General features: G+C 40.2%; 16 protein-coding genes, 1 non-coding gene and 3 pseudogenes across 22 annotated transcripts; 6 read left to right on the top strand and 14 right to left on the bottom strand.

Moving 5' to 3' along the window:
* Positions 1-1757: 1757 nt before the first annotated feature.
* LOC141825311 (allene oxide synthase 1, chloroplastic-like) lies at positions 1758-3438 on the bottom strand. The gene is given in 2 exon segments (XM_074712701.1): positions 1758-2180; positions 2182-3438. Coding segments are annotated over 2 exon segments (1587 nt in total). The 3' UTR covers positions 1758-1850.
* A 900-nt stretch (positions 3439-4338) lies between these two features.
* On the bottom strand, positions 4339-7922 carry LOC141822955 (serine/threonine-protein kinase SAPK10). The gene is made up of 9 exons (XM_074710248.1): positions 7596-7922; positions 5937-6011; positions 5749-5850; positions 5611-5664; positions 5445-5537; positions 5282-5374; positions 5087-5191; positions 4922-5020; positions 4339-4764 (listed from the first exon to the last, which is right to left on the bottom strand). Exons 1-9 carry the CDS (start codon positions 7770-7772, stop codon positions 4471-4473), a joined length of 1092 nt encoding a protein of 363 aa, XP_074566349.1. The 5' UTR covers positions 7773-7922; the 3' UTR covers positions 4339-4470.
* A 1963-nt stretch (positions 7923-9885) lies between these two features.
* Positions 9886-12932, top strand: LOC141824759 (two-component response regulator-like APRR2). Of its 2 annotated transcripts, XM_074712094.1 has the most exons (11): positions 9886-10190; positions 10311-10390; positions 10468-10534; positions 10649-10695; positions 10788-10865; positions 10956-11510; positions 11596-11736; positions 11947-12192; positions 12278-12346; positions 12431-12508; positions 12589-12932. In XM_074712094.1, the coding sequence occupies exons 1-11, from the start codon at positions 10061-10063 to the stop codon at positions 12742-12744; spliced, it is 1647 nt and encodes a 548-aa protein (XP_074568195.1). In that variant the 5' UTR covers positions 9886-10060; the 3' UTR covers positions 12745-12932. The 2 variants fall into 2 exon arrangements, with proteins under 2 accessions (XP_074568195.1, XP_074568194.1); XM_074712093.1 differs by having other exon boundaries at positions 12278-12508.
* A 492-nt stretch (positions 12933-13424) lies between these two features.
* LOC141824602 (protein NRT1/ PTR FAMILY 7.3-like) lies at positions 13425-15826 on the bottom strand. The gene is made up of 5 exons (XM_074711917.1): positions 15730-15826; positions 15482-15608; positions 15180-15397; positions 14057-15082; positions 13425-13904 (listed from the first exon to the last, which is right to left on the bottom strand). The coding sequence occupies exons 1-5, from the start codon at positions 15766-15768 to the stop codon at positions 13530-13532; spliced, it is 1785 nt and encodes a 594-aa protein (XP_074568018.1). The 5' UTR covers positions 15769-15826; the 3' UTR covers positions 13425-13529.
* Positions 15827-25534: 9708 nt separating this feature from the next.
* Positions 25535-26890, top strand: LOC141824474 (transcription factor MYB58-like). Its single transcript, XM_074711772.1, has 3 exons — positions 25535-25723; positions 25865-25994; positions 26065-26890. The coding sequence occupies exons 1-3, from the start codon at positions 25585-25587 to the stop codon at positions 26810-26812; spliced, it is 1017 nt and encodes a 338-aa protein (XP_074567873.1). The 5' UTR covers positions 25535-25584; the 3' UTR covers positions 26813-26890.
* A 541-nt stretch (positions 26891-27431) lies between these two features.
* LOC141824459 (oligopeptide transporter 4-like) lies at positions 27432-30958 on the bottom strand. Its single transcript, XM_074711754.1, has 5 exons — positions 30420-30958; positions 30194-30291; positions 28765-29337; positions 28419-28671; positions 27432-28323 (listed from the first exon to the last, which is right to left on the bottom strand). Exons 1-5 carry the CDS (start codon positions 30936-30938, stop codon positions 27523-27525), a joined length of 2244 nt encoding a protein of 747 aa, XP_074567855.1. The 5' UTR covers positions 30939-30958; the 3' UTR covers positions 27432-27522.
* A 2776-nt stretch (positions 30959-33734) lies between these two features.
* On the bottom strand, positions 33735-38063 carry LOC141824922 (lysine-specific demethylase JMJ706-like). The gene is given in 10 exon segments (XM_074712270.1): positions 33735-34261; positions 34656-34807; positions 34900-35121; positions 35212-35607; positions 35736-36013; positions 36096-36175; positions 36252-36305; positions 36692-36911; positions 36984-37140; positions 37667-38063. Coding segments are annotated over 10 exon segments (2190 nt in total). The 3' UTR covers positions 33735-34027.
* A 5040-nt stretch (positions 38064-43103) lies between these two features.
* LOC141823723 (eukaryotic translation initiation factor 3 subunit B-like) lies at positions 43104-46893 on the bottom strand (annotated as a pseudogene).
* A 746-nt stretch (positions 46894-47639) lies between these two features.
* On the bottom strand, positions 47640-48689 carry LOC141823722 (E3 ubiquitin-protein ligase ATL4-like). The gene has a single exon (XM_074710978.1). It carries the CDS (start codon positions 48687-48689, stop codon positions 47673-47675), a length of 1017 nt encoding a protein of 338 aa, XP_074567079.1. The 3' UTR covers positions 47640-47672.
* A 3555-nt stretch (positions 48690-52244) lies between these two features.
* LOC141825238 (RNA-binding protein 1-like) lies at positions 52245-53806 on the bottom strand. Its single transcript, XM_074712623.1, has 2 exons — positions 53511-53806; positions 52245-53243 (listed from the first exon to the last, which is right to left on the bottom strand). The coding sequence occupies exons 1-2, from the start codon at positions 53775-53777 to the stop codon at positions 52404-52406; spliced, it is 1107 nt and encodes a 368-aa protein (XP_074568724.1). The 5' UTR covers positions 53778-53806; the 3' UTR covers positions 52245-52403.
* A 2972-nt stretch (positions 53807-56778) lies between these two features.
* On the top strand, positions 56779-60344 carry LOC141824504 (uncharacterized). 2 transcript variants are annotated; one of them, XM_074711808.1, is made up of 11 exons: positions 56779-57426; positions 57537-57606; positions 57714-57785; positions 57884-58000; positions 58075-58473; positions 58793-59145; positions 59232-59331; positions 59435-59494; positions 59566-59652; positions 59724-59855; positions 59945-60344. In XM_074711808.1, exons 1-11 carry the CDS (start codon positions 57368-57370, stop codon positions 60251-60253), a joined length of 1758 nt encoding a protein of 585 aa, XP_074567909.1. In that variant the 5' UTR covers positions 56779-57367; the 3' UTR covers positions 60254-60344. The 2 variants fall into 2 exon arrangements, with proteins under 2 accessions (XP_074567909.1, XP_074567908.1); XM_074711807.1 differs by having other exon boundaries at positions 57702-57785.
* Positions 60345-60892: 548 nt separating this feature from the next.
* LOC141824812 (uncharacterized) lies at positions 60893-61858 on the bottom strand. Its single transcript, XM_074712145.1, has one exon. It carries the CDS (start codon positions 61727-61729, stop codon positions 60950-60952), a length of 780 nt encoding a protein of 259 aa, XP_074568246.1. The 5' UTR covers positions 61730-61858; the 3' UTR covers positions 60893-60949.
* A 2952-nt stretch (positions 61859-64810) lies between these two features.
* LOC141824622 (exocyst complex component SEC3A-like) lies at positions 64811-78817 on the top strand. Its single transcript, XM_074711940.1, has 25 exons — positions 64811-65100; positions 66513-66589; positions 67738-67818; positions 67945-68012; positions 68161-68263; positions 68896-69041; positions 69361-69478; positions 69668-69772; positions 70341-70442; positions 71573-71710; positions 71807-71935; positions 72043-72123; positions 72208-72282; positions 72734-72907; positions 72995-73145; positions 73290-73354; positions 73976-74146; positions 74426-74505; positions 76260-76341; positions 76548-76645; positions 76802-76910; positions 77019-77087; positions 77690-77755; positions 78035-78124; positions 78589-78817. Exons 1-25 carry the CDS (start codon positions 64932-64934, stop codon positions 78697-78699), a joined length of 2658 nt encoding a protein of 885 aa, XP_074568041.1. The 5' UTR covers positions 64811-64931; the 3' UTR covers positions 78700-78817.
* Positions 78818-79137: 320 nt separating this feature from the next.
* TRNAT-AGU (transfer RNA threonine (anticodon AGU)) lies at positions 79138-79211 on the bottom strand. The gene has a single exon. It is a non-coding gene; the product is annotated as a tRNA-Thr (tRNA).
* A 117-nt stretch (positions 79212-79328) lies between these two features.
* LOC141824964 (pentatricopeptide repeat-containing protein At4g14050, mitochondrial-like) lies at positions 79329-80346 on the top strand. Its single transcript, XM_074712314.1, has one exon. It carries the CDS (start codon positions 79329-79331, stop codon positions 80214-80216), a length of 888 nt encoding a protein of 295 aa, XP_074568415.1. The 3' UTR covers positions 80217-80346.
* Positions 80347-83137: 2791 nt separating this feature from the next.
* LOC141825482 (uncharacterized) lies at positions 83138-83962 on the top strand (annotated as a pseudogene).
* Positions 83963-84903: 941 nt separating this feature from the next.
* On the bottom strand, positions 84904-93733 carry LOC141824467 (protein ESSENTIAL FOR POTEXVIRUS ACCUMULATION 1-like). Of its 3 annotated transcripts, none has more exons than XM_074711763.1 (10): positions 93621-93733; positions 91922-91992; positions 90833-91756; positions 90637-90757; positions 90399-90515; positions 89390-90193; positions 86579-89246; positions 85799-85995; positions 85658-85717; positions 84904-85571 (listed from the first exon to the last, which is right to left on the bottom strand). In XM_074711763.1, the coding sequence occupies exons 1-10, from the start codon at positions 93691-93693 to the stop codon at positions 85183-85185; spliced, it is 5424 nt and encodes a 1807-aa protein (XP_074567864.1). In that variant the 5' UTR covers positions 93694-93733; the 3' UTR covers positions 84904-85182. The 3 variants fall into 3 exon arrangements, with proteins under 3 accessions (XP_074567864.1, XP_074567865.1, XP_074567866.1); XM_074711764.1 differs by having other exon boundaries at positions 85799-85992; XM_074711765.1 differs by having other exon boundaries at positions 90646-90757.
* Positions 93734-96209: 2476 nt separating this feature from the next.
* LOC141825388 (uncharacterized) lies at positions 96210-97075 on the bottom strand. 2 transcript variants are annotated; one of them, XM_074712771.1, is made up of 2 exons: positions 96917-97075; positions 96210-96831 (listed from the first exon to the last, which is right to left on the bottom strand). In XM_074712771.1, the coding sequence occupies exons 1-2, from the start codon at positions 97073-97075 to the stop codon at positions 96379-96381; spliced, it is 612 nt and encodes a 203-aa protein (XP_074568872.1). In that variant the 3' UTR covers positions 96210-96378. The 2 variants fall into 2 exon arrangements, with proteins under 2 accessions (XP_074568872.1, XP_074568873.1); XM_074712772.1 differs by having other exon boundaries at positions 96923-97075.
* Positions 97076-101257: 4182 nt separating this feature from the next.
* Positions 101258-106869, bottom strand: LOC141822723 (homeobox-leucine zipper protein HOX32-like). Its single transcript, XM_074710057.1, has 18 exons — positions 106612-106869; positions 105385-105544; positions 105104-105216; positions 104923-105013; positions 104727-104822; positions 104528-104641; positions 104357-104440; positions 104060-104215; positions 103914-103988; positions 103731-103837; positions 103468-103660; positions 103162-103353; positions 102987-103067; positions 102763-102897; positions 102227-102555; positions 101921-102026; positions 101671-101820; positions 101258-101591 (listed from the first exon to the last, which is right to left on the bottom strand). The coding sequence occupies exons 1-18, from the start codon at positions 106839-106841 to the stop codon at positions 101445-101447; spliced, it is 2559 nt and encodes an 852-aa protein (XP_074566158.1). The 5' UTR covers positions 106842-106869; the 3' UTR covers positions 101258-101444.
* A 5057-nt stretch (positions 106870-111926) lies between these two features.
* On the bottom strand, positions 111927-114230 carry LOC141825467 (single myb histone 6-like; annotated as a pseudogene).
* Positions 114231-118085: the final 3855 nt, after the last annotated feature.

The raw sequence follows: 118085 nt of genomic DNA, 5'->3' as shown, positions 1-118085 counted from the left end.
GACCGGAGGAAAAGGGCGGAGGCCGCAGGATCAGGACTGATGAACAAGCGACGCCGCTAGGGTCAGTGGTGCACTCACATTTTAAAATTATTTAATTATTTTATTATGCGCAAAAAATTTGCGACCGACGTCAGAAATGCACTCAGTTCGTTCAATTATTTATTATATCAAAATACACGTATTTATCAAATTTGAACTTGAATATGCTCAATAAATTTCTTTTGAAACAAATTTAAATTTACAATATTTGTGCAACGACATTAATTTGTACCAAGTGAGTAGTATTGAATTCCTTGATTCTTCATTAGTTTTTTTTTTAAATAACTTCATAGGATTGTAAAATATTTTGATAAAAGGTATAAGCGGATCCGACAAAATATGTTAAACAAAGAGAATTTTTAAAATATACATATCTTTTTAATAAAATTTATGTGCTGATTAAATTATATATTATTATAATTCAAATACCAAGAATTAATTCATGTAGAAATGAGCTCATTGGTTTATATAAACAATTGGACGTAGAATACTAAAATGAACTATTCATGTTCAAATAAATTTGAACAATACTATTATAACTATTACAAATGCAGAAAGATCGAGTGATTTCTTGGGCCTCTTTGCGCTTCTCGATTCAAAAGCTCAAGAAGAGGGAGACCTTACGTTGCTCAAGCAATAACCATAATTGATTACGATATGTAAAGAGAGAATTATATAAAGGGTGTTAGACTTGAAAGAGACACATTTAGAGGAGTGATATATAACTAAGTTGTATACATTATGTAATTAAAAGTGAGTAAACGTCGACTAAATCGAATTAATTAATCAAACCAATCAAAATTAAACTGAACCAATCGAAATTAAAATTTCAATTTGATTAATTTAATTTTTTAAAATATCAATTATTTTGATAAATCATTTCAATTAATTTTAAAAATTAAATTTGATTAAATCGATTAAATCAAATTCGACTATATCTGCATGACTGCATGACTGTTTAAATTTTTTAATTGTATAATTAGTGACTCTCTCCTCTCTTCCTCCTAAGTCTCAATTTGTTAAAAATTTAATTATTTTAATTTTTATACGTTCGATCGATTCGATTTTTGTTTATTTTAATAAATATATTTTATAATAATCAACTCAATTATATCGTAAATAATATTTATATTTTTTCTTTTCTTCATCTTCTACATAATGATTTAGTTGTAGAAGAATAATGATTTATATATTGTTTATGTAAAAAGTGAAATTTATCATCCTAGCGAGTCCACATGGTCAATCCCAAATCATCTATGAGAAAGTAAATCGAGAAATTACAGTACATGATGGAGAATATTGTTTGTAATGATTTATACTTTTTCTTCTGTAAAAGATAGAATCTGTCTGACTTCGTTGATATTTGAATCATTGTCCTCTTTTGTAAATCTACTCCTCGTAACCAACTCAGTTATGTACAAGAGACCTATAATAATTTATATTTTTTACACAAGATAAAATTTATTATCCTTGCGACCCCACACGATCCCATCAACATTAGCAAAAAAAAAAATGATAAATCACAATCAGTCTCATGAACTCATCCCTGGGGGTGGCCGGCCCGGTCCCACGGAAATTTCCCACCGACCACCAGGGTAAATCGATACGGCGGTCAATCCAGATGTCCAACATCCTTTGATTGCGTTGCTCATTTGGAGATAAATTCCTACAAATACGCCGTAGCTGAGAATCGAACTGCAAGTCCCTAGGTCACAATCCGGATATCCTACCGTTGCACCATTGCCCCGGGGACCCATCAACATTAGTAAAATATCATATCAGATAGTTCACAATAACGCATGACATTAGCATTAGCAAAATAACTCAATCGCTATTCCCTCGCCTCGTAAGGATGCTTTCTTGAGCGAGGTGAGCTTGACGGAGGAACCGATCGCCGACGTCCCAACCTCAATCTCGAAGGAGTCATAGCGCAGGAAAATCTCGACTAGCAACAGCCGCGCTACCATCACCGCGAAGTCCTTTCCGGCGCACTGCTTGTTTTCCGTCGTCGGCGCCTCCGTCTCCGGCCCATTCGACCACAACACGTGCCGCAGCAGCGCCGTCCCCTCCCTTCCTATGAACCGGTCCGCCACAAACTCCTCGGGCCGCTCGAACACTCGCGCGTCGCGCGTCGCGCGTCGCGAACGGCTGGTACCCGAACAGCATCTCCCCCGCGCGCACCTCGAACGCTGCGTCGTGGCTGGTCACCATCAGGTCCTGCTTTGCCCGCCCGTATTGCATCGGCACCGGTGGCTCGATCCGGAGCGCCTCGTACACCGCCGACGCCGTCAGCGGCATCGCCTCCAGCGCCCGCATAGTCACCTCCCCACCACCAACGTCGCGCACCGCGTCGCGCACCTCCTGCGCCAGGCGTCCGTGGAGCCGCGCCCCAGCGCGGCCGATCAACTTCACCAGGTTGGGGAGAAGGATCTTCATGCCGCCGAAGGCATTGAAGCAGGTAGCGAAGAGGATGTTGTGGAGGGCTTCCTCGCGCGAGATACCGAGGCGCTCGGCCTCGTCGACCACTGGCCCCGCTGACTCGCGAAAGAACTCGGCGAGACGATGGTAGTCGGCACGGATTAGGGCCGGCGGGAGGCGGAAGGAGTGGAGGAGGAGATCCTCGAGGTAGGCCGGGAGGCCGAAGGTTAGGAGCGGCCCTAGCTGAAAGAGAACCCACTTACTGATCAAGCCCGGCCCATCAAGGCCCATCTCGGAGGCCTCCGGGTCGCGGTCGAAGAAGGCCCGCGCGAGGAAGTCGAAGGCCGCCCGGTCACTTGCCGCGCCGAAGTCGGCCCGGCCGGCGGCGGCGATCTCGGCCTCCATGGCTTCGAAGAGGGTGCCGTAGGTGCGGCGGAACTCGGGGATCACGGCGTGGCGGCGATGGGAGAGGAGGAAGAAGAGCAAGCGCTTGAGGGGAGCATGCTTGGGTTCTGAGGGGTCGAGGTAGGAGAGCACGCGGAAGCCGCCGGTGAGTTCAGTGGAGGGCATGAATGTGCCGGTGAGGAGGTCGCGCTTCTCGACGCGGGAGGTGTCGAAGAGTACCGGGAAGCTGGCAGCATCGAGGAGGACGATGACGCGGGGGTCTGCGGCGATGAACGGGCCGGGGGGCATGTTGACGCGGAAGACGGTCGAGTTGTGGAACCGCATGCGGGATTTGAAAAATTCCTCGCAACCCTGGTGGTAGAAGTAGGCGAGGCGGTCGGAGATAGGGCCAATGAAGGGGAGGCCGTAGTCGCCGGGGATCTTACGCAGCGGCAGCTCCGGATCCGGCGAAGGAAAGGAAGTTGCGGATTTCTCTGAGAATATCGAGGTCGCCTTGATTGCGGACGTCAGACGACGGCCCATTGAGCAGAGAGAAGGCGGTGAGGCAGGGTAGAAGGCTAGGAATGCGGTGGCCATGTCGCCGGAGTTTGGCGGTGGGCGTGGGAGCAGGAAGAGAGACGCATAGTACTTATAGAGAAGGGAAGCGAGATGCGTTAACTGGAGAGAGAGAGAGAGCTGGAGACGGGAACAAAGAAACTTCACCGTAAGACGGTCGGCGCCCAAATGCTTTCTCGCGACGCAAATATATATATTTGGTCGAAAGGAATAAATAATTCTGGAAATTGAGGTGGACGGTAAGATACAAGTCAATTATTAATTGATTCACGTGAACCACATTCCCTTAATTGATGCAGACACGTATCATGTTAAGCTTATTAAGCAAAATAGAAGGCAGTAGCTACTGGCCAGGAGAATGATTATAGTTGTAGAGGACCGACCATACGTTGTAGTTGTAGAGGACGTATCGATGTTGACGTCTAGGTTGACCGTTGTGTACGTTTCTCGATTTATTTTGATGGTCGGTGGAAAACTTCTGTAAAACTGGGCCGGTCAGTCGCTGCGTGCGCTTTCTGATTTATCCTGGTAGCCGATGGAAAATTTTTGTAGGACCAGACCGGTTATCCCAGGATTGAGTCCATGAGATTGACTGAGAATTTTTTTTTTTTTTTTTTGAGGACGGAAAACCGAGCTGAGGTTTCCCATTGCACTATTTTTGTGTTCTGTCATTGAAAGATTAAGGTAGGTACTTAAAAGAATAAGGCTCCTCTATTTTTTTCTATTTGCTGTCTCAATACATGTACACGATCACATGTGCTTTCTGTGAAAGTTTGAACTCAAAATCACACATTGTTTCGATGATTTTTCTTAAATATTTAGTGTAGAAAATTAATAATTTACGACAGCATATAGTATCATCATACAACGTGTGACCTTGTTTCACTGCTCATGATGAGGTACAAAGCACACATTGTATCGAATAAAGTAGACATACTTTAATACACACCCTTACGATTAGAGCAACAGATATAACAAGCATTCCACACCAATATAAACGAACAGGAGCAAAAGATGGGGGGGCTTCATCTTAGTATGTTGATTCAAATGCTCTCATATGGCATACACCATCTCCCCACTACTTTCAATGTCTAGATCGAGATCAGAGTCCAAATCTTCCATGTCATCGTCATCGATATCGAGACCATCTGTCAAGAACTGGTTGAGCCCGGGAGTGCCGGCCACAGGGATGGTCGCCTCAGCTAAGATTTGCATTATCTCATCGATGCTTTGCATGGGTTGATCAGGCTCCTCGTATTGGTTGCTCATCGTGTTATCATCCACCAGATCAGCAGGGAGGTTCTTCAAGAACCACTTGTGGTTGCGTATTTCAGGAATTGTTATCCTCTACGAAATCAAACAATTGACGAAATAGCAAAGATCATTTGTAACATTTTGTGTTCTCTTGTTTGAAAATGACAGATGAAGTGTATGATCTAAATGGTCAATCTATAAAAAAAATTTATTGTCTTTGTGCAAAAGATATAACTAGCAAGGTACTTACAGCAGCAGGGTTAGCAACAAAAATCCTTGAGATTAGGTGATGACATTCTGGAGAAATGTGAATGTAGTCTGGAATTGAATATTGCACGCTCAATATACGCTGCGACGTAAATTAGAAAGGTTAGATGAGGTAAAAGGCAAATGATAATATATCGATGAAGATTACTTGTATTGTCTTTCGGAAATTCTTAGGCTCTTCAGGATCTTCAAAAGGATATGCGCCTACTAACATCACATATAAAGTAACACCACAAGACCACACATCTGCAATCTACACAAGCCATTCAAATATTAATCATATACAAATATATCTATGAAGTTTGAATTCAGTAAAGGACCGCTACTGAAGAAAAAATGTCACCTTGCCATCATATTCCTTCTTGAGTAACACTTCAGGAGCAATGTATGCGGGAGTTCCAACAGTTGATTTTGGTTGTGAGTGCAGGACCGACGACTGCAAAAATATGTTAGTTCTATCAAGTACTACAAATTTATGAGAACTGAAGTTGGTATCTATGCCCCACCTTGGAATACCCAAAATCACATATCTTCAAACGAGGTGCAGTACTTCCATCTAATAAGGTATTCTCCAGCTTCAAATCACGGTGACATACTTGCTTGACAAGAAGAAATCTAATGTAAGATCGACCTAAAGAAAAGAAAAATAAACTAATAGGCATATAAACACACCATCGAGTGGCAGTAGCTAACTCCCGATATAAGTTGCTGGAAGAAAAACCGTGCCTTCAGGAAAAATAACATAAGATTGGGACCAGTTAGTAACTAAATAAGTCATGATTTAAAAGCAAATTTGAGGTGAACTAGAACCTCATCCTCGCTAAAACGTCCAGCATTGCAAATACGTTCAAAAAGTTCGCCGCCAGAGGCATACTCCATTACAATGGCGAGATGGGTTGGAGTTAAAATAACCTAAGAGATTTGCAACTACATAACTAGATGAAGGTAATACCATTTCTTTCCTGACAAGTAAAAGATTAATTTGGCCAAAATCTTACCTCCTTGAACCTTATAATATTTGGATGCCTTAGTGATCTATGGTTTATTATCTCTCTTTTTACATTTTCATCTATCTGCACAAACCAAAAAAGTGATTTAGATATACTACATATGCATGATAAATATGCCTGATAACTATTAGAGTAACAATACCATAATATTTTCCCAATGAAATGGAGAGCAAAAAGATATGAAAAAGAAGCAAATTCTTTGTTATTTGACAAATAATCACACATTCAGCTAGGTGACACAATCAGTAATTCTATATTTAATATCTAAATATAATGCACCAAGTAAAACAACATAATTTTTGCATATATAATATATTTTACAGCTTAATGGATTTTCATAGCTAGTCCAGGTGTTTGGGAACAACACTTGTTTAGTACGACAATGGCTGCTTAGCCATTTCAAAAAATGCAGACACATGGCAACAAGCCTCAATTATTCTAACCATAGAGGTTAACATTCATCGTCACTATCATTCATCATCATCAAATCTAGAGAAACATGGATCTTATACCTCCACTGTCAGAGCTTGGCCATTTCAAAAAATACACACACATGGCAACACTAGTACAACAAGCCTCAATTAATCTAACCATAGAAGTTAATATTCATCGTTGCTGTAGTTCGTCATCATCAGATTTAGAGATACATGGATCTTATACCTCCATTGACAGAGAGATACAGATTAAAGCGCAATAAACACTCTTACTGTAAGCAAACCTCATAAGGCATTAAGAACAAAGGATCAATGACATGTTTTGAGGTAAAACCAACCATGATTATCTGAGTGAAGCAACCTAATATGATTTCACAAAAAAAAAAAAAAAAAAAGATGAATGGAATCATATTCTTTATGGGGGCTAACACCAACATGTATTATTCAAAATATAAGAGTTTAGAAGAAACTCGAAGCAGAACCTGGGTATTCCAAACTTATAGAAGAATCTCAATTTAAGCTTTGTTTAGGAACCAAACTATACTAACAAAAACAAAGAAGTAACCTGATCATATGACAAAAGAGAACAGTCACCCTGAGTATACTACTGCATAATTCTTCCTAAATAAAGACACCATTTATACACTTTGTCAAGAATCAGAAAGATTCATGGATAAAACAAGTAGTATCAGTACTAGTTAGATTCGACCAAAGATAACCTTTGCGTTAAACTTAAGAAACCTCAATTATTGGAAGTTAAAGGAGGCAAGCATTGATAAGATCAGAACAAACATAGAAACAGCATCTAAACAACCAGTAGCTTCATTGAACACCAAAGACCAGAAATCAGCAACATTAAATGGCCAAAAACAGAAATTTAACCAGAAGGGATGCACTCTTTTAGACACATGGAAAACTTACTAGTTAGATTCTACCAAATACAACCTTAGCGTTAAAATTAAGCAACCGCCATTTATTGAAGTAAAAGGAGGCAAACATTGAGGACATCTGAATAGCCATTGAAGTGACATCCAAAAAATAACTAGGTTCATTGAACACCGAAGACGAGAAACCAACAACATTCATGGCTAAAATTAGACTTTGAGCAACAGGGATGACACTTTAGGCACATGGAGATCCAATTCGCTGCACTCAACGAATTGAATAAAAATAGATATGATAAGTCATGCTAGAAATCAGGCGAGCAACGTACTTTCTCTCCCCTCTCGATGTACTTGACGGCGACGAGCTCTTTGGTCTGCTTGTCCCTCATCAATTTGGCAATCCCAAAGTTTCCCGATCCGATGTCCTTCACCAGCTCGTACCTGTCGCTATCGTGCACTATCGGAAGATCCATGGCCGGACCAACCGTCATCGCCACCCGATCCATGGCGCAATGCGCTCACATCCACCTTCTCCCCCTGTTCTACAGATCAAATACTCCTCCAACGCTTCCAGGGACAGATAGCCCTCTCCGATCGTGGCGAGACGAGGACCTCTCGAGTGGCCGGAAAAGGACAGCTAACGAGACGGAAGAGTGCGACCGCCCCCGTGATCGGGAAAGTCCCGTGTTCGACCGTGGCTGTGGAGTCAGCAACCGATCGCCTTTCGGATCGCTCTCTACCGTCGCGAGGATCTCGGGATAGAGGGAGACGGTTCGAGTGGCAGCGAGAGCTGTCTCGTGCCCCCTTTTTGTTTTTGCCTCCGCCACTACTGCAACTGCGAGTGCTCAAGGTGGTGGAAGCAGGTGAGACAGAAAGAGTTGGGAGGTCGCAGCCGCAGGAAGGAAGCACGTCCATCGCTTGCGATCGCAGGTGAAAGGTACTTGCATTTAATGGGCCGCTATAGACAACTAGTGGGCCGTACTACTTTCATGTTACATGAATTCTTATAAACTGACCACCTCTATACTTGCAGAAGAAAAGGGAGAAGATGCTCTGTGCGTTTTCGGAGCATAGCTGAATTGGTTACTATGTAATAGAATTGTAGAAGAGGACAAGGATTCGAATCCTGATGAAGTCAGACAATACCCTCCTATGTCGTGATCAACTGCAGTTTCTTGATCGTGTGAGCCCGTGCTAAGATGGTGGATTTCAGATGCTCTGTCTTCTTGGGTTGCACGTAAAGATAATGGCCACAAATATGAATATCCAGTGAAATCAATCCTTCACGCTAATTCTCTGACAATTCAATTGCTCGCCTCTCACAGACCTCTGACAATTTCCTTATTCAATGTCACTATGTCAGCACACTTCCTACGTTATTCATCACCAACTTTTTCCTGTAATTTCTGATGAACAAATAATTCCCCTGAGAAATCGCCAAAACCAACCGCTGCTGCTGCCGCCGACAGAAATTCTGCACCACTTGCCGTCTTCTCTCCGTAAGAAAGCATAGCAATCAATACTTCGCTTTCAAAACAGAGAAGAGGTATATATTTGTCCCTTGATCTCTCGACTAAAAACGCAGAATTTGTGGATGGGTCGAAAAGGATGAGCAAACACAAAGCAAACATCTCGTGGCTCTGGAGAAAGTGGAGGCGTGCGTTGCAGCTTCATGTGCTTATCATAATTACTGATAAGGGTGGGTGTAGCTAGACTTAATTAAAGCATGCAGAATGACTCGGAGGGAGGGCAGGCAGGATGCATAATAACTGTGAGTCATCATCGATGCCACCTCAAATGTTGGTGGTGTGCCTCATCCAATTCCAAGATTATTACATCAGTTTGGGAACAGTAACTGCTTCCTCATGTCTCTAACTATCAGTTAATCTGCTGAGATTTAATCTAAGTTCACTGTCTTGTTTTATCTTTCTATATCTCCTGTTTCTTTATCTGTAAATTAAATCTGATTTCTCCTTTTTTTTCTTTTCTTTTTAAAATAGAACTTACTTATTGTTTTTCTTAATGTAAAACTATAAATGGTATGGATAAGTCAACAACAAGCGGTCACAATTAAACACGTCGAACAGGGAACCACCAAGCTCTCTTCGCTACGTGGCACACTCTACGCCCCTCATGGCGTTCGTCTGCTGACAAATCAAAATGTTACTTTTCTTCATCAAAAGTCTTATATCATTTAAAAGCCATCAACGTTAATCGATTGAATATTCATTTTATTTACTTTTTAAATATTTTACAAAGATTAATAACACAACAAAAGCTTGCTCCAATTATATTTGCAGCTATTATTTTGGCCTCTGTTTCCGAGGAAATTTCTGGTATTTGAGTTGTGGTCCTGTGCATTATATTGCCCCACCGTCTTGTGATCAGTCTGCGAGTGCTCAATAATGTCTAACTTTATGTTAGTCGATGCTTCTATAACAAGAATCCATGTGAACAAGTTTATTTCTTGAAAAATTGGATAAATGCTACTCCAGCTCCGGCTTTATGATGCAGAAGAAGAAAAGATGTGGCTCAAAACATCTGGCAGCAACTAGTCGTATAAATCTGTGTTCATCTACGTAAACACTCTCTCTCTCTCTCTCTCTCTCTCTCTGAAGAAAAAAAGTGAGAAGGAAAGCCAATCGGAATTCGGAGCCGACCCGAATTGGGCTATCAGGAAGGTGGGGAGAGGCAGTGACCTTCAAAAGCTGTGTTTGCTGGTGCTTCGATGGAAGTAGCAGCTAGCATCCTGGAGAAACTCGAGAGAGGGTTGAGGAATGTTGAGTGATTAGATATGGTTGGCTCGGCTGAAGATTTTTTGGTGTGGAAGGATTTTCCCAAGGGCCTTAAGGTTATGCTCTTGGAGAAAGATGAATCATCTGCTTTGGAAACCAAATCCAAGCTCGAGGCGATGGATTACAAAGGTACTGTCTTAAGTTGCGCGATTTTATTTCTTGTTCTATAATCTTTTCAGGTGTGATTTTAAAGTGTCTGCTAGTTGGATTGGTGAAGTACTCTAAAGAAATTTTATTTGTGTGAATTAGTTTCACTGTTTCATAACGAGGAGGATGCAACAGAAGCAGCTTCAAAGCGAGTCGAGAGCTTCCATATTGCCATTGTGGAGGTAAGACTGAGGACTCATCTTTCTACAAAATTTTCAGGCGAAGCTAATTTGTGTTCATGAAATCCAATTTTTTGCAGGTGACAGATGGTGATCATTGTAGGAATTTTAAGTTCCTTGAAATGGTTCAAGACCTTCCGATCATTGGTTAGTACAGTTACAATAATTTTAATTTCTTAGAAAACTATTTCTAATCTACAGAGCATTTTACTTTTTTCAAGACCAATGAGGATTTTTTATTGATAACTTTTTGTGTTGCAGTTATTTCTAATGTTCACTGCCTAAGCACCATGATGAAATGCATAGCGGTGAGCACATCAAAATTCTTGGCACTTTGCTGATTTGTTAAGACATCTATAAGCAAACAAAACTTCTGATTTCACCTTCTTCATTTTTGCAGCTTGGTGCGACAGAGTTTCTTCAGAAACCAATCTCTGAAGAGAAGCTCAGGAACATATGGCAACACGTCCTACACAAGGTGCATTTCGTGTTAAACACATTCTTTTCTATTAGCACAGCATTCGACTGTTGGAGAACAATAGTTTCTAAGTCGATTAGTCCTGAACAGGCCTTCAATGCAGGGAGCAGCATGCTATCCAAATCCTTGAAGCCTATCAAAGATTCCGTGGCTTTGATGCTTCAAACCAAGGCTGAAACCGATGAGCCCAAATCTGAAGTAAAAGATGAACAGGAAGGTACGAGTACAAGTGGCAGGCTATCAGCGCCTACAACTCCCCAGCTGGAACAAGCGGGAAGGTTTCAGCCAGATGCAGAATTACAGGAAACAACAAACTGCTCGAGTGCTAATGAATTGCTAAGCTCGAGGAAGTGCAGTAATTCAGTCTCAAACTCCATTTGTGTTGCTGCTGTCACTACAGATGCTGCCTTGCCTTCTAAAGCTGAAGACATTGACGTTGCTGCTGAAGAAGATGTCGACTCTGCGGACGGATCGAAAACGGACGAGTGCAGTAGTAGCGTCAAAGAAGGCTCTGTGCCTTGTGATTCTTCTCGTTTGCATAGCTTAGACAAGGGGGAGTCAGATGCTGACGGGCAAGTGAAGAAGCAATTGCTTCTTAATTCTCCATGCTTAAATGGTGGCAGAAATAACAGGAAGAAAATAAAGGTATCGATTCATTAGTATTCGTTCAGTCAGTGTGAGAAGAAGAGCAGGGAAGAACTGGTAATGTTTCAATTTCCTGGTTTTGCAGGTCGATTGGACTCTAGAACTGCACAGAAGATTTGTGCAGGCAGTAGAACAGCTGGGAGTAGAGCAGGCTATTCCTTCAAAGATTTTACAGCTAATGAAGGTGGATGGCTTAACGAGGCACAACGTAGCAAGTCACTTGCAGGTAAATTAGCTCAAAATTCTCTCAGTAGAACTAAAATTAAACGATTAGATATAAGCACTTGAGGTATACATATTGCTCCACCGAGCAATCAAAAGAAGCAAAAGTGTCTTCAGTGCCATGTTCCCATCGACTCCAGAAATTGGAGCACTTATTTCTAGTCGACATGAATAGCCACAGCCCTGTAATGAAAATGACACCCTCAATTTGCAGAAGTATCGAATGCAAAAAAGACACATATTGCCGAAAGATGAAGACCGGAATCATAATCACGATCAAAAGGGTTCCATGCCGAGGCCGATCATGGCCTACCCTACATTGCATCCACACTCAACTCAGATGTATCCCGTTTGGGGTCATCCAAGCTACCATGGCTATCAAATTTGGGGTACTCATACAGGAGGCTACACAACGTGGCATCCACCTACTCAAACTTGGCCCTGGAAATCATATCCTCTGGTGTTGTACCATCATCTCATGAATAAAACTACAGAAATTATTCAATCTTTGTAAGTAAAGTGAAAGCATATCAAATGTGTTTTAGGTTCACGCTGACGCATGGGGCTGTCCTGTTCATGAAACCCAGTACGAACAGTATCCCGTTTCTACACCAGTGAGCTCCCATCGATCTCTCTTTAATCTAACAAGAACAATCCTCGGATATGATTATTCTCAAGCAGTGAGACTGAAACTGCAGAGGTCCGTGATGGGTAGTGATTTCCAAGCGGGCGGAGGGAGGAACGAGATGTTTGGAGATGCTTGTGACCTCGATCAGGTATAACAATAACACCGAAAGATTCCTCAGTTCAATTTTGCATGCATCGAAGGTTATGATCGGTATATATCATATGGCAGATGGAGGAGGTGATCGACCGGGCCGTGAAAGAGGCGATGAGTAAGCCGTGGCTCCCCCTCCCTCTGGGTCTCAAGCCGCCGTCCACCGAAGCCGTGCTGGCGGAGCTCCACCGGAAGGCGATCACCGGAACGCGGTCGGCTGACTCCCGGTTGTGAGAGGGACGACCGCATTGACGAACACAGTGGGAGAGTGGCTGTGGCTGCGACACAATCTACGTGGCCGGATTTAACGCCTCACGCGATCAGGTGCGGTTGTGGTTGTAAATGAAAGGCTGCGGTGGTTGCTGGACCATCATGACGTTGGATTTTGTATCAAATTGTTGGTGGAGCTGTCTTTTTGTTTACTTTTTTTTTCTTTCTATATATATATATATTCATTAGATTCTCATTACTGCAAAAGTAAAACGAAGAAAATATAAAGTTGAGATCACATTGGCGACAATGATTCCTAATAGCCAGATCCAGCAGGAGGTGGATCTCTCTCGTATCGTCTTCTCCACCTACCGTAATTTAGTATGTTGAATAAAATAGATATGAAATAAATATTTTTTAATCAATTTATATAAAGGTTACAAAAAAAACAGTACAAAATACTTGTTGTCTTGAGTTTAATTTGATCAACTCAAATGGTACAATAGTTGATCAGCCTTTTTAGGCAGACGTTGTGTAGCATTACACTTGATAATTTTCAGAGAAACTTGCATAATAATCGATTGATCAGTGTTTGTCTGGAGAAATTGAATTTTTCCAGAAAAATTTAAACGGTAACGAATACTTATTTGTCTCCTGATGCTTATCAAGTCGACTAGTTAAACTGAAGTAAAATCCAAAAATCTTACTTTTTATTGGATGCTGCATAAATTTGATCATCATGAACTTCTCGAGTTTTCTTTGTCATCGTCTACTCTGTAATATGTTAATGCTTCATATGATAATACAAATCAGACATGGAGATTTCCTCCACCTTTGATCTTCCCACACTTTCCTTCCACCTCGATCCCCTTGTACCACTTTGCGCAAGCCACGTAGATCACCAGATCGATGCCGCTCAGAACAGCCAACAAGAAGTAGAAGCGGTCCAAGTGCCCCTCGTTCAGGTTCGCCGGAATCCACCCAGGCCGGCCGCCGCCGCTCGAGGTTACTCCTACGACAACGGTCACGATCAGGTCGCTGACGAAGTTGCCGAAGGCCATGGAGGTCATGCAGAGGGCGCTTCCGAAGCTCTTCAGCCCGTCGGGCGCCTGCCCATTGAAGAACTCGAGTTGGCCGACGTACATGAACACCTCCGACGCCCCGATCAACGCGTACTGCGGCATCTGCGTGGATGCCAAAACCAGAGCCAAGTTTTAGTCCTTTTTTTTCAAAAATAAAAAATCAGACGTCTAGTTAATCGATTGATCTCCAGTCGGCGAAAAGATTGATTTTTTTTACAGATTTCAGACGTCGAATTCATTGATCCACTCTGTACCTGCCATGCGATGTGCAGAGAGCTGGCGTTCCCGTTGTCGGAGGCGTTCCTCAACCGGAAGCGCTCGACAATGCCGGCGGCGATCATGGCGGCCGCCCCGACGACAAGGCCGATGCCCATCCGCCGGAGCTCCGTGAGGGCGGCGAAGCGGCGAAGGACGCGCTTGTAGAGGAAGATGAAGGCGACGACTCCGAGGATGTCTACGGCAGACATGGTGGAGGGCGGGATGGAGAATCCGCCGACAGTGCGGCGCATGGCCGCGCCCTGGACGACGAACAGCGACGCCATCTGGGTGAACACGACGGAGTAGGGGATGGTGCAGAGCCAGATGGGAAGGAGGCGGAGGATGCACTTAACCTCCTCCACTTGCGTCACGGTGCACAGTCGCCACGGATTGCCGGCGTATAACTCGCCGGAAGATTGGTCGATGAACGCGGCTCGATCCAAAAACCTGAATCCCTCAGTGTGGAGGATCCTTTTGCTCCACCCGTTGACTTCCACTTCCACAAGCTCCTTCCCGTCCACCTCGTACAGATTCTCTCCACGAGGCAGCATCCTGACCCTCCATTTTCTCGCCGCCGCCACCACCACCTGACAGAATCTAGAGATTGGATTCCCAACCGGCGGACGGTGCCGGTAGTTACGCGTCCCGGCGACGAAGACGGCCAACGCGACGAAGGCCGACACGCTGGAGGCCCAAAATCCTAGGGCCCACATGCCATGGTCCTCCACGTAGCTCAAGAAGGTGTTGGAAAAGAGAGAGCCCAAGTTGAGTGCGAGGTAGAAGTAGCCGAAGAAGGAGGTCTTGGAGTGGGCTTCCATGGGGTCTTCCTCGTCGAACTGGTCCGCCCCAAAGGAAGCAATATTTGGCTGGTAGCCGCCATTGCCCAAGGCCACCATGTAGATGGCCAAGTAGAACAGCTTCACCTCAAAGCCGGTGTGTGCTTCACAGGGGGTCTGCTGATCGCCACAGCCGGTGGGTCTGATCAGAAACAGATGCGAGCACAAGGATAGCAAAGCCAGCCCCTGACAAATAACAGTACCATCAAGTTTCAGTGTGCTTTTGAATCAATTGGTGTGATGATTAAGGATCACCAGCAGTAAGTCAAGGTGGTTAGCTCACAGATAGGAAGACTAGTTGGAAGACGACGCAAGTCTTGTATCTGCCCCAGTAGGAATCACTGAGGAATGCACCGACGAGGGAGAAGATGTAGACAGATCCCGTCCATTTGCTGACGTTGTTGGCAGCATCCGCATTGCTCTGCTGCAGCACTCGTGTAAGAAACAGCACAAGGTTGACGTTCACCCCAAAGAATGCTAATGTGGCCAGCCCTTGATTCACTGCATGCAATTCCGATCAGGATATGTATATATATATAGGTAAATTAGTCATGTACAAATACAGATATCAAAAGAATTCATTACCAAGCAGAAGATTGCCAGCCAGCCAGCCACCTCCTCTTCTTCCTGCTGCTGCTGCTGGCTTGTCACTCGCAACGACTTCTAATTTCATTTCAACTTCCACTTCTTTGGAGTGTTGGTCTGCCTTGCTCTGTAGTTGCACAAATTCCAAAGTATTTCTTTCTTTAATTTCTTGATATGACCATATATAGGCCTTCGTTATAATCAATTAAGAAGGTGAAGGTGAAGGCGACGGTGTATATGATACTGACCATTTCAGATACTCTTGAATTGGACTCCACATGCACCATCTGAGAGGGAAATTTACTGATCTCGATCGGAATTAATCTAGAAATATCAGAGGCAGGAGCTGATGATGGGTGTGTATGTAGGAGGCAAATGCTTGCGAATTTATACAAGTGAGGAGAGGTCAATGGATGGTCATGATACGAGAGACAAGAATCGCAGATAAGATGCCATCTGATATGCCAAATCGATGATCAAAAGGACAGATATGTGGGAGAGAAGAAATAGTTTGAGAACTAGCTAGGTGGCCGGAGATAGATTTTTGTAATGAGTTTATACATGAGAGAGATTCTTCAGGAAACAATATCGATCGAGAAGTATAAATTATTCCTAGAGTTAGCATCTGATTCAGATTATGATCCTTTATACCCAAAGCTTTCATAGCTAGAATTAATTCTCATCGCCTCAGCTAGTTGTTTCCTATTCCAGCTAGCGCACGTTGCTGATGTCAAAAGTTGCACTGATGATGCAGTTAAACTGGTTCATTAATTGTGCAAGAGCTTAAATTAATTGCTGAGCCTAAAAGTCAATCATATCACAAGGGATCGATCGATCGCAGGAACAAACTGTTGTGCTTAAAAAGAGAAAACAGTATGTGATTCGCATCTCTTTGAGCCACACTCTGCACGTTTTACTGTTTATTTATTCATCAGCGAGTTCGAGGTACGAGATGGAGTCCAGTGGATTTGAGAGAAGCCAATTCGAAATATATTCCTGACTCTATAATAGAAACACTTTTCTTATCCCTGCGGCAATAATTTTTAAGGTCATTGTATCCTCAGGAGTAGATGAATTAATCAGGAACCTGATGCTATAGCTCTTGTTGTCGTCGTTAATGGAGGAACCTTATATTTTTCGCTGTGGATTAGAAGAGAACAATATATCCGAAGAATCGTTTTAATTTGGTAGTTTCCAGGTACGTAGAATGATCTCCAAGTGTCACGCAGGTCTGAAAGAGATCAAACAGGAATAATGTTTACATTGGAGAAAGATACGCAACTTTGTTTCATGTTAGGTGTTTGGAATTTTTTTCCTTCTTTCTAGTTAAGCAAAAAGGCATCTAAGTCTATATATATTTTTTTTAATTTTATTTTTCTAATTATATATCAATGTTACTAATTAATCATTAATTAGAGTCAGCTAGCTAGAAGATTCAAAGGATATTTAATTTATTGAAAAGAAAATAACAAGATAAATTAAACAGTAAATTTGCTGCACAAACGACCGGACAAAAACCTGCAAGAGAAAACAATCATTTTATTTTATTTTTTTCCCGTAAAGTTTTCTTTGAGAATGTTGCACTTATCGACACAAGTGCGGTCCAGCTGACAGATAATCATCCATAAAAAGTGAAGAAAATATTCAGAAAATCCTAGCTAGCTATAGAACTCGATTGCTTCTTCATTAACTGCGACAACTAACAACATTTCACTTGATTTAATTTTAAACTCTTCTGTTTTATGTACACCCAGCAGCAAGTTAAAATGATATATACGCAAATTTTCTTGAAATTAATCATAAGAGAATCTGCATATATATAAGATCCAAGGTGATGAGCAGAAGAAATGTTGATGGACAGTAAGTGGAGGACAATATCACCTATTTTCTTCACTGATATCAGCTTATCAATCCCCTTCTTCTTCATCATCCTTACCAGTTCCATGCACCACTCATTTAGAGTATCATATGAACTGTAGTCCACTTTCTATAGCAGCTAGTGACCAATCCACCAACCTCGGACCTTCTTAGGATTAATTAATTAATTAACATCTTAATGGCACTTATATATGTTGCCTGAAATGTTTAGACAATCAAATGAAGGACGACGGCCACAAACATATTATTTAATTACAGATGTCTTAATTCATAGTGTACTTTATTACATGACGAAGGAATTAAGGAGATCGAAGGGGATATCTCATTTACGCACGCATTACTTAATCGTGTCTTCTCTCTTGTCCTTATCTTGCTTTTGTTGCCGTCCCTGCTGCGTTGAAGCCCGCATAGTGTGGCTCTGACACTGACACGACCACTATATCTAGTCGTCTATCTCTTTGTAATCGTACGTACATAAAATAAAATGCATGAATTTGCTAATGAAGCTCGCTCAATTACTAGTGTATAGATGGCATTGTATTAATTAACATAAGATTATATATGCTGCAAAAGGTTGGAATCCGCCAACCTAGCGGCCCCACACGATCGGCCCCCCGACCATCTGTGAGGAGGTAAATCACGGTGAATGCGGGACTGGCCAGGGCATAGTGGTTGAAGGATTTGGAAACATGACACATTTTGATGTTATCGCATGTGCGCCATGAGCCTTCGAACCGCCTACCTCATGCTGCAAGCTCCCATGCCCTGACCAGCTGCTCCTGCTCGTGGGGGCAACATAAGATTATATATGTGAGAGAGAGAGAGAGATTTTTTTTTCATGGGTGACATGTGAAGTTGTCATCTTAGCCACCCCTTTAGGACGGCCCCCACATGCTAGAATGAGATAAATCATGGAACTTATTCCCTTTAGGACAGCCCCCACATACTCTAAAATGAGATAAATCACGAAGCTTATTTTGTTGGGCAATTTTGTTGTCGAAGATGGAGGAGAATAATTTGAATTACAAATGAATATCAGATTTCTCTATGAAAGTTGACTTAAATTGATAATCTCAAACGATTTGGCAGAGCTAATATGATCTTTGCCACCCCAAAGCTTCTCGAGCTCAAGTGGGATGCTGAGTTCGAGTAGTGTTGCCTAAGTCAATTGAACACTCTGAGTGGGAAGTAGAATGCCAAGTAATATGATCTTCGAGTACTCCGTAGCGAGTCGAGTATTACCTAATTTTAATGGGAAGCGGAGTGCCAAGTGATGCCAAGTCTAGAAGTTTGTGTGCCCGACTATTGATTGTCACCTGAGTGCCAAGTGATCGAGGCGGAGTCCAAGTGTTTGAGAGATGTCTAGTGGTTGCTACACCCGAGTGTTGAGCCAGGAGAGATGTCGCTTGATTGTCAAAAATTGCCCAAGTGCTAAGTCAATACTCAAGAAAGTACTCCCGATCGAGTGTATTTTCAAATGCTCGAAAACTAAAAGTTAGGTATGTGTTCAACACAATCTCCTTAAAACATATTCGTCCTATCTCCAATTGTGCTTTGAAGTTGTTGTGAGTTATCTATTTCCCAGGATATAACAACAAATCGCGATTCACACCAAACACTGGTGGTCACAACGAACTATGAGGTTCCTGATTGCTATCACAGGTATTCTATGAGCAAGAGATGCAAGACAAAAAAAATGAGAGAGAGGAAAATGTAGATGGATGGAGATCCTTTTATTATAAGAGGCATGCACTCACAAATTGTAAATTATATCTTATCTTTCCTAGATAAGGGACACAAGATAATCTGAAATAATATTTGCACTTGTCAATTATAATCCAACCATGCCTCATTGGTGGCCAATCTTATCCTAGTACCAACTCAACTATATTGACAAAGGCATACATATATATGAATGACATTCATTTTAACAAAAGATGGAATCCGCCGCTCCAGCGACCTCACACGATCGGTTCTACGACTATTTATGAGGAGGTAAATCAAAAAATTACGTACAGTTGACTACTACGGAGAGGGCATTACCTCGATTTTTTGAGATTCAACTCTTATCCACTTCAATAATTTTGTCCCGTAATAATCAACTCAATCATATCTCAAAACATACACATGACATTCATAAACTTTAGGCGAATATGAATGGATGTCCAGTTGAAGTGAAAGCTAAGGGTGTTGTTATCATAGGACGACGACCTTGTGGCTGCCATGCAATTTGGTGACTTGGATCCAATTCCATTGCCTAGTGCTGCTACCAGCTGCCTTGCTTTTTAAGGTCAAAGGGTACTATATATGTTTGTTAATTTTTGAAAAAAAATTAAAAAAAAAACTCACATTCATCGCTGAATTAATTAATCTGGTCAGGATTGAAAGTTCCAAGTTTCAATCTATTTAAATGTTTAATCGAAGGGAATAAATATGAAAAGATATATATGTAGGTTATATTTATATTCGATACAATGTTTTTTTTTTTTTTTTTTGAGAAATGCTATGCTGCGCGACGAGGAATCTAGAACTCATGTGTGACACCCGTGATCCATCGCAGTCGCCGCCTCAGGCGCGATCGACGCGCCGCTCGCCGGCGCTCCGTCCGACGTCGGATTCCGGCCGGATAGTGGTCGGAATCCGACGAAATTTGGCCGGAAACAAAGTCCACAGTGGCAGCGTTGTTTCCGACCAAATCGCGGCCGGAGACCATCCGAGGAAGGATCGGCATATGACGTCGGTCCTTCCTCGGCCAGTCTCCGACCGTGATTTGGCCGGAATCCGACTGCAATTTGGTCGGAAACGGCGCGGCCACTATGGATGGCGATCGGGTCGGATTCCGATCGAATCGCGGTCGAAGACCGAGCGAGGAAGGACCGATGTCACAGTGGGGGGCAGTTGTTTCCAACCAAATTCGTTGGATTCCGGCCACTATTCGGCCGGAATCCGACCCGACCAAAGCGCCGACGAGTGGCGCGTCGATCGTGGCCGAGGCAGCGGCCGACGGTGACCGGACGATGCGGCGAGGGCAGCGACAGTGGTGGTGGATCGCGGATGTCACGGACGCATCGCGGACGAGGAGTAGTCGCGCAGCATAACAAATCTATTTTTTTTTGTATTATATATATATATATATATATATATATATATATATATATATGATCTTTTTAAAATTCTTTTTGAAGGAAAAAAAGAGAGATCCATTGCAAACTATTTTTTACATTAAAACAAGTTTAAAAAAAAAATACAAGTCTCGTCGTCGTGATGTTGGGCCTAGCTCGACAGCATTATACATACATAGGCATGTGGAATATTAAATGGGCCTCAATATAACATTCACATATAAATGATGTGTAAAAATAAAATTGAAGTTTAGTTTGGTTTGGATATTTGTATATTAGAGGGGCTAGATTTGGGTTACTTTTTCTAAAACTAGGTTACATATTTTCTACTAGATTCAAAAGGATAAAAAAAATTACAAGTAATTAACTAATTAATGAGAGATTTTGATTCATGCTGTGACATTTGTTTGGGGAAAAAAATAATTCATCTGTATCAAAAGTTTTATGCATGAAAAAAATAATTTATACATTTTTGCAAATTTTTATTAATTTAATATTATATGTTATTTGAGCTTATTAATATTTTATACTCCTCTTGTAATATAAAAAAAATACAAATGAAAAAAAAAATTCGATGCCTTAAAGATACTTCATTTTGCAAAAGTTGAATAAACTATAACAAACAATGTTCAATATATCCATATATAACGAATCCCTAGCTACTAATATATATTTGGCATGTGAAGGACTCTATGTGATAAGTTAAACTATCCTTGAAGAAATAATCCTATCATGCCTGCTAATTAATTCTATAACTAAAGCACTAATACGTTAATGAATAATATAATTAATGCACTCTAACAAAGGCACTAACACTTGATGTGCATTAATGGTTCCAAAGAGTCAAATAGATGAGATGAGGCCTTAGCTTAGCTCAAGTAAAATACAAGTTAATTAAGAAATATTGTCAAGATTGTGGAGAAAAAGAAAGGCCTAGGATCTAGCTAGTGTCTCATCCATATTAAAAAACACGCTAAGTAACCTAAGAAGATTGATAGAGAATGAGTATTAAATATTGCTACAATTAAGTAGAAACTGGTGGGGGTGGTGAGAAGCACTTAATGACTAAAGATTCGGATGTAGAATTATTTTCTCATAATTTTGGGAGGCTTATATTATGAAAGCTAGCTATTTTAGAATATAAAAATCTTTCCAAATGTAAAAGATAATATATATATATATTTATTATATTATTTGATCAAAATTAAGAGAAATTTAAATTCTACTGATTAAATAAGTTGCTGTTTTTATTGAAAAAGGCATTAACCATGTCCAATTCACATTTTAAATAATTTATTTAATTTTGCTTGCTATGAATTCACTTTCTCTCATAAGTGTGTGTGTGTATATATATATATATATATATATAATAATCACCAACACACTTTAAATGCAAAATTAAAATTGAATTGCAATAATTAAGTGATGCAGCAGCAAGTTACGTTGCACCTAACCCAACCATGGCACTAGTCTTCTTTTTGACCCATGAATTAATGCTGTACCACAAGCGTTGAATTTGGACTACTCGATCGGTGCAATATGTACCGTACTGTCCCAAGCTGCAACTTGTTTTATTAATTAAGTTTTATCATTAAGAACATATATTAATTACATTATATTGTGCTTACGCCACTCTTAGGTCACTGATCACCTCATGACAGACATGTATCAATATCCTATATATCAACTCTGAAAGAAGATTAATTGGACTCATCATATGATATATCATCAGTTCAAATCCACCTAATCACACTGAAAATAATTTGCATTGAATATACAAACAAACCTTTTAAGTGAGTACGTATGAATACTATATATATATATATACTTTTGGTGAGGCTGTGGTAGTACCTGAGTATTTCGATGCATTTGGGTCAGCGGTGAGTTAAGATACGATCAGACGACTCTTTAATTTGCCCATATCTTTCACATCTTTCACCAACTAAAGTTAAAGTTATGTGTCTTAGATTTCAAACTATTGGAGAATACTTAAGCACCGGGTAGCTTTCACTGTTGACAACATGTTAAAGTGGTTTTTTTTTTAAATTTCTTTCTTTCTTTTTAAATGAATTAAGGAAAAACAAGCTTTCTGTGTGTATAGCTACTATGACAATGGCGAGAGAAGGCCAACGAACTCCCTCCACGAATTCATCCAATTCTCAACAGGTTTAATTACCATTAATTATTTTATTTTTCTGGATGAAAAAGGGTAAAAGTTTCACACTGCATGGAGTTGGATTAAGGAGGTGGGCATTCACATGCACCATCGAATTCATATTGAATGGGCTTTGCAGTTGCACCGGAGAAATATATATATCGATCGCTTTTGTTAAGGCATTGAATTATATATATTCCCTGCTCACACACAGGCAGGCTCTGTCCATGCTTACGTCATGAATTTATCCATGCATGCGTCCAATATAGTGGTCAAAAATTTAGGTTTGCAGTCTTTAATTAATATAACATGCACCGTACAAAATTAAAGGAAACAAAAATAGATCATCAATTAAGAATATATATATCGTAAGTTATAATCTTAATTATTCTAATTAATCTATATTACAAAAACAAGGCAAATAATTGCTGTGGGGTTCGATCAATGCTGGAATTATTAATTAATATTGTTAAATTAAATTTCCATGCATGCATGTGTATTTTGGGCATTTTTTTTCTGGTTAAGTTGGATGTAGTTGATCTAACACGCGCGGGAACAGTCAAAGAAGACAAGATGAGGAGAGGAGAGGTCGCTAGCAATGAACTTAATTCCAAAAGAGAGTCAACAAGTTAGTCTAACGCATTCACACATCGATCGCCATCTCAAGGATCGATCGATATCGATAGATGGAGGACTATGATCAATTATTATAGCTTCTTAATTTCACATATATATCATTCATATATAATCATATTATATAAAAAGGTACTTTTCTATTTGTAGATCAATTTTAATTAGAATCATATATATATAGTTTATGCATAAGGTAATTTCAAAGCTCCATTTGTTTCGCAAAAAGTTTTTTGTTTTTTTTGGGCCAACAAAGATTATATATACATATATATATTCATTATTTATCCATAAATCTTTCACTCAATATATAAATTTCTTTCTATTTTTGTCTTGCATATTCCTTCAAAAGTCATTTTGAGATTGATCTGGTTGGTTCGGTTTGGGTTGGGTTGATCATTTAACTGGGCTAATTAGTTGGTTAGACTAAGTGTGTTGAGCAAGTCAATCAATTCATTGAGCTGAGTGTGCTCGATCAAACTAGGCAAGGCAGGCCAAGCGATCAGTCATCTCAATCGATCCAGTCAAGACAAGTAAAACGGTTAAGCTTGGCAAATCAATTGTGTTGAGTGGTTTGATCAATTTGATCACATCAAATGGGTTGGTTATGTCACGCAAGCTACGTTGTCTAGTCGATCCAATTGGAATTGATGGATTAGTAGGCCTAAATGTGTCAATCTTGCTAGGTGTGTCAGTTGGTTTAATCATGCCAATCAGATTGATAGATAGATCGATCTAGATGGTAGGCCGTAGGCCATTCGTGTAAATTAGTTTAATTGTTGATTCAACAAAAATATTTTTCATAAACAAATGGAGTATAAAATTGATCTCCTTCTAACAAAGAGTGTATAGAGAATATTCTCGAATAATAATTCGATTTGATTTGAACTACATTCTTGGCTCTTATGCCAAGTTTTCTAAAGAGGAAAAACAAAAGTAGGAGAAAGAAATCAATTTACATAGAATAATGAATAAAAAAAGATATCTCTCCTTTCCTTTAAGAAAAAAAAACCAAATCAATCAAAAATTCTTTCCCATTATTTCATTCGTATGAAAGAAAAAGGAAGGAAAAAGTATAAATTAAATTAGTAAAAATATAGTAGCGAAAATTATATTATTTCGTTTTCATTGACTTGGTTTAATGGGAAAAAAACAAAAGTATGACAAAACATGTCAAAGTTGGGCATGTGGCATGGTAAAAGGTGTTGGTAAACCTAAGTTGAACAATTAAATTTGTAAATTGAGAGTGGATGGAGTCAGGACGAAATTAGAAATTTCAGATGAAAAATATGTATTTATTAAGAGGATAATTATCATATTATTATTTTTCATGCGCCCCTTCATTCTTCTATAAAAAGGTGGAATCCACCACCCCCACAGGGTTGACTCTACGATCATATGTGAGGAGGTAAATCGAGAAACTACAATATTTGATCACGATGAAGGAGGATATTACTCAACTTTATCGAGATTCAAACTTTTGTCCTCTTCTACAAGTCTGTTTCATTATAACCAATTCAGCTACACCCTGAAAGCATGCGCCCCTCCATCCATCTCTTATTTCTTACCTCTTCCATTAAAAACAATCTAAGGGATGGAACACTAAAGTCAATATATAATCTTTCTCCACTCTAGCGGACCGATTAATTAATGGAAAGCATACGTGGAGTGGGAGGCACTGCCAAGTCGACACGTACAGCTGATCAAATGCTGCCCTAATAAAACTTGAAGACCACAACCAGATCATTTTGTAGGACACATCACCAAAAACGATGAGAGAAAAATAAAAATAGAAAATAATAATAATAAAGTATAATTTATTTGACACATAACTGCACGAGGCATAAGCGCAGCCGAATCCAATAATAATATATAGTTTTCCGCAAGACGATTGCAATAAATGCCTTTAAGAACATGTCAACCAGGAGTTGGTGCGATAATCAAAGAGTTTGAAACAGCAAGCGAGCAAACAGAAAGAAATAGAAGAATAAGTTTGAATTTTATATATCCATCATCTGTAATTACATAATTGAACGATCGAGTAAACCTCTTACATCACTCAAAAGAAGGCTTTCTTCTTTCTTGAAAAGGCCTTGTCCATTTTCCATCGTGGGCCCAGAGGTTGGTGAAATCAAACTTGTCATCGTGCCACCTTTGTTTCCTCCTCCTTGTCTCATTCTCTCTATCTCTCTCTGTGTCTCTGTGTGTGTGTATATATACATCACACTTGCCTCTGTCTCTTGCATCCAAATTGGAGAGGAAGGAAGATTACATTGCATTGTATTACATGAAGCAGTAGTACTGACTAAGATAGAGAGATGGGTCGAGGTCGAGCTCCGTGCTGCGCCAAGGTCGGCCTGAACAAAGGTTCATGGACGCCGGAGGAGGACGTGAGACTGATCGCTTACATCCAGAAGCATGGCCATGGGAATTGGAGAGCTCTTCCAAAACATGCAGGTCATCAATTGATTCTCTCTCTCTCTCTCTCTCTCTCTTGTCTGTCTCATTTCAGTAATTAATCAGCATCAGATTCATTCTCGGTATTGAGAAGCTCGATCGATCGATCGATTGACATGGAGTACTTGTACTGCTTTGAAGGTTTGCTGAGGTGCGGCAAGAGCTGCCGTTTAAGGTGGATTAATTACCTCCGTCCGGACATCAAACGAGGCAACTTCACCAAGGAAGAAGAAGAAACCATCGTCAAGCTGCACGATTTGCTAGGAAACAAGTAATTACCAATTTAATTATGCTTGTATTAACTCGATCGAGTACTTAATTTTATAATTAATTTCGTTCAGATGGTCCAAGATTGCATCTTTTCTACCGGGAAGAACTGACAACGAGATAAAAAACGTGTGGAACACGCACTTGAAGAAGAGATTGGCGTTAGCATCCAAAGAGCCTCTTGATGAGACTACAGCAGTCGGAAACAATTCAGAAGAGGCACTCAGCTCGTATTCCTCCTCTGCTTCGTGCTATGAGCAAGATCAAGGCAAGACGGACAAGGAAGGAGATCATACTGAAATTCTTAAGCCCGACTGCTCGGTCGATGACGAGGTGATCGAGATCCCCATCGACACTGGCATGGACCTGTGGAGCTTGCTCGACGGCAATCAATCTAACATAACGCCGAGCTCTTCTTCCTCGGTGGAACTAGTTAACAAGATGAATCATATTGATGCATTTGGTGATCACCTCCGCAAAGATGAAGAGGCCAAAGATCATCAACTTACGATTTCTGACCTGGTGATTGATCCAGATATATGGAGCATGATCGAGGATGATGACGCCTGTTCATTTACTCCAGAACTGGAGACTACAGAGGGACTTCGTTCTGATGGACAATTGAGCAATTATATCTGCGATAATTGGTTAGAGTACTTGGAGGAAGAGCTTGGCTTGAGATCAGACGACACTGCTGCAACAGCCATGAACAACCAAGAGAGTTCGAGCAATGTGGAAGGAGATAATAATGTGTCATGTTGTTTTCAAACAAGACCCTTCTCGCCATCCCACTTAGATCATGTTGACTTTAGAGTATCTTAAAAGATTGACATGTTGGAGTAGAGAGTTTGGTGAATTTGCAAGACCAAAATCCATTAAACTCGTATATTTTAAGAGTTATTACAGTGACAAGTTCTAAGACCTTTGACGAAGTCACTCAGTCAAAAATGTAGGTAACCAAGGTGTCATTTCTTGTTCATAGTACCATTGACAGGAGCTGAATCATCCTCAATCTATGCATTATTAATTTCATCAAGTACACATTAATTCTTTATTTTAATATATACGGAGCAATCAACTGAGCAAGCTATGATGTGAACTTCAAGCCTCATCATCATCATGCGAGAAAACAGAGGAATGAATATACAAGCAACATTTCCACATTAATGCCACAAAGTTCCTCCATACTTTCTCTGTCTGTCGATAGAACTTGTGTGAAGGATGAAAGAAGTGGAAGAACAAAGTTCAGTTATGCTAATATTTTGATACCAAAGGTGCTATTAGTTTTGCTTATCAATTATATTTAGTTCAAGATGCCAAGACTTAATTGTGGCAGATGCTTAATTTCCTGTAGGATGATATAACGTATAGCTATAATCTTGACACATGCATGATACAATTACAAGCATAATCAAACTGTTTCACAAATAATTAACTTGCTGATACCACGTATACTAGCTATCCATTGTGAGTGAACAAGAAAACAGAGTATGTATAGATAAATGCAGCATCAACGTCGTCGATACACTCGATCAGAAGACAGGGCATCCCTCAACCACCATTCCCTTCGCTGTAGGACACGTGGCGAGCGGGCAATTCACGCTGTCGTCCCTGGATCCCCACCAGTTGATGCTCCGGTTCTCCATGTTCAGCGAAAAGTAGAGCAGGACAGCCATGAACGCCACGCCCCCATCCAGCGCCGCCGACAGCACGTAATTGTACCTCTCCCACCACCTCTTCCTGTACCGGTACACGAAGAAGTTGAACACCGTCCCCACCGCCACCCACGACGTGTAGTTGATGGTGGACGCCGGCATCATCGACCCGGCTCCCAGTATCACCGGCAGGTTGACCAACGGGATCCACGTCTTCTCCGGGAACATCTTGTGGAAGCCCCAAACGATGACAGGGCCGAGAGCCCCCACGAGGAAGAACCAGTTGAGGGACTCGTAGTGGCCCTGCGGCCCGAAGATGCGCCGAGGACCAACGAGGCCCCAGATCACCGACGCGTCGTAGAAGATCTCGTAACCAGGGCACTTCCACGGGCTGTTTGCCGGCAGCAAGTTGCTGTCGCAGATGTTCTCGACAGAGCCGAGCATCATGAACGCGACGGCCACATTTATCGTCGCCGCGATCACAGTGCCTACCAGCTGCACCAGAAACATGGACTTGGGAGGAATTTTCATGTAATGGCCGAGCTTGAAGTCAGAAAGGAAGGTGACGGCCTGAACCATGCTCATCAAACCATACGTCTTGAAGCAAACGTTGGCAATGGGCTTTCCCGGTTGAATCAAACCCCACATATACTCTGTGATGATGTTGATGCCTGGAGTCTGCAGTTAATTGGCATAGAAATCAATGCGAATAAACGACCACTGGATTTTTGTTCTGTAAATCTCGTAATTCTAGTACTGCTTTAATTAATCACCTGGTTGGTGGTTGCGGTGATGATGCTAACAGGGAGAGTGAAGAAGAAAGCCATGGCGCAGGCGAAAATGAGCCCCCAAAGAGACAGCTGCACTTCACTCTTGAACACAGTGCAAAGAATGGCGGAGATCACAAATGTCACGGCGAGCAACGAGTGGAACCACCACCCCGGAATGGCCCCGTATTTTTTCATTAGCTTCGTGTGGATGTCGGGCTTCTCCGCATACGAAGCACGGAAGCGCGCACGTATCTCCCTGCACATACGGACTCAATCACCATTGACGAGCAACATGACTTCATATATAGTAAAATCATCATCACAAGCAGTCCACTGCGTACGTACGTACTTTCCATAGAATAAGAGGACGTGGGTGAGGGTGGAAGCAATGGCGGCGAATCCGAAGCCATAGGTCATGACAAAGAACCAGCTCAGGTTGACCTGTCCATTCCTTTCGTAGGCCTCCAAGTCGAGTTCAAAGTTGGCGTTGACGATGGATTTGATGTCGTAGCGTTCGCCGTTATCAGCGAAGAGCTTCCTGGAGTAGAGGGGGAAGGCTTTGGAGTTGGCCATGTTGAAGCCCCAGTAACCGAGAGGAATGGAGAGGTAGGCGCAGAGGGAGAAGCCGATGAAGACGTTGGCGATGGCGAAGAAGGGGGTCACCAGCGGGCTGCCGAGGAAGGAGGCGACGGTGGACCAGTCGAAGGTGACGGCGCCAATGCCGAGGCCGGTCATGCCGGAGGCGATCTGTTGGGCGGTGACGGAGTGGGGGAAGCACCAGCAGAGCCAGGAGATGCTGGTGATCATGGGAAAGAAGTAGCCGGGGATCACGTACCAGGAGAAGCTGCAGATGAGGGCGATGACGAAGAACTTGGCTCTGGAGATGCTGCGGCTTCCTTTCGCGTCCTTCTCGTGCAGCGCCCTGCGCGCGGTCGATAAATGAAACTCAAATCAACGAAGTTTAATTAATTCATTAATATAATAGCTTGATGAATATATCAATTAGAGAAGTAAGAAATTAAAGTTGATGAATTATCACATATTCGCACAGATAAAATAAAAATCAATCTCCACGTATTTAATAAAAGCATGAAAAATTAGATTTGTGAGCAGATACTCCAATATTATCCCATCATATTTTAGAAATAATATTAAAGATTTAGTCGAACCCCTTCTCAACATCCATTTTAATTCTCTAATTGAGTCTCACAGAGAATCTTAATATTTTCTTCCCCAATGAAGATTCCAGACAACCATTAGAAGACTAGTCAATCTTAAAGACAATCCACTAATTACTCACCAGATCGGGATCTCAAATAGAAACAATTATAAATTTAAAAATATTATTTTTTGTTATCAATTGACGTTGATAATATCAAATATGATAAATCTTGATTGATATAAATTAATTTAATATTATTATTCATTATTATTCTCTTTGTCGTTCCGTAACCATCAAATTAAACAACATCATCAATTTGCAGGCTGTCTCTGATCTAACAAATATATAATTGCACATGATCAAATTAAAGAATTGATGATACACAAACGAAATGCATATGCATCGTGCTTAATTGCTAAGATCTAATTACACTTTGTTCTTTCTTTCTTTAATCCTTAATTAATCTCTAGTATCTATACGTGCTCTCTTTCAGCTGGAAAATTGGATTTTTTTTTTTAAGATGAGATTAAATCACAAAAAAAAAGATCCATACGTGATTTAATTAAGAAATCTAGCTAAATGGTAATTATGAAAAGTTGAAGGGAGGAGAGCTCACCGGAAGAGTGAGACCTGGACCAGCGTGCTCGGCCACCACATGTGCCCCGGCTCCACCACGAATTTCCTCATCACGCCGGCCCAACCGTAGCCCAAAACCTACCCCACCGCCGGCGCACGTTAGCAATCACCGCCCCCAAAAGCAGAGTCCGTCCTCGATCGGGGAGGAATATTCACGACGACGAGTTGATGTATGTATTAGCAGAGTAGCTTAGTAGTACGTATACCTGGGTGGTGATGATGAGGAGCCAGGCGACGTGGAAGCTGATGCTTCTCTTGTAGAAGGCCCTGATGATGTTGACGATGCCGACGGCGTAGGCCGAGCCGTTGCCGAAGGCGGAGCCGGCGTTGGCGAAGATGGAGATCAGCACGTGCTCCTTCATGTTGAAAGGCCCCGGGTTGAGGGAGCACTCCCCTAACAGTGGCACCCGGAACCGACGAGTCGGCAGCGTCCTCGCCAGGAAGTGCCCCAGCGGCAGCGCCGCCACCTGCACCGTGATCTGCGTGATCACCAGCGGCTCCGTCCGGTAGGAGAAGAACTGGTTGAAGAAGGAGAGCAGGCACACGGACGCCAGCCCCAGCGTCCACATCCGGAACGTCCACACCGGCATTGACGGGTCGTCCGTCGTCGCCACCGTCATCCGAACCTCCTCCACCGGCGACTCCTCGGCCTCCCACTCCTCCACCGATTCCTCCGCCGCGGTAGGGGACTTCTTCCCAGCAGCTACGTCGACGACGTCGGCCATAATTCCTTCTCCTCTACTCTCTCCAGTCCCCTGCGACTTGGGCGGTAAGATTAATTATAGTCTAGCTAGGTAGGAATCCAAGTTAATTATAATGATTGGAATCTTTGAAAGTTTCTTGGCCTTTTGTTTCTTTCCCATCGCCTCGTTCTTTTCCACTTGTTCTGACTTCTGACGACGGAGTGTTTTATGCGGGATCAGGCGCGTCATTTTCTTATAAATTTTGGGCAGTGAATTAATGCGGGAACTGTAAATTTTGACTCGCGATGAACGATCGACATTCGACCATCGCCCCGTGATCGGTAACAATGGGACGATCGAATCAAGCAGGAGCAGAGGTCATTCTCCATGCTTCTGTAGCTAGCTGTCTGTGGAATAGCGACGAGTCAGTGATCGAGCATAGAAATTTCATACACGAGGACCGCACCGAACTGCTGGTGAGACTTCGTTAGCTAGATTTAGAGCCGACCCCATCTATCTTACTGCTTGAATTGAGTTTATTTGTCCCCGGGGTCGCGGCACCGTATTTGAAGAGTTTTCCTTCAAATGGGAATCACAATCAAAGGATGCTAGGCATCTAGGTAGGCCGCTGCGTGCTTCCCGATTTACTTTGATGGCCAGTGGGAAATTTCCGTGGGACCGGATTGGTCACTCCCAGGGATTGAGTCGATTAATTGGGATTATCATTTTTTTTAATTGAATTTATTTGATGATCTATTGAATTATTGAATTGTATCATCCATCTCAAAATTAATCGATGTAATCAATTATTGAATATCTATATACTAATTTGATATATTTCATATCACACATAGTCCGCGTTTGAGTGTACATCGGGACGAGTCCGAGGATTCGAAAGTGATCTAGGCGTTTAGTTATAATTGAAATAATCGATACCTAAAATTATTTTTTAACACTTATCTAAGAATATAATATAATTCAAATTAATCAATTAATATTTAAAATTTTTTATCTTAAATACTCAAAAATCCTCATTGTGCATCATAATATCTGAAATTACATTCTAAATACTTAATTAAATTGAATTTAAGCCTTCTCAAATTATAATTTTCGCTGATAAAAATATATGATGATGATAAAAAATAAATCCAATAGGTCTGATGAGAGAAATGATTGATAAACTCAAGTTGTGATATTTTATTATAAAAATTGATACTAAGGATAGCAGTTGCGTAGCAGAGTTACAAAATAGGACAAGAGTTCGAATTTTGGCGAAGTCAGACAATACCCTCCTACGTCATGACCAATTGTAATTTCTTGATTTACCTTCTCATAAATGGTCGTGGAACCGATCATATAGAGCCTTCCACCTTTTTATAGAAGACAGCACTACTCCCTTTTTTATCCTCAATCCCCTACCTTGACACACGAAACACCATCCCAACCACACAAATTCCATGCCATCCTCGTCCTTTACGCGGGGACCTCACAAAATTCACGAAGCAAACCCTGTTCGGAATCATACAGCCAAGAAATCATGAAATCCTAGGGGAGACGGTCACCCCCCTCCCCCACCCACGTGGCCACGTGGCTACGTTGTTGTTCATTGAACAAAAAGGATACTTTCGATCGAAAGGATTCTTATTCTTATAGGTCGTCGAATCATCCAAATGGAATCTACATTATCCCTAGTATGTCATATTGATGTGGTGTTCTTACTTCTTAAGCACCTAATTAATTGATATGAAGCTTGGAGAATTATTTGGGTAGAGATAATTATGAAATGGCATCAACAAAGTTAAGTTGCATCCATGACTTTTCTATAAAAAAAATGTGAAATTCACCATCGATCCCACACGGTCCCACAACCGTCTATGAGATGCATCAATGACTCGACATGATGTGAATTGTATTTGATATGTCCTATCGAAGATTAAATGGTGCCATGACAAACTTAACAATCTCTCTAAATCGATCTAAGCGGAGCGTAAGCCGGGATATCTTAAGCGACATGTACTTAAATTGAGAGCACGACATAAAACTTGGGATAAATACAATTTTAAAATTTTATTTTATAGTTTTTATTATTTTTTTAAAAAAATAATTAAATATTTATTCCACCAGTGGTCAAGTCCCAAATCTAATCCAGACAAAACAAAACAGTGTTACGGGCCGGGCCCAGTACGCGCGGGAGTGGTCACGGCACGGAAAGCTCACAGGATCAGCGGTCACGTGCCGTGCCCGGCTATTGGAATTATAAAGAAAGCAGGGCAAGACAAGAGGTCGAGAACAACAGGCCAGCCAGGCCGACGACGACAACTCGTCATTTTTCCGTTATCGATTTCCTACTCCGTGCCCATCTGCTCACGCACTCAATCTCGATCTGGCTTGCTAAAATGAGGGGAAATCCAATAGATACATACAGCCAGTGACTGAGGTGAGCATGAAAAATGAAATACAGCATGAATTCCCTCTCTGAGTTTCAAGGATGAAGCAGCTGTTCCAATGAGGGAAGCAATCTGAGAAAATTGTGGAGGAAGAAGAGGCATTGGTGTACTTCATCACAGGCATAAACAAACGGATCATGTTGAAGAATTCTGGGATCCTGTCTTGCTCTTGGTTTTGATGGGATGGTCAAGCTGATTGATGAGATAATACTCAGACTGTCGTTGATGTCGCACAAAACAGTCTTGAACTTCATGTGATAGTTCTGTCCTCACCTCATCAAGAAGAAGAAGGTGGTCTAAAAGTGTAACTACTCTGTCGGATCACTGGATGCATAATCCAACCATGTATCTATTCAAAAATGCAATCCGGAGTAACTGCTGTTACAAAACATAAAGAATCAAGTAAATGGGTGGATAAATTTAGCAGAATGAGCGTTTCTAATCCTAGAACAAGTATGCAGCTAGCTAATTCGACCATCACGAGCACAAGGAAATTAAACAGGTGATGGATAAAAGAATGAATCTGTGCCGGCACTTGCTTTTGGACGCCTTCAGCACAAAGAATCGTTGATGTGAGTTGTTCTGTTCTACTTCTACCTGTTAATTCACTAAGACGTTGTTGGTTGAGCCTTTGCTTTGGCAGAGAGGTTCGTGGGTATCTGAGTTCTTTGGAAAGCATGCCAATTAGCAAAAGAAGGGACTCGGGACTCGCTTGTTCTGGTTCTGGTTCAGTTTTAGCTTCACAACACTGTCTGATGAATAATCTCTGCTGAATTTGGATGATTCTGCTGCCTTCCCTCGATACGCCTGGCTTAAAGAAGGTTTGTGATTCTTTTGACGATGATTGATTGAACTAGGGCCATCTGCTATATCAAGATGCCTTCCTTTTAGGCAAAGTTTCTTCAATCGCCTTTGGCTCTGCAAATTCACATGGCTATGCAACATGAGATTAAGTTAACTCTAAAAATCCAAAGGAGTTCAAGTGCAACATAAATAAAGAGGCAACCTAATCACAATCTAATCACCTGCGAAACATAAATCAATTTTTTTTTTGTTTTGGAGACTAGTGAGATCATATCAAAGTTCCATTTGAAAATTAGCTCATTTTAATTGCTATAAACTTCCCCAAATATTTTTTTTTCATGTGTGCATGATCAAATGAACCGCCATTGAAGTGAGAAAAACAATTAAATAGTAGTATGTTTGTGTAAAAAACCAAGATAGAGACATGGAGTTCAGAAATATGTAATGCTGATGATCAAAATATGTTAAATAATGTTAGAACAAGAGTATTGTGAAACAATTTAAATACCTGGTGACCTTGGTAATCAGAGCAAAATATATCATCAATGGATCTTTTCTGCAATTTGCTTGAAGGTCTTCGCTTGACTCTGAATATTTCAGAGTCAGAATCATCACCATCTTGTTTAGCGGAAGTTTCAGGAGAACAAGACTCGGAGTTAACTGCAAATATATCTGAAATTAGATCTGTAAATTGACATGAATAGACTGGATTCATAGAATGCTTTTTCTCACATATCAGGTTTGCCATGTACCTTCAAGTTTTATAGCACAATAAGGAGAATAGCCATCTTCAACCCCATAGAGTGACCTTGACCATAGATAAAAATGGCTGCCTTGCTGATCCAGATTTTGAATCTCATTGGATATGTCCTCCTCCTCCTCAAATGTCCTTGATAGTGCTTCCAATTCCATAATGTTCCCTCTAAGAAATACAATCCGGTTGTTTTTGCAACAGCAGCTTCTGAGCTCTCCCTCTTTAGAAAACGGTGATCAAAATAAGTAAATTATACTGAAGAATGTCCCACAAAGAATAGATAAATCCAGGTGTTAGAATAATACTATACCATGGCGGAAACATATTGGATCCTTGCTGCAATTACATACAACATGAGAAACATAGCAATCACGTTTGCATATTCCACACGGGACATTATCAGACTTAATGCATGTGCGGGCTCCTAATTTCATCAACGACCACCGAGCATGGTGCTGGAAGCGCATTAAGTGTACAAAAGAAAGTTTGACATTCCGTTGTGATATAGACTCTTCAGTTGAAGGGACACCATTTTTACAAGCTAAATCTGATAATCTGTTGGAAAGAAAAAGTGCTTCCCCACATAGGAGCTCCTCATGAGGGAGCAATGGCATTCGGTTTAGAAGTGCATAACGTTGGCTAGCCATTTCACTGAATGGGAACCAATCGCCAATTGCGAAGTTCACTGCCTCACCACAATTGAATCCTAGAGAGGAAAATAAAGGGAAAGAATCTTCTTTAGAAACTTTAAACTATAATAGTGACATGGGGAAGTATCATGTAAATCATAAAAGCGAGAAATATTAAATGGAGAAAAGGAGCAAAACTACTCACCATGACTGAATCCTGCATGATAAGCTCTAGGAAAGGTGATAATGTATTCTCCAGGTTTCTGTACAGCTTTATAAACAGGGACATTATGTTCTAATAGAATATTTGGTGGAAACATCGTGGTCTTCCCCAGAAGTAAATCAAAAGCTGCATCTTCTCTTTCACCTTGCAAAATACCAGAATCATATACATGATTCTGCACCACCTTTTCAAAGTCTGCAGCAGCATAGCCAGGGATTCCATACCATGTTTTAGAAGCCCCACAATGATGGTAACTAATGCTGGAAGGATAAAGCCACGAACAATCAAAACTATTTCATTCTATGAGAAAGAGAAAACTAACATGGGCATTACAGTTCATACCTGTACAGATAGTGATCTTCTACATGCCAGGCAAACATACTGAAAAGCATCCCAATGTAAAGCATGGGATCTGTTACTCCCTGCAATGGAGCAGTAAGAGTTTCAAAAACCAAGAGCAAAGAGAAGAACCAAACTATCATGTTGATAGATACTTACAGGAACTGGTTTCACAAGATGTCGTAGTATAGATTTTGACAGACGAGCAATTTTCTGGAGGAAAAAAGATATGTTTGAATCAGTACGACTGGTCAATCAATCCAAGAGTACAAAAACATTGCATCTAGGATTCAAGAGAGTTCATCTCATGATTCAGTAAGATGTATACTAGAGAGTTTTAAGAGAATTCTTTGGACATAAATTGCAGATAATAGCAGGTATATCTAAAGTTGAATAGGTACAGGTTTCTGATTTTATAAAATCATCTTCGGTTAGCACAAGTTATATTAAATGGTGAATAATAGTTTAATGAAATTCATGATCCACCCTTGAAGGATAAAAATAATCAAAATTTTTTATTAAAAAAAAACAATCTGACATGTATATTGCAATTAGGCCAATTTTTGGGAAGGATCTACACAGGAAAGAGAGAGTATCACCTTCAAGTTCCAATTGCTCTGTCCAAGTTGATCTTTAGGAGATGACGAGAAGGCACTTCCATCAACATCACAAGCATACTCAACCATTTCTGTCTTGCCAAATGCAATTTCATGCCAAAATTGCTCCTCAATAAACTTAGCTGGGAGACATCCAGTGCTAGAAAATCTTCGATAAAATTCTTTGTTTGCCATCTTCTCAAAATCCCGAAATGTATACGTCCTGAAACTCATCAACCATTAATATATGCAATATAGGAAAAAATCAGGGACTAAATATGATCAGATCACTGACCTTCCACTCATGAAGAAGGTGACCATGTCATCTGCAGACCACTCAGCAAGACGGAGAGGTTGTACCCTGGTAGTGAACTTGAACCCAGCTAACTCTTTCATCAAGACAACACCAGCAGGAACTGAAGCACTTAAGGGAGAGACAATCTTACATATGCCTGAATCATATCAATACAGCTAAGATGAAAACAAGATATTAAACATATTGGCAAATCTATGAACCTAAGTATTTCATGACAAATAAGATGTGCCTGTGTCCTAGAAACATCGAATAAAGAGATGGATACATTGTACAAACTGGACAAATACTTGATGAATGGATTACAATTATATGATCGTGTTTTAAAAGCTCTCAATAAAGTTTTATAGTCAGCATGTCATGTCTACTTGTTTATATTTGGAATCCATAATACTTCCAAATGAAATCAGTACATCTAAAGAGATACAGTAGATTTGCAAATTATGGAACAGTTATCAAGTTAAAGAAAGGCATACTCATGAAAAGAAACAATTTTGTTATCAACTAAGGGTTTCATGTTCCAGGACATTGTCATTAAACATGGTACAACAAAAAAACTGATAATCATTTCTACATTCTTCTGAAGAAATTGGATGGCCATGAGCATTGCAAGAATATATTAAATGGATGGTCAATACAGCTCAAGTAAAATCATCACATCATACCATATTTTGAAGCACGAGGAGCAATCTGTTGAAGATAATCAAGTGGGTTCTTGAACTCCTCAACTGAGGGGCAAAAGACTGGACATTCTGGAACCTTTTCAATCCATTGCAAGTCCCATGTTTCAAACTTTTTCACTGGATGCTTGGAAAAAGCACCCTTTGCAGGTCCACTGACAGGAGACAGTTCATCGACATTCCCATGAAATCTAGAACACCAGAATGCTGGAGTTTTTAAAGCATCACCTCCACTTCTAGACATTGCACTTGTAGCATTGACAGTTTCTTGTACTGCTTTGGTCTTTTTCTAAAACTCAAGTCTTTTCTGCTTCAGTATTTCTAACTGATTACTAGCCACTATAGACAAGCAAGCCCTTCTTTCCACCTGTTTGATATGCATTCAAACTATGAAACAAAACTCAAGCATAAGCATTACCAAAAAAATTATTTGGCAGGTGAGAACTTACTCCATATCAAAGAAACAATATCACTAGTTACCTGTGTATCATGTTTCATCAAATATACTAACCTTTTTTAACAAAAAAAAGACATTTACCTTTACAAAAGTTTTGAAGTATCATGAGTTTTGTATCATGTCACATCAAATAATAAATACATTTAGAAAAGGTTAAGCATAAAAATAACTATAAATCATCCAACATAAGAAAGTGCATATCTTTCACGAGTCAAAGGAGAGAAGAACCGATGCATTTGGAACCAAATGATATCGTCCTCAGATCGTCATTTCCAAACAAAGGTTTCGCAATATAATTAAGGGCATATAAAGGTGTGTTAATCTACTTAGATCTTAGAACGAGTATAAACTGTCAAGTTGGAATTAAGCTTGATAGAAAAATGTGGTGCAAAATTGACCTCTCCACTTTCCATTCCCGTCTATATTTCCTATCAACCAGAAACTTTTTGATATAAACATCCAGAATTTTTTTGAAATAAAAATCAACCTTTTTTTTTAACAAATCAAATCCTCAATGATAATCTGCGGTGAAAAAAATGGCATTTATGTCGATAAAATTGCAAATCCTCATGACTGTGTACAACTTGCATGAGTGCATGTCATGGAAAAGAGGGCAGACAGTGCGAGCACAATGTTGACCTATCTCCAACTGCTAGTCCTACCCTGGTAGAAAAGGCTGGATAACATATTCCTCTTGCATATTGCCTAAGATTCGCGGCACAACGTACGCGAGGACAGTAAACTAGGCGGTTACTTAAACAGTAACACCACAATTATCAAATAATTTCTTATACAAGAAAAAAAAGGACAAAATCACGGCCGATTTGTCAGCCGAGACGAAAGGGGGGAAAACGAGGCATCGACAACTCGCCGTCAAATTACGAAAGAGATAGAGTATGGAAGGAACTACAAAATCCTCGCTTCTTACCATCCCATACTGATTTAGCGTTCTTGTCGACACCTCCGCCGTCCTCCGTTGAATCAGAGAAGCAAAGGCGAAAACCCCCTCGATCTGGCGAAAATAGAAACCAAGCGTGGATTCAAGTCCCCCTTGTCAAGAAAACAGACCGAGGCGAGGGACGAAGCAAAGCGCGAGAGGCAGCGGATTTGCCGGCGAGAAGGAGAAGGTTTTCCGGCGAGCGGAAGAGGCGAGGCGAGGCGAGGCGAGGCCCGGAAAATGGTTGGAAAACCGTGAAAGTAAAAGAGACTCGTATTTAAAACAATATTTTCTCCAAAATGCGATTTTATTCTTAATTTTAAGCGAGTAATTACCGAATCTAAAGGGAAGCGCGTCTATGCGATTTTATTTGCCCCTGTAATTTGGACAATTCACCAATCGATCCCTATTTTATTGAGAAATATCCACTGGGCCAATCACCACGGAGATAATTCAGCAGCAACTGTCCTCCTATCCAATAAAAAATGAGTATTTTAATAATTATTAAGTGGGTATTTAGAAACTAAAACAAATAATAGTATTTAAATGAAATAAAAGTTTCAGATGTATTTTAGTAGTTTATGAAATTTAAAGGATTTTTTTTTAAAACAGTTAGTGGCGTTTTAATAAGAATTTTGGCGGTAGACTGAGCAGAAAACGGTAACTCCCTTGAAGAAGACGGAGCGACACGTGGCTATCGGCCGACATGAACGGTTGCCTGTCGTCGCGTCCTGGGCCCCTTGTGGCCGCGGGTTTTCAATACAACTACCTCCTCAACCGTTAAATTCATGGATTCATAGATACTTTTCCCTGTTCGGTTCCTTTTCAGGTCGGTGGTGGAGTTCAAAATTGAGCATTTATTTATTTATTTTATAGAAAATCATGAACTGTCGATTATTCACGCGGATTTTTTGACGACGACTTTTACTTTAAATGGGGAGTCGGCGTAACTGGTGGGACGGGAGGCGGACTGTCGGCGAATCCGGTTCACCTTTCGGGTCAAACTTCAATTTTTGGACGAACCGTGTGGCCTTTTCTTCTTCGACTCGTTGGAAAATGGTCCATGAGAAACATTCGTGAGCCGTCAATCATTGCTCGAGTGTGGAAGCCGTAATAAACTTCAAAGTAAACGATTTGAAGTGGTCAACTCCGACGACCTTGTCAAATTAGATACTTAAATATTCGAGAAGTGAATGAGTTAATCAAACCGCGGATGCATAATTAGATGAGTCAAAAAGAAGATATAAGTTAATTTCCAAGTGCAGTGGCCTTGTTATTAGGCTAGCTCCAATTGGATGATGATTGATGAGATGAGACCGATCTCTTCTCTTTTAGTCAAACTTTTAGCTAGCTCTCTATCTATAATAATCGACCAATTAAGGAGCTAATCCATTATTATAAAGTATCCCCCCTCTTAAATATACATGCAAATTTGATCAATAGATAGTGAAGAAGGGGCGGTGGACGCTGGAGGACGACAAGAAGTTGGTCGAATACTTGAACAAGAACCGCTGTGGCAAGAACTGCCGGTTCTGGTGGACTAACTACCTCCAATGAATTAAATCTATAATGAATGCATCCATGAGATCATTTTATTGGATTTGTCCTTAACGACAAATTCACGTGTTATAAAATACTGTATAATCCATGGAATAGAGATGTTACGGTCGTATAAAACGGGTCTCTGGTGACGACTCAGGAGAGGACCGAGTCGAACCGGGAACCGATAGGGCCTGATCCGGGTTCAGCCTCCCCGTGCGCCCGCACCAGATCTAAGATATCGGAAGCGGCCTTGCCCCTCTGTCGGTCCGAATCCTCGTAAGACAACCCGAGTCGGATTTCGGAGTAGACTCCCCGAGCTCGAGCAAATCGGCCCTCGGACCCCGGCTCACGCCTAAGCCGAATCCTCGGTAACCCCCCAGCTTGGAGGACCCTGCTGAAGCCGAGAAAGGAGAGAGAGCCGAGTCGCTCCCGCCGAGTCAGCCGAGCCGATTCCTCCACCCCATGCCTCTCTATCCCATCGATCACTCCTCCGTTTGTACTGTAGTCTGACATTTCTCTGCCAGGTATGGCGATCCGCCGTCCGAAGTACACCTCTGTCCCGGAAAGTACGATCACTTGTCCTACGCCATTCTTGCGCCACTCCCCTACTCGTACGACCCTCACCATAGGAGTAACTCTCACCTCACTCTCTCTGTGGTACGATGTTCATCTCCGATATAAAAGGAGAACTCCCCCAGCGGGGGAAGGTATGCAATCTCAATCTTTTGGCCATTTCATTTCCATCTCCTTCCTTTCTCCCAAGACTGACTTAGGCATCGGAGTGGTCGCGCCGGTCATCCCGGCCTTCCTTCTCACGGTGTCTGTGTTCTCAGGTTTTCGGCGATCCTCTGTGCCCCCCATCCGCCTTCATTCCAGAGTGCTGCTGAGGAAAGGTCGCGTATCCAGGAGCCGATCTTGACGGGAACAAGAGAAATCAAATTCAACAATTGCTACGTATGGGCATCGATTCGGTGACCCATCAATGAAGAAGCATTAATGGCGAGATCATGTTTTTTCGTTTTCTCTATCTCTACGATGCCAACAATTACTCGAATACTAAGCTCGAGCTTCGAAAATCCCAACTCTATTGGGGATGCTACGAAGGTTTGAGCAGGGAGAGTGAAATGGCAAATCCTTCAAACCCTGGGCCAAGCCCCGAACTGTAGCAGTTATCTCAGAATACATGCGACCACAAATATGAATGAGTAAATCAGCAAATAGGAGATGTGAATAGGGCTGAACAATCGATTTAAAATAAAAAAAATTAAATTAACTGAATTGATCGAATTTTTTTAATAAAAATTAAACTGATAAAATATCAATTAATTCAATTTTTGATCGAATTAATTAAATTTTTTAATAATAATATATTTTTATAAATTTTCAACCACTGTAGTATTAATTTTTTAAAAATTAACACCTTGGCTATAGTGCTGATTTTAAAAAATCAACAACATGATTGTGGTGCTAATTTTAAAAACAAGCACCACGGTTTTGGTCGTGGTTTTTTTTAAACCAACACCACTGCTGCTTTGTTGATATTTGTTGTGATGTTGTTTTAAAAAATTAGTAATAAAATTTTAATTTATTCAATTTAATTGAATTAAGGATTTTAAAATTGAAACTAAATGGAATTATCTAAAATAATTTTTTTAAAACAAAATAAAATTTTAAATTAACTGAATTAAAATTTTAAATTTAGTTGGTTAATTCGATTTAATCTAACTTTTGCTCACCACCACCACCAGATGCGAGTTCAAATAATTAGGAGGGTGAAGATATAAGTTATTGGAAAGATATAATAATGAAGTAAGTGATACGCATTAGTGCTTAACTTTTGAGTTTGGCTGGTTGAAGTAATTAACTGTGTTAACTAATTTTCTTTGATGCAGCCATATATCTTGATGAAGGAAGGAAGCATCCATGGAGTTATGCGAATTGGGTTAAACAATGTCTTTCTTTTCTTTTTTTTTTAAATAGAAATTATGGACAATAATATTTGTAAAATGGGATGTTGGAAAAATGAAAAGTGATGTTAGTGTGCAATGTACTTATGAAGAAAAGTCAGTGAAATGCTGAATAATTAATACGTCTGTTTTAGGAGAGTTTCAGTTGATTACAGTTCACCATTATCAATATCATCCACACCAAACAAATTAACCAAGCAAAATGATATGCTTTCAGTCAAGAAATCAAGGGGCAATAAGAGCAAAGTACTGGTTACTATATATATATTTTTCTAGATAGAAGACAAATGGTGCACACAGTTTGTGGCATTGTGTACATCCGAGAGGAGAATGAACACATGGGTTGGTAATAAGTTGCGAGAAGTTTGTGGTGGGCAACAAGTAATCAATTCTGTTAAGGAAACAACAATCTACTCAGAAACTAGATAAGAATCAATGCACACCATAAATCAACAACAAAATCTGAAATCGGTGCAAAAATATCTAGGCAACTATGACAGATAGTTGGCAAGCGAGGCATCAATCTTGGTCCTGGTCCAACGTGACAATCTCTTGAGAAACATCAAGGACTTCTTCCACCTCCACTTCTTTTGCCTCGTCCTCGTCGCTGGCTTCCCCATCGCTTATTTGTATCCAGAATTGCCTCTCTTGTTCATGCCACTGCCTCCACTTGGCCACCCACTCATTCCACTGATCTTGTAACATCTTCCTCTTCTTTCGGTCCTGCTCATGCATCTGCATCGATACGTCCTGATCCTCTGCTTCGTATTTCATTAGATTTTTAGAGATCTCTTCCTCCTTTTCAGCACTTAAGAGGGAGGGAGGTCTCGGACGTCACAGAAACTATCGGAGTGTCTAAACATTAAGATTCAAAGCAATACTTCGCCTTCCACAGTATCATTGGAAACAGAAGTTTTATCTAACCTGATAGAAATGATCTCTGGATCACCTGTATAACAATTTTTCATTAAATGACCAAATTGCAACATATCTAAAAGCAGTGATATGCATGTTAAGTATGAATCAAGATACAAACTAAGGATGGTTAACATCTACAGCAATACATGCTTAACAGCAAAAAAGACTTACCTGCCGGTAGGATCCCATCCGATGTCAGTGGCCATAAAATGTTCCCCTGTCGCCAGTCTCTAGTTCATCGACATTGTAGAACTCCAATTGACCATTGAAGCCTTTCAAGCCAGCAAGCACTATGTAGTGGCCAGCAGGAGACCAATACAGTGCATTTGCCTGCTTGGATTTCAGAGTGCTAACTTTTGAAACTCTTTTGACTGGTCCGCATAGAGTAGAACCTAATGTCAGGCCGAGGACCATCTCCATTGATAACAACAAATCTACGGCCCTTGGACTCCCATGCAAAGGATACTATCCTGTCATTTTAATTATCCAGTTCAAGAACTTCAATAGGGGCATCCCTCTCTTCTATACAAAATAGATCAAAACCAGTGTAGTTGTTTTTCTTTGTTTTTGTGTATCTATCAACCTTCACAGCTAGATATTCCCCATTGTTTTGCCAGAACATCTTACAGTAACCCGCTAAATAGATTCTTCTGCATAAGCTCCTCTTTTCCAGGTAATTAGACAAGGCTAACCTGTTAATTAGTATGACCAACCGGTTCAAAAACATCAAATAAAGCAAATTGTAGAAACATTCAAAGAATAAGGTTTGCTATACCCAGGCAGGCTGGTTCCACCACCTTGCTCTGGAACAAATAGAGCTAGTATCGGATCAGTTGGAGACCAACTGAAGTTCACCACATTCTCAACCTTCATAGATTTTTTATCAACAAGTGTGAATGTCTCTGTTTCATAAACGGCAACGACATTCTTCCCAATTCTGGCAAAATATTTGTCTTCCTTACCACCACCCCACCTGAAAAATAAAGTAGCCAATATAATGGGGGGAAACAAGAACTAGTATAGTAATTATTTAAAAAATAATCAGAAAAGAATTTAGAGATGAAATATAAAATACCTGAAAACAGGCCATAAAATTCCAGAGACACTGCCACCATTTCCACCAGTTGCAAAAAAACTCATCAACATTTCCTTTAAAATCCCGCATCAATTTTTCAGTTCTCACATCAAAGATATTTATAACAATCATCTACAAATAAATTAGAGAGGACTTGAAAAAGAGCAGAAAATTAACTCTTTTGACTACTTACAAGAGAATCACGGGGATTGCTAGGCTCATGGCTACTGTATGTGATGATGTATTTCTCGCCAGGAGAAAAATCAATTTGCCTTACCTGTTAGCAGTCACCATTAGCTCTAACTCCATAACAAACTAAAAATTGTAAATCTCATTAATCGGTTAAAAGTAGAACCACCACACCAGACAGCAGCACCCTGCCTATGCACAGTGGCCAAGAAGGTTCCAAGAGGAGACCACTAGACAAAGCTCTCAGTCCAGTACTGCAATAAAGGAGGCATAAGATTCAATTTGCATAAAAATAGCTATGAGCTTTACGGCTTAAGGTATTTCCTTACTTGTCGTTGATGTACGAGTTCAGGCATCGATTGCCTGGGATCATTCTAAAAAACTTCAGTGTTGGAACCTGCACGGATGACAAATTGATCCCTCGCTTTCTCATCAGTAAGCCACTGCCATAAGTTCTCCTGTAGTAGCAGAATTTTCAAATAAAACCTACCCATTTTGGTTACATGAATAGCATGCATGCTTCCAGACAGAAAATTTGTACATCCCAATCAATGTTAGAATCGATTTTTGTTGGAAGGAAAAAGCTGTGGTGTATCCAAAATTAATCACACGTAATCACAGCCTCTACAGTTGTTTACATAATTAATCCAACCACTAACTACCATGCAAAATAAGTTCCTCTTGGTATTCAACAAATCCAATGCCAACCCAAAAGATGTAAATTGATCAATATCACTGATGAATAGAAAACTCATTATGAAACTATGCTCCCAAAAGGTCTACACAGAACAAAGACCCATGATCGAAATCTTAAAGCTCATTGTAGTAAGAGACCTTGTCATGTGAGGAGACAACCCCAATCAGTTTAGATAAAAAGGACAACTATTGCACAGAATTTATTCAAATGTCCATTAAACCAATTGATATATAAACAGTATAACTTCCTTGATGTAAGTTGCAGTTATAGGAAAACACATATATTAGTCTTTGGCCTGAATCTTGTCAGTCAACTGTAGTTATCTGGTGCAAGAATGGTACTAGGTAACCGGCATAACGTTCTTATTTGTGATTTTTGGTTTACCAGTAAATTATTGCTAGTATTCAAACAACTATCTATATTAACACAAATGCACCCCAAAACATATATATAACTTTTTTTTTAAAAAAAAAACTCACTTTCTTCTATATAAAATCTGTCAATCCCAAAAGACCACATCCCAAAGAGATAGAAAGTGATGACCATGAGATTATTCAAAGAAGTTGAGCAAAAATATATTCATTTAAAGTTTTTTAACTGTTTTTTTTCTTTACCAAGAATATGATATCATTTGCTTCTGTTGCATTGAGAATCTTATTTAGACACTCAATTGGCTAAACAGAGAGACAAAGGGCATGACAAATATATTAAGAAAGATTACCCCAGGCGTGTATGGTTTGATTTCAGAAGCTTTCCACTCCTCTGGGACCTTCATGTACTTTTCAAAATCATCAAATAAATTAACAACAAATTTGTGAGATTTATCTAATTTATATCCATTTTTCTTTTCTCGTGTCAACTCCACTTCCTGGAATCAGAAGCAAAATAATTAGCATATTCCAGTCTACCAGCTAGTGCTCAGCATGATTTAACTCTAGGGACCAAGCACCTGAGCAGTGTTGTATTCGATGAAGCAATACCAAGAGTCTTTTGTGTTTCTGGGTTAACCAGCATCCAAATTTCCACCTTCTCTAATTGTATATTTTGCGAATCACACCTTCCAACTTCTCAAATATCTCTGCCAGCACAACCGGCATATCGTCAACCACTATAATGTTTCCGCAACCTCCATCAAACTCCAAAGGATCATCTTAGTACAGATCTACGCCATCTTTACTTATGAATAACATATCTATAATCAATAAGAACATAATAGTTTTTTTTTAAAAAAAAGGAAAAGTAAAAGAAAGAACATAATAGTTTAATGGAAGCAACATAATATGCAAGGCTATGGTCAATCACCCTTGGATTCCAAAATCCTCCCCAGGAGGGAGTTGGATTGAATCCAAATTATTGGATGAGAGATCAATTCCAATGCGTGAAGCAAATGCCTCTATATCTTCGAAGCAAAAGAAGAGAACCTTCTGCAACAAAATTCAACAAGTTGAAACGTAAAATGCACCCACCCTTTACAGCCCAATTAACACACACACAAAAAAAAAACGGCCTAATCAAATGCATATTCAATAAACTCGTCCAAAAGAACCAAACGTGTATATCATCAATCATCAAAATTACACATAAGAATTAAAGAACTAACTAACTTACTTTGTCATTCAAATGTTGTCGGTGTCCAACTAACAAAGTAAAAGCAGTGACTAAACGAAAAAAGAACAATCTTATGCAACAAATACAGAAGAATCTAGATCAATATAAAATGAAGGATCGCGATTTTTACCAAAGAAGAATAAGAGCCGTAACAACGGATCTCCACGTCGAAAAGAAAGAACTTCAGTACAAGGGAGCAAATCGCTGTCGAGGACGCTGGACCAACAGCAAATGGGCGGCCTTCGAAGTATAGGAAGAAGAATGGAGGACGCGGAGGAAGAGGGGGACGCTGAGCGGCGGTTGGGTGGGCCGTGGTTAGGGCTATTTTGTTGATTTATATGACGTGGCAGATCAAATCGGCCACGTCAACAAAAAACAATTGAAACAGAAATTACTGAAGTGATAAAAGTAATAATTTTTAAATCGCAAAACAAATTTAGTAATTATTATTTTTTTAATCCCGCCTTTGTAAAATAATGATTAGTTATTCACTTATTTACCATAGAGAATTAATTACGTTTCAGAATTTCTTTAAATAACATCAATACAAATATCAGAATTCACGGATTATATATATTACTGGATAAGTAGTAAATGACGGTTATGCCCCCATTAGCCACCGGTAAAAGTTGTAGTAGCCACCATCCTCCGCCTCCCGCCGGGCGCTCCCTTCCAAATCCGACGACCACGACCCTCCGCCGCCGCCGTCGTACCGGTGGCTCCACCTCCCGGAGAAGTGGATCGACGATAAAGTGGAGGAAGCCGAGGAGGCCAGTCGGTCCAGGTGATCCCGCAGCCACCCCCTCCCTCCTCCACCTGCTGCCTCCGCCGCCTCTGCCCCCGGATCCGTCCTGTGGGAAACTTCACTCTTCTCCTCCTTCCTATTTTCCGTCCCGACCCTCGCCGCCACCGCCTCTTCGTCGTGCACGATGTACTCGAACGAAGATCCTAACGAGAACGTCCGCAGATGCGACAGAGTGTTCCTCGACAAGACCGGCTCCGAAATTGCTCTTCTCTGGCTGACGATTCCTATTTCCACTCGGTAGCTGCCGATCGTCGATGGATCTGCGGTCGTGTCTCCAGGCTGCGGCAAGGGAGGGGCAGGGATAGCGATGGAGGCACGACAGAGAGGGCAGAAGGGGATGGATCGGAGCCAGGGGTCGACGCATTGGGAATGGAAGGCGTGGCGGCAGGCGGGGAGGAGACGGAGCTCATCGTGAGGGCCGAAGGGGCAGAGGCAGACTGCGCAATCGGGAGAATAACTGGGGATGGCGGCGAGGGAGGTCAAGGAGAACAAAGGGAGCGAGTCGACTAGTGCCGCGCTGTCTTCGCCCGCATAGGTGGCAAAAGAAGAAGAAGATTCAGATTGACCGTGGTGGAGCCGGGACGCCGCGGCAATGGCCGAGGCGAGGCGGCAGGAGGAGAGCAGTCGAACGAGTAGGTAGACAAAGGCGGAGGCCACGAAGATGGAGGCGATGACGGCCGAAGCAATCAAGAGTTTATATTTGGCGGAGCTGGAGCCTCTCGGAGAGGCCTCCGCAACCAGCAGCAGGAATCCATGAGCCTGCTTCGAAAGCGGAGAGGACGACGGCGGTTGTAGCAGCGAAGAGGCCTCCATCGCCGGATGCAGTCAGCTTGTTTGGTATGCGTTGCTCATCAGCTTTGCTTGACTACTATCTCACTCGTCCTTTTCCCTTCCTTTTTAATTACTTATCCGTGCAAATATCACTTGTTCTTTACACAAAATTAGAAATTTCTTCTTCATAAGACCTGAAAAAACAAAACACAAAAAATGCTACCTTTGTCATTCATAGTACCTTACGATAATAATTCAAAATTGAAACAATAATATAGGAATCAAATCAGACAGTAGCAAATCTGATTGAGTAGTCATTGAAATTGTATACTTGTTAATACTTTGTTCAACACGAGTATTGAACCAAATTTAGTTGCTATGAGTTATGGCATATAGTACCAAGTTAGTTTTGTTATTGAGTCGAGTTTACAATTGTATGGGAGTATCTAATTAGAGTTCTATCTTTTCGGTTGATAGACATCAACTTTCAGCATTATCTTAATAGCTACGGAAATCTGAGGCATTATAGTTAATCACACATTGTGCATTTGAGAAAAACATACGATAATAAAAGAAAAGGAAAAGAGAGTTGGTAGATGATATTTGAAATCAAATACCCTAGAAACATTTAATTGATCACATCACCTTTGAGACTAATACTAGAAGGAAACAAGGAATCTCTCTAAATGTGTATATAATATACAGGCGCACAGAATCAAATGTTAAAAAGCAACAAACCCTTGTGGCTGCCATTTTAACAATGCATTCAGTATGTAGCAAGACCTCAAAGATCATACAGTGTAGGGACTAGTCGTTCAAAAATGTAAAGCTTCCCCACTCTTCTCTTTAGGCCTGCTACTTCATCTACATACCACTACTGCTCCAGCACTGAGCCAACCGCAGTCCCAGTTTGGACTGCTGCCATGAGTTGTTGCTTGTCCTAAACAAGTCCTTCAACAAACCACGTTGTATGTTTTCATCCTTCCAAAGCTCATATGCATATAAAAGTTTGCTATGGACAGGTTGCATCTTCTTTTACCATCCAAGGGACTGCGATTTTCAGATACCTATAGTTTTTGGTGCACCTGGGTAGGTCCTTTTCCTCTTTCAAGATTTCTGGTGATCACTTACCAGATTCTGAGTGGCATTTGTCGAGCACAACTAGAATTTTTTTTTTCCCATTTATTTGCCTTTGCTCAAGATTCCAAAGTAGGAGCTCAATTGATTATACGAAAAAGGAAAAGGAGGTATTTATGCACATATGTAATTGTAACCCTTGTCCTTCGAGTTCTGACATGAAGATCTTTGAATAAAAACAAATTGTAGTTTTTCTCTCTTATTAACTGCCACGGAGAACAAATGCCCTTTGAATTTTCTTTCTGCTTGTCATGGTCGCCTCTTCGTTAATAGCACTTTTGATTAGCATTTTCAAGTGATTGCAGTTAGAGAATGATCATAAAAAAAGACCATAATCGCCAGAAGAAGATGCAAAGCTCCAATCCTACATAGAGCAGCATGGCAGTGTCGGTAACTGTATCTCCCTCCCTCAAAAGAACAGTACACTGTTCAATTTATAATGATAGATCACGACAATGTTCAACCAATAATGATATAATTTGGAATAGATTTCAATAGAGAATTACGATTCATGCAGTCACATTCTGAATACTTGAAGCAAACATGATTTAATTACTATGATGAGCACAAATCATGTGGATCGAATTTTTATGTTAGTTTTGCTGTGTTAAATTAACAGGTATGAAACATCACGGTAAGGGTTGCTGCCTTCCATGGCTGAGCTACCTCCGACTGAACGTAAAGCAGGGATTGTTCTCGAAGGAAAAGGGTAACATCATTTGCAAATTGTACATTAGCACAAGAAGCAAGTGACGTTTTGTTGTAAGAAAGACTGTCAAATCTTTAAAGATTTTATTGAATAGCCACTTAAACAGTCAACATGCGGTCTACAATTGCCTAGCAATTGCTCGGAAGGACTGACAATGAAATCAAGGACCACTAGAGCGCCAAGTTAAAGAAGCAACTTTTTTTTTTTTTTTTTCCTCCAAATGGAACGCAATCAAAGGATGCTGGGCATCTGGATTGATCGCCGTATGCGCTTACCAACTTTTTTTTATCCCCAGATTTACCCTGGTGGTCGGTGGGAAACTTCCTTCCCGATTTACCCTGGGACCGGATTGAGTCCATGACCACCCCTAGAGATGTGGCTACTGGGATTATCATTTTTTTAAAGAAGCAACTTTCGGGCAAGAATAGAACAAAGGAAACTGCTCCTCATAAACCATACAAGCAAACAGGAAGAAAGCATGAGATGAAATCTCTGAAATGGTTGGCTCCAGGAAGTTACTGTGCCAATATTGAATCATGAAAAGGATGGAAATTGCTTTGCCATGCTATCATCCATGGTCGATCCAATTTGATTGGGGACAGTTCCTACTTTGGCAGAAGCTTCAAGTGGATGTATTTCAACTGAGTTGTGCGAGCTGCTAGGACTCAATTCACTGAAATTTAGAAACAGAGGTTGCTGCTATATTATCAGCGGGAGCAATAAAAGATAGTGTGCCTGCTAATGACCAATGAATGTTTCGATTAAATGATTGAGAGTGGATTTTGGCCAATTGTGTCAATTCATGAAGACGAGATTGGTGCTTTATGTCGGGAGGGGAAGGCAATGAAGCTGCAAAAATGGTGTTGAATGAAATGGTAAAGATGGAGTATGCAAGGAGAAATCAATGAGGAGCAGCGGGATACTTGAGCAGGATGGAGAGGCAGTTGGGTTGTGCCCACGGGTGTGAGGAATAGCTTTTCTACCTACCAGGGCAGGGCTGTCTTTGGCAATGTAATCCAAGGTGCTGTGTTTAATTGGCAGGAGATATGAAGCTGTGTTGCGGTTAGAAGAAATGGTTATCCATGAGGCAGAAATCTGAACGTCACTGGCTTCTTTAGTTTGTCCCCATGATGGCACAATGGAAATTTTGATCTTGGACATGTTGGAACACAACACTAATGCCAAACCATTACAACCAATAGTTTCAGGTACCTGGCATTGGCACAGTAAGTAGCAGTCTAGAAGTACATAGGCTGTTAAATGGTCAAAGGTGATCTTCACACTGCTTTGATCTGAAGACAGGAAGGATTCGTTCACTGTTTTGATCAATTGTTTGCGTGCTGAACGCTGACAGGCAGCCGAATTTCTGGAATGATGATCAATAAGACTAGCAGTGTAACTCAAGTGCTATTTTCAATCTTCTCTGAAGACTTGTTATGTTGCAGTTAGTCGATGGAACTAGCTGGTCATCAATCTGGAACAAAAATTATCCATCTCTGATAAAGCTTGGGCATTAAATATCAGGAAACTGTAAATCAATTTTTTTCCATGGAATGATTATGATTAATTACAATTAAGAACAGCACAGGTTAACAGGTAAGTTGTCACTACAGGTGAGTAGATTGTTGCATTCTAATGTCGAGGGACAACTACTGCAAACAGAACTTTAGTACCCCTAAACAAGTACCAATTTCTACTGGCAGTGAAGAACCTTGGAAAATGAACAAAACCCAACAAAATTAAAGGACAAATTCCAATAAAAAAAATTTGACTAATTAAAGATTTCACAACTCCACATTATCATTGCTTCTTTTGTCATAAAAGAGTGCAATGCATAATTGCACAATCATGAGAAACCTAACCAACTAAAAAGTTAAAACTAAGTAGAAGCAATTTGCACCGATCTAACTTCACTGTGCATCACATTGCACATCTTCTAAATCTAACCCTGCCATAGCCCCAATTTGGCTTTCAACATCAAGGCTGTTTTGGTTCTCATTATTGCCATTAAACTCGTGAACATTATCAATAACCGACACGCTATCACCGCCACTTCTCTTGACAACATCAGGATGCATAACCTGCCCAGAAATTCTCTTTGAATTGTTCCAAGAGTTCGTCGTCGGAATGCTCGTCAGGCCGCCATATTGAATCCCATGTAAACCAGTGGGGCTATATAGTCCTCCAACTAGTCCTCCATATGCATAAGGAGGAAAAGGCTGTGCTACATAATTAACATATCCATAATATCCATAGCTGGGGTAAAGATTGCCTGGATAAGGACCATAAAAGGGCCCTCTTGCACCTCTTTGATCCTCTCTCGCGATATGATAATCATGATCATGTCTGTTATTAGCATATTTCCTGTCATCCTTGGGAGTGGCAATCTTAACCTCCACGAGTTTCCCATTCAACTCATGGTGGCTGTTCTGCAACGCCATTGCTACAGGTTCCTCGGAAGAAAATGTGATGAAACCAAAACCTCTTGATCGTCGGGTTACGCCGTCGAACATTACTACCGCATCAACAACAGAACCAAACTTCTCAAAATAGCTCCTGAGTTCATGTTGATCCACATTGTCTGGCAAACCTCCGATGAAAATCTTTTTTGTGCTCGTGCTATGGACATTGTAGAACCCTCTATCACCATTCTCCTCGCCCGATCTAATGAATTGACCATTCTGTTCTGGATTCAGGAATTCACGGTTTTGATGCAGCTGACGGCGCAGAGTGGCTCTTCTCACTGTGACCTAAACATATCAAAAAAGCGACTACAAACCATCAACTAAACACATACCGACTGTAGCTCGCTACAAGATAATGGTTAGATCAATTCATTTTTACAGGTTGGAATTTTAGTGTCGAAAAGATATCGAAAGAACAGCACAAAAACTTGACAAAAACTTATCAAGAAGTAAAAAAGTTGCCATTTTTTAGAGGAAATGCAAACTCAACGTACAGCATACGAAGATTCAAAACTTCGAAGACGATTAAGAGAAGAAACAAGGAGCATTCACCGTTCTTCCGCGAATGACATGCTTCTTGTCCTCCTTGAGCGCACTCTCGGAGGCCTGCGGGTCAGCGAACTTGACGAAGCCGAACCCTCTCGCATTCCCCGTGACTCGGTCCCTAATCACCACCGCCTCCTTCACCTCGCCATACCTCGCAAAATAGTCCACCAGCGCCTCCTCCCTCGTATCCGAAGCCAGGCCACCGACGAAGAGTTTCCCCCGATCCGGCTCCGACGACCATGCACCGACTGCCGCAGAAGGCGGACGCGACATCTCCTTTCCTGCTCGCTAGGGTTTTAGCTTCCCGCAAAGTAACGAGGCGAGATAACAAACGGGAACGAATCGGTAATTTGCTTACGAATTGGGAAGGGCTCCAATCGTAAGAATGGACGGTGGATCAACAATTTAGACTCATCGTACGGCGGATAACCAAGTTATGTATTTTCCATATTACTATTTCCACATAAATTAATAAAATCCTAAAGGGAGGGCACGGTTCAGGTCGATTGGGTCGGATTGATTTGAACCTGACACAGTTTAAACTAAACTGTATTCGACCCAACTTAGACACAAATAAGTCGGGTTACACTTAGCCCGACACTCGGTCTCGGATACATTTTAGTTTGGGAGTTGCTGGTCCGTGCCAACATCCTTCCTCGACCTTAGACTCGAAATACTTTTTATAAAGGGCGAACTTAAAATTTAAAAATTTATCTAGCACCCTTACCAATCTTAGTACTATAATATTTAAAAATTATTATATTTGATTGATCATAATAATCGATTGTGTCTTTTCCGTCCACTCTAACTCCTTTTCTCTTTTCGCCCGCCTTTGAGACGAAAGCTTTGATGTGCTCTCGGTGGCTTGTAAATCAAAGCGAATCGGTGGAGAACCGACAACATGTTCTCCTAGTGGCTTGTATGTCAAAGCGCATCAATGGGGGCCCGACATTGTCGGCGCCCCCCATATGATGAAGTCAGCTCTATACTATGAGATGAAATTTATGAAAATGTGTGAGAAGAAATGTTCAAGAGAGGGATTGTTGGTAGGAAAAACTTACTTCTCTTTACAAGAAGAAAAATATCATATATTCACTTATCTTCATCGATCCTGATATAGTCAACAGAAGAGAATCTCCACATAGGGAAGTTCTAGGCCAACAATCGAGCCATATAAACGACCGCATGAGTGAGATGCCACCTATATAGATTGATTTCACGAAGGGTGGTAGGGCACCAAGGATAATAACCATTGGATCGTATCTCTAACACTATCAGGATATTGGCCAAGTGTATCTTTTATGTAAGTTGTCAGAGGTTGAGATCAAGTAATTGACTATTGTCGATAGGTGACTGTGCTTCTCAAGTCTGAATGAGACGTCGTTGACGAAGGTTGAGTGCTCTTGAGAGCACAAACTCTAAGTGACCTCCCTAAGTCCGAATGGGACATCGGGAAGGTTGTGTGCTCAGGAGAGTAGACCAACTAGCCAAAGAATGAAGTCAAGTGTTCAAGAAATGATCAAAGTCTAAGTGGGATGTCATGAGACGAAAGCTAAGTACTCGAGAACAGAGATTGACATATTAAGAGTGAAGCAGAAGCTCAAAAAGTGACTCGAGTCTGAGTGAGATTCTACTGAACGAAGGTCAAGCACTTCAGTAGAGGATTCTCATTGGTCTAGAAGCAAAGCTGAGCTCTTGGGAGCGAAGACTCTAAAGAACCTTCCTAAGTCTGACTTAGTATAGTCAACTGGGCTTTTTGAGTCCGAATGAGACGTCGCTAAATGAATGGTGAGTGTTTAGGAGCGCAGATCCTGAATGATCTTCTTGATTCTGAATGAGACATTACTGGATGAACGCTGCGTACTTGGAAGCATAGATCATGGGTAGCCCTCTCAAATCCAAATGAAATGTTATTGGACGAACGTCGTATAGAGATTGGTGGGTCAACCCGGATAGGAACGAGATACCATCAATAAAAATATTCACGTTTAGTATAATTCACTATTTTACTAATAAAAATTATTATAACCTCTTTAAATATGTATGGGTTGGTGTTCATAGGGCAACCCATGTGCTCTTCGATTACCTGCACTCTACTTTTTCAACGACCCTTGACTAATCTTCAATTTTATTTTATTTTTTTATTTCTGAAAAATATAATCTACACTTTATCAACTTATTAAATTAATTAAGGTTCTCTCACGCCATGTGGTTTTCTTGTGGAAAACTATTATTTTTTCTCAAAAACTCAAAAAGAAAATAAAATGAAAGGACGACTTCACTAGTTGGAGTTGCTTTCCAGCCTAAGTAAACTCCAACCTTTGTTTTAAATTGCAGAGCGTGACTTGACACTTTGACCTTCTGACAAAGAAACAAAAAATTGCTGCAGAAACCAATGCAGATCTGAAGAAGGGGACACACTCCATGATCATATCTTTTGGTAGATCTCATTTCTTCTCTAGATTTTCAGCAATCTCAACCTTAAAAACCAAGCATTACAAAACATTCATAATAAATTGGAAAAGTTTGCCTGGATCATAAAACTACAGTACACACATGGTGGCAAAGTATGAAAGAAGAGTTTTCTTTGTCATAATTGAAACCCCTTCGGCAAATTCTTCTTCTCTACTAATTAATCAATTGTTTTGATCCATCATATTGTTTGTGCGCAAGTCACTGCTGATCTGAAAAGGTACATCCTCTATGACTCTTTGGATCTCGTGCCCATTTTATTCTTTTTCAGCAGTCTCAATCTCGAAAAGAAGGATTTTGATCGCTAACCAGTGTGTTTTTCTTCAATTAGGACAACTAGAAAGTATCCAACTCGCCAAACTTTTACCATACTTTGAAAATTTGATCACTAAGCTTGGACTAGTAGTCAACGCAAGCTGTTAAAGCGACTAATTCATGGTTGTCAAAGCATTCAATCGATCGTTTCTCCAGTTTATAGGTTTGTTACAGTAACACTTTTGCCTTTTTCTTCTGCCAGTCCAACAGGATGTGAAGAAAGCCGAAAGCTTTTTTGCCTGTCACAGATACAAACAGGGAAGCAGGCATGTGGTGCCGACTGCTGGCCATCTTGCTCATGCTGTCTCTTGCAATGTTGTTGGTGCTGCAAAATGCCAAAACCTATCCTGGATATTAAGGGAAAAGCTTCATGCTCTGACATACATTAGTAGTATCTTTAAGCTCAGAGTCCAGAACCAAGGGCAAAATCTCAATAGGGTTGGTTTCATTTAGGTAGCCACTGCCACTTACTTTATTCTCCCCTTTCCTTCTGAGAGCAGCTAATAATTAAATCTTCAGATTTCACCTTTACCTTCTCTGAACAACTTGCTTCTTCTTCTTTTCGTTGAGAAATCATGCTTAAACCGTCCCTCTCATGTGCCTAATCCGTTTGTTTTTAGCAGCCAATAATTGTGAAATTGTGAAACCAGTAGACTCGGAGACAGAAGTAGCTGGTTATAATTGATATTATAACCCAGTGGATGATCTCAGACAGGTCGGGTTTAAGCAAAGCGAAGTGAGTTTTGGTATGAGTTGAAGTTGCAGAAAATATCGCCATTTAAATATACCATATTCCAAAAGGAAAATGGAATCCTTGAGCAAAGGTCTTTGATTGTGTGTGGTGTGTCGTGGAGGTCCTTTAGGAACTGCTCTCAAGCATTCGTACTCTTCCTGTCTTGTGCTTCGACCTTCCATGTTGCTTGTCTGTTTATTTGGATCGTAGTGCATGATGCATTCCGCGGTGCTTGGTGTCATCTCCATTTTTGACACAGTCACCCAATAAAACTCCATAGCCAATTAGTCTCGTCCTTCATCGTCGTTTTCGCATTCCAAAGATTTGGTTTCACTCTGTGCCTATGGAATTTGAGGAGAAGCACGACGGCCGAATTCATTCAAGACACAGGCGCTCCGGCAGGTACTCATACGCTTGGACGCCTATTCGTTTTTCTTGGCTTTTTCCACTGAAGTAGTTCTTGAAGTAGATGATAGTGGAAATTGATACAAAACTACTGTATTTCGTGTCAGCGATTCTGTAAATAGAAACAAAGGAGATAAGTTGGATCCATTGCTTGGATCAGTTCATCATGCTAAACTGGTAAGTGTGCCTTCTCCTATCATTTTTGTTTCCAGGATCTCTGTTTTCTGTTATAAAACTTTACTGCTTCTTATAATCCTTTTTGTGAATTAAAGTTTACTGAACAGCCCACAGACAAGAAGGAGATGAAAAGTCAGTCATCCCCGGAAGCTGCTGGCCAAGGATCCTTGAAGCATGAGGTACTTAGATCTGTTTTTTGGAATCAAAACAAGTCTCTCGAAGACTTGCTATAGATTTACGCGATAAAGCAAACTGCAACTTGTATAACATACTCCAGATTCTACAACTTGAGAAGAGATTGCAGGATCAGTTAACCATCAGGTGTGCTTTGGAAAAAGCATTGGGACACAGTTCTTCTGCAATGTGCTCATCAAATGACAGTTCGATGCCAAAGGTAAGTGGTCAAATTAATGGCCTTAACCTCTATCTTCCATTCCTTGTTTAGTGGTCTAATTCTTCTGTTGTCAGCCAACATATGATCTGATAAGGGAGATAGCGATATTGGAGTTAGAGGTCATGCATCTCGAACAATATCTACTTTCGCTTTACCGAAAAGCTTTTCAGCAGCAAACAGCAACACCATCTCGATGTTGCAATGAACACAAATTACAGAAGTTGCAGCATTCCAAGTCTGAATTATTGTCACAAGCATCTCCAAAACATAAAACGTCGTCTAAGAGATGGACTCCAATTGAAGAAGGCCACGAAATCAAGAGGCAGGAGAGGCTGCTGCTTCGGCCGGGTGCTCATCGGAGTCACTCTTCCCTTTCTTGTCGCGGAGTTGGTTCGGCTAGGATCTCACCTTCGGAACAAAGCCTAGCTAGAGCTCTTCACTCATTCCATTCTCAACATGTGTCTTTCCTTGAGGCAAGCTCCAAATTGTGATTCATTCCAATACTAATCTCAAATTATGTGTCTACTACAGACTTTTTACCCTCATTGTAAACTATACACCCTTACATGGACAAACTCCTATGTTCAAACACCATTTACTTGCACATCATTGTGTCAAGCATGGGCATTAAATAACATATATCTATGCATCATAGAGGGATTTCTGAAATTGAAGGGCAAAATGAGAGAACCAAATGGAATGGTAAAATGTTAATATTAGAATGAAACACCATGATTTCGTAGTTTATGCTCTTTTCTCTAATTTACATGCATGTGAATTGTTACTGAACAGGATGCTGATTCAGGAATGATGAGCTTAGCAGAATACTTGGGAAGTCCTAACGCTGATCACATTCCTGAGACTGCTAATAAACTCTCAGAAGACATGGTTAGATGCATGGCTACTGTATATTGCAAGCTTGCAGACCCTCCTCTGATCTCTCAAACCTTTTTCTCTTCTTCATCCTCTTCTACTACGACTTCCACCATTCCTGGATTCTCTCCTCAGCATCTGGGAGAACCATGGAGTCCTTCCAAAACTGAAGAGCTTAAAGAATTCAGTACTGAACCTTACTGCACAACAGTGGAGATCCCTCATGTTTCTGAAAATCTCAACGATGTTGAAGACTTGCTATGCAACTTCAAGTGAGTCAGACTGAAAACAATTCATGATATTGTTTTGACTGAGGAATCTCAAGTATTACTAACGCTGAAATGAAGTTGTTTGACAGGTTAATCCTTCACCAGTTGGACAAGGTCGATCCGAGCAAGTTGAAGAATGATGAAAAGCTTGCTTTTTGGATAAATGTCTACAATGCTATAATCATGCATGTAAATTTTCTCAGTGAAACTTATGAATATTATTTATTTGATGTTTCTAGCAGATAAGAGAATATATATATATATATCTTGCACTTTGATTCTGAATTCCTAGGCATACATTGAATATGGAATTCCTAAGGGAGGTGCGAAAAAGGCTTCTTTGCTCATCAAGGTATGCACATGAAATATGATCAGCAAATGAATCATCGACCATTTTAATCTATGTTTTTCTCCCTTCTCTAGGCTATGTGCACTATTGGTGGTCGTTCAATAAATGCACTCATGATACAAAGTTTTATTTTTGAGGGCAAGACAAAAAGTACTACACAGGTACTGTAGAGACCTCTTGTTCTGATCTTAAAAATGAAATATATTTATATTGTCATTGTCATACTTTGTAGTGGCTTCGAAGGATGCTACTTAATCCAAGGTTGAAGCACAAAGATGTCGATAAAGGGCGAAACTATGCGATCGAACAATCAGAACCCCTTTTATATTTTGCGCTCAGTTCAGGAAGTCATTCTGATCCCCCGGTAAACTTAATTCCTCAAACTTAATCAGTTTAAATTGTCTTTCACGTTAAATTTTTGGATTCATTTTAGCATGCATATATAATTTGCAGGTTAGAATATATAATTCCAGTAGAATATTGAAGCAACTGGAAGTAGCAAGGGAAGAATACATCAGAAGCAATGTGGAGATATGGAGAGACCAAAAGATCCTTCTTCCAAAGTTGATAGATTTGTATGCCAAGGACTCAAAATTAAGCTCACAGAAATTGGTGGAGATGCTTCAAAATAGCCTCCCTCAAGATCTTAAGTTGGCCTTGCAAAGATGCCAAAGATTCAACAAGCCAATCGAATGGATTCCTCACAATCCCCAGTTTAGATATCTTCTGTCGAGAGAGTTTGTGTTTCCTCAAGTAAATTGAAAGAAGAATTAAGACTGACAACCTTGTAGCAGGGAAAAATTGTGATTGTATATTTTGTTCTGTTTATATTGCTACGATTACTTTTTTTTCACAGGTATGTTAAAAAGAAATTTTAGTTTATGTAGATGGATCGATTAGTAGAGTTGTAAATAAATAAATAAATAAATTTATGATAAGTTTGATTAATTAATAAGGTTTTTTTATGCGTGTGTAATCCGGGTACTTAATAATTAAACTAAGTTAAGTCTAGTTTACAATTGACTAAGTTACTAAAATATTTATTTAAATTTGGCTTATTTTTTTTAAACTTGTGTTTGATTAAATTTAGCTTAAACTCGCTTCATTTAGAACTTTCTAATTATTTAAAACTTTTATATTTATTTATAAATTTAATAAATGATTCATTATTAATATAATTTACAATTTTTGTTAATGGGAGCTAAATATTTTTATCATTTTGTTTGATAAACCCTAAATTTGCTGGTTTAATTGATCTTTTTTATACGTTAAAAAGAATATAAATAAGCAATATTTAATTTGCTAATGAAGATTTGATTCATTTATAATCTAAATTATGCATTGCTAATCATGCTTTAGCCAAGCTTAATTTTGTTAGTAGAGAATAATTAAGAAAAATGGCACAGGAAACGTCTGTTAAACTTGATTAGTGCTGTTCTTTAAGAAAAGGCGAGGCAATCATCTGGAGAGGAAGGATCCCACTATGCCGGCGATCATCGCCGTTGGATCCCCCAGCACCGCCGAGATGATGAACTGCACCGCCAGCGCCGCCACCTCGCAGCACCGCTTCACTTTCCCCTTCCCTCGATGATGGCTCTTCTCCCATCCCTTGATGCTAGGGATCCTGCCGTACCCTCCGTCGCCCACGCCCATCAATCCTCGCTTCGCTCCGCCGCCCCCGCCTCCGCTCCCGCCGTAGTAGATCTCGTGCCAGCTCTCCACCAGTATCTCCATCACGCACGCCACGTGCAGGTTGTACTTCTTGCACGAGCTCCGGTAGCTCCAGCTCCGTCCCTTCCGCCCGCAGCGGTGGCATTCCGCGCTCACCTTCTTGTAGAGGTAGAGCCGTGCCCCTCCGCTGCTGCCGCTTCCGCCGGAGGCAGCGGCCTCGATGACGGGGGGCAAGGCGGCGCAGCACGGGTGGAGGTCGAAGCCGCAGGAGTAGCAGTGGAGGACGAATCCAGCGACGTCGCGCTCGCAGGCGTTGCAGAAGCGCGGGCCGTCGCCCGGTGGCCGCTCCAGAAACTGGAAGGCGCACTTCGGGTAGAATTTGTGGCGGAGCGGCGCCACCGACGGCAACGCACACTGCCGGTGGAGGTCGTAGTCGCAGATGCCGCACTTGAAGCGGGATCCGATGCCCACTTCCTTGCAGCCGTCGCACTTGAACGGCACCTCTGCGTACTCAAACCGCAGCTTGTGCTGTGGGTGGCTCGAGTGAGTGATCTCCCCATACTTCATCTTTACCTCCTTTTTTTTACAGATTAATGCACTAATTGTAGCTAAACAACCATGGATTGGAAGATATGTACACAGAAACTCAAAGGCTTGGAGGTTTAGGCCAAGGTTACAGTTCTAAAGGGGTGGCCATAGGTTTAGAGACTTATATAAATCAGAAAAAGATGGTATGGCTTGAAGAAGAAGTTCTTGGAATATATTCTTTATCATGGAGAGTGCAAACAAGTTTGCGTGCAGTTGGGTCTGTTGGAGAATAGCAGGAACATATTCTAGGTGATGAGAGTGTGCTTAATTCGGTATTTGAGACAGTACCAGGGAACATCAAATTGGTAGGTTCCTCGTCAAACAATTATTTAGGATCCATCTTCTCATGTTTGCTACATATACAAACATCAAAAACAAGCATTCATACTGCAAAATCCAATTTTTTTCAAACACAAGTATGTATTTTCCTTGTAGATAGTTAAAGATCTGATGGTTGATAATGAAGCTGCTGAAAATTGCATATAGCGGAAAAGACTGTATAGGGCAGGGGATAATGATGTGATACACATACATACTAGGTTTTTTTGAAGCTTGAAGTAGTCATCTGAGAATAATACATTATAATATAGATAACGTTGGAACCTAGATAGATGCATATTTATCTTAAGTGTGCACATTTTGTATCATTTTGATCAAAAGAAGATCCATTAATATTATTCATATTGAGAGAACATATGCTCCATCATAACACTAATGGCTAATGGTTAAAAGAGGACTGGATAAAAATTATTCCTTTCTCTTTTCTTGTTTGCTAAATACCATAGCTAAGTTTATCTGTTCGTTTTAGTCTTTGTTATTGAAGCATTAGGATTTTTTTTTAATGCCTGAGAATCCTTCTTTTGAAAAGAATTGGTTAGAACAGTAATTTGCTTTGGATTAAAGTGATGATTGTTGATATGTTGTCATGATTTGTTTTTGGTAACAAGAGATATCATGTCACTCGTTTTATGGTTTTGTGCTTGTAATTCTTAGAAGCATACATTTGTTGGCATATTCTTGCTGTTTTTTCCTTCATCTACTCAACCAGGAATTTGATGCCATTGATGTCTGTTGATTTGTCCTACCTTTTCCTTTTTCCTTAGCTTTTATTCTGATTGAAGTTAGTCGGGATTCTGCTTAACTCTCCAAGTTTCTTAATATGAAAATTTCATCTAAAATTGAACTCTGAGAGAGTAATTAGATGAAGATGAGATGATAACTGACTACTGGCCAAATCTTTTCTGCTCTACTATTTCTTTTTTGTTATTGTCATTATTCTTTCTTAAAACTTAAAGCAAATTCCCTTGAATCTTCTTCTTGAACTCAGCTTACAAGCGCCACAGTGAAGACTGAAGAGCATCAGTCAAGTGTGATGACAGATCTGTGTACCATAATGACTATTTATCTGCATCTTGGCATCAGTTCTGTGCGCTACACAACATGTTATTCCATGTTATCAGCAATCCAAGAAGAGAACTGGTTCTGGAGTATGTGGAATGGTTTTGAGATGTTGTTAGGAGAGTTAGTTGTATCAAATAATTGCACAATAGAATAGTTTAGGAATAAGAATAATAGTAACCCTCCCAATGATCCAACTTTGGCCTTTATATTGGATTCTTTCTAGCAGAGGCCCCATAAATTGCCCAAGTGGAACTCAAGAAGATGCTTCAAGTGAGCAAGTAAAGCAACATTCTGCTTGTCTCTAAGCTTTGAAATCATTCACTTCTGCAGAGAATGAAGCAAGCCGATGGCAGTCAACAACAGTTGAAGGCTCATTCCATTCCTCTCTGCTTGAAGATGAGCAGTTTTTGACATATTTTCATTCACTTTCTAGAGACAATATTCTTTTATGCTTGAGTGTAGCAAGAGCATGGTTCTGTAAAGTGTAAATTCTTGAATTCTTCTACCTTGTTTATTTATTTAAGTTATTCAAAAAAATTATTTTCGTTTTCCTGCATTTTGGGGATGATTTCGATGTGCGAACACACATAATATACAATGATGACTACTTGCCGATGGGCTTGAAGTATTGTTTACTTCATTGAATTCTTAACACCTCGTCTGTAATTTAGATATTTAATTCAAAATTTAGATATTTAATTTTTTGAATTGATTAATTTTGAAGATGATTGATTTAATTTTATAGAAATTTTTTATCGACCACTAAGATATATTTGAAAAGCATGAATGAATTCTAATAGACGGTCCAATTATAAGTGATTCAAGCATCACAAACGTATATAGTATTTTGCATAAAAATCAAACTCAAATTCTTCTGTAAAAGGTGGAATCCGCCACTTTAGCGGTCCCACACAATCGGCTCCACGACCATTTGTGAGGAGGTAAATCGGAAAACTACAATAAACTCTCAAACTCAAATTCTTCTGCAAAAGGTGGAATCCGCCACTTTAGATACGATCGGCTCCATGACCATTTGTGAAGAGATAAATTAGAAAACTATAACAAACTCTCATTATATGTACGAGAGTCTTAAATCTCTTAACATCGCATAAGTCAAAAGATAGAAAAGGATCCATATAATTTAGTCTTTCTAATTATCATAGTCATACAAATTACATTAAATCAAATAGGAGGAGCCCAAATTGGATAAGTCACAAAATTGAAATATATAAAGAATATTTTTATTACTTAAACATAATTATCTTAAAATTGTGAATAAGTATTTTTTGATATTTTAAGTCACAAAATTAGTCTGATTTTTAATTTACTGAAATACTTTGGTTGCTAATACATTGTCAATTTATTTCTAAAAATATACTCACTGTTAATTGTTTTAATTTGTGAAGAATAATTTACTATTCTCTTTGTCTTTATTATTCTAATTTTAGCATAGTGGCATCTACCTTCTTCTATTTATGTCTGTTATTTTATCATATATATTTTGTAATTGTGTTATTTATTTATTTATTAGTGTGGCAGGGAACGATGGACGCGGGTTAGTAGATGATCCGAATCCGATACGGCTGCGGTTAAGACATCCGTCCGTGTTTTATGATATCGCACGCCAACGGATCGGGCGGCCTACGCCCACGTCACAAGTTAGCTCCTTAGTCCTTCGGTTTCCCCACCAAGTAAACCATTCTTCTTCCCCTCTCTCTCTCTCTCTCTCTCTCGCACGGATCGATCTCCCCTGCCAATTGCAAGCGAAGTGCGGCCGGCGATGGCGAGGACGAACGCCGAAGACCCGGAGCTCCGGCACGCCTGCGCAGCTGCCATCGGTGCCGGGGGAAGCGCCGGGGACATCGTGCTCGCGATCCGCGTGGCCAAGGGCCGGGGCATCTTGGAGAAGCTTGGCCGCATGGCTTCCCCTCGAGTTCTCGTACTTACCAGTAGGATCTACTGTCTCCTCCCCTACTTTATCTACCTTCTTTGCCAAGCCACTTGTCTTAGTCTTTGTTGCTGGACGTGGAACCGGACCCGGTGGCATTATGGTTCGATGCCCCTTTTGTTTCCTGATGCTTTTATCGGGATCTGATCTGTGTATTTTTGGAATATTTGGAATTGGTCGCCAGCGGGCTACATTCTCAAACATCAGCCTTGATCTGTGATCAGAGACCATCCTGTCACGTTGATTAGTCGGTATAAAATCTTAGGCGTTAATGACTTCGATCTAGAGACTTTATTATTCTCCCCTATGTTTTGAGAAAGTTCAGGTTATTGGTTAAATCTGCCTCGTTGACTACGGGCCTGTGTATATTGACTAAGTTTGCGTACAATCAGGTCATGGTTATGAACTTGCATAATTGAAGAACTGATTGTGCTTGAAATGGAGCTAATGTGTGCCAACTAGCGAACTAGATCCTAAGAAAGGTAGCGTTTTGCTTGGAGCAAAGTGAGCTATCTAAGTCATTGTTGGTAAAGAATAAATAGTAAATCTAGTTGAAGTTTGGTGTATTCATATTTATTTTGTTTATAGAATGATTTGTGCTGTTTGGTTACTGGTTAGCAATTAAATCAAAAAAAGTTTTCTGTGTTTATTTGCTCCCAAGTGGTTTCATAAAAGCGTAGATCAGTGTTTTGAAAGCCAGATTGAATGGACCTCCCTGTTCATCTGGGAACTGGAAGCCTAACTGGTACAGTTCAATTAGTAGATGATTGTTTGATTGATTAGATTTTGGCCAGTTCAACTGGGCGGATTAGGATCTGGCTGGGCCAGCCAGTGCACCCACCTGTCCGTATAAAAACAGTGGGTTTAGTGGAGTTCAAATGTTTTCTGAAGCTCAATTACTCTAAAGAGTAAGTTTGTGGAAATGACGACATACCACTAAGAGCAACTTGAAAGGACATGTTTAAGAATAAAAGTAACTTATGATTTGAGATATCTAAGGATAAACTAAGTGATCTTTTCTGTCCAAATTTAAGGATAAACTGATTGATTTCCACTAATGGTTGTGTTGTCTGCTCTTGATGAACCAAGAAGAATGTTGAGGATTGGCATGATTGCGTTGAGTGGTGCCTCAAGCAAGAATAAAATCAAACGAAGAGGAGTATTAGAAAATAAAATAGAAATACCGTTGCAATTTAATTTCAAAACTTCAGGTCAAAAGAATTAGTAAAAAAAATGGAAGAAAGCTTGATGATGTATCAATTTATTTAATCAATCTATCAATTAATATCTGATTTTAATAATTTTTTATTTTTCTCTCAATCACCTAAGTATGTGATTACAAAGATAAATTTTGCTATTATAGATCTTTACAACCTTTCTGATGATGTTATCACTGGTACCTGTTTTATGCAGCTAAACAGTCAACCAAAGGTGAAAAAACAAAAGCTTTCCTTCGAGTCCTGAAATATTCTTCCGGAGGAGTTCTTGAGGTAATTTCTAGAGTTGTCGTTGTCCATTTTTGTTTTTTGTTCATCCAAGTTGTGGTTTCCTCCTAATTTACCATCAGCAGAAGCTGGACAATTATGGAGTGCGGAAAGATTTGGCAAACGCCTTTTTGTTTTTGTTTAGAGTCCCAACTCATCGAATTCAGATTTTTTATATTAGGCAACTTAAAAGATCAAGAGAAACTTGATATCATTTGTAGGCTATAAAAAGTTACTATGGTGATGAGATAGATGGCAAGATCTTTATGTAGGTGGACAAATGAGAAAAAGGAAAAGAAGAAAATATCAATGAGTAACTAGTTTTCATTTTGCTGGCTTCAAAATTTTGAACTCTTGTGTATCGCCCCTTTCTATAAGAAGTTTGATACATGTACTATTTGTTTCTGGAGTGTGAGGGAACTAAAATCTATTTACTCTTTCTGGGTCCAAGGATGGAGAAGGGAATTGACTGAATTTCATAGTGCAATGAAGGAAAGGAATAATAGGGTATTCCTTCTGCGAAAACAGAAAGGTAGCTTATCTTTTACCAAAGGACGTGAAAGGTAGTTGAAATATAACCTGAGGAAAATGTGAATGTTTTTAGAAAGAAATACAATAATTCCCCAAGGGGGTTTTGGGGGAAAGAATCCTTTTTTCACTTACTCTATCTTCTCCGTTGGGGAGGAGGCCAAAGTGGAGGGGAATCTGACTTTATAGCCGAAACTTTGAAGGTCCCATAAGTCAGCCAACTTGCTATTGAAGGGTATGGTATCATGGGTTTAGTAGTGTTGCTTTTTTATGATGGAACTACTTGTGATAGAATATGTCTTGTTTATCCTGACTTTGCTGCATTTCCTGAGCTCCTAAACCTGGCATGGACTTGCTATTATCAAATTCAAAAGGTCTTTAACGTTAGCCTTTTATGTTGTTTGATTAAATCGGATACAATGGGAAAGAAAAGGAATGAGTAAGAACACCAACTACAATGCCACTACTGCCACTGAAGACAGAAATGTCAACTATGCTGAACTACTTACTGACTGCACCACTCACGAACTGCTAACAAATACTAATTCCTTAACTGCTACAGTAAGAGCAGCAACTACAATGTTAAAGTACAGCACTAATTTACATAATTTATTTTTTGCTTGTAGCCAGCTAAACTTTACAATCTGAAGCATCTTGCAAAGGTGGAGGTTATCTCAAATGATTCTACTGGATGTACATTTATTCTGGTAATTCTCTTGCTTCCACTACCTGTTTGTTTGTTTCTTATACTCTGCATCTATGAATGAATTTATTACAAGGTCACAGGAATTTTTTTGGAGTATTGTACTTAGACAAGTGAGTCAACCTTACAGGGGTTTGATAATCTTAGGAGCCAGAGTGTTGCTCCTCCACAATGGACTATGCGTAACATTGATGAGAGGTAATTGTTGCAGATGCCAAACACTACACAACTTCTCTATATAATCTCTTTCAAACTTGCATGTATGTTATTCATCTGAAAGAAGAAATGGCTCGAACGGTCATATAAAGGGCATCTGAAATTGGCTTGATTTTTGATTCATTCATAGGAATCAACTTCTTCTTTGCATTTTGAACATGTGCAAGGAGATATTCCAGCGTCTTCCTAAGCTTATTGGGATAGATATAGTGGAACTTGCTCTCTGGGCTAAGGTGCAAACTGAATCAAATTACTTCTGTCTTTTTGTTCAAGCTTTGACAAATTATCCTATAACTAAATATCTTATCTGATTTTTTTTTCATACTTATTTGCTATCAAGAAAATTTTGTTGAATTATAGATTCAACAAGTTAACCCTATCCACCCCTACCCCTCTAATTCATGACTTAGTATATTTATGAAAGGAATCTAGCAATAATGTGGCTTAGGTGAACTAATGGAAACTTCTAGATGGCTTAAGTGGTTTGAATATGTTTCTATATAACAGATTAACACAGCTACAAATTAATATAGAGTAATATATAACAGGGTAATGTAGAGGTAGTTGTGAATTTAATTATCAATTGTGATCTAATTTCGTAAATATTCTTCCATGATAAGTCTGATCTAGGCCAAATTAAAATTGAAAACTAACTTCTTTGGCTGAGGATGATTGTCGTACAAAATGAGGGATGCCTAGGTGATGTATTTGTGTCTTTATTCTTTTGTTTGGATGATGTGTGGTATTTATTTTTTGATGTGGGGTTCTTTAAGAGAATATCCTTTATGTCTTCTTATTCTTTCTGAAGATTGATTTGAAGCCCATGTGAAGGAGTCAGTCATGTTACTTCATATGTTTTACCCAGGAAAATACACCATCAATTACTAAGCAAGTGACCACACAAGATGGACCAGCTACATATGTTATGGAGCAAAATGACACGAAGGTTACTGTTGAAAAGGACCTTGTTTCACAAGCTGAAGAGGAAGATATGGAAGCTCTTCTTGGCGCGTATGCCTTATCTTTCATTTGCTTGAGAGCATTCAATGATACTTTTTTGCATTCTGATGAGATTCTAAGCTGACTGACTTTTGGCCTCATTCTTTTGATAGCGTTCTCATAATTAATTAGTTTTGTTGGTTGATAAAACTAGATATATCTCAAATGTAAATCATTTTGTCAATCTTGTTTTTTCAACCACATAGTCTCGTCAGTAAGATTGACATATTTTCATCTCTTATTTACTGGTTATTTGCCAATTTTATTTACATATATTTGTAGCTAGCATTTATGATTCATCGATTGTATTCAATTGCATCTACTAATGCAGGTATGTTATGGGCATTGGTGAAGCAGAGGCTTTTTCTGAGAGGATGAAGCGGGAACTTCTTGCTCTTGAAGCAACAAATGTCTATGCTCTACTGGAAAGTGAACCACTGATTCAGGAGGTAATCACGAACTCTTCTGGATGGATATGGTTTGTATCCTTGATGACAATAATGTGATCGTGGTATACATTAGTTTCCTAACTTTATCTTAGCTGTTTTCCAACTTTGGTTTTTGCAAAATTTTAGACCCTATAGTTCTGAATATTTATGGAATTTTGTGAACTAACTCATGAAAGTATTTGCCTCCAGGTATTGCAGGGATTAGAAGCAGCTACACTGTGTGTCGATGATATTGATGAATGGTTGCGAATTTTCAATGTTAAGCTCAGGCATATGCGGGAGGATATTGCATCGGTAATATCTCATAATGATGTCAATTTTTCCTACTATATAATGGATACTATCAGAAATATGTTTTTCTACTCTATGTATTCTATGTATTACCTATTGCTTATAATCATACCCTAAGAAGAACTAGACTCGTGTATATTGTTCAAGTGAATATTGCTTCTCCAACTCTAGGCTTATTTCTTTGGTTGTTGAGTGAAAAGGAGAGTTATATAAGGGTAGCTTGAAATGTGATAACTTGTGGCGTGTCATAATATTTGTTAGCTATTTATTGCATGGGTTTTAAAAAAGCTTTATTCAGATTGTTTTAAGTTGTTTTTGGGAATTCAACATAATGTAAGATTCTTTGTTTTAAAAACATAAAGATTATTTTTGTTACAACTGATTATCTCAGAATTATGCTTTGAATCCTCTCATACTGCACACAATGTTTTAACTGCTTATTCAATAATGGATGGATGTGCAACATTGTTTTCTCTTGTCTGTTCATCTATGTTCACTGATTCTAGCAAATACCTTCTTTATCTCAACTCCTGATTCTAACATTACTTGTTTTACTGAACTGATTCTACAGATTGAATTGCGGAATAACAGACTGGAGATGCAGTCTATGTGTAGTGAAGCACTTATTGAGGAGCTAGATAAGCTCCTTGAACGTTTGCGTATCCCTTCTGAGGTTTGTCTTAATTCTCTATCTTTACAACAGGAACCAATTGTAAATGGCAATTTAATATTATGAAATCAAATGAACTCAGTAGCATAAATTTTACAATTATTTAAGCTGCATTAGTGAAAAGTATGTGTTTAAATCTAACAACAACCATAATCACAAGCTATAGAGAGAGAGGGATGGATATAGATATTTGCAATGATATTTTCGTTCCATTCAGCTCTATTGAGGGCAAGTGTAACCAAACTAAAAGCAGTCTGCATTTCATCATTTTTTAAGTTGCTCTATTATCTTCATTGGAATGGTCTTAGATCAATTTTCCTTGACAAAGAACATATTTTAAGTTTCCTAGAAGGCTCAATGGTTTCAGAAGCTGCACAGAGTTGTTCATTATCTGTGCAAGTTTTTGTCTTTGTATCTTTACTTGGATCCTTGCTCAAAGTACACATTCTAGCACCATTGACTTTTAACAAATGTGTTTTCCTATTTCAATCCATTTTGATCTGAAGATATGACTGACTTTGCAAGAAATAATTGCATAGAAATGCTTGATGTTCTTTGTGTTCTAGGTTTCTGAATAGCATTTTCTGTAATCCCCTGGCATTTATGAACTTCTTGCGTGCATGTACTAGCTATACTTAATTGCAAAATAGATACTGTATATCGGTTCTTTTTCTAAATATAAAAGAATTCTACTTCTTAATAATTGTTTTCACTGTTCAGTTATCCAGATTGTGGTTGTAACTACGTAGGTTCATTCTTAAATCTTAAACACAATGAAAAATATGTATATCTAGTTGAGATATCTTCAGGAATTAAGTCTATCTGGTTTCTTTGGCAACCCTATTCTAGTGTTTTCGTTCTAAATCAATCAAGATCATTTACAGGTCATCTGTAAATATTATGTTAACTGCCTAAGTTGCTGCTGCTATCATCAACACCAGGAACAGAAATTAAACTGGTTATTATTGCAACAAAGTTCAGATTTGCGGAATTAAATTAAAATATTTAGAGACTTGTATTACTCATATTTGCATTTTGCTATTTTGCTTGCAAATAGGATATTGTGCAAACCAACATTAAAGAGCCAGTTTGTTTCGTTCCTGCTAATTTTAAATCAACTGAACTTGTTTCAGTTTGCTGCATCTTTAACTGCTGGATCATTTGAGGAAGCACGCATGCTCAAAAATGTTGAAGCATGTGAATGGTTAACTGGAGCAATTCATGCTCTTGAAGTTCCAAACTTGGAACCAGCTTATGTGGATATGCAAGCTGTATGTGATCTCTACCTAATTCTAACATAAATAATGATTGTTCTGCCCATCAGTGGGAACTCATACTGTAGGAGAGTAAATTGTATTATTTTACAGGTTAAAGATAAACGAACAGAGTTAGAAAAGTTGAAGAATACTTTTGTTCGGCGGGCATCAGAATTCCTGAGAAATTATTTCTCTAGTTTAGTGGATTTTATGATAAGTGATAGGAGTTATTTTTCACAGGTATGGATGCAAGTTTATCATTCTGCAGGAATAACCGTTAAAGCAGCTTCTCTTTTTTTGTTTTCTTGTTAAACTTGCCACCTGAGCTTCTGTTGCATAACATGTAGCGTGGACATTTGAAAAGGCCTGATCATGCTGATCTAAGATACAAATGTAGAACTTATGCTCGACTTCTGCAGCACTTAAAGGTTCAAGCATCCTAAGAACTACAGTTTCAATCAGAAATGTTTGTGTATATATCTCTTATGTTTTTTTATCTTATGTTCCTTCAGAATCTTGACAAGAATTGCCTAGTCCCCTTGAGGAAGGCATACTGTCAGTCCCTTAATTTGCTTCTTCGACGAGAGGTAGGAGGATTTCTCTAATGCTTTTTTGGAAACTATCTTCCTTATTTTAGCAGTACAGAGTAGAGAAAATAGATATTGGCACCTTTTCTTTGAAGCTAAGGAAAGAAAGCGCTTATGTTTATGGTTTGAAATGTGATCATCATATTTTCGTGAGAATCACATTAGGTTTGTCCTATTTTGTAATTTGTACACCTAGCTATCTAGGGTATATCATGTTGCATAATTGAAACTAAGTCATACTTTTCTACAGTTTATAAACTTGATATTCATAGTTTGGACATCATATATCTACAATGTGGAGTGTTGAATTTCTATTATCCTATCGAAGAAATAATAACTAAACAACCCAGATGCAGGATCCTCTTACATGCTCCTTTAATGCTCCATTTGTTACAGGGATTTGTGTAAATAAGAAGTGTATATATAATACCTCTTCATTTACACTTCACAGGCCCGTGAGTTTGCAAATGAACTTCGTGCAAGTACAAAGGCATCAAGGAATCCTACTGTTTGGCTTGAAGCTTCCACAGGCTCCAATCAGACAGCAAGTAGTTCAGATACATCCACTGTTTCTGAAGCATACTCCAGGATGCTTACAATATTTATTCCTCTTCTCGTGGACGAGGTTGTAGAACCTTTTGTGGTGATGCATCATAAACTACTATCTTTATGATTGTTGAAAATGTTCACCTTCTTTACACTTTTCCTGTAGAGTTCCTTTTTTGCACATTTTATGTGTTTCGAAGTTTCTGCGCTTGTTCCACCTAATGCCCCTAATGGAAAGAAAAGGGAATCTGATGGAAATGGTGAAAGTGATGATGATTTGAGCATGATGGATGCTGATGGAAACGATGTGAAACGAAGTGAGTATTCTGTTTCCTTTTCTCCCTTTTCCATGTTTAAGGCTCTCATTGTTGATTTTTTTGAGTAGAACACTAGAACTGTTATCAATATTATTCATTGGCATATGTTCGTCAATATTTTTGATGTTATATACTTATATACAGGTAATCACACTTCTGAGTTAGGGGCACTAAATGATGCTCTCCATGATTTACTTGATGGAATCCAGGTAAACTTTCAAACTTATTAGGAATAAGTTTTTTACTACATGGTGCTAGCTTTGCTATTCACAAAAACATTATCATGCAACCATGAGTGTTTAGTGCTTATGAATAATGTTGGATCCCATAATTCAGTTAGCCATTAGCAGACTTCAGTCATGGGGAATTTCATGTCATCATAATACCTAGATAGATGTTGCTTCTGTGTGTGTTATTAATGATTGATGACTATGATAACCTGATTATTTATTTTTGTTTTTTTTTAAATAATCTTATGGTTTTAGAGCTTCTGAAACTCTCATAGTCAGAAAGTTTAGTTTTTCTTTTATGTTAGCCGTCAATCTTATACAATCATATTTCTTAACTTCTGCCATATCAGTGTATTTGCTTGATTAGAAGACCACTTGTTCTCCAGTTGTCTTTTATTATTATTATTATTTTCATTTTGATGTACCCATAAGCTCCTTTTGATTGTAATGCAAAAAAAAAAAGAAGATAAGTTTCTATTTTCCTAATTACCTTATCCTTTTGACTTGCATTTTTCATTTGTAGGTTACATAACTGTGCTAAGTCGAGAAAACTATAGACTCATTCATTATCAATAACAAGATATGTTACTCTATTTCTAGGAAGACTTCTATGCTGTAGTTGATTGGGCCTACAGGATTGATCCTCTCCGTTGTATATCAATGTATGGGATTACAGAGCGGTATCTTTCTGCACAGAAAGCTGATGCTGCTGGATTTGTAAGAGAGCTTCTAAAAGACCTGCAGACTAAAATATCAACACAATTTAGCAGGGTCAGTGTTCGCCCATGCTGTGAAAATTTATGCATCTTTGATCTGTTTAACATAGGATAACGAACAACATAAAAATATATACCAGCTATCTAAACCTTGAATATTAAATGGCTGTTCTTGGTCATACATGTGGATCAATCCCTGATGTTGAGGATATACATCTAGATGCCAAATCGCTTGGGGTAACAAGCAGTGGCAGTTTATTTATTAAATATTGTGGCCTATACTTTCCACTCAGTATTTGTTTCTAACTCTCTTAAGCAATCATTAAATTTGCAGTTTGTTGATGAAGCATGCCATCAAATTGAGAGAAATGAACGTAATGTCAGGCAAATAGGAGTTTTATCCTATATTCCAAGGTATATATTTAAAATGTAATTTGGAAATTAATAAAGAAAGATAACTTCAGCAAGTCCCATGAAGTTTATTGCACGCTAACCCACTAGTGTCTTCCAATTTGCTATTAGATCCTAATAACCTTTGGCATTTGCCAAAAGTGAGATGTTTGCTAAAGAATATATTCCAGATTAAGATACAATGAACTGATTAAAAATGGAAAAGTTGAAGTATGAAGGAAATAGAAATAGTAGACACTAGGCAAAGTGACTGAATTTAATCCAAACAGCAGAATGAAGATACAACAAAGAAGCAAATGCTGATGAATAACTTATAAACATGATAGTCATGCAATCAAAAGAGTTTCCTAGACTTAAAACTATAGGATTCAGTTTTTTAATAGTACTCATTAATTTTTTGTAAAGCTATTCTAATTTATTTGTATTTAGAGTTTAAAATCTCAAGTAATTTTGGTCTTTGAACCGAAAGATATGATTTCGGTACAGTATCATGTTCCAAGATGGTTTGATGTGTATGCTTTAGTTTTGTTTGATTATATTTGAATAAATCGATCACGTTGATTGATTTAGCTTGGGTTGGTCGGATGGCTAATGGGCGATTTTGGTATGGCACAGCTTGAAATTCCATCCACTGTTTATATGTACAATTTTCATGGAGTAAATAACTCCTATTTGCTATACGGATGGCTAATTTACTTTGTGTAACTAAAGTTTGAGCAAATTTTATCTTTCATTAATCTTGGGTCAGTTGGATTAATTGGTATTTTGAATTAGATATCCATATCCGATCTGTGGTCCAAATATATTATATTTTTTGATTAGGTAACCGAAACATAATAATTTGCTTTTTGGGGTTGTATCGAGTTTGAGTCAAATATACATTAGATCGGATCCACTCTTAATAATGGGACTTCGGAAATAGCCAAATTGCAAAAAGAAATCAACTGATGTCATGAGATCAGTTGTGTGATATATATATATATATATATATATATATATATATATATATATATATATATATATATATATATATATTATGGTACAACCTGCCATAGTTTATGGTTAGAGTGTTGACATTTGGGAAATAAACACACAAAAAGATTAATGTAGAAGAGACAAGATTACCAGATGTATGGTATGGGTACATTAGGAAAGATAAAATACTATTCAAGAGCAATTAGGTTTAGCTCCAATGTCTCTAATAGATAATAAAAATGAGGGAATATAGGTTGGATGGGTGGACATGTTCAAAAGCAGCCAACGAATTATCAAGTAGAATCAATTTGAGTTAAGGTGTAAGGGAAGAGGGAGACAGACTAAAACTAATTTGTAAGACAAAATGATTTAATTGATTTCAATAAAGTTCAATGGACAAATAAGGTCTATGCAAACTACCTCAAGAATTTGGGGCTTGTACAGCTTTGATGATGATGGTAATCAAGGGCTCAGTGTTTTTTTTTTTATTTTATATTGAGTAAAAATTATGCAACTAATCTGTTTTAGCTTGAAGGGGCTAAATTCTCTGGTTTGTTTCTTTTTTTCCTTTTCTGAATTAAACTTATAGGTAGAGTCTCAATGGATTTTGCAATTTCATCTCTTAAAGTGCGATAAAATTTGCACAAAGATATTGCCTTCATATGACTATTTTCTAGTATGTTACCGGGAAACAAATATATTGACTTTGGATATGTCCTAAATATGAGATTTTGACTTTTTTGAATTATGTTCTCATTGCATAACTAGTTATTTTTGTGTAGGTTTGCTACCCTTGCGACGCGAATGGAGCAGTATATTCAGGGGCAATCAAGGGAGTTAGTTGACAAGGCATACATAAGATTGGTAAGTCATAAGCTATTGTTAATTAATCACTTTGTGCTGATCTTATGCTCATCCTTAATGGAACTTATTAATTTAATATACTGTAATGGTTGTTATAAAGGTTGCCATCTGAAGCTTATAATAATATGGTTGAGGTAACTTAAGATGTAGCATATGGACATGTTTATAACTGCGAAAGCATGATTTGTTTTTGTCTTGTTTATCAGGTTAACACTATGTTTGTAACCCTTGAGAAGATTGCACAAAGTGACCCAAAGTACACTGATATCATACTTTTGGAGAATTATGCAGCTTTCCAGAACAGGTTTTCAAGAATAAATACATTGTGTACCCAAGCTGCATGGAAATGCTTTTTTTTAAAAAAAAAATTGCCTATTGTTATGGTTATTTTGCTAATATCAACATAGTTGCCGAAGCTTTTAGTTGAATCTGCTTAATGAAAATTATATCTGATTGGCAGTTTATTTGAGTTGGCCAATGTTGTTCCAACATTAGCAAAATTCTATCATCAGGCTAGTGAAGCTTATGAACAAGCTTGCACGCGTCATATCACCATGATCATTGAGAATGTAATTCTTTTACTCAATACTACATTTTTTCCCCCAATTTCCTTTTCTTCAAATATTTAGCAGGTATTTGTTCTTACTGATGTTGCAAATTGTTATCTTCTTTCTCAGCAATTTGACAAGTTATTTCTGTTTTTCCGAAGAATTGAGGATCTAATGTACACAGTGCCTTCTGAGGAGGTGAGTTATATAACCCATGACATCCTAATCAATATCATTAAATAGGTTATATTAGTAAGACATTATGCTTAACAGATATAGTTTGTTGTCCATCCCAAATTGAGTTGACCTAGTCATATAAGATTCTCTTTTATCACATATTCATTTCTAGTTCTCATTTGGAAACATACAATAATAGTAAACTAGTTTCTCCTTTATAAATGCATCCCAAGGGGATTTTATCGGATTCAATTTTCAAGTCGTGAATTGCTAAGTCTGTTGTTCATCTCCTTTCAATCTTTGCTTTCTTGTCTGCTGTGAAATGAATAGAGATAATTGTGTCTGTTAATATTCCACAGTACAAATGTTGATCTGTCTCATTAGATGAAAATTTCAAGGTTTATAGGATAGTTTTGGTGGAAGCCTATCGATAAATTTGGGAACAATCAGAATTGCTTATTCTTCCTACATTTATATTGTATTCAAAGTGCATTTTGTCGATCATTAAGTAAATGGGTTATTTGACTTTACGATTTGATTCAGTTCTTTTCAACTTTTCTAACATGGTTTCTCATATACAAGTGGACAATCAAACCTTCTAACATTTGTGCTAATGCACACAGATCCCTTTCCAGCTTGGACTATCAAAAACAGATCTTAGGAAGGTGTTAAAATCCAGCTTATCCCAGGTAAGACAACTATGAGCAGCACCACATGTTACTTGATCCTCAACCAAGTTACTAGCTGAAACAATTCTTCAGAACTTCAAGTTTCCCCAAGAAAATTAATTGTAAATTCTTCCCTATTCTTCCCTTTGCTGTTTGATTCACATGGCACATATTTTCCTCAACTATTTTCATATTGCCTCGATCCTCAAACTATTAGGTTATTAACTAACGAGTATTTCTTACCTATCTGGAAGTGGTAAGTCATATACAATGTTCTTATGGATATTTTCTTGTTACCAGGTCGATAGATCCATAAATGTGATGTATAGGAGACTGCAGAAGACTTTAAGCTCTGAGGAGTTGCTGCCACCTTTATGGGATAAGTGCAAGGTACCCTTTTTTTTATCTTCTCACAATTTTCTCAACTACCATTAAGCTCAAAAGATTCTTAGGGAAAAAATTTGCAAACTCAAAATATATTACATTACTCTTCTCCATTTGGCACCAACTGATCGACAAATAAAGCTTTTGGCAATATAGGCAATATATAATTTAATTGTCCGATGAATTAGTTACCCTTTGCACAATATCTCAATAAGAAGTAGGGAAAGAAATAACTTGCTAAATCAATCGTGTCAGATGTGCTTGATCAAAATCTACTGGTAAAAGTGATTTTCCTTGAGTTTATTCCAAATAGTTGGTTGATCTCTGTTCATTGTATTTTACTTTCACTTTATGCTTTCTGGTGCTCATTTTCATAGGAACAAAAAAAAAATGAAAATTTTGATAGTTTTGCAAGAAATTTATACATCGAGTTTAAAATTTTCATGACGTCTTTCATTTGGATATCGCAGAAAGACTTTTTGGAGAAATATGAAGGCTTTGTTCAGACAGTGGCCAAGATTTACCCCAACGAGGTCATGCCTCCAGTGTCAGAGTTGAGGGATCTCCTTGCTTCCAGTTAGACGTGACTGAATATGAATGTCTTCGTGTTATTGTAATTTCTCCCCCGTGTGTAAATTTCATTTGCCATTATCTTTGAACAATATGAGTTGAAGAAAACACTATAAATTTTGAAAAGAATTTTCTAGCGTCGCTCCCATTTCCGTCCGACAAGAGGATTTTTTTTTTTGTCTGCAACGTTGTCTACGCGTCTCATCATTACAGCCCGGTTTTGTTTGATTTTCGGAGTTTCCTATTTCCATTTTTTATTTAATAATTTTGTTTTCCAGTGACTACAAGAATTGTGCTCAAGTTATCAACTTGTTATCTTAACTGAAAATATTTTAGTATTGTTTGTTGCAATAAAATTAAGGTTGCAAACTATAAGTTGGTTTATATTGTTCGTAATGAGTTATGAGAAGTGAATTTGTAACCGCCAGCCACAAAAACAGATCAGAAAATGCTTTCATTGAGAGTTGAACTCAAGACCTCCCGCTTACTAAACGGGTGCTCTAACCAACTGAACTATGAAAGCTTTGTTAATAATTTAATGTTAAACATTATGATAGTATCTCTCGTTACGCGTATTTTCGCCTGATATCTCCTCGTCCCTTAAAATATCAGATTTTGCGTTGCGTTGTTCGTCCGATCGATGGCAATGGCTGCTGTTCTCAGCTTCCAGGCCCTCTCCAATTCCGCCTTCTCCCATCCTGAACCTCTCCGATCGCATCTCTCCTCCCTCCCTAAGCTTCAAATTGCGCTAAAGATCTCGCCTTTTCTAGCTGCGCCTCGACCAAATGTTCGCGCCGCCGCTCTCGCCGAGATTGCTGCGTCGCCAGATGCGATCACCACCAACTCCGAGCTTGAAAGCTTGTGCAAAGAAGGGAGCATCGAGTCCGCCTTCCAACTTCTCGACGAAACGGCCAGAAGAGGCGCTCCAATTCCACCCGCAACCCTCCTCCTGCTCCTTCGCTCATGCGCCGACACCCGGTCGATCGACCTCCTCAGGCGCGCCCTTCGGAGGGCGACGAGCACTCCCTTGGGCTCCACCAAACCCTTCCTCGACCAAGTCGCCGCCTTGTGCTGCAAGATCGGCGGCGCCGAGGAGGCTCGCCGCATGTTCGACGAAATGCCCGTGAGAAGAAGCCGTCGCCGGAGGGGCAGCAGGGGCGGAAGCGGTGGCAGCGGCGAGGCGGACCCCAAGAGGCGGGAGGCGTACGAGAAAGTGCGGCGTCTGCACGAGGAGATGAGGGCGGCAGGGTACGTGCCGGACACCCGGTTCGTTCTCCACGACATCGACGAGGAGGCGAAGGCGGAGGCGCTGATGTACCACAGCGAGCGCCTGGCCATCGCTTACGGCCTTGTCTGCACGCCGCCGGGCACGACGCTGCGCGTGATGAAGAACCTACGCATCTGCGGCGACTGCCACACCGCGGTGAAGCTCATCTCGAAGCTGGAGGGGAGGGAGATCATCGTGCGGGACAACAAGCGCTTCCACCACTTCAGGGACGGCGCCTGCTCCTGTAGAGATTACTGGTGATCGAGCTTGGACCTCCGTCACCAGTCTCTGCATGCTCCTCTGCAACTCAAAATCTTACCTGACAATTAATGTACATTTTAATTTGCATTGATAATGAATCAAACACAACTCTAGGAATTTGGCATTGCAACGTTGGTGGTGATCTCCGATTGGCTAATGGCTGAGGATTCCCAGCACTGAAAGCTCTGGAGGTACGAGAAGAGACCGAAGCCGCAGCAGCCGAGGCAGATCCTGGCGACCCTGTTGGAAGACTGGTACTTCGGGTACATGGTGACGAACTTGGTGAAAGCCTCCTCAAGGGCTGGGATGGAGTCGGAGGAGAGAAAGGTGCGGTCGGCGGCAAGGGGCGGTGGCGCGGTGGCGCGGAGAAACTCCTGCTGGGCTCAGAGGCAGGCCAGCGACCTGGAGCTGCTGATGGAACCCTCCGGGGTCGCCGAAGCCGTCGGCGTCCATGTCCTCTGAGGCTTCCTCCAGTGCCTCCCGGAGCTTGCTCTCCTGCAGCTTCCGGAGGACGCTCCGCCGCTGGATGGGGCCCTCCGACGAGCCACTCCCGGCACCTCCGACTCGCTAACGGCTCTTCCGGTCGAGGATGTGTGCTGCCCATCCAAGCTTCTCCGATCAAGCACCCTGATACGAAACAATACGGAACCCTAATTTCAAATAAGCACGGAGAGGGAATGGCTTCCTTTCGTCAATCAAACTCCAGAACGATTCTGAGTAAAGCAAAAAAGCAAGTCGAAATCGAAAAAAGAAAAATGAGATTTTAGTTTCCGAAACACTGAATCCCAAGGGGATCAAACAAGATGTCAACTTTTGGAAGACTTACCTCGATCACCGGCGACGGGGACGGAGATGAGCACAGAAGGAAAACAAAAAACTCCTTTCTCACTTCCATTGAGGTCGATCAAATCCGCAAAAAGCAAATGCAGGAAATCAAGCAAACGACCAGAGATCCATCAGAAGATCAACCGAAACGAAGCACAGCAGCAGAAAACGGATCAAAAAGGGGATCGTCTTGCAAAAACCTCAGATGCATCCAAAGCTCACTCCTTTTGTGATCGTGCTTGGTTTCCTTCATCTCCACCAATCGAATCCTTTCAAGCAGTCTACTTCTGCCATCACCTCGATGCATAGGCCAGATTCAAGCTTGCATCTTTCTATCGATCTTGTTTTCACAACACACCATTTGCCTAAATCAGCTATCGATACGCACTAATAATCAATAAACATGGACTGAAGAATTGAGAAACTATACCTCAAATTATACACATCCTAAAAATTGGGAAAATCCAAGCAACACTTCCCTACCTACAATTATTGTCCCGTGAGTATTCATTCGATCACGTGAGTTTTGATATTATGTGCGACATCATCGTATGTGCCCGTGCGCGACAGCCAATCTACCGTTCACCACACGTAATTGCACAAATCTGACCGTCCAAAAATAGGAATATACAGTGTCGCTTCCTCAACCCCGGCCGCTTTCGATCGCCGTCGCCGCGCCATCCGACCACCACCGACAGCCAAATTGGGCCCGATCAACGCGCCATTCATCGGCGCGTCAACAGGTGCCGGATTCCAACTAGATTGTGGTCAGAATCCGGCCGCAATTTGGTCGGAATCTGATGCGACCATTGCTCGTCGCGATTCCAGCGAATTGTGACCGGTTTCCGACCACAATTCGCTCGCAAATGGCTCGGCACCGTAATTGGAGGTTTTCGATCAAATTCGTCGGATTCCGGCGCCAGCCGATGCGCCGGTGAGTTGCGCGTCGATCGTGTCCGGTCCGGCGGTGGCTGGACGGTGCGACGACGGTGGCGGCAGAGGGCGGGGTTGCAGGTGTCGCGCAGAATATCAAAACTATAGATCACGTAATGTGCGTATTTAATCCAATATATATGTTTATCAATACTGCACGAAGCTATTTCAGTGACAGGGAGCTCAAGAACAGCTACTGTGTCCCATCTCGTAACTAGGCACCAGGTACGTACTGTTGATTGTCGAAGCAGCAGCGGGCCACCATCTCCCTCCCTCCCTCCATGGCCGAGTGTTTACGAGCACATAGGCACTTGGCATCTCGATCTCAACTCGCTTGCTCACCGTCTCCTTTCCCAGAACCATCAGTTATCTTCCACCCTCGGCGAGCACATCCGCTGCTCCTCCCGATTCCATCCACTTCCTCGACTCGTCGCCTTGGGACGCACACACGAAAGATTCGAGTGGCATAATGTCGAGCCCTGTATCGCCACTGTTGGCTCACTATTGCTGCACGTCGAACAGTGACAGGCATCGGCCCTGCAGTGGCCATCAAGTCAGCAAATTCCAAATGCTACGGGCCAAATTGCAGCAGCTGAAGCTATCGGCCGACCGCGGTGGCGCCTACTCAGACCTGTCGAAGAATCCTGCACGCGGCCAACTTGCCATGGCTTCAGCTAGCAAGCAGATATACATATATGCTCCTCCCGCTGTCGTCCTCTGCTGCGCAGGTCTGGTCTGCGCCGCATGCGATGCGAGCGTGCCATGGATCGAAGGGATCGATGGCGTGGATTGGGCGGAAGCACCACGGGAGCCGAGAAGAGTTGGGAGCTAGCCGAAGACAGGCGCAGCTTCTCATAACCTTGCGCTCCTCTGAAAATTTAAGACGTGTAGCAGCGTACGGACCTCCTCCTCTTCTTTCCATGGCTCAGCTTTTGCTTCCGAGCCGTACAGACCGAGACAACGACGTCGAATATGTTGGGACTATTTTTTTCCACCACGCATCCCGACGCCACTCCTCCCTCTTCTTGCTCTGCCTTGTATAAATGCTCCGGCTCTCTTTCTTGCTGCTTTGTTCGATTTGATCATCCTTGCGTGTAGCTGATTGAGCTAGTTCAGGAGTGAAAGCTCGAGAGGGAGAGGATTGATTGATTGTGAGTTGGAAAGGGAGGGAGCGGGATGGGGGTGGAGACGGGGGAGTCGCGGCGGCGGCGGCTGGCGCAGGGGGATCCAGCACCGACCGCGGGAGGCGGAAGGGAGCGGTGCCCGCGGTGCGAGTCGCAGGACACCAAGTTTTGTTACTACAACAACTACAACATGTCGCAGCCCCGGCACTTCTGCAAGTCGTGCCGCCGCTACTGGACGCTCGGCGGCACGCTCCGCAACGTCCCTATAGGCGGCGCCACTCGGAAGCGCCTCCGTCCCACACCGGCTCCCGAGTTCCGACCAATCCCCCCGCCGCCGCCGCAGCAGCAGCCGCCCTCGGCAGACACGGTGGCAGCCTCCGATTCACCGGCCTGCCGAGGCAGCTCGCTGTTCCCAGGCACCGCCGCCGGGCTTCTCGGGATGGACGAGGCTTTCCTCCCTGGCCGGGGCGGGTTCGCACTGGGTCTCGGGCTCGGACTCGGTTGCGGCGCCGCCAGGGCGACGGCGGAGGAGATGGCCTTTGGCAACCTGGGCCACCATGCCCTGCTGTGGTCCCACCCACTGCTCGACGAACCAGAAGACGCGTGGCGCCTGGGGAGCGCCGGCTCCGGCGCCGGCGGGAACATGGCGTGGCCGGACCTTGGTCCTGCCATATCCACTACAGCCGATCGAGGCGACTTTCCGGCGAGTGAGTTCCACTAATAGCTTGCAGACGGCAGTGGCATTACTTTAAGGAAGCTTCCTAATTTTGCTCTCGTATCAGACGTCTACTCTAATTATGTATTCCGTCGCTTTGGAAAACACCTGATAATTTCTCTCTTGCTTGAATCTTGATGAATCTGCCATTAACGTCTACACTCTGTGCCTTTTTTTCAATTAATCACTTAATCAACTACAACTGTGGATTGAAGGGAAGATTTCACACACATAAGAGGGTGCTCACCGTTGCGCATTCCAATTCAAGTATGCAGTGAGAGAAAGAGAGAGAGAGAGAGAGAGGAGGGTGGTGTGACGGTGGCGTTATGGCCAGCCTGCAGCTGCAAGATCACGGCAAGCTCACAGCCATGCCAGGCCATAACCACAAATTTGCTGTTCGGCTAGCTGCAGAAGATGACAAACACCAAAAAGTTAAATAGGAAAGGAAGAAAATCAACTAAAATTTGATCCATTAGAGCATCCGCAACACACGTTAATCGCTGCAAAAGGTTGGAACCGCCAACCTAGCGGCCCCCCACCCCGGCCCCACAAGTATGAGGGGGAGTAAATCACGGTGAATGCGGGACTGACCAGGGCGTGGTGGCCGAGGAATTTGAAACATGGCACAGATTGATGTTATCGCAAATGCAACCATGAGACCTCGAACCGCCCACCTCATGCTGTAAGCATCCACGCCCTGACCAGCTGACCCCGCCCGTGGGGGCAACACACGTTAATCGCACGTTAATAGGGTGATGTGGAAGAAAAGAGAAAGGACATGGAAGAATGAGAGAGGAGAGAGATATTTAACACGTTCAGAACATTGAACGTGTTAATCGGGACAGTGGGTGGGTCTCACGTAGTGCGCGGTTGAATTTTTATACGGGAGTCGATCAGTTGATCGACCACATGTGGTGGTGGTCGATCAGGTGATCGACCACTACCATGTGGTCGACCAGTGGTCGACCACCAAAGTGACGTGGACGTTATAACGCCACGTCCATTGCAGTTGCTCTTAAAGGATTTTAAATTCTGTCTTCTTTAATTTTATACCAAGTAAACAGAAAAATATCTTAATTCTTGTATGATCCATTGTTTCTCTAACCCGTTCATCACGAAAAGCAGAGCATAAGCGACCAATGGTACTTTGCATGGGGAGCAGACAAATAAGCTTTGTAGAGAAACCATGGCTTGCTTTAGCAGCTTCCTTACAAAAATTCATGCAACTTCGAGCTACTTTTCAAGTACATGAAGCACAAATCAAATGAGGAAATGCTGCTAAAAAAGGAAGAATTTACAAAATGTTAGCTAAATAGGTATGTACACTCAGGAACTCTAAATCCTGTCTACCTAATCCGCAGTGTTTATCCTAATCCTCCACGCTCTGGATCTCACCCATCATTATCCGGTTGCTGACCACGTTAAAACCCAAGAGCGCAGAACTCACTTTATGCCCCTTCTTCCCCTTTTTCTTCCCTCGTCCTTTGGGTTGCCCTTCGACTGCCTCGTCCACGCCTTCATCAGCTTCAAGAATAGCTGCGGCATTGGGATTCCGGTGACCCACATTCTCCACAGATAGAGGGTGGGATTTCTGCAGCTGGAACGCAGCTTCGAGGACATCTGAAGGCAAGAACTCTTTATAGTTGAGGAACTTATCGATGAAATCATGATTGCGGTCCAGAGAACCAAGGTTTTCTTGCAGTAGCATCTCGGCCTCAGACATTGATTGCTTTATGCAAAATTCCAGAAAACTGGTGTCTGATGCACAAGTAAAAAAAAAATAGAGTACTGATTACTTGACCACGCAGAGGAACTAAGAGAAACCTTTGGAAGTTCTAAAATACCATTAGTCCCTGTGAGCCGGATCCACTCGTTCACACACCAATCTCGGAATTCCATAGCCTCTGCAAATGGAAAAAAAAATGGTTAGAAACAGAAACGCTGAGAAGCAAGTCACTGGTTGCATTGATAAAAAGATTCAGTACCTGAGTTCTTTGTAGCAGAAATGCCCCTACCCTTCGGAGTTGAAGTTGGCAAACTGGGAACGGATGAGGAAAGAGAATACTCCATGCCTCTACTTCCAACAAGCTTCTGCCCTGTTCCTGCTCCAGAAACTCCTTTTAAGGTGGAGCCTTTAGCTGCCCTGCTGACAGAGCTCTCGGTTGGAGGTAAGTCTGACCTGCTAGATATAAACTCATCCATATGACCATATTATTTTGAAATTAAGAATTATGAAGAATTCACAAATTAGCAACTAAGAACCATCATCAATGTCGCTTATCCAATGGCTGAATAAACATTATATCAACCACATTATTATCGAGAAATAATATAAAGAAATGCTGGCATTCCAGGAAAAAAGGGACAAGCAGATGTTGTATCAAGGATTCAAAGTGACTACAGCAAATTGGCATGCCCATCACAACAGCGAGAAGCTGTGCTAGTTCTGACTATTTGATTTCAGCTACAGATATCAATCTTATACCTCCATGGAAATGTACATGTGGTTAAGTCCAGATCTCCTAATTGCATTAAAGTTTCATGCCTTATTAACTCTAATTAACTGAACTTATGAAAATAAAGCACTTAGTGGTCAACTCTCAGTCAACCCTCACACTTCAAAACTATTTGATTTGATTTGTAAAACTACAAAGTTTATTGCTCCATCTACAATCATATAAACTGAAGAACTGATAAGAGTGTCCTAAAAAACTCATGGCAATTAGAACAGATTTATGAGATAGATGAAGTGACCACAAACGTACTTTTTGAGTTCCAATTTTGATTGCTCAGGGAACCCCCAAAATAGATCATCTTCAGCTCTAGATTTTGTCTGATTTGAAACTTGTGAAACAAACTGAACGGATGATGCAGTGTTAGATGGCGATGACCCACTAACCTGCCGAGTCCCACTTCCCCGACTTGCATGGTTTGGCTCAACCTTAGCAGTTGGTATTGGAGGCTGCTGTTGCTGCATTGTTCCAGACCTCTTCTGTTGTTCCATTTGAATGTCTCTTAAAGACATCGGTCTCTGCTGCTTCTTAGAGTCTATAGACCACGCTAGTGGAGGAACAAGGCTTGATTGATCCTCCTTCCAAAGAACAAAATCTCCTAATGATGGAGCAGCAGGGGTAGCCAGTAAAGATTCTTTTCCTTGTTCTTGGCGTGTAATTTTATCCTTTTCAACAGTTGATGGAGATGCAGACAATTCAGCAGAACTAACTGGTTGTTGTATCTTGGCTCCAACAGCTTTTGATTTTGATGCCTTTTTGCGAGCTTTTCTAGTGTCTTTAGCCTCAACAAAATCATTGTCATCGATAGCAGAAGCATCAACTTGTGCTTGCCCTGGTGACGGTGATGATAGAAGTGAATTCTGAGCATTGCTAGCTGAAGACTCAACATCATTATTTGACTTAGCCAAAACTTCTTCGGCCAATAAATCATGCAAATTGCTTTTCCTGCTCTTTGATTTAAGAGGATCTTCAGAGTCGATAAATAGTGTATTTGATTCAAGAACAGTATCCCTGAATGGCTTATTTTCCAAATTAGTAATTGATGACCAAGAGGCTGGAGATGGAACAACTACAGCAGGTGTCACAGCAACAGTTTCAGAACCCGTTCCTCTTTGTGCCTTCAGTTGTTCCTCCTGTTGTATCTCCAACAGAGATTTAGGTTTGAACCCTGGAGCAGATTTCCATGCCCACTGAGTTGATGATACCCTCGGATTGAATGCCAGTGTAGCAACTGCACTGGCAGTAACTTCTTCATCTTTTGGTTCACTAGGTACAGGATTTACATGGGATGGCACTGGAGAACTTTGTGATTCAAACATTTCAGTAGTAACTGCAGTAGAAACATCATTCAGTAATTCAGATTTAACTTCATTAGCATTTGCACCAACAACTTCAGCATCCACATGTGATGTTTGGGTAGAAACTAAATTGGACAATTCTTTCCCAGCATCTAAAATTATTTTTGCTTTGGATTTCTTTTGCTTCTTAGATTTTTTTTCAGAACTTTTTTTCCTTTCTTGTGTTTCTACAGTTTTATTAGGGACAGACTGATCGTTGTTTTGATCATTGACCTCTAGAAAAGAAATATTGATATCAGCTGCAAGATTTGTCGTAGGAGGTAGATAATCTGCAGGCAGTTGACTGTCTTCTAGGCCTAGGGGTGCCAATTCTTGAGCCTGAGAAACTAATGCTACCTCTTGCTCTTTCTCAGCGCCACTCAAGCTTTGAGTAATATTTTGGGATTCAAAAGCCAATTCCTCATAACCCACTTGAGCCTCAGAGAAATTCGAACCATCTATCATCTCTTGTTTTGTCTTGGTGTCAGGAAGATTAGCAACATTATCCATCACAAATTGAGTATCTAATTCCTTTGAAGTAATTGTTTGGTCAAGCATCTGAAGTGGAATGGGCATAGATGGAGGTCCAGAATTTAATGAACTATCATCCAGAGAATTTTGTAAGTTAGTATCATAATAATATGATGCTCGTCCACTACCTTCATAAGCAACTGGCAACTGCTGACCAATCTGGAATTGTTCGTTACCTCTGTGAAGCATAACATGATCCACAGCAATCTTGCCTATTGGCATGGCAACAGATGTCTGTCCATAAGAAGAATCAATGAACTGTTGCTGAGACTGATGGCTGGAAACAGCTTTTGAAAGCATTTGCTGATATTGTTGGTGGTGTTGCTGCTGCTGCTGTATCAAGAGCTGCTGCTGCTCTTGCTGTTGCTGAAGCATTAATAACTTTTCTAACAATGGTAATTGACCAGAAGGAACCTGAGATGGCAAATGAAGTTGAGATAGAAGATAGTGTTGTTGCACCAAACTCTGCAATCGCGGATCCTGGTGCATCTCAGATGGAAGAAATTTATCAGGTGGAACAAAAGAAGAATCGCTGTGTTGAGATATTAAATTAGGCAATGAGGGTTGGTTAGCTGGCTGGAAACCCTGCTGCTGGCCTCCAAATTTAATCTGAGATAGCAAATGTTGATTATAATGCATACTCAATACCTCAGCTGGAAGCTCAGCACCAGCATGAAGGAGATTACTAACAGTTGCAACATCTGAAAAGTTTGAAAAAGAAGATACACCATGGCCACCAGTTAGCGAAACGGACTTATCAGCACCAGCATGCAAAAGGGACAACAAGTCAATTTGCTGGGGCTTAGGAGTTTGATTGGAAGAGTCCATAACTGATGGAAACAGCCTAGACTGTGGTAAAGATTCTGAAATCAAATCTGTTTTGGGGCCAGGAACTGATGATGGGTCACCAACTGACAAATATGAGACAGGGTTCACTAATGACCTTTGTCTCTCCAACAACCTGGTTTGTGCTGAGTGGTAATTAGTATCATTCCCACTTTCTCCTACCACAGAAGGCAAACGACTAGCAGTCCCACTGGATTCTTGCATACCTGAACTTAAAACAAACATAATTATATGAAGGCATACCAGGACAAGAGGAAAGGTAATGATTATACAGGCAATATAATAGGAAAAAGATCTCAAGGATTGAACCAATAGTTATGTATTAATATGTTTTCACACAAAAACTAACCTCTACTGAAAGACAAGGTTTCTGAAGTTGAACTGCTAATATTACCAGACATCAAAGACTCCAAAAACCGATTTTGTGCTTCAGTTGCAACAATATTTGAGTCCCTTTTTCCATTTGTAAGCACATCATATTCACCAAGACCATTAAGAATGCTACTAGAACCAGCAAATTTACCCTCAAATGTCTCGCCCATAGCAGAAACATGCTTGACCACCCCAAATCCAGGTGGTGGTCCAGCCTTTGCTCTTAAATGTGGCATAACATCTCCAAGGGAAGAAAAAGGTGCATCAGCAGGAGAACCTGCAAGGCGGACTTGCAGATCGATACCAAAATATCCAGTTTCAAACCATCCAATAACATCACCTCCAGAAAAGGGACCTTGAATTTGACCTTGAGGATCTTTGTAATATAGTAAAAGACTTTCTGGTGAAGTGAGTTGCATCTTCCTTGCAGCCAACACATCCTTGGAAAAGAAGGGATGGGTTTCCTTTGTCACCTCAGATAGTTGTTTTTTCATATAGGCCTCATTTTTGGCGTCTGCGTGTAAAGCAATTTCATCAGTGTTACAGTAGAATGCAGAGGTCATGGCAGGACCATGCTTGGACTCTATATCTTTCTGCAGATGAGAGGTTCGCATATACTCTAGAGCAACCTCTGAAGAAAAAACATATTTATCGTGCACATAACCAGGTTTATAGTCCTCAGTTGACAGAGATCTTTGTGGAACACAAGGTGATGCAGTCACTAGCCTGGTACTTTCTTTAGAAATCATCTCATCAGCATCAGGAGTGATAACATCCAGGTCTGCAAAGACAGTAGCACGAATCAATATTTAACTCCCAAAATACATATCCATCCTATAGAGAGAAAGAACACAACAAGATTTAATGAACAAGGTAATTTTTGTCAAAAAGAAATTTATATAAAATTCATATAAAACTATGAAGGACAAGTAAAAAACACAAAAAAGAAACTCTTTCGCTTTAATATTTGAATAAACAGATTATACCTTTTGATCGAGATCTACTCAAACTAGTATTTTGATATTGTTGTTTATCATATGGTGGGCTCTCCAAAAGGATGCAATTCTCCACGTCAGAATTGTCAATTTGATCTTTATAACTATCTGCAGCATTTGGCATGTCACAATCTGAGTGCAAGGTATACAAGGAAAAGGAAACTGAACAGTCATAATGAACATCAATTGTGTAGCAGTTACACAAAACTGAGCAAGAAAAGATTGACACCTAATTTACTTTGCCTAGATGGGATGGCTTCCGGAGTAGACCTCCCAATGGAAGATTCCTTGGATACTTGAGGAGCACCACTACTCACAATATCTCCTTTGTCAATTCCCTTGATGATAACCTATAAATATCAATAGCATAAGGTATGCATGTAAAAATAAACAACTCCAACGAAAGAGATCATCTAATTGCTTACTGATTCATCAGCTGTAGGAGCAGAAAATGCTATGGGCTCCAATGTTTCCACTTGAGTTAGGGGAGGAACTTCAACAAATTCATCAAATGATGATCTAATACTCTTTATATCAGTTTTCCTATATATATCAAGCATTTTTATCCTAGTATATCTTAAACCCGAAAGATCTACAGAGGCATCATCAGACTTTTCGTGAAAAGAACCAACCAGATGAACACGAGAAGTATCACTGTTCCTATTGTTCACACTAGAGTTATATCTTCCTCGACCAGCAAACATAGATGATATCCCATTCTCTACTCTTCCTCGACTATAGCCTTGCATATTAGGCTGTTTGAGAGGGGTATGCAGTTGGTTATGAGATGAGTCTCCCCTTCCACGACCTAAACCATAGTTAGATCGCCATGAACGAGAATAGTGATCATCTCCTTCAGGCTCCTTTCCATGATTATTCATGTCCTTTCCATGACTATTGAAATATGGTGAGCCTTTGTCAAGAGTCGTGTTACTGCCTTTGCTAGAATCCAACCACTTCTCACGCCAATTATCCGACTCCTTATCACTTGGTCCCCATCTTGTGCTCCATTTGCTCTCACGTCGTAGGTCAATTTCCTTGTTCCCAGAATCAACCCATCTTTCAGATGGAGCACGCCGTACTTCCCCAGAATGCTTGGAGGAATTTTCAGGCCAACGTTCTGTCCTGCGCATATCACTAGGTTCCTTGTCTCCCTCCCTCCAACGGTCTCGATGAATGGCAGAATTTGTTTCCCTCTCCTCATCATGCCACCGATCTCGACGACCACCTTCTGAGTCACTCACGATAGGCCTAAAGGCATCCCTTTTCTTACCAGCACTAGAAAAACCATCAACAGTAACTGATGCCTTCAGAGCATCTGTCTTGTTGTCATGAATAGAGTCCGATTCCTGCAAGTGATATTCAACATTACATGTCAACTGTGTAGCATAGATGTGCACATGACATGCTAAGAATATTGATTCGGAGCAAAAACTCCTTTTACAAAAATAATTGCTAAACATACACTGGAAAGTGCAAATACTCCATAGAGATAACAGAACCACAAACCTAACCTTACTATCAGATGCCTTTGAAATCAGCCATTGAGGAGAAAGAGGTATAGGATTCCCAGAGCCTTGAATGTCTGCAAAAATCAGATGACATATTTAGCAACAGAGTTACAATAAAATGAATGCATAGTAAAATAATTCAATTACATGAAGGATAATGAGTCGATAATCATATAAGTCTCTCTTTTCATGAATGAACATTTTTTGTGAATTTCCTTTGTCACTTGCAAAATGCACTACAGTAACAGAAAAAAATCAAAAAATAAGTACACTGCAGTTCAGCTGAATTTTTTTAGTGACCCAAAGACATTTCCTTATCCTTTAAATGGCCAATGCAAGGAATGTATATAACGAAGAGTTTTCATCTTTCAACTGAATGTTTCAGTTTCATATTCTCAAATAACAGTAAAACATAGTCCAGAAGAATGGATGAAAAGGACCTTGGGGCTACATTAGCTGGCCTTGAGTTTGAGTATCCAATACAGGCGTGAAACTAAAAGCCTGTGTCTTTTAAAAAATTTGTTACACACGTTCAACAGGATATCAAGTGCATGGGAGTGTCCATGTCCAAGTGTCAGCACTCAACACAAATGCAATATCAGAGCTTGTGGTGTTTCAATTCTATTGGTCAAAAAGGTTGGAATTGCGGAGATCTAGGTTGTGCATTGACTACTGACAACTTAAGCCAGTCTGAAAAGTAAACACCAACTATCTCAAATAGCTAACTTGTATGATCAATTGCAGCATGCTCAAGTGTTCTTAAGGTTTTGATGTCTATTAAAGTTGAAAAAAATAAGATTGAGGAGATCCACAAATTAGCTTCTCAGATGTGCCATGGGCACCTGAACTCTTATTGATGTCATTCATGATGAAACATGCTCTATTTACATTCTATGAATGATCTTGTCTATGAGACAAAAGATAGACATATCCTTCAGAAGAAAAAATTGAAACAATGTTGCAAACATAAATAACACCTCAATTTCTTAATCCTCCATTACAAGGTCAAAGCATGCCCGTCATTGCATATACCTTAACTCCTTAACTCTTCAGAAGTCCAAGCTAACACAGTAGAACGTGCTATGATAGAAATGTAATGATAATTATGTTGTGAAAAGCTGGCGTTGGGAATTCAACTATATAAAATGCATTGAGTGTGTACATGGAATACCAGAGTTACTCATTTTGATTGCACTCGACCTTCATAAAAGAAAATGCAAAAAAAAAAAAGACCTATTTGATTAGTTACCTAAGTATAGTCATATCGACTCATCAATCATCGTCCACTTTTCTCACTGAATTGGGCACTGCCACTATACAGTGATCGAATAAGGCGAACCAAAAATAGGTAGTAAGAGCAAACAACCAACATTTTCAAACTTCTCTTTTTCTACAGTGGAAAGATCGACTTTCAGGGAACGCGATCAATATAAGCAGATTAGTAAAAGCAACATCCCTTACTCCATCACAGCAAGACCAGCGAGATCTCTAACGGTAACGGGTGAATCGAACTCAAACAAAAACCCGAGGGATACAAACAGAAAACCCTAAATTAAAAACGCATCGTCTCGGCGTAAGAAAAAGGAACCGTCGATCGAGAGGTTGCACCAAACACACGAAAGGCATAGAACAGCCATCAAAGAATAAAGGCGCTTCAGGGAAGCAAGGGTTTCCGCGCCCTATCCGAGAGGAAAGGAAGGACCTTTGTGACTCAAGCGCGGCGGTGGATCCACAGTGAGGCCACGGCGGTCGTCGGCATTCCTGCAGTCGGCCATCGTCGGGGCAGGGGAGGAGGCAAGGTTCACTCGTGCTCCGGTGGCTGCTCGCTCGGGTGAAGAAGGGTGGAAGAATTAGGGCAATCGAATTGGGAGAATTAAAAGGGGGTGGTTCGTGTAGGAGACGCACTGGGACTCGTCGCGAACTAATTCGTGTTCCCGCGGCCAGATCATCTTCATCCTTTAACGTGCGGCTCGACAGGTGGACTTTTCCCACATCGGAAAATCCGAAGTCCTACTCCCAGATAATAACCAATTGCACCAGCTCTCGTGCCAAATATTCTCCGGACCCACTGGGTACGAATGGGTACGTTGACAATGCCAACTCTCGGTGTAAATTACGATCGCGATACACTGTCGCGTGGCAATAATCTAACGGAGCGGGTTAAGTTTTATCTCACTTGATTCTATATATAGATATATTATATTAAAACATTATTTCACTTAAATGTGATTAAAATAATTTTTATTAGTTTGATCAAAATTATCCGAGTTTAATTAAAATCAATCTAATTTGATCAAAATAGTTTTAATCATGAACATATTTTTAATATTATGAATAATTTTTTATTAAATTAGTACAAAAATACTATAATAATATTCCATGTATTATAATTTTGATTAAATTATAATTATTATTTTTTATATCATAATGATTATGATCGTAATTACTACAATAACATTGATACATGGTGATATTTTAAAGCGAGAATACGTCGATGAAAATGATAATAAGATATGCTCTTTTAATTTTTACTAAGATTTGTATGTATCGATGTTATTAATTTATCAAATGAGCATATTATCTTAAATTTTCTTTAAAATCATCCCTTTTATTAGATTAATTCAATATTATTATAACAATTTTAACGAAAATCACTCTTAAAGAAAATTTTAAAACTACTTCAATGTAGATCAAAATATAAATTACTCTACCTCATAGTACTAATTTTGGTCACAATTAATATAATCGTATTGAAGCATTTTTAATCAAGTTTGAATAGTTCAATTTGTGTTGTTAGAGTAATTTTGATTAAAATTAAGACATTTTTTAATCAACGGAGTAATTTTGTTTACTCTCAATATAATTTTAATCAACAATAGAACAATTTTAACACAAACTAAAGCAGTTTTAAACAGTAATCCAACAATCTTAAACTATCATTAAAGTAATTTTGATTAATATTAAAATAAATGTAACCAAAATTATTATAATAATATTAATTCCATAAAACAAATCGAATGAAGAACTATAAATAAATGCGCTTTTATGTTAATAAAAAAAAGTATCCTTTAATTTTTGCCCCGTAACAAAAAACCTTAAAAAATATTCTTAATAATATTTTTTTTCCCTAGATGATCAGTACAGTCTTACATAAATTTTCCATCGATTAGATAAATTCGAAAAGCGTAAAAAAAAATAAATAAAGTGGATCAATCTTTAAAAAAATATATTAGCCAAAATCAAATTTATTAATAGAGGAAAAGACACGTGCGAGTAGTAGATAAATCTCTTAGTCATAACAATAAATGACCGGAAAGGAACCGTACTTAACAATTGGCTTTTAATCCGCCACGGATTAGTATTGCCTTCGGAAAGTAGACCAAATTTAAGGAGTCAATGGACCGCATTCATTTCGGCTCACACGGTCCGTTGAACCGGCATTCTTGACTCGTGAAATCGGCTTTAATGGGTTGCGTGACATATATGCACTCCCATCACATCTTAATTAATTTTAGTTTATCTACCTAATTAATGATTACGCGTGCATATTAAATTGTTTTAAAACTTTTTCAAAAAATAATAAATAATTTACACTCAGGGTGGTTCGGCTGGGTATGAATAACAACATGACGTAAGTAGCTTCGTTAGGTAACTTACTTACGAAAGCGAAGAAAAAGGAGCGAGTAGGAGTTTTTTAAATATGGATGGAGCTGAAGGAATTAACGTTAAAATTATGAAATTATAATTACTAAAATGTAAATATTATTATAGTAGCAATAAAATCGTAGTTATAATATGTGTAGCATGTAGCTACTATAACATGTCCAATCAATTTAACATTTAAATCAGAAATAAAATAATACAATATAACAATTAGATAATTATATATGGTTAAATAATAGGGTTTGTTTTTGATAAAAAATGGAAATGAGTTGACCTTTAATGATTTGGAAAAAAAAATATCCTTTTGACTGTTGCCTTTATTTGTTTTTAATTTTTAAAGGAAAATCGTGTTTAGTAATTCGCACTCGAGAATTGTATATTATTCTGCGATTTAAATGAAAATGAAAATGAGATGCGATGACTTTAAAAATAAGGAGACAAATAACCATATTTATTTAATGCAAACTTAAATGTTTTAGGGTTGTCAAAAAAATTTAATTAAAAGATGATTGATGATCTCATAAATTTAAAATATGAGTATAATAATATTAATTAAAAAATTCATGACTATCAAATATATTTTTCTCTTTTTTTTTTAAGTGTAAAAGAAAGTTAATCATTTTACAAGTGTAAAAGAAAATACAGAAGTATTTTTTTTCTTATTTTTCAAATGTAAAAGAGAATCAATAATTTTACCAATTGCCACGTGTACATAAAACCCAACAATCACAAACAATTAGGATTGATCATCGTCATTAATTGTCTTTTTTACATTAATCACCCCAAAAATGCTAAAATCACAAGCCCATCTTGAAATCGAAAGCAACCCGCGGCCTTTTGGCCGGCGGCAGCATCACCGCAGCCGCCAGCCCCACTTGCGATTGGCAGCGCGGGCAGCGCGGGTTCTCCTTCGAGATCAGCACGTACAAGAGGCATCCGGAGCACCCGGTCGCCACCATGCTGCTGCCGCCGCCGTCCTCCTCCTCGCGGATAGCTGCCGGTCGCTTCGCCGACGCGGTCGTTATCGACGACGACGACGACGACGCCGAAGCCGAAGCCGAACCACCAGAGGGAGAAACTGCAGAACTCTCCACCTCCAAGAACGGCCGCCGCTTGCGTTGAGATTCCCGCCCTGCCTGCTCAAGCGCCCGCTTCACCTGCTCGATCGTGCAGACACTTTGGCTCGCTCCGGCGAGATGTTCCGCCGCCGGCTTCCGCCGAACCACGTCGTCCGGAAGGTGGTTAAGGTCCTGAGACCGATCAAACATTCAAAATACGCAAGAAAGAAAAACGCTATCTCAATAAACAATCCAACGCCACAGGTGATGAAATTACCATTACCAGTGGCCGGAGAAGGGGGAGGTGGCAGCCCAAAGCCGGCGCCTTTAGGCCTACAACGCCGGCATCCTTAACTAGGGCGACCGGCGAGGCGCCGCCGAGGAGGTCAAGGGTAATCAAATCCCTCTTCGCTTCCCTAATTGAGCCCATCTCCATAAATACACAGATACAGACGCTGAATCACGAGTATATATAGAGTAAAAGAGAGGAAGGGCCCTTAATTAATTAAGTAGCAGGTGAGAGAACAGGAGTTAATAATAAATAAATGAATAATTAAATAAAACGGGGGAAGAAATTGAAAGGAAAATTGTGGAGGAAGAAACAAGTGAATTGAATGCTAATCTGCAATGGGGTTCATAATTAATTTCATTTGGTGGATTAATAATTGGGATTTTGACCCATTTCCTGCAATTTAATTGAGCAATTTTGTCTTCAAGCCATTGGTTTCAACCATCCATCCTTTCTCATTAATCAATCGTATACACTAATTATTATTTTTTGTTTTGATAATTTATTTAAATTTCATTAGGGGGTTGTTCTACCCGTCCTAACTCTGTGCACAAAATAACATGTCCTCAACGCCATTATTTAAAATTTGCACGTGAATTGATACGCGATATATATGCATCTAATTAATGTTCTTGCCCTCGATACGGTGATAGGGATGATTTTCATATAAGAGGGTTCAAATCTTAATTATGTTAAACATTTTTCAATATCTACTAAGTTTAAATTATTAGTGACATTATAGTGCTATGTTAAGATCCATCTCTACTATCTAAATTTATTTAATTTGATGATCAATATATGAGATCAGACCGTCCATCTATAAATTTATTTGATCTAATCTCTATTAAAAATATGAAAAATGATACATGCACTACATGAAAACACAGTATAAAAACGTAGTATGATATACTATAGACAAAAATAAAACTTGAATCTCACATCTATGTAGTGTAGTGTATCATGCTGCATTTTTATATAGTGTATCATTTCTCTAAAAATATATAGAGAAAGTAATTAATATTTTATAAATGGGATATAGAAACAAATACTGATTAAATTAAGCTAAATTAAAGTCATGTAGTATTCCAATGGGCATGAGTAAACGTTGCATGCATGGACTTTGGCTTTTGGACATCAAGTCATAAAATGCGAGGGTTTGCATCTCCCGATGGCCGATCAATTAATACTACTGTGAAGATAAATTTGGCTGAAAATAATTCTCATTTCTTCCAAAATAATATATTAACTGCACTTTGATCTACGATCTCATCCGACGCCTTGACCCCAGGGCAATGATGCAACGGTTTTGTGATCCAGGAATCCGCGGTTCGATCCTCACTACGGCGTATTTGCAGGAATTTTTCTTCAAATCAATCAAAAGATGTTGGGCATCTGGATTGGCCGCCATATGCGCTTGATTTACCCTGGTGGTCAGTGGGAAACTTCCGTGGACCGGACAGGCCACCCCCAGAGATTGAGTCCATGAGACTGACTGGGATTATCAATTTTTTTCATCCGACGCCTTGATTAATATCATGCATTACGAGATGAATTAGTTATAATTAAAATAATTTAATTAGGGTTACGATACTATGAAAATGAATTATAATTAAATTAGTTTTATTTCTTGGTTAAATATTAAAACGGCACCCATTGTTTTTAAATCATGAAACAACACACGCAGTGCAATATACTCACCTAACTTTTTTTTCAAAAAAAAAAATTGTTCTTTAAAGCTCTCATGTCGTTGTTTTGTTATATATTTTAGTATAATTATATTTATGTTCATCAATTACTTCTTCTCCTTTCCTTTATCGGTCAAAGTAGCCAAAGGGAGAAAATTGTGGGTGCAATACGTTTCGCACGGTATACTCGAATAAGTTTGAAGTTTTTATGATGACTTTCAAAGCCTGCATTAATTGAGCCGGTTGTTGTATGGTTTAGCAACCCACATCAAAGAGTTACGTCCAATGAATTAAAATATTATCGAAACACGTGTGAAATAATCATCCAACCTAACTTGTGCATACAAGTCAATACGTGAACTCGTTGTTCAAAATCGCATTAATTGGTTCAAACAACTCACTAACTACTATATTTCATCCCCAATTAATAAATTTTTTATTTTTTATTTTTTTTGAAGTGTGGTCAGAATTCAATAATATAATTAAGAAACTTGTTTTCAACGCTTAATCATGTGTTTGTGATGTTTTGCGTGTGTTTGTTGTTCTCCTAGGAATCAAATTAAACATTTGGCTTTGCTTAATATCTAGTCGATGCTTATCTTCTTAATTGCTTGTGGAATCGAAACTCTTTGTCGCAGAATTATTAATATTTAATTTGTTTATTAATTAATCAAGTAGATGAAAAAATATATATATCAAGAAACGTACACGCACTTTCTTGCAGAAGAGATCGATATCGTAGATAATTGACCGCGCAGCGGCGCAGGCTCATCGATTTCCACGAGCTAGTGGCCGCCGCCGCCGCCGCCGCCGAACACGTCGGCGAGCGACGGCAGCCGGAACTCGCGCCCGAAAACGGAGACGCTCGGCTGCGGGATGGGGGGCAGCGAGAAATCCGGCAGCTTCACGTCCGGCATGTCGGGCATGTCGATGTTCATCGACTGCAATGACGACGCTCCGGCCGCCAGCTGCGACAGTTCCTCCGGCGCCGACAGGTCCGCCGGCGGGGTCCCGCTCCCCGCCGACGACATGTACTCAGCTTTGGTCTCGTCCGGGACCGACTCCGCCAGGGCAGTGATGTTGGTGCCGGGCGGCAGATCCTGGATGGCTCCGGCGACGGCCGACAAGTCGACGTCGGGGACCGGAGGCTCCGACAGCCGGCGGGCGGCGTGAGAGGCGGTGGATAGCAAAAGGAAGGATGAGAAGAGGAGGCCCGCCCAGGGAATCATTGTGCTCCGTCGAACCACTGGTTGGATCCCGAGGAGGACGAAAGATTAAAGGATTGATGGCCGTGTTAGAGGCCATAAACAAGTTTAGCAGAGCTTTTAATAGCCTTTCACTAAAGAAAGACACTTCAATAAATCAATGATAAATGTTTTTTTTTCACTTTCCTTTTGTTTCTTCTAAATCGTTCAAAAACAAACAAACAAACAAGAAATCTAAGAACCAAATGATGTGTTAAGAGTTTAGTCTTTTTGGCTACAATCTGTTTTTCTGATTATATCCAAAATAGCAGTGCCACTTTATTGTTCATCAGGTTTGTCAATGGTTCGTTAGTATTCTATGAATATATCGATCATCCTGTGCTATCCATTTTGTTCAAAAGGAAGAAAACTTGGAACATTAATGCTCAATTGGCATTCTTAGAAAAATTAATTAACAGGTTAAGTTTTTGCATTAAATTTGGGCGTCAGGATCTGGTGGTGTATGTGACCATCAGTAGGACACCACATTCATGCATCATGATGACATAGACATGAAACATTAAGGGGTGTCTCTACGCCAATGCACGGTACAGATATGAAACATGAAGGCATACACATGTACATACACATGCACATGCATGGCAACAGTGGCATGACATTTCCACTAGCAATGGAATGGATCACGCGCGTGCCTGCCCTGCTCCCTGACACGCCCACAGCGTGGCTTTTGAGGCCGGCAGCGGAAGCGGAAGCACGAGGAGGAGGAGGAGGAGGAGGAGGAGGAGGATGGCGAGGTGGTCCAGCCAGCAAACAGCGACGCGACAGGCCGCGATCCGCCGCGGGATTCCCGGCCAAACACCACCTGCCGCAGGATTCCCGCCCCGTACATCTCTCCCTCTCCTTCTCCCTCTCCCTCTCAACAACCGCAGTGCATTACGACGGGCGACGCAGATGGATGGACCACGGAAGCGCGCTGTACCATTTGGCCGTCCAATCGCAGGATTCACCGTATAGCCGCAGCCCTGCCGCTTTCAGCTTTTGCAGCATCGCGAGATGGGACGTCTCTAACCGTCTGATTCGTCCCACCTTCACTTCATGGATACGAAGCATTTATTAATATCTATATCTGCAAATTTGAGAATAATTATCAATTAAAAGGACGTTTTTCTTCTTCTTTTCTTTCATTTATAAACAGTAATTCAGCAGTATGAAGTCGATAGTGTCGCCACAGAGCTTGTGCATGTGGTTCATCTTCAGTCACGTCAACAGTCTACACATGATGGTGCAGTGCCCTGTTCACCCAGATATGTAAACCCTAATTACTACTGTTTATACTTTGACTGGACTCGAGTTAGAATCTCCTGCAAACCTCACACAACATATCAGCGTAGAAATTGTGCACAGGAGTTGTATGATTGTTTTCAGCTAAATTCCAAATCAAGAGACAACACTCAGTTCCATGAAATAGCACTGCGAGGTTTCAACTAAATATGCAGATATGCTTGTCTTCAGATAAGAGTTTAGATGTTTAACACAAATAACTTAAGCAAAAGGGATGACTTTTCAGCGTTTCATCCATTACTAGAGATAGATAACTTAGAGACTATGTCCGACGATGAGTTCTGATCAAACAAACGTCCAGTTGAGGAACATGAAGGCGAGACAGTGAGGCGTGTCATCGTCATTCAGGACTTTCCATGCCACGGCCTGCTCGTATGATACTGGCCTCCCCATGCTCGACAAGCAGATACCAGGAGGAAGGCAAGCAAAGCCCTACAATTTTCATGAAGACGCATTGTTTTTAAGGGCACTACGAGAAGAAAGCAAAGGTTTCCGACTTAGTTGTGCATACCTGCTGCATGATCTTGGGGAACTCTGAGCAAAGCACCTTCCGACCATTGTCATCGAGAATCCTTTCCAGTGTGATGTCCTGCAGAGCTACCAAGCTGGTCTCCAGCATATCCAACCCAGCTTGATTCGAAAAAGTGAAGACCGGCATAGCCTGCAAATGGTGATCAATCTTTTCGAATTAGTAGATTGCCTATGGTTTAAATAAGTAGCCGAGGAATCAATCAAAAGGATGTATATTCGCTAGTACTTGCCTTCAAAGAACAACACATGATTGCATCAGAGTGGTGCCACAGCAATTTAAGCAAAGCATCAGTAGCTTGTGATTCTACTTGGAAAAGTTCGACACCAGAATGAGCCCTACAGGTGTTGTTGAAACAGCACTTAGATATTTGAACAGATGCGAGAAGAATCAAAGTTTGCATAAGGAAAGGAACAACAGGCAATTAATTCATAAAAGCATGTTCATTGGTTGTTATTTCAAACTGAAGAGAGTAATCATGCATTTGAATTCTAAACTCTAACTTGATCAAAGAAAGCTTAAGATTAGGCACAAGTACCTGTAGCTTGTGCTAACCCAACGTGCGAGAGTGTGAGCTTCGGGAGAACCTGGTGGATCCTTGCCTGCAAGCTGACAACCAGGACGAGAAGGTGAAATTGCCATAGCAACTCTTTGAACTGAGGTGACCACACTTCGGACATATTGCCGGGCCATCATTGCCACATTATCTCGCAGGTGATTATCATAACTGAACTGGAAAGCTATCGTAAGAACCGACCGCAGGTTGTACGCGCTGGAGCTTGAATCAGTAACAGACCGAGCAGTTCCACTGGATCCAGTCTCGAGTGTGGATGCCAAATCGAGAGTTCGTATAGTTGAAGGAGAATCCTACAACATCATCTTAAGACACTCAATATAACAATTGGATAACTAATTGCATTTAATCTAAATTCAATCTCAACAATTAGTGTTTTTTTGTAGTAATAACATTTCCAGCAACTGTACTCATATTCAGTCTATTCAAAGAAGGTAAGTAAAAACCAAGAAGAGTTCATTCATAGTTTGAGATAATAAGGAACGTCAAAGATACCCAACTGATTTAAGATCCAGTGGTATGACACGAAAACCTGAAGGTAGTAATGGAAGATCATCGTCGAAAGATTCATCAATAGGTGCAAAAACAAGCTGAGCACAAGCACCAGAAGCATTTTCATCGATTCCACTGCAAAGCTGCCATAATAGATCCGGAAAAGAATTTCAACTCAAAAAGTACTGATCATGCTTATGGATTATTTTTAAGAAACTTGTAATGCACAAACCTGGAGCAAGTATAAATCCCTCGGCAAAATCATATCATCCTGATTGAAACCATGTCCTTCGAGCCGAATCACCTCTAAGAACTGACTCAAAAACAATTACAATGCTATGCCATCTTCAGAAAGACAGGCCAATGATAAACACAAGATATGGACATTAACATTTCTTGTTAATTACCTCCTCGTGTTCTGCGGTGTGCGCGAGAGGAAGTATCACTTGACTACCTAAGAATCCACCACTTGGCCTAACACCTGGGACTGCAAATGGGCAAGCTCTCAAAGAAGCAGCAGAATATGCATCTACACCGCAATCAGCCCATTCCGAACGATGCTCCCTCAAGAAGCGAACCAACAAAGCAGGAGGAACATTCTACATATTCAAATGTGCATGTTAGTTTGGAGTCGCTTAACCAAACAAGAAAGCACAAAACCGAAGAATTCGACATAGAAAAATGTGAGATGGCCATAAGGGTGATGACTACACCTGTAGCAACATGGATGCCTTTGCACAAAGAATGCCACCTCCAAGGGCTGAAAACATTGTTGAAGAATTAACATGACTTCCGAGTAATTTATTAGGAGAAGAATTTATAGCAATTGTGACATCCTCAATTCCATCGCTACCCAGTACCGACCAACCATCATCGGCAAACCCATTCACAGCATCATTAAAACCTCTGTTAGAAGCCGAAGAATCAGCAAGTGTTAACACAAACAGCTAGCACACAAACATGATATTTTCAATACCTGTTCAATCTCTGACTGAAGGTCCTCATGATAGCAGGTTGCCGCCCCATACCAAATGGAACTTCACCACTACTCTCTTGAGCAATTTGTCTGAGGTAGCGAAGTGCCTGAAAAATTACCGGTGTGCTTAATGACAAAATTGAGAATAACTAACAAATAAGCAAAGAAGGAGAGACTTCTTACAGCAATGGTCACTTTCTGTGCCAAAATCTTTGGTGATTCATACAAGGGTCTAAGAACCTCGGGGACACTCCACGCCTAAGTAACAAAGATGTCATGAATAAATTGTAGCACAAAGTTCATTGAGACTAGAACGAACTTAAACTCACATCTAAATCAACATGATCCACTATGTGAATCATGGAACCACCACCATCACACGGCCGAATTAGATAGCCACTGGGAAGCATTTCGGCTCTTACAAAATTTGGAACAGATGGACCAGGAGGACCACCAGTTGTAGGCGTCAAAGACCTCTCACAGATCTAGAAAACAAAACAAGTATCTAGTCGACTTGTCCATGATAACTTGGTAGAAAATATTAGATTGGAGTAGCAAAATTAAATTTGCACAAGTTTGGTGACATGTACAATTGCCAAATTCTTAAGAGATGAAAAAGCCCGTACCACAAGACTTCCATCTTCCAGAGCTGTCGTATACCTCAGTGTCCAAAAATCTCGTGCTACTGCCAGTGTAGTAGGTGCATATGTCTGATCGCAGGAGATTAGAAAGAACGTCGGTCAATTTAAAGAAAGGAGGGCAAAGATTTTTAAAAAAACATCTGAACACGATCAGACCTGCATATAGACAAGTTCAATATTCCCACCATTTCCGGTGGGAATCACAGTAAGCACATCGAGGCAACGGCAATCGCGATACCAAGATGGACGATCTTTAAGGATCTCTGCAACCTAGGAACACCAGCAACAATTATTTGCACGAGGAGGAAAACTGTATCAGTACAGCACAATGTGAGTCTCATGGGCAATAGCTCACCTTTGTGGGTTCTAAACTCACAAGGCCACAGGCTCTAGCTGCTACTCCACTGCAATTGTGAGAAACAGCAATGATTCCAATGGAATCCGGACCAGGCTATGAAGAATAAATAGAAATCAGTTTACGATACAAAATTTGACTGATTAATTTGAAACGAATTCAACCAAACGAGAGCGAATGACTGGTTTCACTTCACCTTCATCCCAACCATCTGAACCCAATCGACAGCAGTTCCAGTAGCCTTTGACAGGAACTCTGTCAATGTCTCCTCAGCAATAGCAAGAAGACTAAAATGTCGAGAAAAGGATGGATCAATTAGACACTACAAAAGCCACTGAGTTAAGAGCCACCATCGATGAACCAGAAAATTCAATTACCCTGCAGGGTTGTTTGCATCTCTTGGTGGATGCCGAGGCATTGGGTTTTGTTGATGGTGCTGACCACTAGCAACTACAGACTCGCAACTGTTGTCAGTGGTTGCTCCAGATGTCTGAATTTTCAAAGATCAAGGGCAGAATAAACTCATGTACCAATCAAAAAGCAAAAAAGAGAGATTCACATACACATAACAAACATTTCAAGCTCAATAAAATATTTAGTCAGATTTTGCCCTGACAAAGTAGCAAAGTATAGTGACTGTGGCTGCATGAATACTTACAGTATGTATTTGCTGGCGCATGCAGCCATTATCATACACAAGCTGGGAGACCTGCTTCTGCAGCCGGTCATTTTCCTCCATCAACAATTTGTTCATAGCACTGAGCTTGCGGTTCACCGTTTGGAGACGAGAGGCTTCCTTTCTCTGTTTCTCCCTGCATCTGCAAATGAAGGAAATGATAACCTTCCATCAGTCAATAACTCGGATAACTTCATTCACAGAATGACAAGTATATGGATAGTCATATATTGAATCAAAAAAGCATGTGATTACCCACTTCGGTTAAAAGCATAAAGGATTTCTGTTTATACTTCCTTCATTAATGGAATTCAGCATTCATACATAAAGTAACCTCATTTACTGCGAAGTTGAGTAGGCATTGGTATAGCATGCTCTATTTATTGCGCATTAGTAGCGCTCCATTGCACAAGAGGATTGATTATCTTCTCCAGCAAACCAAAACTTGCCAAACAAAACAGAAATCTTACAACTGAAAATCTAGTTAAACAATGGCAAAAATGAGCTTCTGAACAATACAAGTTCTTTATTACCAAAACGTAATGTTCTCCGAGATCATCATATATTAAATCCATTAGTGAAAGCAACACTGCTCACCAAATGGATTGACACATCCTCAATATCTAGTGAGAATGAGCAGAAAGCAAACTCAGATTCAGTAACAGCAAGCTAGATTAAGTCAAGCAATGATCGACAGACAGCAACAAAATCATTCAAAAGAGGCAAAAGTCTCTGATGCAGCAACCAAAATCAAATGAACGACGAAATCTTTCCAGAAAAGCACTTAATCAGGACATGTTGCAGAAAACAATAAATGCAATAGCTCGAATATGGCCCCTCTCATATTAAACGATTCAAGGCAATTCTAGAAGAAAGTATGGTAAAAACGGATGGGTAACTTTTAGTTGTTAAATTTACACTACAAACTAAACCGAATAGATTCTAGTTTCCAAGTCTTCAATGCTTTTCAACTCGTAGTTTTCATAACCGGATGCAACAGATTTGTTGGTTAGAAAATCGCTCGAAGCTTTCACAAAAAGATAAGATCAACTCCAGCTCAACTAGATGAGAGCCCATATAGAAATGAAAATTTACGAACAAACGGAGAAGGCCATCCTTGTGCAACAACGGAAAAATCGAACAAGACGTTATTTTTTTCCCAATGAACAAACTTAAAGGGCGAGTCTTAATCTTCCGCCGATCAATTACCTCCGATTCTGAAACCAGACTTTGATCTGCTTGGGCTCGATGTTGGAAAGGATAGGGCACTCTCGTATGAGCTGTTGCCGCCTCAGCGAGCTCGGTTTCGGGCACTCGCTGTAGACCCTCTCGAGCGCCTCCACCTGCTCCGGCGTGTACCTCACGTACTTGCCCGCTTCCAACGCTGCCGCATGTTGCTGTGCTTTCCCCAGCTCCTTCCCACTCACTACCATCGCCATCACTCCGCCTCCAGAAAGAACGAAAACAGGCTAAAAATTCAACCTTTCCCCACCCACCACACTCGCCGCCCCCTTCCTCCGGGTCCTCGGCAGCAGCAGCAGAAGCATCACCACCCCTCAGGCCGAGGCAACCGCGGCCACTGCCGCGGCGAGCCCCATCGTCCACCTCTGCTCCTCGGAGGCAACCATTCCCCTGGAAAGGAAAAGAGCAAGGAGGCAAAAAAGGAGGCGTCTTGCTACGAGAAAAATGCTGGCTTGGGGCCTTTTATTCGCAACGAAGCGGTGGTGGCTTCGGTTTCGGTGCTGTGTGCGCTGCGGGGGGCTTTAAAGTGAGGGGCGAGCAGCGGTGTGGCCTTTTGATGTGCTCTTCCCCCCTTGCATTAATTTAACAAACAAAGTGGGAGGGAGGTTTTCTATTCTTTGGAGGAATTGTTTATGGATCTGGCGCTGCTCCTGCTCGTTTGTGCTGTCGCTGCGCTTGGCTTGGCCTGCTCTGCTGCTGCCGTTGCGACTGCAGCTGTCTCAGCAAAAGAGAGAGAGACACACAGAGAGAGAAAACAATCTGAAAAACAGATAAAGTGCTTTCGCTGCCTTCAATGCTTCACATATCAAATCAAACGAAGGGAAAGATGGCAAACGGAGGGATCGATTTGTCTGCTTCCCTTTCGTTGGAGAAGCGATCACATTTACATGGCTCATCATAACATGCTGCATGTCGCCATGGCTATAGCACACTTTCATCCCCCTTGCCTTCTTTTTTCCATTCTTTTATATTGGAAAAACTTGCTTTTTCCATTAAAAAAATCTAGAAACTGGACAAACTTGTGGGCTGTTGAAATAAATGCACCATTATTGGAAAAGACAAGTAGAAAAAATATATATAATTACAGTGTTTAAATCTGGGTTGGCAACATAATTACCAAAATTTACCAGAATCTCTGCAACAGATGCTGCAGGATCTTTTGCCCCCTTTGATGTGATTTGTCCCTCTACTCTCCTCTCCCCTTCAGCTCTACTTCTTCTCTCTCTCTCCCACAAAGTGCATAGTCATTTACTGATTCATAGTTTCAGTAATTATCTGATTAATTTAAGGGTGTTGTTTATTTTATATTTTGGGAGCGTCGAGTGATTGGAACAGGAAGGTGGAGGCTTTTACTGTGTTCATGCTAATTTTGACCATCAGTCAATGCGGCGTCGGCGCAGGTCAAGCGCTGTGGATTTGATGTCGGCCAAAACTTCAAAAGGGCCCCCTTTATTTTTAAAATTATATATGTTTTATGTTATTTTAAAAAATCATTTTAATTTGTTTGAGGTGAAAATCATAATAATTTTAATGTAGACATATATGTGTGTGATTTGTTTTTGATTGTTGAGTGTTCATAAGTAAATTTAGAGAGATTTTCATCTCAAATTATATAGTGTTGCTAAAGTAATGAATAAATCATATGAAACAAATTAAAGTAAAAAATGATGATGCGTTATTTAAGAATTAGATAAAGAAAAGATTGGGAATAAGAAGATTAGTGGAAGGGTCTTAGGATAAGTTAATTATAAAGAGCATAATTAATTAGTGGAATAGTTGGGCCCAAGATTAGGGAACAAAGCATCATGGAACCCCATTTTAATAAATTTTAGTAGATTTTTTTCTTCTTATTTTACACTAAAGAAATTAGCTTGCCATGGCATATGTCATGCTCCCATAAATAATCAAATACATTACCATTGTAAATTTGATGTATTGATGTTTTATAAATCACTATAAAAACAAAATAGAACTTTAAAATTAAATAAAAAACAACTTTGCATGCCTTGTAGTCCAAGAGAAGAATGCCAAGGGACCCACTCTATGCAAGGACACCTTCTAAAGCATGCATGCATTAAGTTTGAGCCAGCTTGAGTAGTGTCCAAACATATTAAACCCTAAACCAAAACCTAGGGTTCCTAAAGCTACTTTTGTGGCATGAGGAGTGAGGAGGGACACCCAACACTAACCATCACTTTCCCCTCTCTTTTCTCCTCTTATTCCAAGTATACATTTTGTTTTTTAATATTTCCATGGGTAATTATATTTTAAAGATCAAATTAAGAAGCATCAATTTGATAACTAATCCCTGATTATGATTGTTATTATTATTATCAAGGAGATTGATTTATTTGTAAAAAATGAAATAAAATATTTACCTCTATCATTATTCCTTTTTTATCCATCTCAATCTACTACTTACATTCGGATCATGCAACCTCTTCGTAATCTAATCCTCGGCTAGAGTTATACGAGATAGAGCCTTGTCCCATGCATATAGACCGATCCATTTGAGGCTCATTTAAGTTTTATTTATTTATTTATCGAAAGGTAATTGGCAATGGAAAAAGGAGTGTTGGCCACACCACAAACATAAAACAAAAGCCTCTCCCTTCACTCCCAAGCCTGCATTGCCTTTTCCCTCTCTCACTCCACAAAAGAAAGAAAAGAGAAAAGAAGAAGAGGAGGGGGAAAAGGCTGAATTTGGAGATGAAAAGCAACCAACTTTCTGTTTTTCCAAAGGTTGACATCCACCCACTTTGATTCATTAGTTATAGAGCTCTAATTTCATTTGTCATCTATAATTTTATTTTATTTATTTATATTAATTTAGGGAGAAAAGAAATATATACAAGAAGAAACAATTAATGTGTGATGATGAGGAGTGTGAGAGTCAATGTGCATATGGTGTCTTCCTGTCTCCTATTTCGCATCATCACTCCTCATCTCACTTTTCTCATGCTTCTTCTTCCATCTTTACCTTTTCTTTTCACTTTCTTTTTCTTCCTTTTTTTTTCTCCTCATGAAAACAATATTTCCTTTATTTTATGTTTATTGAAAATAACTAAAGCCATTAATTTGGCTTAATAACTTGTATATATAATTGTGCAACTAAGTTTGGTATTTGATATTACAAATAGATATATACTCCTAATAAAGATTTGGAGTGTAAATCATTTTTCAACAACAATATTACACGTACAAATTAAACTGTAGATACAATTCAAACAACAAATAGTTTATTAAGTTTGAATTGGAGTTAAAAAAAACCGAGTTAATTGTTTTTTTTTGAGGGTCCCATTTGAATTAATTTGATGGGCCAAATCGAAGCAACTTGTTAAATTTTTTTTGTTGTTTGGGAAAAAAAGAGTGGGGGAGGCCCATGGGGCCCAGGAAGTGGCCTATGGCGGCCGCGTGCTCTGCCCTCGCCTTTGCGTGTTTCCCACATCTCAGAGTCTCTCTCTCTCTTTTCCTTTTGATTAAAAAATTAATCTAATTAATTTCTTAATTTCTAAAAAACAAATCATTAAACTTAGAACACTATATATATACACACACTGATCCAGTAGTTCATACATAAAAAAAAAATGAAAATAGAAAATGATAACTGCAGCTTATAAATAAAAAATACGGCTACAGTAATAGTACTGCATGTCTCTAAATTTTTCTCAACCTCATCGCAACTCTTCTCCCCAGGGTTGCAATTTTGACTCCCAACAACTTAGGCATTTCCGCCTCGGCCTCCACGAACCTGGCACCTCTGGTGGGAACCGCAGCACCAACGCTAAAAACTGAACCTTTCTTTTGTTCCCCATAAAGCGGATAGGAAAGAAGCGATCTTTGGGGGTCTAAGGCAACTATCAACCTCAAAAGCGATGGAGTTCTCTCCTCCAAATTAAAATTGAGGACCGAAAAGGTGAAATGGGTGACGACGAAGGAGAGTCGGCAGTGGAAGGGCAGGCGGAAGGTGCAAGCTTGCGGTGTGGAAGATAGCGAAATGAGGCCTTGCGCTGAGATAACCCTCTCTATAATTCCAAGCGGCCGACATTGAGGAGTATCCGAGTAGCAGAGAGAAGCTTGAATAGATTTAAAAAATTCAATAACTAGAACTCAATTTCGGAATCGTTACGAGGTAAAACAAACTCTTTTTACTAGTTATGTTCCTGAAGGGCTGGGAATAGGGAAGGAAGCATCCAAACAAAAGGATTAAAATGCACGAATTAATCCGTCAATGCAAGTAATGTGTTGGTGAGATAGAAGTCTTCATGGTCGAGTCTCAAAAATAGATTGTTTGATCTGATTTGCTTGGTATTTTGTCCCTTGAATGTTTTTTCCTTTATGAATTTTTCATCAAATTATATTGATCCTCTTTTGCTTTTTTGATTATACTATAATTATTTATTTGATAAATTTTATTTTTATTTTTTTATAATTTAGATATCCAAGTCTTCGAATTAATTAATTTTAATTTATTTTCCACCCCACGGTCAACGGTAGATTTGGCCCCCTTCTTATATGATTTTTTTTTCATGAATAAGATGGTTTTTTTATTAAAAAAAATTCTACCTATAATTTTTCATATTAACAAATTAAACATATTTTTTAATTTTTTTAAAATAGAAAATAATATATCATACCAAACATATTTTTTATTTTCTATAAATTAAATTAAAATAAAAAAAATTCAAACCAAACGCTCTTTAAAATTTTCTATGCAACAAAATATTTAGGCTGTGATTCACTAGATGAACCGATTAATTAGCTGGAACTGAATGAGTTTGCATGCATGGAACCATGATTAAAAGGGTCTTCATGCAATGCACAATGCATGGGTTCATGATTAGGAAGGAACCCTTACCCTAGCAGGAGTGCCTCAGCTCTAGGATAATGACTCGAGAATTTTGTGCGTATAGTAGCCATTTGCATGCATGTATGCATGCAAGCATCATTATGCAAAACATCTAGTTAATTAAATGATATGATGGGCATTTACAGGCAGCAATAATTACTCATGAGGATTAATTAATGCATTTTCAATGAACTACTATATGATTATATTACATCGATCCCCGATATACAGCTAACACTTGTTTTGTTGAAACTGAAAAATTAGGAGAAAAAGAGAAATAAAAACTACTTTTCTTCTTAAAATCTAATGAAACAAATGCTAGAATTCTCATTGGACATGAAGCACATGCATCACCACATCATCATTAAACTTTAATTTTGAGATTTTAAGTCAAACAAACACATCCTCACTAGCTAGCTAGAGAGTACTCGACTCATACTTGTTTAGAAGCATTTCTATTGTAACGAATCGACATTGCTGCGTCTACGAAAGCTTGATGAGCTGCTTCTGCAGATTCTGCAGCAGCTTCAGCAGATTCTGCCTCCCTTGTGGCTGCTTCAGCTTCTTCCATGGCGGCTTCTGCCTCTGCAACTGCTCGAGCAGCAACAGCTGCAGCTTCCCGAGCTGTCATCGTTGGCATTCGTGCTAATTCAGCATCTACTTGAGATTTTGAGACGGGCTTGATTTCAACCATCGACTCCCTTCGTTGTTCCTCAACGAGTAATTTGCAGGCTGAAGTTGGTGCCCTTCGATACTTATTCTTCGCCTAAACGTTAGTGAATTAACAAAGTATGAATAAATCGTCGATTATATTAGAAAAACTGAGTACTGAATACAAAACCAGATCAATATATATATCGAAGATTGTTCTTCGATCGCCTAGAACCATGCATATATTCATGTAAAGTTATATATATACTGATGCTGTTAAAGCAGATGACTACGTTACCTTGATCAACTTTCCAGACGCGGTTAAAGCCTTCAACTGATCTGATAACAACTGTTTAAAATCAGCAGGCGGTGAGCACTGATCCTATACAAACCAGATCAATTGATAATATCAGTCCGACATACAAGATGGCAGGACACTGACAAGCTACATTTCCTGAATATTATAATTTGTTGCCAATTCTAAATGGCTTAATTTGATTAAGGCCACAATTTCAGGCAAAGAAGAGAAACCAAAGAACAAATTTAGATATGCACTTCAATATTATGATAACAAGAAATTGGATAGAAGCATTCAGATACGAAAATAGTATGACAAAGTTACTGAAGTATTTGTTCCCTTTGTTTGGAATCAGCGACTTAAGAAGAGAAACGTTCTTCTATGTGGCGGAGAATAATAAATAATGTAAAAAAAATAATTTTAAAAAATAAATTTGTGCATATATCCAAGATTAAAAAGGAAAAATTAAAAAATATTTGAGATTAATGTACTGCAATAAATGATCATAGTTTTTATTTTTTTCAATAAATAAATAGAGATTAATTATAACCTCTATTAAGATTAGACTACTTTTTTTATCTGAAATATTTATTTATGTATTTATTGTAAGTTGAGTGTCTAAAAAGAATCAATTTCATTTCTTATGCGAACCCAAAGTTTTAAATATAGTGTGAATTTTTTTTTTTTTTTAAGTATTCAACTCTTAATTAATCACGAAGATATATCATCCATAAAAAATTTTACCACTAAGATAAATTTCTTTTTTTTTTTGCATAAAAGTGAAATCCGCCACTCCGATTCCACAAGTTTCGTCGAAACAACCTATAAGAGCCTACTATCGTAAATACATGTTGCTAAGAGAACTCGAACCCGGAATCTCAGACAACACACGTCTCCATGCTTACCACTTGGGATAAGACACTTCGACTAAATTGTATTGAGTAAACTTTTTATAGTGATCGACCCCACCGTCGAAACGGTCTCATATTAAAAGACCCCTAAGGATTTTTTTTGGATAATTCTCTTACTTTTACTATCATACCGTAATCCGGGAGCAAATGTAATGTGAATATTGGTTATATAGGTGAGCAACCTCAAAATCTAATTCAAAACACCCAGCAACTTAAGCTAAGAAGATAACATAGGCACGCTTAATTGGCTCTCTTTATGCATATACACTACGTATCGTTTCTTCTTTTGAAACAAAGGCGAAGACAAAAACCTCAATCCAAGAAGCAATCGTCGTCTTGTTTGAGCCATAGCGTTCCTTCAAATTGACTATAGCTTCAAGTATGAGATCGTCTAACCTGCATGATATGAAAACAAATAATCTTTTTTTCTATGAAAGTATCATTAATTCGAGGAGGATCATTAAGCTATATATGGAAAACAATCAGATAATCTTTTTTTTCTGGATACCTGGTAATCAGAGGAGGATCCATTGGTCTACTATCATGCTTGGTGATTTGTTGTCTTTTTTCCAAGGCTTCTGCTTTGCCTCTGTCAAATGATCCCAAACCATTTGCAGTCGTGTTTCTGGTTCTCCACTTGTCCTGCTCAGTTAAAGATGTACTTCTTTGAACGAAGAACAAACGAACATATGTCTGATAGTATCGAACAACATTTTTGTTTTCAAACCTTGAGTTGCACATTAGTCCGAAGACGTAAAATGTTGCTAAATTCTGGATCATTCAGAATTGCACGCCATTTCCCAGCCCCATGCTTGTTAATTCCAGCCATCAGGGCATCTTCTTCTTCTCGTGTCCATTTTCTCTTGAGAGTGACCATTAGAACACCAAATGAAAGAGATGCCTGAAACTTGTTAAAATTTTACCCATTAAACGCGATTCCATCGCATTTAAATAATAAAATAGATAGCGAATAGAGAAGTTATTCCGAGGGAATGGAATTTATGAGAAGTAGCTTTAACAGAGTAAAGATACGAGGAGAAAAACATGGAAGAAGAATCATAATCTGGCAAAAATATGAAGAAGAGGCAGAAGAGTTGTGCACATGTTTTCAACAGAATGAATACAAGAGGCGATGGTAGGGTTTCTCAAGGCGGAGGCGTCGGAGCTCAGTCGGAGTCTTGGGCGGCAGTATCGGCGTTGGCATCGGCGACTCGGCGAGGGTCCGTCCACGAGTGCGTGCGCCGAAGAAATCGTGAGCTTTCGCTAGTTCGTCGAACGAATGCGAGCTTTGAGAACTCTGCAAGTAAATTAATGAAATGGTAGCTCCATTTATACCTTACGATCTTTATAATGACATGCCATCAAGAACATGATCGAGTTTATTTATATCAATCTTCTTCTTGATTCTCTCTCGCTCTCTCTTTGTTCTTGTTTTTTTAATATTTTATAAACTTTTTATAATATTATCGTTATTCTTTCAACAGGAATGCTCGATCAAGAACAAAAATACAACAACAACTGCAAAGTTCGAATAAAATCAAACAGCGGATGCCGATCCAATGACTGATTGATCATCCACAAGCCTATGCATCTCCTCCAGATTCATCGTGCTCAGGCAAGCTGGAACGTATGCTTCATAAATGGCCTACCTGTCCGGTACTTCATCACCGTCCCTGCCAACTGCTGCTGCTGCTGTTTCTGCTGCAGCGCAGTGGAAGTGCTTGTGGAAAGTCTTCCTGCAGACTCGAGCAAAGACTATCGACGCGACGAGCAAGGGGGCGAGAAGAAGAGCGTAGTAGAATTTCTTCCGCGCAATGAGGTAGCTCATCGTGCAGGCTTGATAGACGAAGAGGGCGGAAACGATCCATTCATGGATCACAGGGTACGTCCTTACCATTGCTCTCGTGCTTCGGGATGTAAACTCTCAGTATCTGATTCCTCGCGACGATCCATCCGAGGCCGAAATATAAGACGCCAAATGGAATCATTAGAGGAGCTGCCGTCGAGAAGCAGAGCACAATGGTGATGATGAGCAGGTCATTGGGGATCACCCTCGCAGCATAGCCAAGGTCAGCCGGAGCCCATGCCGCTCTTACTTCTGCTTCACTGCAGATTAGTGCCTTCTTGAAGTGGAACGCGATCAGAGGGATCGAGCGTGAGATTTCCAGACCATTGAAAACAAAGAATCTGAGAAATAATCGAGCGAGGGAATTGTAAAAACTGAGAGCATATTAAATGTATACCAGACACAACTTCTGTGCTGATCCCTACCTGAAAGCAATGAAAGTGATGACGAATGTGGAAGTCCTGGCGAGACCGAGTCCGATCAATGGCATCATCTGATCCATAGTTTGATCGAAAACGTCTACAAAAGCCCCCCAGGCTATAAACCACAGGAAAACATTGAACACGACAAAGTAGAAGTTCTTCCAAATGGCTCTCGCTGCTCGCCCCTTCTTTCCTTGATATGAATAGCAAAAATGCGGACAGCAGAGCCAGGAACGCTGCGAGAAGAGACTGAGGCAGGAAGGTCCCAGTGCAACCCAAATCGTTGTTGGAAATATAAATGGATTGGTAGTTGAAGGGCAACTTGGTTGGTGTATATTGTATCACTAGCATTGATGTTGTGAACAAATACAAGGGGAGAGGCTCTCTCTCACGCCATTCCTTTCAATTTTGTTGTAATTGGATCAATTTTGTTGTAATTGGAGATATGGTGCGAGGTTATAAAAGGCAGCGATGGAAAATGAGGAAGGAAGAGCATTGTCGATCCCTCTCTTCCTTTCTTCCTCTGCTTTCCCTGTGATAGTTTTTTGGTGTAGTCAGTTCGCCGGAAACGATCCGGTATTGTCGTTGTATCCTGGCCACTCGGCGATTCGGCCATTCGGCACTTTGGCCACTTGGCTCGGCGGTTCGGCCCTTCGGCAGTTCGGCCACTCGGCTCGGTGGTTCAGCCATTCGGCAGTTCGGCCACTCGGCTCGGCGACTCGGCGATTCTGCCATTCGGCACTTCGGCTCGGCGACTCGGCGATTCGGCCATTCGGCACTTCGGTCACTCGACTCGGCGATTCAGCCATTCGGCACTTCGGCACTTCGGTTCAGCGATTCGGTCATTCGGCCACTCGGCTCTGCAACTCGACTCGGCCATTTTGCAACTCTGCCTGGCAGTTCAGCAGCTCAGCCCTTCGACTCTCTTGCAAAGTAGGTTGGAACAATCGTCTCTGAAGAATTGTTGTTGGCGAAGGTGGAGATGAACGGAATCGGTACCATGGCGAGCTAGGCAGAGAGGAAAGAAGAGGATGATGTGGACAAGGAAAGATCTACTTCGCCTCTGGTTGGAGGTTTTGGACAGGTTTTGCCATAGGAGTTGGGAAGGTTCAGGAGCAGCTGCGATCATCCACGAGTTGACCTTGTGAGACCAGAGAGTTTGTGAGGCAAAGATTGCAGCTGCTCTGGTGCTGAAGAAAACTAGAGATGCAGCTTGCTGCTTGTCTCTTACAGTGGCGGCTTGTTCTGCCTCCAGTTTAGGAAGCAGCTCCTTGTTTCTGTTCTTGAACTTCTCAATTGCGTCAGTTCTTCAAGAATCGGTAAGCTTCTTCTTGCATTCCGCGATCTATTTCCAGATTTTGTCAGCCTGAATTCAGGAATATCAATTAAGCTAGAAATTGCTTATAGAATTCACTCAAGTAGCAAGGGAAAGAAAATGGTACTTACAACTCTGTTGTCTGTGATGACCATTGACTTGTAGAATGCCGCACAATGGACGGATCTTCAGTAGGAGTCAACGTGTTCTTGTATGGTTTGACCTGGGAGAGGCGGCGGTAAATCTGTGACTAGTACATTAAAATCTTGAGGCTTGACTACGGCATTCGAAAGAATTGCAGCCCTAAGATTCACAGCACGATGATAGGCTTTCCACAGCACATAGTACGTGATGGAAGAAACCCAGTACACACCGAGCAGAAACGCCCACAGCCTTGCACTCTTGTTCTACAATATGCATCACTTAAATTTCAGTTTCCAAATCCAAATGAGAAAAAAAACTTCGATGTTGATAAAAGAGATCTTACTTGGACATTTCCTATACCTAATAGTTGCAGCCAACGGCAGTAAAACTGGAAGCAGCACTATGCCGGACAAGAACAGTATCTTTAAAGCTGCACCTCGCAATTGCAGAAACATCAAAATGAATAAGATTCATTAATATATAAGAAAAATTCCATTTTGGTATACCTGAGCTGAGGAAGAGCAAATAGACAGCCGTGTCGACGCCAGCAACGGCGACAACGTCGGCCTCTCTGATCAACGCAAAAGCGCTCCGGCTTCTCCTGCCATCTGCAGGATCACCCGAACCACTCAGAATCGTTTCGGGAAATAAATCACGTCGTTGCATGGCTTCCTTCGCAGCCATGCAAACAGAATCAGCAACGCCACGAACACGCGGCAAGGGAAATCCCCAGGGAGAGGCCGAGAACGAGATGAGTTCCATTGCCTGCTCCTCTTCCACTGCAATTCTTGCGCGTATATCTGCTAATTAAGTGCCAAATTTTGCTACGCTCTGTGACTTCTGGTGCTGGAGTCAAAAACGTCAGCGCGATCAAGAAGAAGAAAAGCTTGCGAAGGGAGGAGAATCAAACTCACCACCAGGCTGCCACATCAGCGGCTGGTTCTTCTTCCCACAATATGCTGATCCATGCTAGCTGCTCGTTGATGGGCTGGAGTCGGCTCAACC

Source organism: Curcuma longa, chromosome 3, assembly GCF_044706935.1.
Source record: "Curcuma longa cultivar G26 ecotype Majalengka, Jawa Barat chromosome 3, ITB_CL_G26_1.1, whole genome shotgun sequence".
NCBI classification, from domain to species: domain Eukaryota; kingdom Viridiplantae; phylum Streptophyta; class Magnoliopsida; order Zingiberales; family Zingiberaceae; genus Curcuma; species Curcuma longa.
This window is presented reverse-complemented; position numbering and strand designations above follow the sequence as displayed.

Coding starts and splice junctions, on each gene's coding strand:
- LOC141822955 (XM_074710248.1), bottom strand. CDS start 7,772: ATGGATCGGGTGGCGATGACGGTTGGTCCGGCCATGGATCTTCCGATA. Junction 5,538..5,610: donor TTAGCTACTGCCACTCGATG/GTGTGTTTATAT, acceptor CTTCTTGTCAAG/CAAGTATGTCACCGTGATTT. Junction 5,375..5,444: donor GTGATTTTGGGTATTCCAAG/GTGGGGCATAGA, acceptor ATATTTTTGCAG/TCGTCGGTCCTGCACTCACA.
- LOC141824759 (XM_074712093.1), top strand. CDS start 10,061: ATGGTTGGCTCGGCTGAAGATTTTTTGGTGTGGAAGGATTTTCCCAAG. Junction 10,866..10,955: donor GGCAACACGTCCTACACAAG/GTGCATTTCGTG, acceptor AGTCCTGAACAG/GCCTTCAATGCAGGGAGCAG. Junction 12,193..12,277: donor CCTGGAAATCATATCCTCTG/GTGTTGTACCAT, acceptor AATGTGTTTTAG/GTTCACGCTGACGCATGGGG.
- LOC141824602 (XM_074711917.1), bottom strand. CDS start 15,768: ATGGTGCATGTGGAGTCCAATTCAAGAGTATCTGAAATG. Junction 15,609..15,729: donor ATTCAAGAGTATCTGAAATG/GTCAGTATCATA, acceptor GTGCAACTACAG/AGCAAGGCAGACCAACACTC. Junction 15,398..15,481: donor GGCTGGCAATCTTCTGCTTG/GTAATGAATTCT, acceptor AATTGCATGCAG/TGAATCAAGGGCTGGCCACA.
- LOC141824474 (XM_074711772.1), top strand. CDS start 25,585: ATGGGTCGAGGTCGAGCTCCGTGCTGCGCCAAGGTCGGCCTGAACAAA. Junction 25,724..25,864: donor AGCTCTTCCAAAACATGCAG/GTCATCAATTGA, acceptor ACTGCTTTGAAG/GTTTGCTGAGGTGCGGCAAG. Junction 25,995..26,064: donor CACGATTTGCTAGGAAACAA/GTAATTACCAAT, acceptor AATTTCGTTCAG/ATGGTCCAAGATTGCATCTT.
- LOC141824459 (XM_074711754.1), bottom strand. CDS start 30,938: ATGGCCGACGTCGTCGACGTAGCTGCTGGGAAGAAGTCCCCTACCGCG. Junction 28,672..28,764: donor GTCCTCTTATTCTATGGAAA/GTACGTACGTAC, acceptor CCGTATGTGCAG/GGAGATACGTGCGCGCTTCC. Junction 28,324..28,418: donor TCACCGCAACCACCAACCAG/GTGATTAATTAA, acceptor AATTAACTGCAG/ACTCCAGGCATCAACATCAT.
- LOC141823722 (XM_074710978.1), bottom strand. CDS start 48,689: ATGGAGGCCTCTTCGCTGCTACAACCGCCGTCGTCCTCTCCGCTTTCG.
- LOC141825238 (XM_074712623.1), bottom strand. CDS start 53,777: ATGTCGCGTCCGCCTTCTGCGGCAGTCGGTGCATGGTCGTCGGAGCCG. Junction 53,244..53,510: donor ATGTCATTCGCGGAAGAACG/GTGAATGCTCCT, acceptor TGATATGTTTAG/GTCACAGTGAGAAGAGCCAC.
- LOC141824504 (XM_074711807.1), top strand. CDS start 57,368: ATGGAATTTGAGGAGAAGCACGACGGCCGAATTCATTCAAGACACAGG. Junction 59,332..59,434: donor ACAATGCTATAATCATGCAT/GTAAATTTTCTC, acceptor CTGAATTCCTAG/GCATACATTGAATATGGAAT. Junction 59,856..59,944: donor GAAGTCATTCTGATCCCCCG/GTAAACTTAATT, acceptor TATAATTTGCAG/GTTAGAATATATAATTCCAG.
- LOC141824812 (XM_074712145.1), bottom strand. CDS start 61,729: ATGAAGTATGGGGAGATCACTCACTCGAGCCACCCACAGCACAAGCTG.
- LOC141824622 (XM_074711940.1), top strand. CDS start 64,932: ATGGCGAGGACGAACGCCGAAGACCCGGAGCTCCGGCACGCCTGCGCA. Junction 69,479..69,667: donor GTGAACCACTGATTCAGGAG/GTAATCACGAAC, acceptor ATTTGCCTCCAG/GTATTGCAGGGATTAGAAGC. Junction 72,124..72,207: donor GACTTCTGCAGCACTTAAAG/GTTCAAGCATCC, acceptor ATGTTCCTTCAG/AATCTTGACAAGAATTGCCT.
- LOC141824964 (XM_074712314.1), top strand. CDS start 79,329: ATGGCAATGGCTGCTGTTCTCAGCTTCCAGGCCCTCTCCAATTCCGCC.
- LOC141824467 (XM_074711763.1), bottom strand. CDS start 93,693: ATGGCCGACTGCAGGAATGCCGACGACCGCCGTGGCCTCACTGTGGAT. Junction 91,993..93,620: donor GCCGCGCTTGAGTCACAAAG/GTCCTTCCTTTC, acceptor TGATTTTTGCAG/ACATTCAAGGCTCTGGGAAT. Junction 85,572..85,657: donor CCGGCTCACAGGGACTAATG/GTATTTTAGAAC, acceptor CTTGTGCATCAG/ACACCAGTTTTCTGGAATTT.
- LOC141825388 (XM_074712771.1), bottom strand. CDS start 97,075: ATGGAGATGGGCTCAATTAGGGAAGCGAAGAGGGATTTGATTACCCTT. Junction 96,832..96,916: donor TTCTCCGGCCACTGGTAATG/GTAATTTCATCA, acceptor GATCGGTCTCAG/GACCTTAACCACCTTCCGGA.
- LOC141822723 (XM_074710057.1), bottom strand. CDS start 106,841: ATGGCGATGGTAGTGAGTGGGAAGGAGCTGGGGAAAGCACAGCAACAT. Junction 104,441..104,527: donor TTGAACTTGTCTATATGCAG/GTCTGATCGTGT, acceptor TCCTGCGATCAG/ACATATGCACCTACTACACT. Junction 102,556..102,762: donor TACCACTGGATCTTAAATCA/GTTGGGTATCTT, acceptor ATGATGTTGTAG/GATTCTCCTTCAACTATACG.